Source organism: Lytechinus variegatus, chromosome 3 (assembly GCF_018143015.1).
Source record: "Lytechinus variegatus isolate NC3 chromosome 3, Lvar_3.0, whole genome shotgun sequence".
Classification (NCBI taxonomy): domain Eukaryota; kingdom Metazoa; phylum Echinodermata; class Echinoidea; order Temnopleuroida; family Toxopneustidae; genus Lytechinus; species Lytechinus variegatus.
The window spans coordinates 11,361,976-11,506,154 of record NC_054742.1 but is presented as its reverse complement, the minus strand read 5'-3'; the positions used below and the strand labels follow the sequence as shown (position 1 = coordinate 11,506,154).

Below are 144,179 nucleotides of genomic sequence, written 5' to 3'. Positions count from 1 at the left end.
ACATTGTAAAGAAAGCAAAGACAAGCATAATGAACACACAGCTCTTTTTTTCAAATATGAGCCGTAATTACTAAGATTACAGTGCACATGCATTTCAAGGAATAAATTCCTGCCAGGTACCCATTCACCTCACCAGGTGTTTCATAAAGCTGTTCGTAAAGTTACGGACAGCTTTACGCACGACTGGAACATGTTCTCAGGTCATAAACTCAATTACATACGGATATCACATAGCTCGAAAGGATCACCAGTCGTGCGTAAAGTCATTCATATTTTACAAATAGCTTTATGAAACACCCACCTGAGTTGAGTGCAGCACAATGATCCACCTCTCCCCATCATTACAAATACGAAATGAATCCTAAGGTTCATTCACATATGGCATGACAAATTAAAGAAACATTTTATTAGACATAAAAATAAAAAGGCAAGCAACATTTCTTTGTCAAAGAAGTCACATGGGACAAAAAAAACAAATTGCCAACCAATAAGAACCTTTTAAAAGTGTGCACAAAATTCAAACAAGTTTGCACAAAGTAATGTATGGAGCTGTGCATCATACAAACTTGTGATACTTGTCAATATGACTCGTGATGTACATGTACCGGTATACACATTTATAATGAAATCATTATGATATCAAATAAGAACATTGTGTGCGTTGTGGGTAAACATCTCTCCCATGTTTCATAGATGCAGGCTATGTTACAATGGAAAACACTCCGTCCCTCGGATAGGACGTTAAATGGAGGCCCCGTGTAGAGGAGAGTCACCACCTTTGCACGTTAAGAACCTATTGCACTATTCGTATAAGAGTAGGGGGAAACCCCGGTGTAGTGGTCCACCTGCATTCCCCCCAATCAGTTATATCGGGAGGAGAGACCTGCGGGTCACAGTGATTCAGTTCGCTTTTCGCCTCCCAGGCACAGGTGACGCCAAAACAAATAATAATAATATTTCTCAACAATTTTTGTTTCTTAGTGTAGACAGAATGTTAAGAGCAGGTCTGGTGCACAGAGATGGTTATGTATTTTTTTGTGGATGATATGTACACTCTTTCCTTCTTTGTGGGTAAATATGGGATTATTTATTTTTCTTCATGAAAAAATTTATAGCTTTGTTTAGTAGGTTGAAATAAAGTTCAACAACATTACTGGTAGTGTTCATATAATCATTCTGTACCAACATCACTTTGGTTGGAAACGAGATCTCTGGATTTTACAGCATTATGTAAAAGGGTAACCAACAAATCGACATTGGAAACAATTCAACCAATGGTAATTATTGAGGCAAACTTTCAAACACAAGAAAACAGAGTACATGTTTAGAATACATGTATGCATTCTAAGTAATGTAAATTATTTTATTTTTTGCTTAAGATTGATATGGATCCCCACAGTTACTTGTATTAACTGTATTATCTTTAATAAATATGTTGTATTTTATCATTTAAGTCAGTCAAATTAATAACATTGAATTGGCCTAGATTAAATAATTATATTATGAAATGTTTCTGTTAAACTAAGTTATATCAGTGTTAAATTTTCTCCAGCTTTTCTGTATCATTAAGTTTGAGAGTTTGTACTGAATTATAAGGTGTAAGACAATTTGTATTTTGCCCTTATTTTTATGACCGTAAATAGCGTCATGAGCATCATGCCTGACAGATGTGTGCGCTTCAACAGAAGACACCATTATTACTTCATACAAGTGCTGATAAATGGATCATTAAAAAAAATGACATTGAAGCTCAGCAAAAGGAATAACACATGATTATATATTCACCAATAACTTTTGACTGTTGGACCCTTCACATACAAATATATGCATTCCATACTAGGTAACTACAAAATATGGCATAAATTTCATTGAGCACATTATAATGCCAGGACAAAAACATATTATTAGTAAGACTTAATATGAACACAAGCAACTTGCATAGAGGCTTATCTACATATTTTTGTCTTGCACCATATTGAAATATACATACAAATTAACCCATGGCTGCATTTAAACAAATATGCAAATAGATAATTTCTGCACCTCTGTAGTAAAAAACATGAAATAGGGAATGTCAATCAACTCCCATTACATCTATTAACTCTTCAGGTAGGACATGTATTTAGATTGTGTCTTTCAATATGGAGCTGTCAAGCAAAATATTGCACGGTTTTGTCTTATTGTTAATACCAGACACATATTGGGAGGATTTAATTGATTAATTTTGCTCTTTTTACATTTTCAAATTACAGAAATGTTTCCTCTGTAGATCTACAAGGCAGATAGATTAGATCCATCCTAAAGTTATATGAAATTAAACAATTACCAATTCAAATTTTTAGATACAGTATGAAGACTGACATTCAATGGGATCACTAAAAGTTAATATCAGAACACTTTAATATTGGGATAATTGGTAGTAAATTGGGAGAAAAAATATCCTGAAATTGCATACAGATATAACGGGAGATTTGCTCTTTCCATGATCCAAACATAATTTGCTGGTGATGTCAACACTAGGATGGTGTAACTGATAGAGCACTTAAGCTATGAATTTACACCCCCCAAAAAACCCCTTTGCATTACAGTGTTTTAGTTACTATGTCTCAGACTTTATGAAGCAAGATTTATATACAAAAAACTCCACATCCCAATTTTGGTAGGAATCAGTTCATGGGCCACCGAGATGTAGTCACACAAATACCTACTTTGGAGCATTGTGGCCCAGTGGATTAGTCTTCGGACTTTGAAACAGAGGGTCGTGGGTTTGAATCCCAGCCATGGTGTAATTTCCTTCAGCAAGAAACTGATCCACAATGTGCTGCACTCAACCCGGGTGAGGTATATGGGTACCGGTAGGAAGTAATTCCTTAAAGGGGAAGTTCACCCTCAAGAAAACTTTGTTGTAAAAATACCAGAAAAAATAGTAAAAATTATTGGTGAAGATTTGAGGAAAATCCGTTAAAGAATAAGAAATTTATTTGAGTTCAAAGTTTTGGATTTGTGACGTCATAAACGAGCAGCTGCTTCATCTGTTATGTAATATAAAATGCATGAATTTCAATTTTTTTATGGTTCCTGATGACTTAATTATGTTTTCTATTCATGATCGGGTGTGAAATGATTTGTCTATTGATATACAATAGTTACAGTGAAAACCATTTTCAATTTTCTGAGAAAATGACATTTCATTGATATTTTATTAATCACTCTGTAGGAATGCTGCTCGCATATGACGTCACAAATCAAATAATTGAAATTCTAATAACTTTTTAATTATTTAATGAATTTTTCTCAAACCTTCGTCAATATTTTTTATTATTTTTTCTGCTATTTTTACAATAAACTTTTTGTCAGGGTGAACTTCCCCTTTAAGAAGCTGTGTGCGCTATGAACGCCTAGCTTAGCCGGGTAATATAGGAGCGCCTTGAGCACCTGACAAGGTGGATATGTGCGCAATATAAATATCCTACATTATTATTATTATTACTTTATTCAATCGCAATGAATTGCCATTTCCAATGGAGCAAGCTAATTTACACTTATCAAACATAATAGGGCTCATAAGGCATTCAAATAGCCAGACTCTTGGCTACTGTTTCATGTCAAATTGGGTTTGTAGAGTTTTCAATAATATGCTTTGAAATATGTTAATTAAAATGCTGAAATGCAGAAAAAAGTGATATCAAACTTTACTGCACTACTATGAAGCCGTACTACAAATGTTTTATTTAGTATACACTGCACATCTGAAGGTGATGCGAACATGTAACATTTGTAAATTTACACATAACTTAACCAACAACTGGAATATAGAGTGCTAAAATGCTAGCCAAAATAATTCCCTCTGTTTTAACAAAGGTTTTACAATGCTCAATAATTAAATAAATTGTGGTCAAGTTAGTTTGCAACAATGTGTGTTAATGTTTGAATATTTTAGAATTCCAATGGGCTTACATGTACCATATTCCAGTAGTTTGAATCTAGTAAAGTCTAGTAAACCTGTAACTCTACAATTTTACAAATGTCTTGACACAGCTCCATGATATAGCTCTTCAGAGTTCAGAGTTAATCCTTGTGGCACTAAACCATCTTTATCCAACCAAGTGATAACATGGAAGCTTAATATAACCAGATACGTGTAACAAGAAAATCTCATTTACATAGATTCTCCAATTCATCAAGTTGATTATTGATTGATTTACTGTTTATAAAGAAAGTCAAGGAATATAGTTATATCAACCATGTGTGTTACATCCAAGGTGACAAAATCTAAATTATGTTTAATGAGTTCGTTAGAAAAAAAAAATGTGAATGAAATATAGAATATCATACATTTACATGAATTTATTTGATGATCAAAAGGATACATTTGTTTGGCAAGATCATAAACCATGGGCATGGCAAAGTTCAGTTCCTCCACTTTGGCCATTAGAGCATACATTGCCTGCAATATGAAACAAAAGTAAAAAAAAAGTTAAAGTTCTCCAATCCTATGATATCACAATAACTTCATGCCTGAAACTTTTTTTTTTTTGCACAAGATACATTAAATATTATTATAATCCTGACCCAAAATGCTTACATGAATAATTTTGAATTATAAAATGAAAACTTACAAAGTTTGTAAATTAAGTAAAGAAATGTTTGGTAGAGGTTGCTGGGTGTTAAATGTAGCATATTCAAATTCATTCAGATGCCGTTACATGAATATAACAAAGTGAAAGTACAGTAATACATGCATCTCATGCCAGTTTCTAATGACCACTAAGAATCTGTACATTCATGCTTCATGTGTGTTGGGTGCAAAAGGATACTTTAATATCAAAACTAGCAATAAACTTGAAAGGGATTATTGGGGTATTTGAAGACTAACATGTAATAATTAAAGGTATCAAGTATCAAGGTATCAAACTACATGATGTGTCTACTGACCTTTACACTATGATCCACTGTTATTCCAGCTTTTTCTACTGCATCTCGATATGTTTGTATGTGACCTACTGTTATGGCTGACATCTGATTATGTAATTTAATAACCAAAAAAAGAGCAGTATAAAAAAACAATCAATACAACTTAATTCGATTATGTAATGTAATAACAAAAAAGAACAGAATCAAAACATATTCAATGTAACTTGATTTGATAAATTGCTGATTGGTCCAATGTGATCAGTGTAATAACCATATTATCAAACACTATTAACAATTTCCTCAATTCATCACTTTGTAAATCACACATTTCAACCAATAACCATTTAGGTTGAATACCGGTACATTTGTATGTTAGGGCTCCATCCAATTGGTCCAAACACCACTTGGATTGCAATCCAGCTTGATTGCTTAATATCATTTAGTCCATTACCTGTTTCAGCTATAACCAGTTAGTCTAATGTGCTGGTCAAGTGCTTACATAATAATAATAAAACTATTTTTTATATAATGTTTTCCCATAGTGGCCCAAAGCGCTTTACAGCATATTATTACATCACAAGTAACTGTGGACTGACCTTAAAAACTGACTTAATCAATGCTGCGGTAATATGTGCATGTGTTCCTCCCGTTGTATGTTGTGCACAGACCTAGCAGGGGGGCTCGGTAATCCCCCCACCCCCCCCCCACAAAATGGCAATTAGACCTTATGCTGACTATAACAAATGAATACACAAAGTGGATTTAGACAAAAAACATTGAAATAACAAGTCAGATAGGCCAAGATCAATTGAAAAAGTGGTCTTTAAATAAACAGGTTTTAGATAAATTGTTGATTAGACCACATGGGGACTGGAACAATTTATAGTTGACCAATATGTAATTAGAAACAGACAATAGAAAAAACAGTTTTGGAATAGTCATTTGCCTTACTATACCAGGGTATATTGACAGGGAAAGAACAAGTTACTTTTTTCTCTCAACTGAATAACACAGGAAACATATACATGAAGTTTAACATCAGGACTCTTTTACAATTTTCTGTCTTTATTCTGTTTCTTCCTCTTTACTTTCATCATCCCTTTTTCATGATTAGAAAATCATACGGGTCCAGTTAGTTGCCTTCGTGTCCCCCCCCCCTGCATTGTCCCTGGCTGTACTGGTTATTGGATGATATGTTGATTGGACATGATGCACTTAGTACGAGAACAAATACATGTAATGTACAAAATTACGGCTATCGGACCAGATGGCAATAAATCCTTGATTTCAAGGTTTCACAGATAATACCCCTTTCAAACTGGCCTCTTCATTTTTCCCTGAACTTTGCAGGCGAACTCTCCGGCACGCATTCCTCACTTCCCCTGCGAAGAAAAAAATGTACCCTTTCACACTGACATCTCTTCCCTGTCGAAAGTTGACGGGTGATTTGCTCAGGCAGAAGTAAGTGCAAATAAAATCGCGCCTTTTTTTTATTTGAATTTTAATTGTACTCTTTCCTTATTAATTGCAGATAACTTTAATTTTATCAGTGAAGTTTTGGAGATAACGGCTGGTAAACACTTCTCAGCAGCTGCTGCTGATCATCTGCACACGGCCCGTCCATGCAGAATTGGAACGAACAAAAAGAAAATTGTAAACATTGGTTCTTATATACCGATAATAAGAATCAAAGAATTTTGATATTTTAACCACATTTTCAGCATGTAAAATAATGCTTTTATAATAAATATCGTTAGTGAAAAAAAAACCTATGTTCTAGGGTATTTAACTCTATGGAATGATCGAATAGCTCATAATATAATAGCTAAATAGTGCGTGGAATCTCAGTTAAGGGGATTTCGGGGAGGGAAAAAATGACCTCTGACGTCATTAAAGAGGAGAAGTTCTCCGGTTTGCTTTTATACTGGCTGTTTCACCGGCGAAGTTCTCCACCCCTATATCGCTGGCGAACTTCGCAGGGGAAAGGTGCAATATGAAAGGGGTATAAGAGAATTACTGGTATTGGAAGCCGTTGGCATGGTCTTCAGTTACAATGACATACTGTTACTCTATGTCTTGACTATGTTCACATAAATCATGGCAGTCACATTTCAGGCCACTGCAAACCAAATAGGGTTGATGCGAGATTCTAGTAAGTCATTGACAAGGGATATGCAGTCATGATAGTCCCTGTTTTGATTACTATAAAAACAAGTGGAATGCCTCTGGCGGTCTCACCTGCATCACGCGATTCAATAAAGCAGCAGTGCTGACTATGAAAACTACTATAAAATGATTATTCACAAAAAACACCATTTATATAATGATACACTACTATGTTCATTGATATTTGACTTTGATCATGTGACATAAATTTGTCAGTGATACTTGATTACCCCTATATCCACATTTTATACACTCTATCTATAGACTTTGAAAGGTTATGACAGCAATCTAATAATTACCTCTAAAATGGCCAAAGTTCAATGACCTTAAATGACCTTTGACTTTCGTCATGTGACCTGAAACTCGCATGAGATGTTCAGTGATACTCGACTCTTCTTGTATGTCCAAGTTTCATGAATCACATCCATAAACTTTAGAAGTTATGATGTTAATATAACAAATACCCCCAACTTGGCCAACGTTCATCGACCCTAAATGACCTTCGACCTTTAATCATCTGACTTGCACAGGATGTTCAGTGATGCTTTATTATTATTATGTCCAAGTTTCATGAATCAGATCCATAAACAAGTTATGATAATTCAACAGATACCCCCAATTTAGCCAAAGTTCATTGACCTTAAATGACCTTTGACCTTGGTCATGTGATGCGAAACTCAAGCAGGATGTTCAGTAACACTTGATTAACCTTGTTATGATGACATTTCAAAAACTTAACCATAGGTTAAGATTTTGATGTTGATTCCCCCAACATGGTCTAAGTTCATTGACCCTTAATGAAATTTGACCTTGGTCATGTGACATGAAACTAAGGCAGGATTTTTAGTAATACTTGATTAACCTTATGGCCAAGTTTCATGAACTAGGTCCATATACTTTCTAAGTTATGCTGTCATTTCAAAAACTACACCTTCGGTTAAGATTTGGTTTGACTTCGCTGCCGCCGTCAGAAAAGCGGCGCCTATAGTCTCACTCTGCTTCACAATGATTATAAAGCATAACTTTAAAAAATCTAGGAAATTATCACCATATTAAGCATAATTTGGAGTCTGGATATCTAAACATCTAAATATCTCAATTTCATTGTCAGATAATTTTGTGGGTAATATTGTACTGAAAATGGATCTAAAATTCAGAATTATTCTAGACTAGACTTTGCCACAATAAATGATAAAGTCATGTTTTGTTGTGGAAGTGGTGAAATGAGCCAAAAATTTTGAGGGGGCACAACATGGTGTATAAAGAAATATTCTAAAGGTCACAAGTATGAGAAGCAGCAACCCAAAATTGTAACTTCTTGATATGTATATCTCTTTTTGTGATATATTTTGACAAATTATTCAAACTAAAATATCTTATTTTACCCATATTCCTCTCCTGTTCTGTTCCTTTTTTTTTGGGGGGGGGTCTTGTTTTGTTATGGGAAGCAGTACCCAAATCCCCACTCGACCTACATATAGGCCGAAACAAGTGAGCGTGTCAAACCATAATGCGCCTTTGACAATGCAAGACATAAAACACCATTCCTAATGATTTGGTACGGATATCCGCATACATTCGTAATTCAGAAGCTTCGTAATTCCGAAGGCTCGGTTATTCCGAAGGTTCGTATTTCCGAAGGTTCGTTAATCCGAAAACAAAATGAGGTTCGTAATTCCGAAGGTTCGTCAATCCGAAAACGAAATAAGGTTCGTAATTCCGAAGGTTCGTTAATCCGAAAAACGAAATAAGGTTCGTAAGTCCGGAGGTTCGTTAATCCGAAAACGAAATGAGGTTTGTAATTACGAAGGTTTGTCAATCCGAACACGAAATAAGGTTCGTTAATCCGAAAATTAAATAAGGTTCGTATTTCCGAAAATAAAAATTATTCATTTTGGTAAAAAAAACGGTGTTGTCATTACAAGATTACAGGATATTATGCAATGATAGTAATAACGATCGATGATACAAGCATGTATTTCATTAAGAATAGGCGCCCTGATCAGGCTAATTTCGATTTTATCTGAGCAATTGCTGCCTAAGCAAATGGTTTAAAGATGCAGGGGATCAAGTGTGTTGGTCGCGTGCGAGTAACCTCTAGATAATAGGATTTGTATTGGAGGGGATGTCATTTTTAATAACAGCTTCTGCTGGTAATAAAAATAAAAATAATACTAACTAGAATTTAATTCGTCATGCGGACGAATTAGGTGGTCTGTCTTTATTCTCGCCATCATGATCACTATTACCATGTTCATGCAGATCAATATGATATTCATGAAGACAACGAAATGCTCATTATGGATGGACTACTTGTGAAAGACGGGAGATGATAAAGCACTGTGAAAAGGGTCTCTTTGATGTACATGTATGACAATACATGTGATATGAAAAAAGTAATTATAATCTCTTTTATCTTGCTAAATTTTAACTTTTGTACCTTTAAATTATCATAAAGGATCATGTACGAGGTGGTAAAAAGAAAAAAAAAATGGAAAAAAAAATCATCTTGTTTACCCCAGGACTCGAACCTCCGCCCTCGAGAAAGCAAGTCAAATGCGTTATCCATTGAGCCACGATATTCCCCATAGAGATTACACGTAAGCAATTTTGAGAATTACAATTCCAATTTTGCAAGTGAAAAACAGGCATGATCCCGGCATCTGATAAAAAATAGAGGGAACACTTGCGAAAGCTTAGGATCTCAGCTACATCATACTAAAAGCTCAGGGAAAAGTGACACTAAAAAATGGAGATATGGCTCACGAAATAGAGGAATGTCGAATCCAGTTTTGAGAAAAAGTCATGTCCCATAGAGATTACACGCAAAATGAGGAAAAACGACATGCCTCTTTTCATCGTTGTTTTACGCCATGATGCGTTTTTCAAAATGAAAATTCATGTTTACTCAGGAGAAAAAGTACATTCTAAACTACAACATATCCAAACCTGGGCGAAAAACGATCTATATTCGAGAAGTTACAACCAAATTTGCATAAATTTGATGACGTCATTTTTGAAAAAATGAAATTTTTAGTTTAGGGCCATTTTGATGACGTCATGATCAAATTGAGGGACATTGGTGACATGAAATCAATTTACAACTAATACTCTATCGATATATGAAAAAAAATTGGGGGTCAATGGACTATTTAAAGAGCTACAGTGAATTTTCAATAGGCATGTTTTTGCCCATATATGGCCTATAGTGAGAGCTCGAGCGCACACGTGCTGCAAAGTTTAACAGGTGTTAATTTCATTATTAATGGTTGTAGAAGTTTGATCAAGGTATCAAATTGTTCAAAATTTTATTATCATTGCAATGATGTAAAAAAAAACAGTGTTTCTGTGTTGCGTTAGGGTGTTACGCGCGGAAACGCGCGCGCATATGTGTGCGCGCGCACAATTTTTTGAAATGCTTAAAATGACCTGAAACGTACCCAAAAAATTTTATAGACCATTTGGAGAATTTTTTTACATTTGACGCGCGCGTACGCGCGGGTCATGACCTTTACATGACCTTTGATGTCATTGACAATTGACACTTAACCTGAAGTTAATGTCATGTAAATATTCTTAATTTTTGATAATTGATAATGAAGATATGATCAAATGAAGAATTTTACAAAATGGCGCGTAGATGACGTCATCATGACCATATGACCTTGAAAAGATTCGTATGCCGTCTCTATGATAGACTCTATATATGACGAAAAAATTAGCAAAATTGATTCGGCCAATTCTGAGAAAAGTTGGCGACAAACATAGGTGCGAAAAATAAATAATAAAGAAATAAATAAAGAAAATTCTGACGAAATTAAGAGGTGATCTGTCAAAGACAGACCACCTAATAATGATCCTTGTGAGATGTTGAAAGCGCGAATCGCAAGCTCAAACTAGTAGACATTTCATGTAACAAGACGTAACAACATTCTGAGCATTTTTTGTAACCGTGAGAAAGATGTGTATCTTTCTAAGGAATTAACTCGAGGGCGAGCTGTAATTTGTTTATATACTGACCTGGGGCCCGTTGCATAAAACTTTTTACCTGAGAAAACTCAGGTTGTTTTTACTGGAGTTTTTGCCCTGTGCTAAAGTCAATGATGGAAATCAGACTAACCTTAGTTTTCAGTTGTTACCAGAGTTTTCTCAGGTAAAAAGTTTTATGCAACAGGCTTCAGAAAGTAACCTTTTAAGGACTGCATTTAGTGACTCATGAATAGAATATATATATATCTCACGAAATAAATGAGAGCGCGAACTGCAATCTTAAAATTTGTGATATTCCAACCTGAAAACTGGACATTTTATACTTTTTTTGTAACCAGGAATAGAATGAGTTCCTCAATAAACAATACTTGATGCGAGAGAGAAACATGAGCCAAATTTTTCTGATTTTCCAACCTGAAAACTGGACATTCTAAGCATTCTTGTAAAAAAAAAATAATAATAGCTGGGAGTACAGTTTTCAGAACTGAAGTGGCTTCCCTGGGTAAATAATATTTATATCATTATTATCATTCTAGGCCTGCATGAAATTTCCAAAAGTTTGAGCATGTGATTCGCTCGATCGCAACATCTCACAAGGATGCCTTTTTAACAGTAATTGACCAAAAAGGCGAATTTTACATCTTCAGATTTGATTTTTTTCCCCCAAACCGCTTGCTTGCTACGCTCGCAGAAATGAAACGTAAATATATAACTTATCAATCAGTGATCACTTAAAAAAATTTGCTCAATTTAATTACTACAAAACACATAACCTCTTTACACAGATGATAACCTCATGGTGAAAATATCCGTTTGCACCAAATTTGCCCCTATTGGCCCCTTTTTTTACTTTGCCACCCCCCCCAAAAAAAAGGAAAATACGTTCCGCCTGCACTGGTTGAAACACGCATCGTCTTCATGGCTAACTGCAAAAAGTTCTTAAAATGTCCCCTTTAGATCAGGTCAGAGCTTATATATTTAAAATTTCTGTTCACGCTTCTTGCTCGCAGATATCTAAATTTAGTTACATAGGCATCTCGTTTTGAAGATCACAAACATATTGCCCATCATAAAAAAATATAGCTTGCGCTTGCATTATTTAAAAAGGGTTTATCATGTCATTACATATTTACTTTATTTTATAAGTATAAAGCTAATTATTGACTGTTAGGACTATTTATTCAAAGAAACAAACAAAAATCAACTTTAAGCTGCCGATCGAGGAAAATATGGCTGAAAAAAAATTTGCCCCCCCTATTTGACGAAAGTTGGATCCGCCGGGAAGGAGGCAGGGGGCACTTGCACCCCAAAAATGAAATAAAAAACAGGGAAATGAATATTTTCCAAAATGGAAAGTTCCTTTTTCATCAATAAATATGCTGTTTTTCATGTTTTTTCGAAATATTATACTCTTTTTTAAAGTATACAAGTTAAGTTAAGTTTTCAGGCTGGAATATTGTAAATTTTCAGCTTGCGCTTCGCACTCTCATTCGATTGGTGAAATATGCATCCTAAAGAGGTCACTAAATGCTTTCTTTAACAGGTTCCTTTTCTGGTCAGTATGTTTAAGCTCGCGTTTTGCGCTCGTTAAAATTCTTTAGTTAGATGCACATCTTTTTATTGACAGCAGAAATCTGCTCGGATTTTCAAAAACTAATTTTCATTTTTTATTGAAATACCCTAAAGTTTTAGCTTGTGATTCATGCTCGCAACACCTCGCAATAATGCCATTTTAAGAATAATTGACCCCAAAAAACGTTTTACAACTTCACCTTTGAATTTGTTTTACCAAGCCGCTCGCTCATTATACTCTCCCGAAAAATAAAGCCTAAATCAGTCAGTCGGCAAGCCCCTGAGTTAATGAGCAAATGGGCAAGATTTATCTAAGTCCTCTCGTGGCTGAATTCATGTTCCTGCAAAATCTCGTGAATTGTGAGACTTTCTTTCTCAAAGAATTTAACCACTTTCTCCTTGAGTAAAATTGATTATTTTTGTTCCATGGGGAAGAGTAGATGTTACTTTTATATATTGGTCATTTCTTTTGAATGAAATATTTTGATAAGTTAATTTTTCACATGAAAAGATGCATCAAACAGAATTTTCTTCCTCTGTTTTCACTTGCAAATTGTGCAACATTTTGTGTTTTAGGTACCAACATTATTTATATCATCAGAAAGCTCAAACTCTAAACTTCCTTACAAAGTCACTCTTGATATGTGGCATCTTTTAGATGGGTCAGCAGCCAGCTTTTTCCATAAAGATGCAAGACGAGATTTCTAAAATTTCTGAGTCACATAAAATCCAGAGTTCTGATTGGCTGAATAATGTTTTTACAACAACAGGCGCGGGTAATTTGAAGAGATTACCGAGATTACCACATGGTGAGTGTGACCTTGCAGAGGCCCAGTGTGGGGAACATTGGAATTTGCGTGGGTGTGTGGTCTGTATGACCAATCAGAGCGCAGTATTCTCGTTTTTGAGCTGCTGAATGTACTTGGCCTATGAAAAGCTGGCTGCTGAACCATCTAAAATACATCTCCTTTCAAAAATTATATCATATTAAAGCTTAGATCTTCAGCTTTATCATGATCTAAAAATCATTTGTGCTCAAACAGAAATTAAGTTTGAAAACAACAACTTTTGTTGCATGAAAAAAGTTATTTTGTTTCATGTTTTATATCACAAGTTTTCCCTATATTACAACATTCTTTAAAAGTCCAAACACATGACCTAAAAGAATGATTCTTCTTCTTTACAAAGATACCAAAAACATTAAATTTGGTCAATATTTAGAGCAGCAATGGCCGAATAAAGAGGTGTTTTGGTTCGCACCAAGCTCATTAACAATGCAAAAACCCTCTATACATGAATATCAGTTGGATAAAAGAAGCCACTTTTTCAGGGCTTGCCGACTGACTGAAATATACATTTTGCCATAAGTAACTTCAAAAAAGTTTTTTCTACTTAATCACTATCAAACACACAATGACTTCAAGCAGATGATAATCTTAAGGTGAAAATATCACCAAAGTGCCCATTTTGACGTATGAGTTTAATATTTTGGCTTTACCCCCGAAACGAAAATTTGTTTGGCCGCCCTTGCCTTCCCATTCTCATAACAATTGAACGGCAACAGTGTCCCCCACCCCCCCCCCTTGCCTCTGCTTTCCCGGTTTTCATTTTTCGGATTAACGAACCTTCGGAAAAAGAACCTTATTTCGTTTTCGGATTAACGAACCTTCGGGACAACGAAGCTCATTTCGTTTTCGGATTAACGAACCTTCGAACAACGAACCTTATTTCGTTTTCAGAATTAACGAACCTTCGGAACAACGAACCTTATTTCGTTTTTGGATTATCGAACCTTCGGAATAACGCCACAAATGTTCCGATTAACGAACCCTTTTTCGTTTTCGGATTAACGAACATTGAGGTATAGGCAATTTACGTGTTTCGGAATTATGAACCTTCGGAATAAAGAACCTTCGGAATTACGAAGTGTAACCCGGATATCCATGGTAGACCATTAACAAGAACTGCCTAGACCTCTCAAGACTAAAAAACAAGAATGATAAAAATCCCATGCTGCACTCCATTTAGGGCAAACGTGACTGCCATGAAAAATGTGAACATAATGAAAATGCAGCATTAGAGTAGCCATGATATGTACTGCATAAGTAAATTTTCAAGTTTGATTTAAATAAATAGGATAAATTTGATAGGTTACATAAAAATCATGTTGTAATACATGAGTGACACAGAAATGCTTACATTATGCAAGCTATTTGAGAGGTGTCCCAGCATAAGATTAAGATTATCAGCAACCATGTGACACTGCTTCTCAAGATCTTGAATAGCCTCAGGGTCTATTGGTGGAATCATGGCAGATGCACCTACTGCTACTCCGAGCTCTGTTGCTGATGATGATGACGAGGTCATTGATGTTGGGGTGGTTGCTATGGTAACACACATGACAAGAAATACATGTTAGACAATTGTAAACAAGAGCATGGATTACTGTGTTGTGAAATTATCATGCTCTCTCAACTTTGCAAAGTACATAGAAAGTATCTGGATTTTTCAGATTTAATTTGTTACAAGGCATGTTCCGACATAGACTTGTACTTTTAAAGTTCATGCTTCGGCATAAGAACCATACTGTCTAATCATGTCTTAAGGCGATTGCTTGTAGCAAAAAGTCTGTTACAATAAAAAGAATGGGAGATTTTGCTTTTTGTGCATTTGTGTCCGCAATTCAGTTGTTTGAAGTCCATGATACCCATGATGACAAGGTTAAAAATAATTAACTTACCTAAAACAAACTATTGCTTTGTAACCTTACCTACAACTTAAATTCAGTACAACATCTTGCTAAATTGCAATAAAATCTAACCATTTAAAAAAGTCTAATATGATGATGAATCACAAGCAAGAGGAAATTATGGCATTATCTCATCATGTGACTACTCAATTAGCACATTTAGGTATTTCCTAAGGGATTTAAATATCAACATGACTTATATTGATACCCTATTTCCTTGCCCTCTTGATTTCTACAAATAATTCATGATTTTAAGAAATGCCAATTTCCATCCATTATGTAGGGGAAGGCGGGGTAAGTTGAGCATAGGGGCAAGTTGAGCCACCAGCCCCAGGCCAATAATGAATGAGTCAGACATTGTGGTGGTGTCATGTATTGATGACCCATAGCATAACCCCTAACCCCACCACATTGTTTCCAACTTTGAAACAAAAACTAGTTTTTTAGAGGGAAAAATATGAATTTCAGCCAAAAAAGTAAAAAAGAGTGTGAAATAGATAAGTGCTTTATAAACACACATGTCTTTAAATATAATAAAGACATGATAACAACATTATTAGTCCAGGTATGGATCTTCATTCTTGTCATAGTCTTTTATATGGTGGATACATAATAAATGTGTGGATACAAAATTATCGCACTGAGTTCGGACTGGGGTAAGTTGAGCCAAACAGCATGGGGCAAGTTGAGCCATGGTAATTCCTATGGTAATGTATCTTAAAAAACAAACAAACCATAAAAATCAATTGAAATGCAGGTTGAAAGGAGCAAATTTACATGACTGCTCTTTTCCTTTTACAGGATGTTAGTATTCATAGAGAATTAGCAAGTGAAAAGACTTTAAGCAAAAAATTGACATGCTGGTTCTCCCCCATACATTTTGTACATAGTTTTTGTGGCTCAACTTACCCCAGAAGGTGGCTCAAACTTACCCCATATATGGGGCAAGTTGAGCCATTTGACATCGTTTTTTTCAAAGGTCACGATGACTTTCAGTGTTGGGGCAGAAAGTTATATATAGGTGGAAAATATTTCAGAAGAATTAAATTTCAAGGCAAGGTACTTATTTAGACAAGATTATTAATCATATCAATTCTAACATGCAAAAAGCAAAAACTGTCACAACTTACCCCGCCTTCCCCTACAGTACGTAAAAGACAAATGAATTAGGGGGTCTAACTCACTGAAATTGATTCAAACATGTCTAGTGATAATATCCTATAACCAGTTGTTACTCTACTTCTCTTAAGTACTGTACATCCATTGTTTTTCTTTATCACGGTGTTTTCTTGTTCTTAAATATCTGCACTTGAATCATTTGAATTATTGTTTTATAAAAATCATCTATTAAAGTTGTTATTAGTATTAGATGGATTGTCATACAAGTCCAGGTCAGGATGGAAAGCTGGTGGGCTACAAAGATTTCTTTTTAATATTAAACTCAATCAACTTTTTGATTTCCAATGTAACCTGAACTTAGCCTTGTAAACATCCTCTATCCATTTTGTCTTTGTGCATTCTGAAAAAATGCTTTTATTAACATGCCAAATAAAATAATCATAATACATTTTCTTTTTTTAATTTTGTGCCACGTAATTCTGTTACAAAATATTTGCATTTAGCTATAGGAATACTATTTTCAAAAGATGGGTCTATTTCCAAGCAAAAAGAATATATGTTTGTGCCCATGTGTATTTATCTGTGTTGGTGATTTTCAATTAAAAAGTTTTGGTTTTGGTCTGGACTGTATTATCATGGGGAGCATTACCAGATTTATAATACACATTTGATAATATGGTATGTTTGAGTAATCATCATTTCTTTGTACTTTCTCTCGAATTAATGCTTTATAGCTTCAATCAGAATCATTTGATGACATCTTGGAGTAAGAGAAAATGCAAATCCAACAAAATAATGAATAAACTATAAATGTATATTTCTTGCAAACTTACATGCATGAGGCATGTCTACCAGGGTTTTTCAAACCCAATCAATGAATTATAAAAATAATTCTCAATAGTCAAATATCAGCAGGTTTAAGCAAAACAAAATATGCATAATGTACAATATGTTGTAAATGTCATCAACATAATGTACCAATACACTTAAATGAGTCCTCAGCACATGATACAATATTACTGTAGGCCTACTATTATACAGTGCAACCAAGAAACAAGGCAAAAGCGATTTTGTGTCTCCCACTTATGAAAATAACCAGAAATATCGTGATTTACAAGGGCACGCAACAGAATTTTATCGAAACTTCATTGTGAAATGACTGGAATGGAATGACACGTGTCATATTAAATATTGACCTGAAAATGACCTTTGACCTTACCATGTGACCTCCCACTGCAGCAAAACATGCAGGTCACCTAAGTATATCTACCATCCAAGATTTGTTGTAAAGTGACTTATGGTTGCGGAGTTAGGTGTCATAAGAGAGCCTTGCATGTAAACTTTAACGTTGACCTAAAAATGATCTTTGACCTTTCCATGTGACCTCGACTGCAGCATCACATGCAGGTCCCCCAAGTCCATCTACCATCCAAGTTTGGTTGAAAAGTGACTTACAATTGTGGAGTTAGGTGTCATAAGAGAGCCTTGCATGTAAACTTTAACGTTGACCTAAAAATGATCTTTGACCTTTCCATGTCACCTCCCGACTGCAGCATAACATGCAGGTCCCCCAATTCCATCGACCATCAAAGTTTGGTTGAAAAGTGGCTTACGGTAGCGGAGTTAGGTGTTATAAGAGAGTCTTGCATGTAAACCATAACGTTGACCTGAAAATGACCTTTGACCTTACCATGTGACCTCTGACTGCAGCAAAACATGCAAGTCCCCCAAGTCCATCTACCATCCAAGTTTGGTTGAAAAGGGACTTACGGATATGGAGTTACATGTATGTGTCATTAGATTTGTGACGGACGGATGATGGACGAGGGACGACAGACGACATTTGGATCCCTAAGTCTCGCCTTCACATCTGGTGGGCAAGACAAAAACGAAACTATAATTCAGGGGGGGGCGTTTCATGAAAGGACTTGTCAGACGTTTTATCCGACAAGTCCCATTTTATCCGACAGTTACCATAGGAACAGTGCCTCTCAGCCAATCAAAATCATGGAAAGATGTCAGATCTGACAACTTGTCTGATAAAAATATTGATGAAACGCTCCCCAGAGCAATTTTTTGACATCATAATCGTAAATTTTCTTCATGAGATGTACATCAATTAAAAGATAATATGCTTCCCTCTTTCATTTGAAGTCCATCTCAACATTTAAAATGCATGCATGACTGAGTTTAATGGAAAGTGGTGAGTTGCACAAATTACGATTTTAAATGAGTTTTTAAGGGTATTACTGCACTATCTATTCGTAAAACAAAGATCATAACTTAAACATCCATTTTTTTTCTTCTTTCACATGAGACCTTGTGCATACATGATTGACGCATGGTCAAGAAAAGTTGCATGAAAAAATGCTTTATTTCTACCTATTCAACTATTATAGTTTTTTTTTTCTGGGATGCACTGTACATTGAGATGTAAGAAGTGAAGATGTTGCTCAGTCTCTGTCATTACTTTTGAATATAAAATGCAATTATACTCATATGGGTTTGAATACGAGCTCATGCAAATTAGTATGTAAATTATTTAGTAAATTGCTATATATGCATGATCATGAAATATAGTGTGTTCATTAGGGATACTCAACCTAAAAATAAGGAACTTGACATGAGAGAAAAAATACAGGAACTGGTCAATAAAAAATTGAACAAAACACAATTCTGATAATAAAAGAAAACAAATGAACTCTTCATTAAGGAAAATGAAACCTTTTGAACAAGCTTGCAAGCGCGAAACAGAAAAATGAAGAAATCAATCAAAGAGAGTTTGAGAAATATCAAACCAAAGATAAGAAAGTTATGAGCATTTGAATGCTGAGATCACTAATGATGTAAAAGTATTCCTATTGGCAATGTGACCAACATGCACAATTTCATTGTACAAATCCCTATAAATGACAGGTACTTTCCAACGTATTCAAATTTCAAACTTTTATTGAGTCTGTCGAGAGATCTGGGGGGAGTACATAATGGAAGTTTCATAAAATATATCGTGGACAAAAATTTGTACTATCATTAGAATGAGCAAAAAAGTTTATTTGGGGATATATCTTTGAGGGGGGGGGGGGTTGTACTTGTGTGACATCACAAATCTTAGTCACAACATCAACAGGATCTCTCTGGCATTAGTGAGTGACAACTGACATTCAATATCTTTCTTCGTATCATTTGTACAATTCTTCCTTAAACTTTTATTTATCTTATTCTTTGATTTTCTTTATTTTCATACAAGATAATGTGTTCCGAGGGTTTCACTTTCATTCTCCTTTAATCAAAATTGTGATCAATCAAGCACAAAGTGGCATAATTATGTGAGTCCATCTTCCACTCAAATAGCAATTATCTAATAAGAATTTTATTAAATATTATGATATCCCATAGTGAATTAAAAAACAAGTGGAGCACCTCTGGCAGTCTTACCTGCATCACACAATTCATAGCAGCAGCGCGGATTTTGAAAACTACTATGAAATAATCATTCACAAAAAAATACCATGCATATGATGACCTAATACATTCATTGACAATAAATGACATTTGACCTTGATCATGTGACCGAAGACTTGTCAGTGATACTTGATTATCCCTATATCAACAATTCATAAACTATAAACTTTAAAAGTTATGACAGCAATCTAATAATTACCTCTAAAATGGACAAAGTTTGATGACCTTAAATGACCTTTGACTTTGGTCATGTGACCTGAAACTCACGAGATGTTCAGTGATACTTGAATGCTCTTATGTCCAAGTTTTATAAACTAGATCCATACACTTTCAGAGTTATGATGGTTATTCAAAAACTTAACCTTCGATTAAGATTTGGCGTTGACACCGCCGCTACCATCTCACTCTGCTGTACAGGTGAGGCAAAAACCTGATTTAATTTTTCTTACATCAAAGCTTTAAAATGGGAAAGAATATTCCCCAGAACTTTCAGACTTCATAAATTTCTTATTGTCAATAAAATTTAGAATTTGTTCAATATGTACATGTAATATTGATCTGTCATTAAACCATTCTCTCTTTTATTTATCAACTTTTTCAGGATGTTCATCCCTATAAATGCCATGAGATGTTTAATGTTCAACAGTGATCTAACTTGTACAGTGCATGTACACATGCTAGTAAGTAGGCCTACAGTATTTTGAATATGAATGGAAAACAAACATTTGGAAGCATGTCAGTGAATAAATTGCAACAATTTTTTTTACAAATGAACTATGAGGAAATGTTTGAATCTTATGATGGATATACCATCAAACAAAATAATGGAAACGGAATTGAACAATAATTGAAATGGTAAGAATAATTTCTCTGGGATGGCAGAGAAAATAATTATTGAAAACTCAACTCTTGTCAATGGTAGCATTTCCCATGCAATTCTTTCCCATGTCACCCTAGGGTTTCATGCTTAACCCCACATGCCAGTATCCAAGTCAGTGGTCAAATGTCCATTATACTCTTCATCATCCTCATCTTCAAGCTAGATTTATCAATTATGATTCTCCAAATTTAATAAAAAAAGGCTTGATATATGATGTGAACTCTGAATTTTAATGTAAAATGAATGAACTACAAACAAAATGAAACTAAAGAATGAAACAAGTGGCATGCCAACCAAAAATGCCTTCAATGAAACACAAGTTAGTGTCAAAGTGGGAACAAAACCTTAAATGGTAAGATATTTGTGTATTTTGTGGAAGCTATTTATTTTTTTCTTTGGACATTTCACCACAAGGTAAACCTCACACCAGAATGTGACAAATCCTTTTCATCAAAAAGGAGAAAACTTTGTGTGAATAGGATGCAATACTAAAATAAAGTAATAAATCAATCACTGTTGATTAACCATTAAAAAAATTACTGATAAAAAAAGAGAGGAAGGCTAAAATAAAAGTAACCCAGTAGAAATGAATGTTAATTTACTGAAACAAAATATATAACTATGTATAAAAATAGCTCCAATTGCTTCATATGCATGTCCTTTTTCAAGTACAGGTTTATAAAGGGGGGGGGGTCTTTAAAAATAATAGTTTTGTAGGAAATGGAAGAGTTTAAAACAACTTCTATCATCTACATGATGAAAATAAATATTGCCTTTTTTCAAAACAATTCATTTTTTTCTGAATGATTTTTTTTCTCTAGCGCTGTATCATGCAATAATTACGATTCTACTTTTCTTTTGTCAAAATGCTCTAGCTTGGTCTACAATCTTTCCGATAACCTTCTACCTATAAAAGGTTTTGTCACATCCTGCCAAGACTCCAAAGGGGGTGGTTTACCTACCCCATGGCATCATCCGACTGGTGGTGGGGTAAGCAGGAGATGTTGCCCCTGAGGTGGACTGGGAGGAACCCACACTCTGACGAATTTTCTCTAGGAGATCATCAGCAACATACGATACCATTTCCCCTTCCCTGGTAAGCGTACCATGAAGAGGTAAGGAGCCCATGGCTGACCCCACAGGGTCCTCTCGAGGTGAAAAACGCTCCACAGATCCAGTCGCTTCCACATCTGAAAGTTCTGCAATAGACGATGATCTTCGTTTGAGCTTCACCATTGGTTCTGGAATGTCTATGTGAAGATCATCTAATTGTTTTGAGATATCAGAAAGCTTTTGGTCACTACCAATGGCACAATCTATATGTTCCACATGTTTCCCACTACCTATGCTATCACTGTCTCCATAATCCAGGAAGGCATCATCTTCATCAGGCTCTTTAGGTTGCTTCTGAGTTCTGAGGATATTCATTGCTGCTTCTGCTAAAGGATCAGTATCCAGTCTCCTTTCTCCATCTGCTACAGTATGATCTTTATCCATCTTTTCCCCATCCCATATATCACTTTGCATATTAGTTTTTAGTATTGGGTCATCTGTACTCTGAGCACCTTCAGCTTCTCCTCTGGCTGGTAGAGGATCAGATGACTCTGATTCATCCATTGTCTAAATCTTTCTTCATTAAAGGGTCAAACACCATCAAAACACATCAGCACATCATTTGTATCTTCATTGTGTGATAAATGGACCTGCAACATAAAAAAAATGATATCATTCATTAAATTCATTCACAAATGCACATTGAAGAAGGAATTCGTGGACAAGAACAAATAATATTCTCTCAAAGTGAAACAATAATAAAAGAATGACATTAGTAAGGCTTAAATCCTATCTCTGCCAAAATAATATCACTTCATATCTGACAATATCAGCTTTTACAATTTGTGAGACAACTACAGTAAAGTTGAATCAGGTTTTTCCCCAGTGTGTGATAAAAAGGGTTATGAATAATTACAACATGTTAATCCAGCTTCATAGGATTAGTTTAGGTTCAACTTATTGGTTCATGGTAGGATCTATCTTATGAAATACTTAAAGGTCAAGTCCACTCAGAAAATAGTTGATTTGAATTGATAGAGAAAAAAACAAGCAAACATAACACTGCAAATTTCATCAAAATCGGATGTAAAATAAGAAAGTCATGATATTTTTAAATTTCACTTATTTTTCACAAAACAGTTAAATGCACAACTCAGCGATATGCAAATGAGAGAGTCCTTCACTCACTAATTCTTTTGTTTTTTATTGTTTAAATTATACAATATTTCAATTTTTACAGATTTGACAATAAGGACCAACTTGACTGAGCCATATAGTATTAAACAAGTGGAATCCCTCTGGCGGTCTCACCTGCATCACGCAATTCAATATAGCAGCAGTGCTGACTTTGAAAACTACTATAAAATACTTATCACAAAAAACACCCTTCATATAATGATACAATGCTACATTCATTGACCTTTGACCTTGGTCATGTGACCTGAAACTCGCACAAGATGTTCAGTGATTCTTGATTACTCTTATGTCCAAGTTTTATGAACTAGACCAATATACTTACAGAGTTATGATGATAATTCAACAGATACCCCCATTATGGCCAAACTTCATTGACCTTTAACATTGGTCATGTGACCTGAAATTCGCACAGGATGCTCAGTGATACTTGATTACTCTTATGTCCAGGTTTAATGAACTAGACCAATAAAGGTCAAAGTTATGACGGTAATTCAACAAATACCCCCAACTTGGCCAAAGTTCATTGACCCTAAATGACCTTTGACCTTGAATCATGTGAACTGAAACTTGCACAATATGTTCAGTGATTCTTTACCCTTTTTACACAGGATTTTCTTAACCCCGGACTATCGCTAACCCCGTACTATCCTTAACCCCGTACTATTTTTTTTCCTTTTCACACATGCCAAATTGTTATTGCTAACCCCGGACTAGTGGTTTTTGTCGATCATTCGTAGTACAAGTACTACACTCGTACATTTTTTACACACGCTACAATTTCCTTAACCCCGTACTATAGGTGGGGCCAAATTGCCATTTAGCCCCACCTATAGTACGGGGTTAAGCTTAGCCCACTTTCGTTTTACACTAGCGATCTTAACCCCGCACTCTCGCTCTTAGCACCGCAATTGCTGGGATAACCCTGCTTTTTTGCAGGGCCAAATAATCCCATACTAAAGGTGGGGTTAGCCCACTTTGCAAAAATGGCCATTTAGCCCCATGTTTTTCATAAATTTTATTGTTTTCTGTCTCTAAACCTCTAAATTTTTAGTTGTTCTGATGATACCAAAGAAAATTTAAAATTCAAATGAAAACGTGAATGAAAGTGGCAAAGAAAAATCACTTTTTTATTCAAAAGAGATTGGATTAATTTCAGTTTGCTTGCAAAAGGTGTTAGGTCCACAATGATAATTTTTTCAAAAAACAAAAATTGAAGACGGGTAGATTTCTTTTATACCCAAAATTGCTTTAAAATCCAAATAGATTTTATACAAGAAACAATCAATATATCAGCTTAATAAAGAATATATCTAAGGGCTTCAAATGTACACCATAAATTATTTTAACTCTATGATGGTTACAGAAAAAAATCCACCTTGAATAAGACCATCGCAAGCGTTCCAATTTACCCCATATACGGGGTAAGTTGGAACATGGTATGGGGTAGGTTGGTACACTGCTTGGTCAATTAAGAATTATACTAAAACTACTTACAACTGTAATATTAAATGGTTTTAGCCAATTGCTTTATTCTTTTCAAGTTCAAATATCAAAGGTGTGTTTTCTGATTTGTTGAACTTTATGTTTCTATTTTACAACCACTTACCCAAGCCAACTGTATAGTAGAATTCTGTGTATTTGTGTGCATTTCATTTTACATACATTAGCAATTTCATGTACTTCTGCATCACAATTACACGACAAAACTTAATTGTTTATATTTTCTAAATTGATTAATTATGCAAATAAGCATATGAAATTTGTCCTAAATTTGTTTTGGGGGTATTTAGCTAGTAGAATGCTAATTTTTGGTGAGAGTATCAATTTTTGCATTTATAACAAAGTAACTACAAAAATATTGCAAAAATAAAACTTCTTATATTTTTTTTTCAATTTGTATTTCTTGTGTTTTTTATTGTCTTTTCCGATGAAAGTTGTCGAGACCCTTTTGCTATCATAAATAAGATAAAATAAATCCATTTGAACCAACAAACGTAAAAATAATCATACATTTATGATTTTTGGTTGAAGCACAATTTGCATTGACCTTATACATGGGATCAAGATTTTGAGCAATTTCGGGTCCGAAATTCAGGTACAAAAGGTTGGGTAACTTCGATACCGCACACACGAGCATCGCAAATTTGACACCAAGACACTAAAAAATTTTGTATGACAGATTAGTGACACAATCTGTCAGGGGGCTTAAATTGAGCACCCCCCTGTTTGATAAGGGTTAATATTGCATTAGGGGCCTACAATAGGCCTTAAATGCAAACTCAGACCTAACTGAGAAACAAAACAAGCATGGCTTACAATAAATGTTCAAAAATTGAGTGAAATACTGTAAACATTTTTTTTTCTCATATCCAATTTTTTATTCATAATTATATTTGAGGTAAGTTGGAACATGTTCCAAATAGCCCCTTCAATTTCATTCCAACTAACCCCAGAGGCCCCTTTGACATTAATAAGCTTACAGCACAAAAAAGGGACTTTACCATGGCGTATTAATAACCTTATTTTGTAACTTGGTATAGGTGTCTATTATACTCCCAAACTGGCCAACTTGATCTATAAACTTCTCTGAGATAATCAAACATTTATGAAAGAGAAAAAAATTACTCAGAAGGTGAAAAAACAAAAATTCCTTTCTAACTTCAGAAAATTACAATGTTTCAACTTACCCCGCGTTCCAACTAACCCCAATCACCCCTACATCCTTACACTATGATGAATGGAGCATTCAATTGCTGAGAAAGTTATATTATGAATAATTCATTTCATGACTAAAAAATCACTTGTGGATGTTGAGATGGTACCAACGGGATATCAAATTCAATAGTTTGTGAAAGTAATCAATAAAGGTTTTCTTTGTAAAATGATGATAACTAAACATTTTTTTATGATTCTAAACATCATCAAAGTATAGTGTAACGTAAATTGTTTAAATCTTTAGATACCGAAACATACAATTTGACAAATTCTATGCATAAATTAGAAATAGAATTTATCAAAATGTTGATAATGGTCTGAAAAGAACGAATACAAGTCCAGTTATGGATGGCCTGACGCGGTACAATCTTTATTGATTTTAATTATTTTACTATTTCCAAATGAATGCTTTTGAGGCGTTTTACTAAGTTTTTATGGTTTCTATGCAATACCAGCGAAAAAATACACGGGGGTGGCAGGCAAATTCGCCCCGGAAATGCCTAAAGTAGCCCTCGAAATCATCCAAAATCATGCTTAATGTCGCCCCCGAAATTATTGCCGAGCGATAACAACTCAGAGGCCCACGAGCACCATACATGTATGCTCGAGCTCCGCTTACCATTTTAAAAATAATCAAAAATCCGCACTCAAAATCATGAAGCCTTGGAAATGTTGCGAGGAGCACAGTCTCAAATTCCGAAGTTGCGTCTTTTTTACCTGTACCACGTTTTTCCATACACATGGTATGAAAAAAAATCAACGCAACGGTCGGGATACGGTTGCATGAAAAGGGGGTCCATTTTGACTACCACCATGTGCAATTTCTAATGCACATTTTTCCTTACAGATATCACAATTCTGTGATAAACTAATTTGAATTACACAGGAAATAAATCCCAGTCTAGAAACTTCGTATTGGTGAGTTGTCATTCTGCTTTGCTTATCAAAATGGCCTAGTAACATCTAAAACAACTTATCTTATTTGCTTATTAAAACTTAAAAATCATTTGTTTTATTTTTCTGGGGGATGAGGCAACTGTTGATGAGGTAAATATCAGACAATAAATCATCACACAAAGCTCCATCTTTGTTTGATGCCTGCTATAGGCCTACAGGCCTGCTCCAGGTTACATAACGCCGAACGTCAAATGCCGAACACCGAACATTTTTCCTGCTTTTAAATCCAGATATATTCATGCAAAATCTGTAAAATAAGCACCAAAAACATGCGGATGTCGCACCTTATATCTGTAAACTGAATATATGTGCATTTCGAGAACGGATTGTGAATATAACTGCTGATTCTGTTGGATTCTCATCTAAACCCGGAACAGCCTTATTTGGTACCTGAGCGAGACCTTAGTCCCATCTGTACTTTATTTTGGAGGAGACTCGTCATAGCAATACCAACTATATCAACATTGTACAGGTACTGATTCTTGTATAGGCCTATCTACTTCCCCTTCTCTTACGACGGTCAACATATGAGATTTATTTGCTGCATATACTTTATTAACAACTTTATTAAGCTTCAAAAAAGTAGTAGAAAGCGTTGAAGTTGAACGAAAGCGACGCGCTATGATCAATACTGACTTACTAAGCCTATAAGTCCTGTATCATCTTACTAAGAACTAGCATACTAGCAAGATTATAGTTGGTTGCATGATAGATATCTTCACTTCAAAATCAGAAGTATCTAACATATTTCTTATACTGGGAATTTCAATGTTGTGATATTGAACTGAATTATTCAAACCCTGCCCAGAATTGATTTCTTCAATTAAGTAAGAGTCAGATAACATGGCGGACGATGATGTTACGAAGGAGTTTAAAACAACAAGGAGTTGATTGGAACCATTAATCTAACGATTAAAGATGCTTTACATAAAGAATTTTGGAAGGTGCTTGATCGGCTTGACGAACAGCAGGGAAAAATCATTGATTTGGAGCTTGAGAATCAGTCCCAAGCCAAGGAGATTTCCCATCTGAAGAATCTTATTGAAACTCAACAGAGCGTGATCGGCAATCTTCAGCTCTCGTCGGATTCCCTCGAACAATATTCAAGAAGGAATTGTTTACAGTTTTTCAGAACCGCCGAGTGTGAAAACGAGTCCACCGACAAGCTCATTTGTGACATCGTGAATGACCAACTTGTAGTTGCAATGCCAACAGAAGCAATTGATCGCTCCTATCGGATAGGCAACAACAAGAAGGCGTCGTCAAACAAGGAGAGCAGTCAAGCGAAAAAGTGGCCGAGACCTATAATCTGTTAAATTTGTATCATATAGAATTCGCAGTCAAGTCATGGTAAATCGACACCGGCTGAAAGGCACTGGAATCATCTTCAAGAGGACTTCACAAAAAACAATTGCTATCTCCTGAGTCGGACTTCCAAGCATCCTCGTGTAGAAGCAGCATGGAGAAGTGACGGTCAAGTGATCGCCAAAGTCAAAACCAACAATGGCAAGACCATAAACAGAGTGATTCATAGCGATTCCAACTTGTCATCCCTCTGAACAAAACATGCGACATATCCTTCGCGTTTGTGTCTGTATTTTATTGTACTACTTCAGACTTTTTAGACTTTTTGTTCCCATATTGGATACCCCCGTCCTTTTTAGTCATCCCTTCTTAAATATCACCCTATAACATACCAGTAAGATACCCTTGTTGTACCTGTAGTAAGACAGTGAGAAACAATCAAAACGCAATGAAATGTACGGAATGTAACATGTGGGCGCATTTGAAATGCACTGATGCTTGTTTAGACTTTTTTAGATCCTCAAGGGAATGGTTGTGCAATAAATGTATATTGGAGAAATTATCTTTTGTTGACTCTTTTAATCTACACATAGATGAAAATGCGCCTGATTCTATAACAAACGATGATGTTATGCATGTACATGATAGCGTGATTACAAATTCAACTGAAATTATGAAGTCCAATCTGAAAAACACAAAGGGTTTGAAAGTAGCTCATCTGAACTGTATATCACTTTTAAAATATTTTGATGAGATAAAACAGTTTGTTATTGATGCAGATCTAGATGTAATGACACTCAGTGAGATTCACTTATGTTCTTATGTGGATGATAGTGAAATCGCTATCGCAGATTACTCGTTCGTAAGACGTGATAGAGATCACTTTGGAGGAGGAATAGCAACCTACATGTACTTGAAAAGCAATATTCAATTTATGATAAGGGACGATCTAATCATGAGTGATAAACTGGAAATGTCAATACTAGAGATTAGACAAAAGAAACAAAAATCTTTCCTCATTGTAAACTGGTATCGTCCACCAAAATCTTGTAATGACTATGAACTCGTCATGAATATAATAGATAGGCCTAATCTTTGTATTGATTACTACATACTAGGTGATATTAAATGTGACGTTTTGAGTCAGAGTAAATCATGGCAAACTCTGAAGTTATTGGATATCATGGATTCATTCAATTCTAAACAGTTAATAACTGAATATAAACGTGTAACTCCAACTTCGTTTACAGCAGTCGATCTTATTTTTACCAACAATATAGATAAATGCACTCAAAGTGGACTGGAGTTATTCATATTTCACTTTCGGATCACTATATGATTTTCTGTGTAATTGGTGACCCTCAAGAAACTCACAGATACAAAGTAAATCGTAATTTTAAGGATTTTTCTGAAGAACTGTTCACTCATGATACAAGCCGGATATGCTGGGATCCTGTCTATCAGAGTGAATGCCCGCAAGAATCCTACGATAAATTTAGCTCTTTGTTACGAAGAGTCATTGATCAGCATTCCCCCATACGCAAAAAGAGAATAAAACAAAAAGATCCCCCTGGATCAACCAGAGACGTAGTAGAGATCGTTTAAAAATAAAGCCAGAAAAACAGGCACTCAAGCAGATTGGATCTCGTACAAACGAGAGCGTAATGAGGTCACATCCCTCATCCGATTAGAAAAGCGTAATTTTCTAACTAAAAACATTGATCAAAATAATCCTAAGGGAATTTGGAACTCTCTAAAATACTTGACTCCCAACAAGAAAAATAGATCTCCTATTTCAGGCATCTTGATAAATGAAGAAAGACTTGAAAAAGAATCTCTGGCAAATGCCTTCAATGACTTTTTTAGTGATATAGGTATCAAAATTCAGAGTGAAATCACTAATCCTAATCCATGTACTCTCTCGGATTTTAGGATAGCCAAGTCACGGTTTTGTTTTGAAACCGTTACTGTGTCAGGTGTTATGAAGATCATCAAGTCGATGTCAGGTGATAAACTGACTGGCCCTGACACAATACCAGTAAAATGTATTTCATGTAATGCTCAAGATATTGCAGCTCCTTTAACATATATTTTGAACATTTCACTGAATACAGGTAAAATTCAAAGCCAATGAAAGTTTGCCAGGGTAACATCCATCTTTAAAGGAGGGGATAAAAATAATTTATAGACCGATTTCTGTTCTTTCTGTATTGGCTAAGATAATGGAAAAGATGGAATACATGTATGACCAGGTATACAAATACTTTGTCATCAACAGAGTAAACATTTATAAATATCTCGGGATTTACATTGATGAAAACCTTAGTTGGAACAAACAAACAGACCATGTTATATCAAAAGTTGTGAAAAGTCTCTATTTACTAAAAAGAATAAGACCCATTATTAGTCAAGCAACTGCTATGATTTTCTACAAATCTGCTATAAAGTCACAATTTGATTACTGTTCCACTGTATGGGGAAAAACTTCCCAAACTAATTATAAGAAATTGCAAACATTACAAAATAGAGCATTGAAAACTGTATTACAGGTTGACCATCTAATCCATCGAAACTCCTTTATTCTTCGCTTAAAGAGAAATTCCAGTAGTTGCAGTAAACACTGATTTCATGAGAACGTATGTAAAACAAGGCTTAATTGTCAGTATATCATCGAGGATCTAGATCTGGTACAGTTAAATTAACTGAACGTTGTGAAATCTTGAAATCTACGCTGAAAAATGTTCACACTGAAGATCACCAACACAGATAGGCACACGTGGGACAGTGTATTATTATTGCTGGAATAAAGACCTGACGGAAGTGACCGAATCCGCGCTTATTTTGCTTATTTCTCATCAATTACACAATTTCTTCCAGAATCCTTTGGCACATATTTTTTATTCATACAAACAGACACTTGGGTGGCCATTATATTAGATTAGAAACTGTAAAAAGTCATTTTACTATCGTTACCAAAACTGGAATTTATCTTTAATATGGATAATCTAAAAATCTGTTGGGCCAAACACTTGGCCATTGCCATGTTTAAATCTGTACATTGTCTGGCCCACCATATCCTAGTGATATATTTATTTCCTGTAAATCTACATACAAAACACGGTCTGGAAATGATCAACTGGCCTTGAACTGCCCCAAAACTGAGTATGGCATAAGACATTTCTTGTTTCAAGCCGGAAAGCTATGGAACAAGTTAGTATCGTACATCCCTCCTGAAACTTCTCTTACTACATTCAAGATAAAGCTTCGGACAACATCAGCTCAACACTTACATGTAATATATCCCCCCTTTATACTGCATGCTACCCCACCATCCCCGACCCAATTTTTTTTCCTTCTTTTTCCTTTTTAATTGTATAAGTTGTAATTTGTACCCTTTTGTAGTCATATAAAGTTATTTTGTATAAGATTGATTTATGTTTTCTTTTATATATGTTTTTAAACGTGTACACTGGACCCCTCAGAAGAACAGCCTGTGGCTGAAGAGGGTCATCCAGCCCACGAATGGAGAATAAATAAATAAATAAAATCTATTTTACAAGGCCGGTGGGAGGCTCATGAACGCACGTACGCATTGCATTGGCGCTTGTATTAGCTAGCCAGTCTGAGTCTGTCTCTCTGCCAGAGCTCTGGGGGACAATTCACTTAGTAAAGGCCTTAATGATGGTGATTTTCTGTTTCAGTCAGAGTTTATATTTCGGGTATATAATTCAAAACTGCCAAAAAAGTTTGAAGATTTCTTCATTGTCATGTACATTTAAGTTATTAATGAGTTCATTCTCACCAAATTTAGACTCCCCATAGAGAAATGCAATTTTCATAGAGATCTGCATTTTCAAAGAACTTCAGGAAAAGTTAGGGTATGTGGGCATTTATTACATGGCTGAGTACAGGTTATTGTACTAGAATAGATGAGTAGAAATTAGATATTAAATTAATCTATATCCAAGTTCAACCCACAGTCACACCCACACAAACACACCCACATCCAAGATTCTAAGCATGAAAAATAACTTTAAAAATCATACAATATCAAACAATAAGTAATAATTCATTAATAAGTGAACATGTATTCCTCAAAATACAAAAACGTAGCATCTGAAAAGAGCCCCCAAAATCCAAAAAGTAGCCCCCGAAAGGTAGATATGGAGCCCCCAAAATTTTACTAAAAATTGAAAATTGAGCCCCCGAAAAAAATTTATTAATTTTTTTCCCTGTGCAATACAATTATTATTGAATGATCTACATGTATCCCACTTTTTTGCGATATTTCAACTTCTATGATTGATTATAATTATGATTATTATTATAATTTTCAAATTTCGAGGAACTTTTGCAGGTCATAGTCTACCAACATGATGCCAATACGTCATTAAGAAAGAAGAATGTATGACAGGTTTGGAGGTGTCATACATATTAAGCCAAGTTGTTGTCCCCGATCTTGGCAAAGCGGGCTTTGGACAAGTAGCTCCAATTGAGTCAAGAAGTGATGGTGTCTATAAATGGGCCCCGGGGTGAACTTCTTTAAATTAAAACCTTTTTGTAGATGAAGATTTGGGTCCAGTCTTTAAAAAAAAATTCAGTTCTCTCCGGTGAGCAATAAGATCCATTAGGCTATCAGAAATTATCTTGTAGTATATTTAAATTTTAATCTAACTTTAGATCTAGATCTACTCCATTCATCAATCAATCAATAAAAAATTTACAAATTTTTATGCAAAAAATGTGGAGATAGTGACTAATGACAGTGACTGTCAGTAGGTAGGACCATAGACTTTAGAAAGCTTTTAATTTGTCATGTAAAATACAAAAAAATTATCCTCAAATCCTAAGATGTAATAAAAAATTACTCAAAAGTTAAAGAAATTCCATATAACTTCTGAAAAAGTAGCAAAATAGATCGTTTTTATAGAATGTATGCACAAAAAAATACATAAAAGAAATTGTACCTCACTTAGCTATAGAATTGGCATACAAGTTTCTTTAGGATAGTTCAGTAGTCATGAAAATATTGACAAAAGATCAGGAAATTTATCACCGTTAGCACCCGTTCTTAACTTAACAAGCATCACGATATCATCAATTTGCAAGCAGATCTCATAAAAAATGTGAGTTAAATGTGGTACTGACTGATTCTATAGCATTTTTCCATCAATCTGATATAAATATCTCACCTTTTGAGCTTGAGTTTTTGTCAAGTCCACCCCAGAAAATGTTGATTTGAATCAATAGAGAAAAATTCAAGCATAACACAGAAAAATTCAAGCATAACACAGAAAATTTCATCAAAATCAGATATATAAGAAAGTTATGGCATTTTAAAGTTTTGCTTATTTTTCACAAAATAGTTATATGTAAGTCAGCAACATGCAAATGAGAGTCAATGATGTCCCTCACTCACTTTTGGTTTTTTATTGTTTGAATTACTAGTACACAATATTTCAATTTTCACAAATTTGAAAATAGGAATCAACTTGATTGAACCATAACATATTAAAAACAATGGTAATTCCACATATTCAGAGAGGAACAAAACTTTCTTTCACATGACAAAGAGGGGTAAATTGAAATAATCCATATTTGATAAAATACAAAAGAAATAGTGAGTGGATGATGTCATCAATTCCCTCTTTTGCATACAGACCAGGATGTGCATATAAGAGTTTTGTGAAATTAAGCAAAATTTAAAAATGTAATAACTTTCTTATTTTTACATCCAATTTTGATGAAATTTTCAGAGTTGTGTTTGTTGGATTTCTCTCTAATAATATACAACTTTTTGTTTGGGACGACTTGTCCTTTAAATCTCCACAAAACTTTGGTCCGCAAAATTAGGTCACACTTTTTCAGAACTGATTTTTCAGCACAGCGCGCACTCATTGAGTGGAATAGGATTTTGAGATCACGGTACCAGCGAAACCCCTTAACCCATCAATAAGTTTATAGTTTAGGATCTTGCCATCAATGCGATTGCTATTATTTGAATCGGTGTTTTAATAAAATATGCACAACAAACAATTGTCCATAGACTGTGTACAACAGATAGATCGTCTCCACACAGCGATTCGGAGACCGCTGTTCGATCAATCGCGCAGATCACGTCATGACCACATGGTCCAAAAAATAATTCCTTTGGACTGTGTGCGGAAGTATCGATAGCGATATCCGGTCATGTTGTGTACGCAGGAAATGGTCTTGGTTGGTGATCGGATCGCTCCGGCATCGATCAAAAATTATCAGAACGCTGCAATTTCATGCATGTACACGCGACGCTCCGAAACCCAGAAGCTAATTGACTTGCACGTTGCGATAGACTACAAATTCCAACGAACACGATGCCTTATAGACGCTAATTTGTAAGATTTTGACGGAAAAGCAAGAAGTAATCGAAATTCCCTTACATGTGCGATATCGGTGAGAAAATAGATCCTCCGAGAATACCTTTCATAATTCATATAAAATATAGGAAAGTGAAATTCAAGGTCGATTTTGATACGAGGTGATATGATAGAGAATTGCACTTGTTTTTGGAATACTGTGTGGGGAAATGGAAGGTTTGCACTGCGTATGCTTACTATATTTTCATTCATAAATCGGCTCGCCACAGTGGCAATATGAGGTCATGTAATTAGCAAAAATGTACACGACCGCTACGTTCACGCTCAGCTCCGGCGGCCGCTATCCGTGGCGTTGTACACAATTGAATTGTTCACTGTGCTAGGTGTGATTCTAATAATCCCCACTATTGGATTTGGGGACTATATCACGATTATGCCGTAGTGATTTACTCATGTGCAATTTTTACTTTGCCATAATAGTCAACACTTTGATTGTCGGCATCAACGGCTGATCACGGAAACGTGATATCGCCTATTCGTTTGCATGCATAAGAAATCGCACGCACCACTAGCACTGACTGTATCTCATTTGAGTATCCTACTACCGTAGTAGTAACGTCGCCGTACTGAGTCTAGCTCAGTGGATTCCACATTCCACAAATGGAACCAGTAAAAAAACAAATACGATGTGAAGTACTCTACCCTTATTCAACTTATTATAAATTTTCATGAATTTACCCGAATAGTACATCACCGCCTCACTCTCGAGCTCTCACAGTTGCGTTTTCACAGTTCAAAACAAGACTCTAGTCAGAATCCTTCTTTCGCCATCGTCTTTTTCCTATGGAACGCCAGATATTGCAAAAAAAAACCAAGTTGATCAATTAGTTTATTATCGTTAATGCTTATCATCAAATAAATGGAAATGCTAAATGCATTATTGGTAACCTGGTGTGCACTTTTTTTTTTAATCAACGGTTATCTGCTGGCCGTGACACCCCCCCCCCCCCCACTGTTAACAACTAAAACAAGCTAGGGGAAAAGCCGGGGAAAAGGAAAGAAAAAAAAAGGGAAGGAGCGGGGAAAATCGGGGTGGGGCGAGATAGAAGAGGAAGAAAAGTGAAGGGGAGCTCAGGAATAAATTGAAACTATAAAACATTTCAGGTCAAGATATAAAAATTAAAATTTCGCTCGCATTGAGTGAGATAATAATCTTCTCAAGAGGATAGCAGGCAGTAAATCTCTCTCTTTGAAGTGATATGTGAAATACCCTGTGATTGGGAGATTGCCCACAGTACCCCTGGATATAGGTATATAGGCCTATAAATATATATATATTGGCGGTATAGAAGTCAATTGCTTTTCAAGCATTTTGACTACCTACCGCTTTTGACTCTCTATTCAATAGCATCTACCCCTTTTTTAAATATCTGATAGCCAAAAGATATTTTCATTCATTTTTACTAAAAAAATACACGATACAAGTAATGCTCTTTTAAGATCTACTTTGGATATAATTACGATACGCATGCATACATGTGTCACTGCATGCGCTTGTTTGATTTTTCTCTTTTTACTTAAATCAACCTTTTGCTGGGGTACGTGGATTTGACCTTTGATTAAGATTGTTATTCACTCCGTGTAAGTTAAATCATGGTAAAATTTTGTAGACGTATTGTCTATTTTGCGTTCACTGAGATAAAACGCCAACATGAAGTGGCACTTTCATTTATGACTTTACCAAACTTGACATACGACTAATATTGATTTAGTTTAATTCCTGTGGCAAGAAACAAAAATTGTTAAATGCCCTAATATTGAAGAAAATATAAAGATGTTATTTCTTCTAGACAATAAAATAATTGTTTACGTTTTGATAAACGACTGCTAGTCTGATCACTCTGAACAGAACAAACATCATATCATTTGTTACAAATACTACAGTGTTACAAATTTACACCATTCATAAGTTGGGGGTATATGATTATGGTTTAAAATATCACATTAGACTCAGATCTGAAAGTGCTTTAAAATGTGTCAAATTGATTTCAAAATTTGAAATGTCTCTGGCCCGGGGGGGGGACAACTCCCCCCCCCCCCGCTCCCTCACTGAGTCTACCGCTTCTGAATTCTCCCAGGTTGGCAAGTAGGCCTATGGCAAGGGGAACAAAGATTATATATTCGCCCTGTTTATGTTATGTCACGTAATGATATATAGAAAAGGAAGTTCAGTTGCAATTAAAGAATCCTAAAGAGAACAATGTGATAAATGTAGATTAATGTGCATTTACCCGGCCCTCACCATTCTATAATCCCTTACCTTCACCGAGTAATTGACGATTTTTACGAGGCTCCAGTGGAGTACCGTGGGTCACGGCATGGGGGGGGGGTACCAGCAAAAATTTTGAGTCAATATGTTCAGAGCACACAAAGCGCGCTCAGTTGCTAGGAGTATACTGACCTATAAGACAGCGCCATTAAACTGATATGTACATGTATGTCACTGATCAATTAATTTTTGATATTCAGACCTAAAAGGGGACATTATAAGCAAATATTTGTAATCACTATACGTACCTGTCTGGCTAAACAAACAATGCGAGCGCGAAGCGCTAGCTGAATTTTTTTTATATATTAACCCTAAACGGGGATACTTTAAATACTATTTTTTCAAGGAATCCATTAAGAATTTACATATATCTCATTTAAGGTCAAGTCCACCTCAGAAAAATGTTGATTTGAATCAATAGAGAAAAATCAGACAAGCACAATGCTGAAAATTTCATCAAAATCGGGTGTAAAATAAGAAAGTTATGACATTTCAAAGTTTTGCTTATTTTCAACAAAATAGTTACATGAACGAGCCAGTTTCATCTAAATGAGAGAGTCGATGATGTCACTCACTCACTATTTCTTTTGTTTTTTATTGTTTGAATTATAAATTATTTCAATTTTTACGAATTTGACGATTAGGACCTCCTTGCCTGAAACACAAAATGTTAAACTAATTTAATTCCATGTGTTCAGGGAGGAATGAAACTTCATTTCACATGACATGACGAGAAAATAAAAATAATTCATATTTCATATAATAAAATACAAAAGAAATAGTGAGTGAATGATGTCATCAGTTCCCTCATTTGGATGTAACTGGCTCGTTCATATAACTATTTTGTTGAAAATAAGCGAAACTTTAAAATGCCATAACTTTCTTATTTTACATCCGATTTTGATGAAATTTTCAGTGTTATGCTTGTTGAATTTTTCTCAGTTTATTCAAATCAAGTTTTTGTTGGGGTGGACTTGTCCTTTAATCAAATATTGCGAGCGCGAGCTGAATATTTAGCAAATTTAGACCCGAAGAGGGTCATTCTAAGGCTTGTTTGTAGGAATTCACTATGACCATACGTATCTCACTAACTGAATAATGCGAGCACTGAAGCGCGGGCTAAAAATTTTTGATATTCAGATTAGAAAAAGGGACATTTTTAAGGACTGATTTTATGAATTCATGATAGTGAAATTAAAATGGTTTTCCTAACTAAATTCTATTACTGAAAAAATAACTTGTTCGTCCAAAAGGTTAAAAACTATTCGATAAAGGAATTTTATTACTTGGAGTACCACAGAGCAGCCTGTTCTATTTTTATTATTTAGAAACGATATGTCAGAAGGTCTTAATAATGCTGCATGTTCTGTTTATTCTGATGATGTACATGTACTTATCTATGCTACTGGTGATAATATACAAATTGTTCCACTAAATTCCACAAAATACGGCAAATATACACTAGATAAATTATAAAATACATGGCCCTGGGAAGCGGGGGTGCTAGGGGTGCTGAAGCACCCCCAAAATTTTCCTTGGGGCGCTGCGTGTGTGATTTTCTATTGGCAGTACCCCCTGAAAACCTGGTAGGTATGATAAATGACAGAAATGTAATGAAAATGAATTTTGATACACAGTGCTTGAAAATAATGTTTGAATTCACCCCTTTCCGATCTGAATATTAAATATTATCAGCTCGCGCTTTTATAGGTCTAAATCTAATTTTTGTGATTTGAAACAAAAATTTCGGGCCAAAAACCTTTCATTCTGCGATACTTCTGTTATAAAACAATTTGAAAATACGCTATTATATACTGCATTATACATCTCTATAATGCAAAGTTACACAGTTGAAAGTGGCTCATGATTATCCCTGAATATTACATAAGTGACATTGCTCATACGTTATACCTTGTAATGAAAACATGATAAAATGAATTTAGAGATTCGATTTATTGTCCATGAGTAATATGGAAAATTGATTATGGAATTAGATAGATATAAAGCTGATTTTTCGTTATCAAAATCAATATGCTTGATCCTTCTTTCATGAATCATCATAGTTTTTTCACAAAAGTAACGAACCTTGTATAAAAGAGATCAATCCATATCATTACTACATATTAAAAAATTACTGTTACCCCCTTTAAGATATTTTTGTAAAATGATATAGGCCTATAAGCTGAATCCTTCTACGCATTACGGTCTTAATTCAGAGTGTCAGGTTGGTGATACGTGCAATGATTGAAAATCAATGCCGTAATGCAAGAGTGATTATCCACTCGCCTGCTTCAATCTATTTCAAATGCTATGTATACTTATCTTTCTCTTGTCAAAGTCATTACAACCATTCTAAACTTACTTTATGAAGTGTTGGTAGACGTGTATATAATCCAGTTGATTAATAGTCATCAGATCTATCAAACTATATACTGAACCACTTAGTGCTCTTCCAACAAAACTTCATTATTCTGCAAGCGATTTTCGACATTATTGTACTCTTCAAGCAATATCTAAAATTCTACACATTGTGAATCACTATTATGAGCTATATCTTATGGAATCGTTAATCGTATTCATTTGAACTTATTCTTGTGAGATATTTCAGAGGAAAAATATATTGTTTTGTTTCTTATCTTTAACTCGAGGCATATATGATCATCACATCAGACTGGTTACCATGGCAATCATCAAACAATGTTGCTGTTGCAGCGTTAGGAGAGGATCTATAATCACTGGCATTTACGGAATAGTAAGTTTTATCAATTTTGTTGACAAAATTAAATATAGATATGTTTTCACCCCAAGGTGATATCAATACAAAATAATCGAAATCCTTATGTTCATCCTTTGATATCAGAGTCTGAAATGAAATTTTATTAACACTGTCTTCATGATCTTAATTTCATAGTTTGATACAAATACATAAACAGAAGCGGCACCCATTGTATTTGGAGAAATAATGTTCAAGACCATAGGCGGCGGAAGCGGGGGGGACGGGGGGGACGTGTCCCCCCCTAAATTTGTACTTGATGACCTTTTTTTTTTTTTTTTTTTTTTTTTTTTTTTTTTGCTTGTCAATTTATTTTCCTACGCGTCCCCCCTAAAATTTTTAGGTTGAGAACCTTTTTTTTTTTTTTTTTTAGCTTGTCAAATTTTTTTCTTGGGTTGTCCCCTCCTAAAATTTTTGGCTTCCGCCGCCAATGTTCAAGACTCGTACATAATTTTATACAAATTTTGCCACCATTCTAAAAGACACATCGAGAATTAATTGGTTACAAAATATTCAGAATTTAAAAAAAAAAGTATGATGATAAGAAACATTCCCTTAGTTTTTACTAAAAATCAAGAAATATTTGTGTAAATATTGTGTTCGATTAGTATGGGATAGTGTTGTGTTTTATTTTTAAATCATGTTTTCTAGTATTAATTCACCTAGCTCTCCGATCACTGAATTTTAATAGTACAGTTCGAATAAATTTTGATATTACCGCTGATGATGTATATGTTTAATCGATGTGTTAGTACAAATATATTTACAACAATTGCTTCTACAGAGGATTTTAGGAAAAGTTATTCAATAAATAAGGAGATATCAGATAAAAAAAAATAATAAAAACATGAAAAATCCACCGAGTCAAATCGTTAAATGGTTCGGTGAAATCAATCATAATGACGCAATTTTTCAAAGGCAAAAAAGTAGGAAAGAAAACGTACAATGATTAGAAGAAAAAAAGTTATATACGAAGATGTCTGATAGAGCAATTATGAAGGGACGTAATAGGGGGCGGGGTCACTGTACTAGAGCAAAAAAATCCGTTATATCATGCTTTGACACTGAAACAATAACATGATGTTAAAAATCGAAGCTCGTGAAAAGAAGATGCGATTCTTGTGGCAAATTAGTTACCTCATTCGCGGGCCATTCGGAAGGAGGTCAAAACATTTCAAAAGTCCATGCACACCAACAAATATTGGGTAAAAGTGCTCCATGAGGGTAATTATGTGTCCAACCAACATTAGGCATTTCTTTGGGGCATTTTTATTTCTTCATTGTAAAGTCCATTCTACAGTAATTGCTGCTTATTTTTTAACCGTACTGGACAATATGCTTCCCGCATTGGGAAAGATACTGCCCTAAATTGGTTGGACACATAATTACCCTCTTGGTGGTAAAATGTTACACAATATTTTTTTGCAGTGTGATGGGCATACTTATAAACTTACTTCCTATATTGTTGTCGATATTATAATGGCTTGTATATTATCATTCCACTTTCCATTAAATGAATATTTTCGACATCTTGGGTAATCTGGATTTCTTAATGAGGCACGCCCACTATAAGGTCGAGTTAATTTCAAATAATTATAAAGCGGTATACAAAAAATGTTACTTAGATTGAAAATATAACATTTCCAGTGTTCCACGAAGCAGCAGATGCATTAAATATTATGAAATATTAAATCAAAACATGAATATGAATAGTCTGTTATGATCGGTCTGCGTTGAGCACTCAGTGATAATCCATCCAGCTTTCAAAATGTGATCATTAACCTGGCTATCTGAAACAAAGTATGCTTTATAGATTGGCATTTAGGTAGTAATTAGATGATAGTTAAACCAAGTCTCACCGTGTCATCCATCCTGTCACTGCAGCCTCAAGCGATGACATGTGCAATGATTACTGCCATGATCAGATGGTTTACAGATTGTCGCATTGCTATTATATGGATTGTACATTTATACTATTAAAAATGGTGTACATTTAAGCTTACTAATTTTGTTGGGAGTTGTTGACATCATCGTCAATTTTTTTAAACAGAAAACATCGCACCATCAAGATATTACTGTCTACCCCCAATGTAAATTGCTTTGTACAGTGTTCAGTTTGATGATGTCTTTACATGTGAGGGGCTATTAAAGGGGTACTTCAGGCTAAAAACAATATAATAAAATTCTCCAAGCAAAATGCTGAAAATTAATGAAAATGTTATAACAAAATGTTTTCCAGATTTAGCTATATTTTGAGAAAGCATTCATACACGTCGTCATGAATATTTATTAGGTGAAGTGATGATGTCACTTTCCCAGTTTCCCTTTTTTTATGCTATTATATGAAAAAATAACTATTGATAATACATATACATGTGTGTATGATATGCCCCTCATAATTTATAATACAATAAGTTACAGCAATGAGTATCTTAAAGGTATTGCTTAACTTTGTGAGCAGCCGATTTAAAAAATTATCAAACCAAGATGAATCATGTGTACAAGTGCATGTATTAGAACTAATAAACCCTGAAAACAACCATTATTGAGAATGAAAAGCTTAAACTACAAGGCAAACGCCGATTATGTAAATAGGTGTCTTATAGACACCTAAATATTACACATAAGTGTATGGGATGAAATTAAGATGGTGTTTCTGGTCACTTTATATCTCAATTTTTGAAACATTAAATAAATATTTTCGAACGCAATTTTCTCTGGGCTTCATTTTTGTAACATATCGCAGACACAGGTGACAAGTGTGACCTTCTAGCTCAGATTTTTTTAAAGTCAAACCAATGTTAACCAATCACTTTAAATGTTAAATCAGTTTTCAATCTATTTTTACGTTCTTGGAGGATAAAATTGGAATAAACATAATTTCATGTAATAAGATCCAAAAGACCAAGTGAGGATGTGCCATCATCAGTTTGTTAAATGAATATTAATGAAGACATCCATAGAACTGTTTCACCGATATAATGCAAATCTTCAAAGCGCCTTTATTTTATTCTTTCTGCGATTTAGGTCAAATTTTCAGTGTTGCCTCTGTCTGATTTTCCTTATCTGTTCAAATCATATTATTTTCAGTCTAAAATGCTCCCTTAAACCCGATTTACAGGATTAAACTTGTCAATTTGCATTTCAGATTGAGCAATCTGAAACAAACTATGGGTTTTCCGAATGGGAGATTTGTAATCTAGGGGCTGTAATTCCACTTGTTTACATTCTCTCTTAAATTCAAAAGTGGATGGGGCTAAAAGCAGGCAGGGATCCATGGGACAGGTATGCTTATCCCCCCCCCCTATTGAGACCTCCCTTTTTGCTCGTAATTTTCCTCATAAGTGACCCCTCCGTCATAAACACTGGATCCAGCGCTGAATAAACTTTCATTTTTTGATGCAGAATAGATTAGTGAAAATTATTACTTCTACCTCAGATAATGATGCAGTCATTTCCTTAGGTAGTGTTACAGGAAGCGGACGAGGGCGATTGCCCTGAAGGCACTACATGCCCCCACCCTGTAAAATTGAATAAGTGAAGGAGAATCACATGAATGTCACATTGATGTTGTATGATTATCTCTCACCCCCCCCCCTTCGCTCCTCCAAAAAGATGAATTATTTGGTAAAAGAAGGGGAAAGGAAATTTGTGGGATACGTTACATTGAGTGAAAAATTGCATATTAGCTGTATGAAAATCGCGAAAAAACAATTCCGCTCATTTATATAATTTATTTTTATAAGAATACCTGGGCATATCATTGCAAGGGTATTCCTCTTTGACATCAAGGTACAATGGTTCTCAATACTCATAGCCATTGATGGGGTTCATCACTACAATTCATTTTATTAAATTTGACATGTTAGCTGAGAGAACTGCTGGGAAAACTATTGCTCATTGACTAGTCCCCGACCATGACCAGGCTCACTGGTCAATGGAATATGATCAAGGTTATTCAGGAATAATTATGAAGAGTAGAGAGGGAAAAACAAGGAGAATATGCATTTTATCTTCACTTTGTTTCCATTCATTTACACTTTTTTTGGTTGCTGTTTTTGCATTCATACTTTATAAACATGTAAAGGTAAGTGTGTGTGTGGGGGGGGGGGTAGACTCTTTCCACTACTACTACTACTACTACTACTACTACTACTACTACTACTACTGTTACTACTACTACTACTACTACTACTACTACTACTACTACTACTACTACTACTACTACTACTGCTACTACTACTGTTACTACTACTACTACTACTACTACTGCTGCTGCTGCTGCTACTACTGTAGTAGTAGTAGCAGCAGCAGTAGTAGAAGTAGTAGTAGTAGTAACAGTAGTAGTAGTAGTAGTAGTAGAAGTAGAAGAAGAAGATGATGATGATGACGATGATGATGAAAGTAGTAGTACACTGTAAAAACTGTGGTGTTAAAACTGACACCAATTGGTGTTAATAGAGTACCACACCCTGAGGTGTAAAAATTGCACCCTAAATATTGAACATAACACCAACGAGTGTAAATGTAACAACTAAATGTGTTGTAAGAACACCTATAGGTGTAAAACTAACACCACCAATATAACACCGGTGTAAAATAACTGGTGTGGTCCTCTATGTACACCGGTTAACACCACAGTTTTTGCTGTGTAGTGGTAGTAGTAGTGGTGGAAGTAGTAGTATTATAGTAGTAATAGTAATAGTAGTAATAATAGTAGTAGTGGTGGTGGTGGTGTCGGTGGTGGTGTTGTAATGTTTATGAGTATATTTTCTTTTTATTTACCATAGCTCTATTCTATCATCATAATAGCACATACAGCCCTGCTGTTTAAAGCTTATTCTGTATGGGGTAAGTTTTGTATAATTATTATCTACACTCAGCAAAAAAGTTCTTGGACACTTAAAAAAGTTTAAATATTCCATATAGATATTTGATTAAAGGCAAATTATTGTATGTCAACATGACCAGACAATATTCCTCTTCCAATATGACATGACATTTTCATGTGAACAGTCATGCATGAGTGGTTAAATGCTTCAAACAATAGCAATGTCAGCAAAAATAATTGCAAGAAATGGACCATTCAAATGCTAATGATCATGGCCATCCTGTAGGCATACATTCAGCAATTTCAACATGTGTTTATCATTTGAATTGAATGCTATAGGGATGCATCATGAGATGCATAATGAGATGGATCATTTGGACACTCACTTTCAAGATGAAGCTTTCCAACCAAGAGCATGCAAGAGCAATAGTAATGTTGCAGTCTGAGCAGTCATTTAGACAAGTGGCTCGATATTTCCAAGTTTCCCCAACAACAATTTTAAATTTGAACCAGCGGTTTTTGGCTACTAATGAAGTTAGAGATCGTCCTAGGAGTGGTCGACTTAGGGCCACTACCCCTGCAGTAGATAGGAGGATAATGATAATTTTCTTATGCTTATGCCAAGATACTAAAATTTGACATTTTGTTCATCGACTAACTTTGACTTAAAATTCCAGTGGAATAGCGATGCATCCAATGTGGATAATTTTCTCTTCACTATTAGAGTGGTATTTGACTTTAAGTTTGCTTTTATCGTTTAATGGATATTTATGCCAAACAAACTTTCACAACTGAAACAATGACTGATCGTTTGCTAGCATTTTTTTTTTTACTGACATTGCTATTGTTAAATGCCTGTAACCAGCCATGCACTGACTGATCCATTTCTTGCAATTTTCTTTTACTGTCATTGCAATTGTTTAAAGCTTTTAACCACCCATGTGTGATATCCCCGACTAGAAAGTAATGAAATGTCTGAATGCAAAGACTAACACAAAGAACTGCATACATAATAGCCACGATTGTGTAACAGTGACGTTGTAATTGCAAACACACAAGTAAAGTTATGAAACTTTTATTTCAAGCCTAGAACTGAGTTATTCAGTCGCGTGAACTATGAAGTGGCATGTCTGAGGAATGACTGATTATGATTTGGACTGATTCGAAGCTTAGATGTTAAACCATGCATGACTGTTCACATGAAAATATCATGTCATACTGGAAGAGGAATATTTTCTGGTCATGTTGACATACAATAATTTGCCTTTAATCAAATATTTATATGTAATATTTTAACTTCTATAAGTGTCCAAGAACTTTTTTTGCTGAGTGTATTACACTGGAATAACATTTTGTTAACTTAACTAGTATTAATTTAGATTAGTTTATAAGTATTGGGAATTCATTCAAACTTTAATTGCTTAAAGCATTCATTTGAGATGACAATAATGATCCACATTCTTTGCATTGCACCGTACTTCTGCTTAAACATTCATGTAGGCAGGCTCATCCAATGATCCTACACATCTGCTAAAATAAGTCATATGTCAGTCAATAACCCTATAGATATTTATTATGACTTTACGAACATAGGGTTAAAGAGTAGAATATTTGATACTAAAAGACAATCAAATCGATTTACTGCCATTTTTGTATATTCTGGATCCTACAGATCTCAGAGGCAAAATCGAACCTCATTTTGTCGTCAAGCAATTTTACAAGATCGGTGAGTGTATAGTAATATTAACAGTATGACTGCAAGCGTAATAACCCCTTCATTAATTTCAATGGACATTAGAACTTTTGTTTCTTTTATAGTCATTATCTACCAATTCTTTAGTCGTAAGGAAAATAAAAAAAAATACAATCTATCATCTTTTATTCCATATTCTTTTAATTCAATAAAAGGAAAAGTACAGAGACAATTTTAACAAGTACAGAAAACCCAGTAAAATTGCAATTTCTTTCAGAAATACCCCCTTATTCCCCTGAGCCAGGATAATGAGTTTACTCATGTTCATTACAGTATATCATGGTTATATCAGAAATATTATTTTAAGAATTTTCACTTGGAAAATGGGATTAACAGAATTTAACATTGAAAATTTTCCGGAACAGAACAGTTGATACATACATTACAAACTTATGAAATACATGGACTTAAACCTACAGGTCACAACATATTATTTTGTTGACAATATTATTTCTCAAAAGATTAAAAATTGAATATTCACTCTTTTGAAACGATTCCCTAAATTACAATTTCATTCGAATTAGATCCAACATTCTTTAACAAAATTACACAAATATTTTTTTTCCAGATTAACATTATAAGCATGATAAAAGGTTAAACACCAAGTCGCCTACATAATCATTACAAATAAAAGTAATTACAACGCAAGTAACACATTATTCAACAATTCAATTATTTTATTGTCATTAGAAACCAGTCCATAGCAATTAAACAGATCCATTCTAGATCACTTGAAATATTGACTCTAACTTTATGCATCATGCGAATACATAATTAACAAACAATATTTTATTTTGTCATTATCATGTAGTACACACTAAGAAATGTGGGTTCAACTTTGCATGTTGATAATATTCTTATTATCATGAAATGTGCAGACCAATCTTAAACTGTGATTACCTTAAAAAGGTTCAATTTACACATACTATTCACTTTTCAAAAAGAAGAGTCTTTAAAGGTTCTCCAGGTGTGACACTGGTTAAGGTGCAAAGTTCAACTTATTTTTGAAGTATACAAAAATATTGTGAATAAAAACGTAAATTTTGTATTAGACAAATAAGAAACGTAACCAAAATAACGAATGTAAAAATATTTGAGTATATTTCTTTGAAAAAATACTATAACCCACCTAAATCATACATACGTCCCTTATACAGGGCACTGGGTACCATTTTTAAGTGGGAATGCTGATGTAAATTTGAAAAGAAAAAAAAAAGGTTTTCGCTACAAAAAAAAGAAGTCATATGGTTGCGAAAATTAAATAAACAAAAAAACTTCACTATAACGGTCATTTTGGTAACATTTTCCAATTTTTACACATCTTCCAGAACAATTGGAGGTGCTGACTATGGAAAATACACTCAGCACCCAAAATAAATTTTTGGGGGTGCTTCAGCACCCAAGCATCCCCGCTTCCCAGGGCCATGTCATCATGTTAAGCAAATGAATAAAAATCACCAATCAATTTTGAGATTGTAAGAAATATTTTCATTCCTAACACTTCTGATTTCTGTTCATAGGAGATATAATCAGTGAAATTGAAGACCAGGATCGAACTGAATTTTATGGCAGGATATTTGCTTTGCTGTTTTTCGTTATATACCTAATCGTTTCCATCATGTTGGTGTTTGCAGCATGTAGGGTAAGTATTTCATATCATTAAAATGAATATTTCATAGTGAAACAAAACTTATAAATAATAAAAAATATGTTGACACAACGTTGACTTTACAAGACCACTCGACTATATCACGTACCTTAAGCCCCTGACTGATACTTTTTTAACGAAAAAATATTATTTTAGTTATTTCCAAATACTATTTTAAGTATTTTCTTAAATTTAACATTGAAGCTTAAAAATATGCTACTTGCCCGATGAGCTAAAGGATGAACAAATTATTTAGATTAATGATTGATTAAATAATCAACCAGTCTTTCAGTGTAAATATTAGAAATATCCGTTTTATTTTCCAGCGCTACCGATTTCTAGTTCTTCCTTTCTTAATTGTGCTATGCTGCCTGGTCGTTTTACATTTCATCACAATTGTAGAGGTGTTTGGAGCCATGGTAAGAGTAACTTTTCATTTTTCCCATAAAGGAACGAAATAATAAGCAATATTTATTAATAATCAAATCATTTTAGGAAAAGCATGAAATTAATCTAAAGGAAACTCCCTTAAAAATGAAGTCATGCTAGATAATACAAGAAAAATACACACCATTTGGAAAAGGTATATATGCAATATCATTTCACTGTGAACACAAATATTATGTAAATAAAAGTTACGCTCTATTCCTTCCCACACAATCAGATAATCTCCCTCCGCATTCGATCAAACTTCAATCTAATTTTCCCAACGTTATTTTCAATTCAATAATGATGAAAGTATGTAATTTTACTTATTTATAATCATTATGGAATGTGGATATTATATTTGCTTACAGCTCCAGATGTCCATAATGGGAATCTCTCTTGTTTTGCCTCTGGCATTTCACATCACATCTACACTCGTTGATGTAAGTTTTGTAGTAATATTATGTGTTATGGGATGTATTGTGAATAATGCACTGTGATCTAGAAGAAACAGCCAGAGCAACCAATCATACTAAGATGCTCCCATAAAAATAAAAATAAACAACATATTATGCCTTAAAAAACTTTATTTTTGGTTAGTTATTTCATTTTTTTTTTGGGGGGGTCTATTCTTTAACCAAATCCTTCAACACTCTATCCCTTTTTACATAGTCACCAAGTAACGTAAACCGAACAAAGGACCACAAATTTAGAGTTAAATATTTTAGTTTCATTCCCAGCATTCCTTCACTCATTATCATTCAACAATATGTACAAATTATGGTTTAGGATATCAAAAAATGAAATTACTGTGGCCGGTATCCCAAAGAAAGAGCTATATGCTTATAAATGCAATTTTGTTGTATGATAACAGATGTTCAAAGTAGAATACACTAATATGAAAAGATTAAAAAACTAAGGAACAAAAACTGAAATAAAAAAAAAATCAGCTAGTTACAAAAACTTAAAATAAGCCGATTTATTTAATAAAAAATATCTAAGTAGGTTTAAATTAACTTCATATTGTATTTGAATTTTGATATTCTACAATTGTCTTCACTTTTGCTTTCTTCTCGTTTTTATATGCACGAGTATTTATTTTTGGAGAAATTATGCAGGTAAATATTACTTGTAATTCTCGCTTTCTTGTTCCCTTCTCTATCGTAATGATTCAGTTATCATGCGTTTTATGCGTCGTTTCTTTGTTTCAACAAATTCAACAACAACGGAGAGAAGATGAGAGAGGACCTCGGCCACCTTCAAGATCTAGATCAAGAAGACCTACATAATAATACCATCTAACATTAAGATGTCACCCAATTAAGTCATTTTTAAGAGTCCTTTATAAAAAAAATTGAACTTCATTGCATGAATATGGCCTATTTTTATTTCACAATTTGTATACCATTTTATTGATTTGATATTCATATGCATACAATTTTTTTATCAATTGTTTAATAATTTCATTCATTTTATTCATTTATTTAATTATTTTATTCATTTTTTTTTTTTGGGGGGGGGGTCATCAACTGAGACTTAAGTTAGAAAGTCATAATCCGATATTTCGTTCAATACATAAAGAGTACGCTCATGAGTATGAATTGTAGTGAATACACAGATAAAATAACTTATGTTCAATGTCATAGCATGGATATGAAGTGTGAAAAAACACCCAGGAAAATCACATTCTTTTTAAGAATAGTATTTACCATTGTTTTCTAATGGAAAACAAACTTTGTCTTGAAGATCCGGAATAACGATGCTGTTCAGTTATGCACATGAATCGTAAATCTGATTTTTTTTTCTAAATCATTCAGTTTTGTATAGAGTTTTCTCAAGTTGCTACCCTTTAACCCCTTCTTTTTAACTTAAAGTCATAATTGTTGTATATAAAATTTGTATTGTTGCAAATAAAGAACTTGTTCATACCAAGTATTTCAAGATTTACTGAAACGAAATTTTCTGTTACACCGCATTCATACCATCAATTTACTCATAAACATGCTAAAATAAGGCCTATGTAAACTCTGGATACCTTACTTACCCTTTAGCTTTAACGCTTACTCTAACAATGCATAACAACATACATAATAATCAATTATTCCAACAAATACTTCCAACAATATAGACACTTGTAAATGAGAGTGATTAAGACTTGGCTCTAACGAGAGACGCGAATATGCTATCTTCTTTAGCTAACAGAGATTCCGGTGTTCCAAGTTCAGCAACATGTCCTTCGGAAAGTACCACTATCTGATCTGAGTCCAGTATAGTCGATACTCGATGCTGTTAAAACAATTATAATTTGCATTAAATATTTAAACTGCATTTTAAAAGAAATGATTATGTCTGATGTCCACTTTTACGTCAAATCAGCATTTATTTAAATTTCGTTTCCACTCTTTCGTCTTCTTCACCTGTTCTGTTTATTTTTTGGGGGGTACTATTTACCCTTCTTCATTTTGTCTTTAACTTCATTTGTCTGACCAATTTATCAATCTTCTGTACTTTTGTCTCTGTTAGTTAGATAATCAAACATTACAATCATGGCTGATGACCAATTTAGGGTTTTCTTGGACATGCCTTTGTAAAACAAGAACAAGGATGATACATGTTTGTTAAATTCTCTTTACATCGGTTTACGAAAAAAATCAATGATTATAACTGAATACTTACTGCGATTGTAATGACTGTTTCCTCCTTAAAAGCAGTTGCGACCACTTCTTGTAAAATGGCATCCTTTGAAAGAATAAATCAATACTTGACAAATAACAGTGTTACAAATTAATATTTTGTAGGATTAGCATTATAAATGTTATGTAAAGGATTAGCTGAACTTATACTTTAATAAATGACGCACTCTAAAAATTTCATCATATGAAGCAGAGTATAATAAAAGAGAAGGGCCATTTTGAATTTTGTTCAGTATAGAATTGTCACGAATATTTAATTACTTAAATTACATAAAGGTGATTATAGGGAGTGTGTATTATATATAGTTACCGTGTGGACATCAATTGAGGCCGTGGCTTCGTCCATGATCAAAATGCGAGATTTCTTTAGCATAGCACGAGCAAGACAGAAGAGTTGTTTTTCACCTACGCTGAAATTATCTCCTCCCTCGTACACCATTGAGTCTACAGATTCAAAATTCCGTAATCAAGAGAGAGAGAGATAAAAAAAACATGTCAAAATCAACAATGTTTCATGTGATACGAAACTATTTCGTTGGCAGTTGTAGCGATGTAAAGATTTGTTTTTATAAATGGTGGTGGAGATATCTTTACCTGATTGCTAAGAAAGCACGAATGCTTGTAAGCAAGCAATCAGAGGACCGATGGATTAAGGTCCTCTCTGATGGACCTGGTAATGAGGATTGATGCCTTGCCGCACCAAATGGGAATCAAACCCAGATCACCAGCATCCGAAACCGGGTCCGGAACCCCCGCTCTACCGACTGAGTTATCGCTCCTCAGAAATTTATTATTATTTATTTTTGTTTTTATCACAACCAAAACATTTTGCCGTCATTATGAATTATGTTTTAATCTCGTTTATATGGTTTTACATTTTCATATAGATTTATTACACGTTTCTATTACCTAACCTCTTGAAAATCTTAAAGGTAGGTATAAATTGAAGATCTTACCGAGACTGTTCGGAAGATCGCTCACAAGCTTCTTAAGTTGAGCAATTTCCAAAGCATCCCATATCTCCGTATCAGTTCGTCTTTTCTCAGGATCCAAATTAAATCTGTATCATTGTATTATAAAAAAACAACATCAAAATTAATGATAAAAAATGTTCGTGTTGTGTTCATTCATACAAATGGGTCGGATAATGCCGTAGCTGATTAACTGATATTAATTACGAAGTCTGTATTTGGAACCTTTTTTAGCTAAATTATTGGTTATGATGGCTGCATCAGTCTTATATATTTTCCATGAATTCTTTCTATTATACGAATGTCAGCTGGAGACTTCATGTATATTTCTATCATAATGGAGAATCGATTCAATCAGAACATTTCCGAAAATAATTTTGTTATATCTGATAACACATGAGAACAAATTTACCTGACTATTTTTGTTACAGCGGGAAGTTAAATTTGAAATATAATCATAAAATAAAGGGACTTACCGTACTGTGCCTGTGAACATGACTGGGTCTTGAGGTATGATAGCAAGGCGACCTCTTAAATCGGTTAGTGATAGCTTGGAAATATCTACTCCATCGATTTTAATCACTCCTGAAGATAAAATGCATAGATATGTTTCTGAGGTTTATAGCTTTGTCAGTATTATATGTATACAGTAAATTGGATGATGCCAGATTCATGACCATTTTCTCTGCCGTCCTTTGTGCTATACAGTTGGAACATTTATTAAAAATGGACAATAACAATTTGATATCAACATATTCCACTTTCGGGAACTAATTTCAGGCGTGATTGATGTTAATCATAAATAATCGTGCATAATAATGGATATAAAGGCTTACATATCAATAAATATCTGAGAGAAGTTAATGTATTTTTATATGGATCTCTAATCTTTAGTTTTACAAGAATAACAAAGAACTTACCTTTAAACGTATCGATGATTCGGAAAAGTGTTAATGTCAGAGATGATTTCCCACTTCCCGTTCGCCCACATATACCAACCTAAGAAAAATGTAGATTTAAAATATAATAAGATATGCAAGCTTATACATATTCGATGGAATTACCTCTCACAATTAAAGTGATATGCTTTGTTTAAATTGATTCATTTCTTTATAGCAATAGCAGTCCTCCAGTCGGTAATATTTTGTTCCTGTCAAATAGCTGAATTAAATAAACAATTAATAAAGTAAATATTGATGTCGAGTCTGCATTGAATCACAATTAGTCTATCAATTGTGATGGGGTAATACATATTGAAGACATTACATTAGTAACACCTTACTTGTATATCTTATCTAGTATCTCGACTTCAGTTTAAATCGGGGACATAATTGACATTTATCAATTCTTTTTTTGAATTTTTGATATCACACATAATTACATGATACAGCAAATCTGTATGGATGTTTATGTTGGTTATACCTTCATTCCTGGTTTGAAATCAATATTGACTCCTTGAAGAACAGCAGGTAAATTAGCTGCATACCTAGCATACACTCGATTGTATGTAACATGACCTTTGTCAGGCCAGGAAGGCTTTGGCGTAATAGAACCTGTATACAAATAAAGATGTTCGATTATCAAAATTACTGATATCAATGACCATGATGATGTGTATTTGTATTGTAACGATGTGTATTTGTATTGTATTGTATTTGTATGGCATTTTAAAATTTCGATGAATAAAAAAAAGTTATATGCCCATTCAGGTTGGTATGCAAAATGAAGGAACCGATGAGGACACAAAACTTTTTTTTAACAATTAACGAACTTTCTAAATGCCATAATTTTCTTTCTTTAAATCAAATTTTAATGAAATTTCAGTGTTTGATTAATCACTTTTTATTAAAATCATTTTCAAGTGGGTTGGAATTAGCCATTCAGAGAATTCTAGAAAGTTGTTATGTGGTGCTCATCCGGCCTCTTGCAACGAAATTTAACACAATATTTAATTTCAGCCCATTTGACACTGTAATGAATTATATTGGTGACATAAATTGAGGAAACAGAATTGAAACTGATTTATGAATAAATTTCGTATAAATTAGCATGAAAAATATTCTAGTCCAAATTTCTAAATTCTGTGTAGAACCTTAGTAAACCTCGTGTAGTTCTCAGATGGAAGAATACAAAGTCAACATCGGTTAACAGATCAAGAAAAAGAGCCATTTTCTGTGATTTATGAAATTTCGCATAAATTAGCACAATTAATTTTCTAATCAAAATTTCAAAATTCTGTCAACAAATTTGGTGAACTTCATGAAACTCTACCAGATGGAAGAAAAAAAAATCAAAGTCGGTCAACAATAAAGAAGAAGAAGCATTTTAAGTGAATTGTTGAAAATACATGTATGCATAAATTATTTTCCCATAAATAAGAATTTGTTCTAGTCAAAATTTCAAAATTCTGAGAAGAAGTTTGGTGAACCTCATGAAGCTCTACCAGAAGGAAGAAAAAAAAATCGGTTGACAAATAAGAAGAAGCAATTTTTTGATAAATGTGCATAAATTAGCATATTCATTTTCAATATTCTGTGTAATGGTTTTGAATCCCCCTATCATACAAAGCGAACAGAATTGAAATCGGACTTGAAATGACAAAGAAGAAGCATTTTGAAATTGTGGACGGACGAGAGACGACGGACGCCACGCCACGGCATAAGCTCATCTGGCCCATCGGACCGGATGAGCCCCCCCCCCAAAAAAAAAAGAGCAGATCGTGGACTAATTCTATTATATATAACGATTTAGTTGAACATAAGTTGATTATTAATTACCTCGGTATTTCTCGTTGTCTACCTTGGTGTAGTATTCAATCCTCTCAACAGAATTCATGCCCATCTCAACACTGGTGGCATTACGAACAACCCATGTCAGGGAATACGCAGCCTACGAAACATAATCAAACATGGTGTCAGATTTTTGAGATTTAGATAAGACTTAGAGGACATTTAATTCTAGAAATTCAACTACAAATTTTCGAGAGAAGTTTTATTTATTTTTTTTTCTAATCTAATCTGTTTCCCCACCTCTGCCTCCTCAATTCCCCTTTTCTCATTTCTACTTTTTCTTTCTTTGTTTCTTTCTTTCTTTCTTTTTTTTTCCTTTCTTTCTTTCTTTTTTCTTTATTCATTCATTCATTCATTCATTTACTAATATTTTTTACTTATCTTCTTCTAAATCAATCTCTCTTTCTCCATCTGCCAGTCTCTCTTTTTTCTATTCATATCGTTATATATTCCTTATTTCCCAAAGTCATGCTAGTCCACTCTTTCTTCCCATTAACGTCTCTCATCTATACAAAAAATATTATTTGTGACCATACCATCTTTTTGTGTTAGCTGGAACATGAGGAGTAAGTATATAATTATTGACGCTATATGTTATCATAATTTCATTTTTAAAATACACACTTTAGACTCATAATATAGAATTGCAACGTTGAGAAATCTCTTAAATAGTGATAGGCCAGGGCTGTAAATTTGTAAGATTACTTTCTCCTATCAATTTGAAAAAAAAATGTATCTACCTTGCATGCATACGTTATTGCAAGACCAACAAGACTAGCTCCAAATGTAGCTGGATGGAGAGACGATGCAGCAAGACTGGTTAGTCCAGCAGCTAGAACCATCATACATCCAGTTAAATCCTTCAAGTAATTAAACCAAAATCATGATATTCACATTTTATAGTACATTGTGCATGTGATGCATGGTGATTTGCTTTGGTATGTTGTTTGGTTTTATTTACCATATTAAAATCAAAACAATATACATGGAACAAAGTTTAATATGAAAAATAACTACAGATATTATCATAATTAAAAATTTTTTTTAAAGATACGGATGGATCAGTCTACTCAGAACCATTAATGGTTCTAGGCACAATAAAGGAAGAAATAAATGATGACCAAGCCATTTTAATCCAAAGTGATCGTGTTCTTTAATATCATATGAAATGAGTTACGCGAGTCGTTATAAGAGTAAAATACATTCACTCTGAAGGTGCAAAATTAGTTATAAACGATAAATCATATTATTTCATCAATTTCCGATATAATCATGTATCTGATTTCATAACACAATCTTGTCACTAAAATCTGGATTTAAAATATACTCCAGTAATGTGAGTTATCATTATTTGATTTTGAAAACACATTCTACAAAACCCAGGGTTATTATGAATGTCATATAGTATAATACTAATTACCATAGTATGATAATTATTTTTATGAATGCTGGATTCCATAATTTCTAAAAGAAATTCAATAATCTTCTTCTCAATTTTGGGTCAGAAGGACAAGTGATGGTTCAGCAAATATTAGGGAATAAACTTGTTTCAGGGGAAAATAATCGACACTGTGTATAATTTATTTATGAAATTTGGTGATATTTTAACCCAAAATGAAGTTAACATTTATAGAGAAAAACACAAGAAAACTTACCAATCGTATCCCTAACCATCGGTTACTGTCTTGCAAGAAACAGAAGGACACATGATTTCTCTCAATTTTACCAATGATATTCTTCTTGAATCTTTTCTGAAGTCTGTACAAATGGAATAAAAAAAAATGAAATGATCTTCATTTACACAGCACACTCTTTAATCCGAGATGGTCTTAATATTGCAATTGTTTGACGAAAGAGAGAATTTATCTCTTGTCCTTGTCGTTTATGTCGTGTATTAAAAAATAATAACCCGATATATTAAAGGTCAAGTCCACCTCATTAAAGTGTTGATTTGAATCCAAAGAGAAAAATCAGACAAGCATAATGCTGAAAATTTCATCAAAATCGGATGTACAATAAGAGAGTTATGACATTTTGTGAAGTGGACCATGATGAAGAAAATGAAATCGAATACACTTTACCTGTATGCTCGTATAGTAGTAAGACCTCCAAGCGTCTCAGAGAAATGAGAAAAAACAGGTGAGTTTGAAATACTCACTAACCGTTGCATTTCCCTGTATAGGTCAATTAAAATAAAGGTTTAAACTGCGAAATATCTTCAAACAAAGTTAAAAGTGACTTAATTTACATTATGTCAAAATCAATGCTTTTGTTATTCATAAACAACTGATCCAAACACGTTTTCGTGCATATTTACTATTCTGTTCCAAAAAAGTATAGTGATGTGATGATAAACTATACTACTACTACTATACTACTACTACTACTACTACTACTACTACTACTACTACTTCTACCACTACTACTACTACTACAACTACAACTACTTCTACCACTACTACTACTACTACTACTACAACTACTACTGCTGCTGCTGCTGCTGCTGTACTACTACTATACTACTACTACTACTCCTACTACTACTGGTTCTTCTTCTTCTTCTACTACTACTACTACTACTACTACTATTACTACTACTACTACTAATACTACCACTACTACTACTACTACTACTTCTATTACTACTACCACTACTACTACTACTACTACTACTACTTCATCATAATCTTTTTCTTCCTCCTTCTCTTCATCCTTGCTTATAACCAAGTATATTAGTATTATTTTATACGTGATCTATCTTCAGTTCGCACATACACAACAAAACATTCATTATCAATCTCTTCAACACACATGCTACATAACATTATAAAGAAGAATAAGAGAAGCAAATATGTATTTCATAATAATTATCAGGTGTCTAACTTACCGAGATGTATCGATGAATACTTTCATGAGAATCATGTAAGCCAATGTAATAGGTATCATAGCAACGATGAAATACCAAGAGATGATTGCGTTAACTACTACACCAGCCAAAGTACTCAAGAGAAACTTAAATAAACCCAGGATAAAAGGTCCTTGCGTCTACAAAAAGTACAACAGACAAATATGTGGAAATGAATTTGAGTCTCTGTCATTTCCTTGAGAATTTATATCATAGTCTTTTTCAGCGCTCACTGCATAACATTTATGGCCAATTTACACATGTTATAGTGAACGTATCTGAATATTTTGTTTCATATAAAATAGACTAAATCTAGTTCATGCAAAGTGGAACGTAACCATCCTGAGCATGTTTACAATTTATAGCATTAAAATTAAATATTAAATTCTTCCAGTATCTCGTTTCCTTCCGCTATTTGTGTTGAAGTAACTAGACAAGGGTAAAGGCTCATGCTTTGTAAATTAAAAAGAATTATATCATAAACTTCTGATATGAAAGTATTTGTTCCTTTGTCAGGTTTTTTAATGTGTTGTTAAAGGGACTATTTGGGAAAAAAATGTTGCAAGAAAAAGATTTCTAAAGACCCCTTTCAGTGGGTAATACCTGATCAAGTTTCTGCATATCTGAAGCAAAACGATTCATGATTCGTCCAAGCGGAGTCGTGTCGAAAAATCTACAAGATTACAAAAAAGACAAATTGATATGATTATTGTTTTGCTTGCTTTCCTATACACTAGACGAAATCAATATATGAAAATGTTTACATTATATACTTCATTTCCATAAGGGGTGTGACAATGTTCTCCTCAATCCTCTCCCATGCAGTCCTCATATGAGCTTGTAGAAATACAATCACAATTAAATGGAATGAAAATAAAGCTACGGAAAGTAAAGGATTAATCGATCTGCTCAGTTCTAAGGAAATCTAAGATGAATTTTACATGAATCATCAGTAGTTTTTCCATTAGGTTGTATTTTTATAGTTCCTGTTCTGAGTGGATGGCTACTCACCTCATTGGTGCTCTGAGTATTCTAGTAAGCATCAAATTATGTAGAGTCTTTGAAGCATGAACACACTGGATGAGTAGTATCGTAGTCCATACAGTGCCCAACAGAATATCAGATCCATTCAGAACACAATATATACCCACATACTTCTTTAGCACAGCATTGCTTTCTTCCTACGAATAAAGTTAGCGAAAGGGATTTTTTTTTAAACAAAAATATTTGACACTGCAGGTTGACTCTATATCCTGCCACTGAAGTATTACAGTTTTGACCAAAAACATATTTTCTATGGATGAGCAAATGTCAATAATTAAGTGAGCCAAGTGAGAGAGGCCTGCACCATCCATATTGGTCTTCAATTAAGAACATGTCACAGCTGTAATGATTTAAATAATATAATTCTTGATTTTCATCGCTTGAGAAATAAAGTTGTTATGGTAAGCGTCATCAGAGAATGATAGATTGTCAGTGCTTAAAGTGCCCAAATCAGAGGTACCCATCTCCAACAGTAACATTCAGTTTACACAGAATTATCGGTGCATTAAAATCATGTATATTGGACGTATAATATACCCGATATAATGTACTGTAACAAAAATTCGGCTTTCACGCACACAATACACGCACTCCATCATAAAAGAAAGAAAGTTCATAAAATTTCTTAATCATTTCTAAATCTCGACTTAAATGGCAATGATGATAATATTGATAATAATTGCAGTGCTTAAAACACAAGTTTCAATAAGCCATTTTTACACAAAATTGAATTAACAAGAATTGTTAACTAAATGCTTAACAATACATAATAATATATAATCTGAATTACTAACAAATAAATCAATATGAAACAAACAGAAAATAAGTAATACATAAATTTACAGCTCAAACTTCCAGATCTTAAGGAACTAGAAGAAAAATTGTCCACCATTTGCTTTTACTTACAACTGTTGCATTAACTGGTAATTCGGCTCCAGCTGATGACCAAGCAGAAAGCCAGAACTGTGTTCCGGCTGTAGCAGCGTTCTGAAGTATTGCAAATAAACAGACCAAGAAGCCTTGGCATAACCCAAACTTACATAGGTAATACCAGTAATACCAGATAGATACGGAACCTCGATTTCTCTCTTCCAAACCGATCAATGTACTGGAAGACTCATCAATCACCTCTATGTCATTCTGTTCACCTAAATATTGAAATAAAATATGAAATAATTGAAACCTATTTGGTCTGTGGTACACAGTCATGAAGTATATTTCTGGTTTATCTGCAATCAAATGGCATATATATTTTTATGATTTTTATTTATCATATACTAGTAACTCATTATAAACAATACAAAAGGAAATCATTGATAAAGGCCTATTTGGTTAAACCTGTTTCCATAAAAAATATTTAAAAATAGTAGTATTGAAAACTGTGATTAGAATCTGTCACTGACTTTAACTCATAAAAGAGTGAATCCGAGTTTCATGCAAGATGTTAATTCAACTTTACTTCAATATTTTTAATGTTTAAAAGTCATCAGCCATATCCTTGCCATGTAATCATATTGAATATTTTGATGAAAAAAGAAGCCTATTTACATTTTCAATATTATGGCCATTTTGATTGATACTGAATAGTGATCTAATTTTACCTTTCTTGGACTTTGAGACTCGTTTTTTTAGAACTTCTCGTTCTTCATCTGTTGAACTGCAATATCCTACTGCCGTTTCTATCTCATTATCAGTTTTTAGAGTTACATTCCAAGACTGTACAAGGCTGGGATCATCTTGTTCAATTTCTCTCATTGTTCCTCTCCTACATACATATCCATCTTGCAGGTAGATAACCTAATACATATATCATGGTCGTATGGTTTTAAAGGTGAGTAAACAATATCAACTTTCTGACTGGGATAATATGAACAAAGATATAGATGCATTCTAAAATGAGAGGGTGGAAACGGTAAATCACCACACGAGTGACTATATATATATATATATATATATATATATATATTAGAGAATATTAATGTGTGATGAAAACTAATGTATAGATCATTTACTTTTCTTTAAACGATACCCTACATGATACGGTTACGATTAATATGGAGGTGCAGTGCCTTGAAATATGGGGCAATGTCAAAATTCAAAAGTCACTTTTCTTTTTTTTCGTGGTGATGAGTGAGTTACTCAGCAATTTCTTTCGTTTTCATGCACCTTAACATCAACATTGACATATGGATTCAAACACACCTCTGCACAAGCGAACACGTAACAAACATTCATGGGTATTTCAAACCACGACTCAAACCATGTTATCTCACAGAACCGTTACTACATAAACCACAATAAAACATCAAAAATGAAGAAGCAGAGGCTTGATTTGAATGGATTGTCATCTCTATTGACACAGACAAAAGAATAATCATGTTCTTTATTGACTCTTCATGACTATTTCTGCTCGTTTTGCAGCTTTACAATGCAGACCTCATCCAACATTTTTGAATCCTGCTCTTTTCGTGATGGCATGATCACTATCATGAATGCCATAAGCCCGCAGCACACTGTTAATAAACATTGATTTTAAATAAAAATTACATTATTTGTTTTTTGGAATAATACTAAGTATACTTAAATTGGAAATTCTAGTTGATATTTCGATTGAAGTAAAGTCCAATTTGTCTTCATATCGCAGCCGATAGCAATATTGCTAGGACGTACGATTTAAACTTGAATCCACTTTATTCCTACAAGAAAGCTTGAAATATTCTGAAATCTCTTTTTTAATGGTCATGTCCCCATTTGGAACTTGTATCAAAAGTTATATTTTTTCCAAAACGGATGGTGTAGTATGCGGCGATATGATGAAATATTGTATCCGCTTCTATATACTAACTTGATCAGCGTGATCCAAGTATTGAACCTGATGGGTGACAAGAACAACAGTTCTTCCTTCCTCAATCAAGAAATCCAGAATACCTTTGAAGAACATATGACTACCAACATGCACATCAAGAGCAGATAGTGGATCGTCCTGAAAGACAGAGGGTAATCAAAATAAATTAGGGTGTATGCATAGGCGGCGGAAGCGGGGGGGACGGGGGGACGTGTCCCCCCCTAAATTTGAGGAGGGGGGGACGGTCTCCCCCTAAATTTTTTGTTGATGACCTTTTTTTTTTTTTTTTTTTTTTGTTGTTGATGACCTTTTTTTTTTTGCTTGCCAATTTATTTTCCTACGTCCCCCCTAAAATTTTTGGGTTGAGAACCTTTATTTTTGTTTTTGCTTGTCAAAAAATTTTTGGTTGTCCCCTCCTAAAATTTTTTGCTTCCGCCGCCAATGGGTGTATGAGGGTGTAATGGCGGATGTGGGTGTGTTTGTGTGTAGTGTACGTGTATATGTGTTAGAGAGAGGGAGGAGCGGACAGAGATTGATTTAAAAAAAGATGAGATAATAGAGAAAGAATGATATTTGATGAATAAAGTTATGTGTTCACGAGTTCTACTTGGACCAACTTTTCATTAATCAATCTTATATATTCAATGCTTGAATATAACAATACAAGTTGAGCGCTTCTGTCAGTCTCGCCTGCATTACGCGATTCAATATAGCAGCAGTGCTGACTTTGAAAACAGCTATTAAATAATTATTCACAAAAGAAAACACTCGATAATAAAATACTATGTCCATTGACCCAACATGACCTTTGAACATGATCATGTGACCTAAGACATTTGCAAAACAATCATTCATACTTGATTTCCTTATGTCTATGTTTCATGAACTACATGTGTAGATGATGCCAATCAACAAATACCCGCAACACAGCCAAAGTCCATTTACCCTAAATGACCTTTGATTTTCGTTATGTGACCAGAAACAAGCACAAGATATTCAAGGATACATGGTTTCTCTTATGTCCCAAGTTTCACGAACTAGATCTATAAGCTTCAAAGTTATGATTACAATTCCACAAATACCCCAAACATTATCAAAGCTTGTTGATCAGTAATGACCTTTGACCTTAGGCATGTGACCTGAAACTCGCACAGGATGTTCAGGGATACTTAATTGCTCTTATGTTCAAGTTTCATGAACTAGGTTCATATACTCTAAAAGTTATGACGACTTTTAAAAAACTTAACCTTGGTTAAGATTCCAATATTGATTCCCCCAATATGTCTAAGTTCATTGACCCTAAATGACCTTTAATTGACCTCGGTCATGTGACCTGAAACTAAGGCAGGATGTTCAGTAATACTTTATTACCCTTATGTCCAAGTTTCATGAACTAGGTCCATATGCTTTTAAGACAAGATAACATTAAAAAATAACATTGGTTAAGATTTTCTATGTTGACGTCGTCGTCGGAAAAGCAGCGCCTATAATCCCGCTCTGCTATAATATAAAATAAACGGATATGGAAAATTCAGTGTCTTAGAAGTGACCACACCATGTGATTAATCACATTGTTTTGCTATCTAGCAAGGCTACTTACTAAAATAACGACGTCATATGAGCTATACATTGCCCTTGCGACGCTGATGCGTTGCTTCTGACCTCCGCTAAGGTTGATACCTTTCTCACCAATCTCCGTTAGGTCTCCCATTGGAAGAATGTCAATGTCTGGTTGCAGGCAACAGGCATGCAATATCCGTTTGTATCTACATAAAATTGGGTAAAATGAAGATTCGTATTATAAGATAAGGAGTGGTAGTGCATGAAAAAGAAACCCAGAAACACATTAAAAAATATATAGGAAGCAAATCAAAAGACAAAACTAGAGGAAGCCACTCACAGACTAAGGCAAATACCCTTGCCCACATACATGTTTATACATCCATGTACATCAGAACGTAATAAACCCACAAATGCTCACCCACAATCAAGTATCGATATCCACACCTTTACACACCTTCACAAAAAACTTCCTTACACACTCCCTCCCCCACTCTCACTTTTATACTCCCACACCGTCATTTAAACACACTCTAACATTCGCAAACATTCACGCACACCAACATCCTCACTTTATCTTCATCTACAACTTCCGCCATCCCCATTTCCACTGCCCAGCCCAAGCAGTTTACGCACACCCACACACACCAACACACACCCTCACTTTCACAAGCACCCTCGTCGACCCCTCCACACAGTTGGGTACACAGTAAAAGATTAGTCTGCAGGCACAGACCCTGACTTAAATTTTGATCAACAAGTGTGTCTTCACCATGTTCACGCTATTAAGTCTAGCACATGAAGGCCTTCAGTACACAAGACATGAGTAGGCTGCAATGCAGACCTTTTACTCGAGTGAAGGGTTTGCACAGCAGACTAGTAATAGATAGGATTGGATCCATTTGCCATAAGATAAAACACTCCGGAGAATATTTGGGTACCTTTTGTAGTTGAAAGGTTTTCCAAATAGGATATTGTCCTTCAGGCTAGCATTGATGAGCCATGCTGTCTGTGCTGCATATGCAACTCCGATCTTTTTGCTAGAAAGATAAGGAAACACACGGAAACATTCTTACTTGCATAAAATGTGGCATTTTTGAATTATTCTTAGGAATGTGACTATAAAAACAAAAAGACTAATTCAATCAATATCAATAGTTAAAAAAAATTGTAACAACGAAAAAAAACCTAGAGATATAGAGTTTCAAGGACAAGATGGCGTCGGTTAATAATCCGTGCTTTTTCCATTACACAGTTTGCACTGATCATATCAAAAAGGAGTAATAATTTGAGTGAGAGTAATAACTTAACAATTCAAAGAGCCTACAAATGAGTTTACCTTCGTTGCTTGACATCTCCATTCAATGTGATCATTTCATCCAACATGGCTGACAAGAGAGAAGATTTACCCGCTCCTATCTTACCAACAATCATTGTAAGTTTACCTGTAACGATGTTATTAGTACAGTTATCTAAACATCATTATAAATTCACATACAAACACAAAGAAAAAATATTTTTAAAAAAGCGTGCATTAGTTTGAAGCAAAATGTATTTAGCTTATATTGCTCATGGGTTCAAAATTTTGAGATGACTATGAAGACAAATGGGAGAATCATTTTTCCTTTGCAATATTAACAAAAGTACATTTTTTAATGACTTCTCTAACTTAGACAACAGCACTGTACACAATATTTACACAGCTATCTACAAAATACTCCTTTACAATGTGTAAACAATATTTGTCTACAAGTATTATTGTATTGTTATTATTGTATCATTATTATAATTTTGCATTATTTTTCTGTTTTATATGAATGAATAAAAGTATGCAGCTGAAACTTGCCTGCAGGAATATCAATATTTACGTCGGATATTATCGGTGTCCGAGTCTCACCGCTCCATGAGAATGACCCATTAGTCACCTGCATGTTAACATGAAAAACAAAAAACAAAAAAACAAGAAACATTAAATTATTTGCTAACTTATAATAATGAAACATAGCAAAATCCGGGGGGGGGGGTACTCGCGTGAAATCGCATACGGGGATGTGCCGCTCCATCCAGTGGGTCGTTTTTTTCACAAAAAAATCCTTAGACATGCATGGGTCTATAAAGGTATTGCAAGAAATTCTTAGCCATGGTTCCTATTTTTCAACCGATTAACATTTAGACATTGGTCCGTTTCTAAAAATAAACTTAGAAGAATCCCCAGGAAAAGCCCCGGAAATGTCTATGTAAGTCCCGGACGAGAGTACGAGTAGCCAGGACCCCGGGACGAGTAGATTCTACCTGTAGTATTTCCACATCTTAGTATGATAGCAATGGGCACCAGGGTACCTCACTCTTTGCATATCTGGTACACTCGGCCGCCCGTATACAGTACTGTACATAATATAGTGCATGGTTTTTTTTTGCATTGCACACTAAGCTGCATGGATATCATACCTATGCAGCCGCGGCACGGGGATTTACTCGGGAATTATGGCCTGATGAATGTGATGGTCTCGTTGCTAATAAAAAACAGAATTAATGTGGAAAATGGGTCTATGATATTTAAAAAAAAATTCTTAGGCATGGGCCTGTATTAAAATCCCAAGACATGGGTACCTGTTCACGATCAAATGACCCTGAGAAATGGGAAAGGGTTTCAAGCCAAAGCCTCACACCCTGTCCAATCACAATAAAAGCACCCCCACCCCAAGGAGTGAAATACTCTGCACGGTAGCCCAAAGCAATTGAATCTGATACCAAATGCGATATAAATTAAATACCAGTTAACATAGTGCTGCACTCGACCCTTGTGAGATGAATAGGTAGGGAAAGGCGGGGCGAGTCCGCCTCTTTTTTTCACGCTCTTCTAGAATCGTCATTTCTTTAGCAGGAAGGTCGTGTTTTAGGATGCATAAAAGTCTAGGTTATATCTACCTTATACCTTATTTTTGGCGAAGACATGCATTGGCTTTGGCAAAATGGGCCGTAAAGAAGATTTTCGCTGCAGGGCGAACCTACTCCCCTTCCAGTTTGAGGCGCTTCTTTAATGCACTCTTGAATTGAGAAAAAAATAACTTTATTATTAAAAATTACTTTATATCAGGAAGAGCATTCAAAGATTGGATGCCATTAAAATAAAAAGTGTTCCCAATATCACGTTTTGGTAATACGAAATTAAAATTACTATTTCCAGTATCGTACCTATGGATATTTGATACACGGGTGAAATTATTTGTTATATATAATGATCTAATTTATCCGAATAGAATATTTTATGCACGTGGTGTAATACTAATTGTGACCTGTGATCTACATGAAGCAATCCTGCCTTTTCAAGTTCATTATATCCGACATGCGCTCTTGCATAGTCCTAAAACATTTATGTATCTCACAATTTTATTTTGAATTCTTCTTAGCTTTTTCTTATCCCTAACACCCAACTACCGTACCAAGTCGCATTAGCATAGTCGAATAAATATTGTATTAAAGCAAAGCATAAAATACGTCTAGACTTCATATTCAAACAGGTTTGATATCTACACAAAAATTTCAAGCGTGAATTTGCCTTATGGCGATTGAGTCTACCAAGCCCCTCCATGATAGGTTACTTGTTAAATTAATTCCCAAATATTTTACTGAATCTTTTCTGTCAATTTCCTGATTATTATATGAAACCTTGAAATCGTGTGTATATCTTAATTTTCGTTTCGAACAAAATAATATGCTTTCCGTTTTCCAAACGTGTAAACTAAGCTTGTAGTCAGACATCCATTCGATACAATTTGCAAAATCTGCACTAAGGTTTTTATCAATTATCTTGGGATTTGTATCTGAATATAGCAAGACAATATCATCAGCATATAAAATTAATTTAGATTCGTTAATACAAGTACATATATCATTGATGTAAGACATAAAAAGAATGGGGCCTAAAATGCTTCCTTGAGGGACTCCGCATTTAATAGGCAGTGAATCAGAAAGAACCGTCTGCATGGTAACTACTTGATGACGGTTAGATAAATATGATCTAAACCATGTCACACATGCAGAGTCTAAACCCATCACTTCTAATTTCTTGAAAAGTATGTTATGATTTACAGTATCAAAGGCTTTTTGTAGGTAGAGAACCATTCCAACCCATGTGAAATTTCATTCTAAGGCAAAAGTGGTTCGATATGACCAACATTTGTTTGAATGGGGTGCAAGAATAAGGAATCACAAAAGGAAGGTAAAAAGCATGTTAAGCAAGTCCAACATTCATTAGGGTTGGAATATAATCTTGCGTACTCATGTTCACTTATGCCTTGACATATGGAATGGTGCCACTTATTACAAGTACAACACAGTAGAGAAACACCCAAAAGAAACACCATTCATATAATGATACAATACTATGTTCATTGACATTTGACCTTGATCATGTGACCTCAAACTTGTCAGTGATACCTGATTACTCCTATATTCATATTTTATACATTATATCTATAAACTTTGAAAGTTACGACAGCAATCTAATAATTACCTCTAAAATGGCCAAAGTTCAATGGCCTTGAATGACCTTTGACTTTGGTCATGTGACCTGAAACTCGCACAAGATGTTCAGTGATACTTGGTTACCCTTATGTCCACTTTTTATGAACTAGACCAATACACTTACAGAGATAGGATGGTAATTCAATAAATACCTCCAATATGGCCAAAGTTCATTGACCTTAAATGACCTTTGACCTTCGTCATGTGACGTGAAACTCAACCAGGATATTTAGTAATACTTGATTAACCGTGTGTCCAAGTTTCACGAACTAGGTCTACATATTCTTTAAGTTATGATGACATTTCAAAAACTTAACCTTATGTTAAGATTTTGACATTGATTCCCCCAACATGGTCTAAGTTCATTGACCCTAAATGACCTTTGACCTTGGTCATGTGACTTGAAACTCAGGCATGATGTTAAGTAATACTTGATTAACCTTATAGCCAAGTTTCATGAACTAAGTCTATATACTTTCTAAGTTATTTCCAAAACTTAAACCTTAGGTTAAGATTTGGTGTTGACGCCGCCGCCGCCGTCGGAAAGCAGCGCCTATAGTCTCACTCTGCTATGCAAGTGAGACAAAAACAATGATTCTTCATTGAAGAATTATTTTTTTTAGATCAACGATTCAACAATAGAGGTAAAATCAAATATATTGTACTATATAGTTTAATTATAGTTTATCCAACATTATGTAAGTGCAAGAGAAGGAATGTCATAAGTAATAATTCTATATACATACAGGTCTGAACCGTATGGAGCTGTAGAAAGTGTACTTTTTTTACATGAATTAATAAATCGCACTAAAGATATAAATTTGATGCTGAACTCTACCTACCTTCAATGCAATGTTGGCTGGAAGTGTGTCACCATTTATGCTCATCATTGGAATAGCTTCGGCGTCCGATTCACTATGACCGTTCGTTAATCTTGTATAATGGGTTGCTCCATATTCCTTGACATTTCCTTTCTTCAATTTCTTAATTAAAGCGCTGGAATCAGAAACCTTCTGACAATAGGAAGTAACAAAAAATGCACACCATTATTATGAAATTAGGGTGAGTTTTACTATGAATAAATTAATCCATCTACGTGGTTGCAGGATTCGTCCATCTTAAACAGGAGTTAAATTTCTTATGAAACACATCAAATGAAGGATGGGGTGAAATTAATCAAATTGCCAAATATTTAGGGTAAAACGAAAAATAAAATGAATTATCATACTAGTAATTGAAAGAAGCAGTATATACTTATACTGAAGGGTCATACTTCTTTATACTCTTCATCAACGGTGTCTCCGTTCATCCCTTTACCAGTCAACAAATTTCCTTCGATCTCAGGTGCTTTGAAAAACTTTCCTAATCGACGCATACTGACTACAGCGATGACAAAGAAAGCAGATACACGAGGTAGTAATTGTAAAGGGAGTTGAAGCTGGTTGATCACTGAAAGCGACGTGAAGGCTACATCAGGAGTCAAACTCTTACCAGAGAATACACTATACAAGCTCAGAGCCTACCGGGAAAAAATAATATACACACTAGGAATACAATAGTGCCGTATAAATATAATGGTGATATAGGGAAATAACATTATATATATATAAATATATATATATATATATATATATATATATATATATATATATATATATACATAATTCAAACAAATGATAGATAAACAAAACATGTCCATCAGATGCTGATTATATAATCGAGGTTGCGTAGAAAGCGTCTATATCAAGTTCATATTTCATCAATCTCTCAATTCAAAACAGGATCTGCGATTCTAGTATTCAAAATTAACTTGTGTTTTAAAACCTGATAATGGAAGGGTAAAAAGAATCATTCTGTGTCCTAGTTTTATTTCCCGAAAAAGTGTTTGATCAATTTAACTGCACTTATTTTCAGATGGTTGAGGATGATGGCCTCTCAAACTTTTTTTTCTGATTTCAAATATTGCTTTAATATACTCACGAAAAGCATGAGAAGAAGAGGTACTGCATTGGCCAAGGTATCTGAAAAAAAATGAAACATGACTATTTAATAAATGTATTGTGATATAAATCATGTTTAAAGTGATATTTGCTTGTAAACTGATCTCTTTTTAAATGCCGAATAAAATAATAGTAATCAGAATAATGTTTATAAATTAGAATGAGCTAAACAATGTTTATAAAATGAAAACCATGAAGGATGATGATAGTGAATACAAAAGTAGAACAAAAAATAAAATTTAAAAGTGCTTGATCTTTTAAAGTCTGTAATTAAAATCAACATCTCTTTCTGATAAAAAAAAATTGATTGTGGGATAATCATTATAAAGCATGTTTCAAAATGTAGGAATCATTGTCGTGAATGTAATCACATTTTCACAAATATTTTGTAGGTAATATTTCATGTCACTCTATGAATCCTTCCTTACTTAGCTGAACCCGCCACAGCATCTGAATCCTGAGCTTTTTAACTTCTTTCCTCCTGGTGATCTCGATAGCCTTTTGAAATATTTTCTCCCAGGCATTTAATTTTACAACTTTCATTCCTTGTAAGACCTCGTTAGTCTGCTTTAAGCGCTCGTCTGATTGTATCTGAAATTAAAATCAATTGTAAAAAGAAAAAGAAAGTCTCATTACAAGTTAAAAATATAGTCAGCTCCAAAAATCGAAGAAACAAAAATTCTTTGAATTATGAGAAAATGCTTAGTCAAGCCGTTTATAAACGATGTTATTCACAGAATCACAGCAAATTGCAATGGCTTCCAAGACGTTTCTCGCTGAAAAAAAATATATGGGTGCATGATTCTTCCAATGGGAAACAAGCATGCCTCAAACGGACTTCTTGCTAATTTATTTAAATATCGTATATTAACATAGGCCTATATATAGTATCATTAATCACATTGCTAAGTTTTAGTTCATTTACTTTTCAATGCATTCACTTAATTTACAATACAGAGCTTTAATCCTTATTTTTCAGTGTAATTTGAAAAAAAAAGAACTTCAATAAATTTTGGACACTCTATCCAGACTCTTCCTGGATTAAACAGACAGAAACCTTCATTCTCAGAAATTTCTTCAACCTAGATAAAAATAAACGTTATCATTTTAAAATGATTTCATGTGGCTCTTTTTACAATCACTCCCATAACAAACATTTTGTAATTGTGAGTTGAGCATAAGCTCAAAATCGAATATTTCATGAATAAAATAATGTATAATGATATATAATTATTGATATGTAATTATCAATATGCAATTAATTATGTAGTCATTAAAATAATTTGTGTATTGAACTTACCATTGCTCCTTTTTGGTAGAAAGTTTGTCTATTAGCAATGTAGATTTGAATAGGTATCGAGAGTGGAAGGACCAAACAACTAACAAGGGCTGAAAATCCCAGCTGGTAGTAGAGGATTATCACGAAAACAATGACCTGTTCAAGAAAAAATATGCAGAAAAGAATGAATGGCATACAACAATGAAAATATAATCATAGATTTTCATTCAAAGCATTTGATAATGTCATGCACTAATTTAGAATCTTAATTACTAGATTACCGGCGTACGTAGAAGAGTGATTTATTTCTTTCTTTAAAAAAAAATCTATTTAGCAACATTAAAAGTCAGCTTCAAATAATCTACAGGAGATTACAATGAAATTGAAGAAGAATACCTTGACAGGATAGCCCATGAAAGCGAAAGGCTTATTCTCAATGGGGTGCTATTGTTAGTATAAAACATTAATATATTGTAACAACAAAAAGTATAAACTCCGACAAGTAAAAAGGAGCTTGATAAATTATTTTTTTATTTCCTATGGAAAGGACGACCCGCAAAGGTGAAACGGACTAATGTAGTTAGCACGATAGAGGAAGGTGGACTAAATATGTTAGACGTTGAAACAAAAGTTGCGTCGTTGAATTTATTTTGGCTTTGTAAATATATGAGTGATGAGTTAAACCCTGGATGTAAATGTATGTTTGATTACTGGTTTCAGCAACTGGGCGGTATAAAAGTTATTATGAATTGTAAATACAACATTAAGAACAAATGTTTTTTTGAAAACAGGATGCCTTATTTCTATTATAACTTGATATCAACGTTTTTCCTATTAAAAAGGTATAACTATTCAAGAAACATTCAAGCAGATATACAGCATAATTATCACAAAGAAATTATTTGGCTAAATAAAGATACCTTATATCAAGGTAAAATGTTATTTTATATGAATTGGATAAACTCTGATATTTTGTTCGTGGGGGATTTAATGGATGATAAGGGTTTTCTACCTATAGATAAGATTAGCGCTAAAATAGTAGTTAATGATGGACATGATGGAAGGTGGTACAGTCAATATACTCGTATAAGATACGCTATTCATTTATGTTGCAACATGTCTTTTTTCTAGCACAAGTTTATTGCAAAAGAAGTATTCAGAATTTAGATCCAATGTTAATGTATATAATGATATTAGATTGGTTGATAGCATTATTTCATTAAGTAAATTGACAGTTAGGAAAATATATTATGAATTGATCAAATTAAAAACCGAAGAATCTAGAGCAGAGGAATTTTGGAGTAATACGTTAGTATTTGACTGTTTACCAGTTTGGATAGATGTCTGGTTATTTAAGTTTGTTAAGGACAATGTATTGGTCAATTTTAATTTTAAGTTCATGTATGATATTTTGCCAACACCGGCTAACCTTTTTAAATGGAAATTAAAAGAAAATTATCAATGTTTTTAGTGTGATCAAAAAGGTGATTGCAGTCATATGTTTTTCTCTTGTAACATAATGATAATATTTTGGAAAAAAGTTGAAGAAAATGTACAGAAATATATTTTGCCAAATTTTCATTTCCAGCCATGTCATATACCATCAGGAATTTCATTTAGATCAAAAGAAAAAAATGATGTAGACATAATTTTGAATTATGCTTTATATACTATTTATAAATGTTTCGCTGGAAAAGAATCTAAAAGGAAAATAACGATTCAAAGGCTGTTTAATATATTGTTTTACCTATTAAGATATCGTTTACAGATATAAGAAAATGTGAAATCCAGAAAACCATGTATTTCCCTCCAGAAATGGAGGCAAATGTTAGCACTGTGAATATATTTTGATGAATAAAGAAGACCAGCAATGGTTTTTTTACCAAAAAAAAAATAAACTCCGACAAGTACTGGAATATGATTTAAGAACACCCCCCAAAATACTATCACAAAGGTGTACAAAGAAATTATCCAAGACCTCTAAAACAAATTTAAGTTTGTGCATAATTAAGTAATCAACTAAATGGAATGGACTAACCTGATAAGGTATCGACCAGATGGAATGGATCCATTGTAGTGCTAAGAAGATACTTCGAGGATCAACAGACATATGGTTAGCAATCTGGCCCTGGGTTAGCGACCCGCTTCCAATCCCAGAAGTTGACAAACGCAAGGTTTTAGAATACACTGCTGACTAAATTGATAATTAACACAAATTGAAGAATATATATACATACATGAAAGGGTTCCCTCACATATATATATATATATATCGTCACTCCTCAAATCCAATAGCTATTTGCGTCAAAACCTTACAGGTAATTTCATTAAATAATGGGACTTAAAATAAGGCCATCCATGTTTGAGATATTTTAGATTGTTTTCTTAATGTAATAATATGCTGTAACGCGCTTTGGGCCATTCTGGGAAAAGCGCTTTATAAAAATTGGCTATTATTATTATTATTATTAATGCATATGGTACAGCAGCCATTCAGAGTACACCCAGAATGAAATTTAACTTTCCTCATTGTTTCGCATTTTATACAAAACTAAATTTAATTCAATCCATTATACAGAGTGAATTTGATTTAGACTGTCTTCTTAAAAACAATTTGTACTAGTTATGAAAATTTCCTGAGAAGTTAAGTAGGCCATGGTTGACCTTACCTGAATAGCAGCTCTGGCCTTGGCTCCCTCTAAGATGACGTAATGATAACTTAATTGAGTACAGATCTTCTGGAAAACCAACTGGAAAAAGAGGGCTATCACGAGAACAAATCCATTGGAAAAGAAATCTCCTACTGTGATGTAATATGATTCCGTCATCTGAAAGTATATAGAATGTGCAATGTAAGATAGTGATGTATAGCTTTTCCTATATATAACTTTTAAAACATGTTATTTGAATCTGTTGTGGACGGAGATTATTATCATTATCACTTCATTCGGCACATTAATTTATTATGCAACAATTCAGAAAGCAGAATACAAAATGAGCTCTACGTGATATGAGGGTCTGTATATAAGGTAGCCTAGTAATTGTTTTGTGACTATTTGATTTTGAATATGATTTCTTGCGTATAAATCCTTACTATTAATAGAAATTAGATTCAAACTGTATTATTCATATCTAATACCAAATTAAGGTAAACGGAGGCCATTTTTGATTTATTTTTTTTTTGCTTGGTATATCATTATAAACAAATTATATGAAGAACAAGAACATGTAGCATTTTAAAAAAGAATATCAGAATCAGTCTATTGAGTGTATTGTGATATTATGGCGAATAAAAAAAGGGAATAGCACTGGCAATAAGATACAGGAAGAATGCTTACTTGATATGTTTGCCCTGTCTCGCCGGAGTCCTTCCCATGTAAGGTTGCCCATGTGATAATACCAGATATTAAATACGGTGTTGCAAAACCTGAAGAATCTCCGACGAATTTGAGAATTCCAGATACATATAATCCTTTCTTAAGGAAATGGAAGAGCGCTCGGTTAAAACTGATCTCGCGGCCTTTCTTTCTCGCTCTTTCCTTGGGATACAAATAATGAAGAAAAAATAATTTCATGGTTTATTTATTTCCAGTGAAACAATCATACACATACTGCAGCTAAAAAGCTGAAATGTATGTATTTACAAAATATAGCGATTGCATATATTAAATACAGTGTTGCAAATCTGAAGAAAAAGAACGGTTGGAACGAGAACTGAAATGGCAATGCATTAGAAAATCGGTACTGAAAGCCCCCCCCCCTTTTTTATTTGTTTTTAACAGTGTGTAGGAATAAATCGTTTTCATTATTTTGGGATAACAGGTCAATGTTAAAATCACCCATTAAATATATTTGTTTATCTTCTTTTGTTATGGTATGAAGGCATATTTCAAGCTCTTCGCAAAATAAATTTGCATTGCCATGCTACTTTAGCAGTAGCAAGAGTATTATTCTTTAATCTGAGCAGATTGAATAACCGATTTTTTTTTACATTTCTGTTAATTTCAAATTACATTTTATACTGACACTGTTTACATTTTGTACTTATACTCTTGATATTTATCAGAACAAATGAGGATTTCTATTATTAGGTGAATGTTCTCTTGTTATTTCTTTATTGGAATTTAAGCCGTTTGAGTAAAAAATCGGTCTAGTAGTATAGTCACTATAGTTACTAGGAAACTTTTTGCATTTTCTAGGTGGGTAGACATTCATATCACAACGCATATCATATTCTGAATAGGATGTGCAGTATACCACCATGTGAACTTAATTGTGTGTAGATATAATTGATATGTATTTTTTACAGAAATGCTGAAGTTTACTTGCAATATGTAAAGGAATAAATGAAACTTTCATTGTAATGGTGAAAGTTTCGGATGCGTTTTTATTTTTTGACGAATCGTCATATACTCAAATAACTGAAATAACTCTATGGTTTATATCGTTCCTATAATAGTGATGCGTAAAAGACAACTAGATACAGTAAATGATACGACACCTTTTCGTTTCCAACCTACAGTGGGAAATCACGTTGTAATTTTTTTTAAACGAATTCCACTGAAACTATTACGCTGATTTACTCAGGCCTAAACTGCATTGCTATCATTTACATTTATTGTTACATCTTGAAATAGTTGATGTAGACAAGATACATAGGACCTTGAATTCATGTTTCATTTGTAGTGTGTGAAAGAGAGATATAAGAACTTATCATCCAAAATTATGCGAACTTATACCATGGTCACATTTGCTACGGCCGCCGTAGATTCTAAAATTTCTACGGCGAGTAGCAATTCTACGGTCGCCTCAGAATTTCCACGGCCACTTACTCTAGCGGTCACATATGTTACGGTCGCCGCACGGCATATTTTTTAATTTATGGAGAAAAGAAATCTGCGGCTTGAAATCATGACGTACGGTCGCCCTAGGGCGACCCTGCGCTGGCCGTAGGTTTTTGACAAATACTACGGCAGACGCAAGGTGGCCGCAAGGCGCCCTCACGGCGGCCGATGGGGACTATACAGTTAGAAATACCATCATGATATTTTACATTGGAGATTTTATTTCAGAAAGTTTTTAAAGTGTCGCACCATGCCCATGCGCGTATTCTGGGCGGGAGGGAGGGGGGGGGGGTTCGGGGCCCGGGCCCCCGGGTAGGCGAAGAGGGGGCGCCATAAAGAGGGAGGAAAGAAAGGGAAAGAAAAGGGAGATAAAAGGAGGGGGAAAGAAGAGAAAGAGAAAAGGGAGAAAAGAAAGAGAGAAGGAAACAAGAAGAAGGGAAAAGGAGAGAAGAGAAAAGGGGAAAGGGGGAGGAGTAATAAAAGTGCTGGGGCGCCAAATTGATGTTCGACTCAGGAAGGGGGGTCGCCAAATTAATGTTTGATACTGATCTGAATATTATAAGATCAGTAATGTTCGACCTAGGAAGGGGGGGGGGCAAATTCGACCTTTGTGGTGACTCGCGCTTCGCGCTCGCATCGAATGATTAGTTAGATGACATCCTGTTAATGATTACCTCAATTGCGTAGAATGTCTAGTTTTGGAACGGAATATAATCGAATAATTTTTAAGTGCCCATCCTGATCATAATTACCAATAATGCTTAGAATTCCCAAACTTTGGGTCATTTTGGAATATAGACAATCATCAGCTCGCCCTGACAGATAGAAAGATACCCATCCTGGTCATGCATACAAAACTTCTCAGAATACATGTATTCTATTTTCTGGTCTATACACAAGCTATCAAAAATCGCGTTCGCATTATTTATTTGGACTTATGAAATAAATCTCCCTTAACCATGTTAACTTGTTTGTATGAATAAAGTTAAGATGTTAATAAACACGTTAGTCTTAAGTAAGAACTACACCCTAGGAAACAAAAACAAAAATCAGCATTTAACTCCCCATGATAGTAATAATAATAATGATAATGATAATAACATCATATTTTACCCAAGTTAGCCGCTAGTGAAAGGGCAATATCTGTGCTTCCTGGTCACATTTTTTTTAAAGTGGTATTACAGTATATCATATTCATGGATAGTTTGCTTTTTATTAAGTCATAATTAAAAAAGTTGTCTGCAGTTGTCCCTTTTCATGTGATTATGAAATAAGATAATTCAACATGCATTTAAGGCACCTGTTTGCCTGACGAGGAGGGGTCACCATTTTTTTCCGAAAAGTACACATGCATATGGGCCAAAATTATAGGGCGGGCCCTCAAGATGCAAAATTCTGAATACGCGCCTGGTGGCTTCCGAGCAGATAACACAATAGGAGAAGGGGAAAGGAGGGAAGAAAAACACGAGGGCAGCCGCACGGCCACCGTACGCTCAACGTACGGCCGCCGTAGACCGTTCTACGCCATGCCTACGGCTAGTCTAATTTCTACGGCGAGCGTAGAAAAGAAAAAATGTTATAACTCCGAGTTAAAATTCTGCGGCCACCCCTACGGCCTGTAAAAGTAGGAATCCGCCGTACGTCGACCCTGCGGCCACCGCAGATTTTCTGCGGCCGCCGCAGAAATCTCTCGAATTCATGTATATACGGCCGCCGTAGAGCATATGTGACCAAGGTATTAAGAGGATTGTTTTCATAATTTATGTAGACATTGGCCCGTATTCTGAAGTCGGGTTTAAATTAAACCCTGGTTTTAAGTTGTGGTTTAACTATGGAGAGCCAATTGGAACACAAATCTCTAACAGTACACATTAAATTCATTAACTCATATGACACTCAAATTGTTCATAATTGTCTGTTAATGATACTGAAGTATTTTTCTTTATAATGAAGCAAAAGGAAACAAAATAGTAAACATACAAAATAAACAATATAAAGATAATTTTGGAATATTTGGCTCCCCATAATTTTAGCACAGAGTTAGACTGTGGTCTAAGTTAAACCTGACTTCAGAATACGGGCCATTGCCAATAAAGTATATTTTTACAGCTTATTTATCTTAAGTATCTTATATTTGTTTATTTACACGCATTCTGTTTCTTTTGAAAATATGTTTAGAGTATATACAATTTGAGCAAGATTATAAGATACATAACCTTTTAATACTTGATATGATTGTTGCAAGAGCGGAAGAGCCAATGTTTGTTGAATAGGATTGACAGACAACTCACTGTTTTGAATGGATTTCAAGCGAATAACAAAAGATTATATAAAATATCCAGACACTTACAGATAGGCAGTGCACTCCCAATTAGTAAATGCTGTGTTCTGACTACTGAGTCTACCTCAACTCTATAATAACAAGCATGTATATCTTTTCAAGGATATATTACCCAAAATAAAACATAAATTTTCTTTCATGCAGAATATGCAATTTAGTTATTGCACAACCAGTGTTCATACGCGGCGATACAGGGGCGTCATCCCCGTAAGATTTTTCAAGCCAGGAAACAAAAAGTAGAAAAGAAAAAAAAATAAGTATGCCTATACAATGCAAGAGATGTTTCTGTGTGAAGTAACTAGACATTACCCATTCGGCAATGGGAGTCAATATTTTGGCACGATTATTACTTGACTTGAAATTAGGGCCCCTAAGAAATCCTGGATTCTATCAGGGACTACTAGTACTCTGATGAGAAGTTAAACAAGATTGAAAGCATCAAATTGTTAGAATAGAAATCGCTCGCGCTTCGCGCTCGCATTGATTATTTAAAAAGTGATATTACATTTATTCATGAACACATCATTATAAAACCATTATTCAATTGCCTCTTTTTCATGTGCCTATATGAAATAAGATAATTTAACATGTATTTAAGGCACTTATGATTGCCTGGGGGAGGGAGGGGCCGCCATTTTTCCTAAAAGTACACAGGGGCGCCAAAATCAGGTCGAATTTGCCCCCCCCTCCCTACGAGATCCTGGATTCGCGCCTGATAATTATGTCTGTTTGATAATCCCATATGCTATAATTTTATTATTTGGAATGCTTTCTACAAAGACCAGATAGCCACCTTTTAAAAGTTGAAATCAATCATGTTATTCCCACTCCATGTTTATCATTTTATATTTTATTCATCTCATTGTTAATTTTTCATTTATATATGGTCACTTGATAATCGACATCATTACATTTCTCGTTCTCATGATTATCATTTTTATATTAATTAATGTAAATAGTGTTAATATCTTACAGAAATATCAGAGATTCTCAGAAATCAACTGATTACAACAATGATTCGTTTCATCCAACCACCTTGAGGGGCTAACTTAGATAAGCATGTGCTTAACTCCATTTACAGAAATGGACGTTTCACTGAAAACTTCTGATTAATTCATATTTGATTAAAATGTATAAACATTTGTTATTTTTGGTAATAAGTAAAGTCATTCATTAATTAGCAATGAAAATTATTAATTTCGGTTGATCTACCATACAAAATACCTTTTCTTGAAGTAGAATCTTTGCAAAGCGTTCACTACTGTACTTTGCTGAATGCTCCTCGGGTAAACTTCCCATATCATCGATTTCAATAGCTTCATGCATGCCTTTCTTAAACATTCCGTTCATCCAGGAATAAAGAAGCGCAGAAGGTAAACTGCAGTCATCATGAAGGTACTTCCTTTCCTTGAGCTCAGAATGAATTTGGTTTGAAGATACGAGGCTGAATCCCTACAGAAAACAATGTTTGACTGTTAGAAACACTTCATGAAGGAACTCATACGAAGTTTTGAGCAAAATCTAATGAACAGCAACAAAAACAGTCTTATTTAAACTTTAAATATCAATAAAAAAATATATATATCTTACTATATGTTATTGACATTATGATGATAACGGGTATTGTGCAAAAAGACTTATACTAACATTTAGGGCAAAAATACCAGTATTTCATTCATATTTTTTTTCTTTTTTCTCATCTTTGTATCAACATTTCCGCAGTCAGGCGAGCCAGCTAGTCTGCATTTTACTTTCCATGTATATGTCTTATATCGAAATAAGATTCGTTAATCCGAAAACGAAATAAGGTTCCTTGTTCCGAAGGTTCGTAAATCCGAAAACGAAATAAGGTTCCTTGTTCCGAAGGTTCGTAAGTCCGAAAACGAAATAAGGTTCCTTGTTCCGAAGATTCGTAAGTCCGAAAACGAAATAAGGTTCCTTGTTCCGAAGGTTCGTAAGTCCGAAAATGAAATAAGGTTCGTTAATCATTTAGTTTTCGGACTAACGAACCTTCGGAATTACGAACCTTCGGAAATAAGAACCTTTGGAAATACGAACCTTCGGAATAACGAAGCTTCGGAATTACGAATGTATGCGAATAATTACATGTATAAAGTACATACTAAGAGTTTTTATACTTTGGAAGTTTGGATAGCAAAATTTGTCATTTCTTGCCATCCCAGCTTAAAGTCTTGCAAAAATACTGAAGAATTACGTACGGGCGGATGCTAAGTGCACTTTTGTGTGAAGTATCATTTTTCGCGTAAAATCTGAAAGAATGTCGAGAATCACGTATTTTGATATTTTGACGGAATATGTTAAAGCTTTTTATTACTTTTTTTTAATTTTGATATGCAATCATTCTTATTTGGGGTTAATTAAATATTGGAATATTACACATATATATATGACTGTATGGAACACAAAATCGTGATTTACTCAAAATGTAAGTTTGCGAAAACTATCCATAGTATAGAATGTTCGTGTTCCGCATCTCAAATTCGTCCATTTTTACGCGTTAATCGAATAAACACATATTAATTGTTGTCATGTCTCATAATTATAGCGAAAATTTTGAAATAAGATGTAAGATGTCATTTTATGTGATCCGAAAGAAAGCAATGTACATTTGCCGGAAGTGCATGTTTTATAAACAAACGGCGCATAATAATAATTACATACAGTATAATTATGGATCAATGCGATACCTGTCATGATTTGAGGATTATGTTTACGTTTTTAGAGTTTGAATTTCTTGCTATTTCCGTGAATTAAAGGGTGTTGAACGCAAATCTACCTGTGGCGATATTCATAAATAGGTCTGATATTTTGCCTTACCATGTTAGCATTAATTTTATAAGAATATCTATATCCCAAAACATAGAAAATGTATTAATAAGAAGATTGAATTAACATTTGTTTTAAACTATTCATTCAAAGTACATTAGTTATTGAATTATCAATATGCGCAAAAATGGCCATTGCTATAGGGACCACTTTTGACCGGCAGAAGAGATGGCACTGTCGATATAACAGCTAATACCTTGAAATCTTAATCAAGATTAAGTTTTTGAATTTTTTGCGTGTATTAGTGCAGCACCCCTGGGATTCCGAATATGTAACACAAAAGTGCCCCCCTTTCTCGGGACCAAAGTGACCTTCATTTTTAGTGAAAGTTGTTTTTATTTGTTTGTCAAATTTACATCAGCACATTAGTTAAGCTGGCGATCATCCGGGCAGATTTGTTCTATATAAACTGAACAAAAAAGACGTTTCAAGCAACGATAAATTATGAACTAGATTATTTTAATGTACTCGTCGACTAAAATTAGGACTGTTTAGGCAGCACTTGACTTTACGAATGGGAAAATATCTTAACAAAAAAAAATAGTTCAGGCATACATTTCAAACTGAAATTCAAGTTTATATTCCTACTGCATTTTAAGCACTTTATTTGATCGTGAATGAGATACGAATGTCATTAATACAATAACTTTCGCATCCTGCCGGGCACCCATTTAGCACCTGGGTCGAGAGTGGCAAAGTGTGGATTACGCCTTGCCAAATGACGCCATATGAATTCGAACACATGACCCTCTGTTTACAAGCCGAGAGTCAGAACCACTACACCACGGCTCTTTCACAAAAACGAATAGGCCATCGTGAAAAAAAAACGTTTGCAAAGGACAGGTTTCTGATAAACATAAAACATAAGCGCGAAGCGCGAGCTTATTTTTTCTATTTTGCCCTGAAAATTTAATATTTTGAGCAATGTTTGTGATCCTGAAGAAGATACGTATGCAACAATAACTTCGAACGCGAAGCGCGAGCAGATTTTTTTCATATACGCTCTGGTCTGATCGAAATAATGCAGTTTCCAATGAAGAAGATACATATTTAAACAATCAAATAATGCGAGCGCAAACTGAACATTTGTTGACATTCCGACCTATACTGGACATTCTAAGCACTTCTTTAATCATGAACAGGAAAGGTACAATGTATAAGACTATACACTTGGTATACGATCCGAAGCGTGAGCGTAAAACAAAATTGAGATTTACACATAAAAACGGGACATCTCATATTTTGTAAATCAGGAAAAGAATGGATAATTGGATATCTTCCTATATTAATAATGTGAGCGCAATAATCTCAATAAACATGCGTGCGCGTGTTTAGATTTATACCTAGAATCTGGACATTCTAATTCAGTCTCAATGTGCGAAATACCTTATTAATGTTTTTTTTTATTTTTCAAAAAAGAGCAATTAGAGTAATTACAGATAATCATATTCTTGCTTATTACATTTTTATTCGTGCGAGCTGAAAATATTTGATATTCCGATCTAAAAAAAAATTGTGAGTTTAAGCGATATTTCGAGCACTGTGTAGGAAAATTCTGGTGTGGATAGGGATTGCGCTTAATGATGCGAGTGCGAAGCGTAAGCTGATATTATTTTATTATTACATGTACTTTGACGTGCGACCGGGACATTTTAAGGATATTATGTCATCATATGGCTATGATATCTTCCTATATGTCTTTCATAGCGCGAGATGAAACTTGTCGATATTCCATTTAAAAGGGACAATGTGATTATTAGGAAATCATGAAAATATTACTATCTTACTTATTAATCTAATAAGCCTATTGAGAGTGAGAAAATAATATAAATGTCACAAAACTGGACATTTTGTAATTATGAACAGGATGCATGGGTTAATAAATTTTTAACAAAAATAACGCGAGCGCAAATTGTGAGCCGAAATTTCTGATAAACCGTCATGAAATTATGATAATCCTCTTTAAAACCGGTGGTGTATAGTTTTAACATTACTGTTTTTGAAAACAGCACACAAACAAATAATTCTTGTTGTTGCCGTATGCTCATAATTGACAACACTCAAAATCTGAAGAACAGTAAGTGGTTGTAAACAAAGTCCTAGATAATTCTGAAAACCAATTCATCATCATTGGTAATAGTTAAAGAGTATTTTAAAAGACATATATATAAATATATATATATATATATATATATATATATATATATATATATATATATAGTGCGTATCAAAAAAAAAGTTTACACTTTGAAAAAGCCCTGGGAAATAAAAAATATACAATACGTGGGCAATTTTTTTCACATACAAACTTGGGTTTGGGTCTCATCTATCCAATGAAAGTAAAAGTTTTGACAAAATGTTACACTTGAGTAAGCACTGTCCATTTTTGTAAAGCTCGCAGAAATCTGTTTGCGCAGAAATGCTCGTTTTCATGCTGTGTCGAGGAGAAAGGGTGAAATCGAACTTACACTGCGATACATATCTCATTCATTTCCCTTCCACTTTTAGTCTTATTGTAATAAAACGGATACATTCAATCATTTTGTAACAATTTTACCACCAAAATTGAAATTTCAACACTTAGTAGCACAACCTTTACCCTTTGTCATGTTTGTGTGCCAGCTGGATCTGTGGACATAACTGAATCTGAACAAAACTTTATATCAGACATCTCCAGAATTTTTTCACTAAGTTTTTTATCATTTAAAGTGGATTTACATTTCATTTTTCATTTAATACTTGTTTCTCCACATTTTTCACAAGCTTGACAATGATAAACAAAACGAAAATCAAGCCTAAGCCATTTTATGTAAATCACAGCTCAGTGTAAAGCAAATATCGTCACGATGGCCTCGGTGTGTGGGGGAGTGGGGTGGGGCTCAATACACTCTTCGAAGTGTTTTTGGCAAGGAAACAAGTTTAAACAGGTAAAAGATATCTTCAAGTCAATTTTACTAGCTAAATTCCATGTGTTCTTCATGATTAAGGTCTACTTTTATTCGCATAACTATTTCAAAGTTCTGCGCAAATCATTTTTCACTAACTTTTCAAAAGTAAGTGGTGCTCACTCAAGCGGAAATATTTTTCGACAGTTACATCGTCATTTGCTTAAATGGACCTGTACCAATGTTAAAATGTGGCAAAGTCTTCAGGAAACTACAAATGTATAATTTTACAGGACTTTTTCTAAGTGTAAACTTTTTTTTGATACGCACTGTATATATACATGATATATATATATATACAAAGGAAGAGGGCCCTACATAATCGATTACTAGCGATTACTGAATTTCGCTATACAACTATACATATGGATTAAAAATTATTCTACAGTCTTTGCCGTTCCAAACAATACTGATAATTAAATAAACCTTTAAATTCGTTACAATATATATATATATATATATATATATATACTGTAACCTCTGCTTGTCATATTTACATCAGCACCCCCCAGTCAAGAAATCGATCTCAGGGCCCGGGGGGGGGGCAGGGGCAGTTGCGGCCAGAAATTTTGTAACTCGTTTTAAAGGTCAAGTCCACCCCTGAAAAATGTTGATTTGAATAAATAGAGAAAAATCAAACTAGAATAACGCTGACAATTTTATCAAACTCGGATGTAAAATAAGAAAGTTATGGCATTTTGAAGTTTCGCTTATTTTTCACAAAACAGTGATATGCACAACTAACACAGCGACGTGCAAATGAGTCAGTCGATGATGTCTATCACTCACTATCTCTTTTGTTTTTTTTATTGTTTGAATTATACAATATTTTATATTTTACAAATTTGACAATACGGACCAACTTGACTGAACCATATGATATTAAACAATGCTAATTCCACGTGTTCAGGGAGGAATTAATCGCTGTTTCACTTGACAATGTAAAAAATAGATTATTTCATATTTCATTATGATAAAATAAAAAAGAAATAGTGAGTGGATGATGTCATCGGTTACACTTCGTAATTCCGAAGCTTCGTAATTCCGAAGGTTCTTTATTCCGAAGGTTCGTAATTCCGAAACACGTAAATTGCCTATACCTCGATGTTCGTTAATCCGAAAACGAAAAAGGGTTCGTTAATCCGAACATTTGTGGCGTAATTCCGACGATTCGTTATTCCGAAGGTTCGATAATCCGAAAACGAAATAAGGTTCGTTGTTCCGAAGGTTCGTTAATCCGAAAACGAAATAAGGTTCGTTGTTCCGAAGGTTCGTTAATCCGAAACGAAAAAAGGTTCGTTGATCCGAAAACGAAATAAGGTTCGTTTTTCCGAAGGTTCGTTAATCCGAAAACGAAATAAGGTTCGTTTTTCCGAAGGTTCGTTAATCCGAAAACTAAATAAGGTTCGTTAATCCGAAAACAAAATAAGGTTCGTTAATCCGAAAACAAAATAAGGTTCGTTAATCCGAAAAATGAAAACCGGGAAAGCAGATCGAGGCAAGGGGAGGGGGGCGGGGGACACTTTTGCCGTTCAATTATTATGAGGATGGGAAGGCAAGGGCGGCCGAACGAATTTTCGTTGGGGGTAAAGCCAAAAAATGACACTCATACGTCAAAATGGGCACTTTGGTGATATTTTCACCTTAAGATTATCATCTGCTTGAAGTCATTGTGTGTTTGATAGTGATTAAGTAGAGAAAAACTTTTTTGAAGTGACTTCTTATTATGGCAAAATGTATATTTAGGCTTTATTTTTCGGGAGAGAGTATAATGAGCGAGCGGCTTGGTAAAACAAATTCAAGGGTGAAGTTGTATAACGTTTTTTGTGGTCAATTATTCTTAAAATGGCATTATTGCGAGGTGTTGCGAGCGTGAATCACAAGCTAAAACTTAAGGTTATTTTAATAAAAAATGAAAATTAGTTTTTAAAAATCCGAGCAGATTTCTGCTGTCATTAAAAAGATGTGCATCTAACTAAAAAAATACCACGAGCGCAAAACGCGAGCTTAAACATACTGACCAGAAAAGGAACCTGTTAAAGAAAGCATTTAGTGACCTTTTTAGGATGCATATTTCACCGATCGAATGAGAGTGCGAAGCGCAAGCTGAAAATTTTCAATATTCCAGCCTGAAAACTTAATTTAACTTGTATACTTTAAAAAGAGTATTTTATTTCGAAAAAAATATGAAAAACGGCATATTTATTTTTGAAAAAGGAACTTTCCCATTTTGGAAAATATTAATTCCCCTGTTTTTTATTTCATTTTTGATGCCTCCTGCCTCCCTCCCGGCGGATCCAACTTTCGTCAAATAGAGGGGGGGGGCATTTTTTTAGCCATAGTTTCCTTGATCGGCAGTTTAAAGTTGATTTTTGTTTGTTTCTTTGAAAGGGTAGTCCTAACAGTCAATAATTAGCTTTATCCTTATGAAATAAAGTAAATATGTAATAACATGATAAACCCTTTTTAAATAATGCGAGCGCGAGCTACATATTTTTGTTAATATGATGGGCAATATGTTTGTGATCTTCAAAGCGAGATGCCTATGTAACTAAATTTAGACAATAACTGCTATAGCAAGAAGCGCGAACAGAATTTTTAAATATATAAGCTCTGACCTGATCTAAAGGGGACATTTTAAGAACTTTTTGCAGTTAGCCATGAAGACGATGCGTGTTTTAACCAATGGCGGCGGAACGTATTTTTTTTTTGGGGGGGGCAAAGCAAAAAAAAAGGGGCCAATAGGGGCGATTTGGTGCAAACTGATATTTTCATCATTAGATTATCATCTGTGTAAAGAGGTTGTGTGTTTTGTAGTAACTAAATTGAGCACAATTTTTTAAGTGATCACTAAAGTTATATATTTACATTTCATTTCTGCGAGCGTAGAGAGCAAGCGGTTTGGGGAAAGTCAAATCTGAAGATGTAAAATTCACCTTTTTGGTATATATTCTATTCATGAGTCACTAAATGCAGTCCTTAAAAGATTACTTTCTGAAGCCTGTTGCATAAAACTTTTTACCTGAGAAAACTCTGGTAAAAAATGAAAACTAAGGTTAGTCTGATTTTCGCCATTGACTTTAGCACAGGGCAAAAACTCCTGTAAAAACAACCTGAGTTTTCTCAGGTAAAAAGTTTCATGCAACGGGCCCCAGGTCAGTATATAAACAAATTACAGCTCGCCCTCGCATTAATTCTTTAGAAAGATACACATCTTTCTCGGGATTACAAAAAATGCTCCGAATGCTCACTTCACGTCTTGTTACATGAAATGTCTACTAGTTTGAGCTTGCGATTCGCTTTCAACATCTCACAAGGATCATTATTATTTTTATTTTTATTACCAGCAGAAGCTGTTATTAAAAATGACATCCCCTCCAATACAAATCCTATTATCTAGAGGTTGCTCGCACGCTTCCAACACACTTGATCCCCTGCATCTTTAATTAAACCATTTGCTTATTGGCAGCAATTGCTCAGATAAAATCGAAATTAGCCTATGCTTGATCAGGGGCCCGTTGCAGAAAGAGTTGCGTTTAAACGCAAGTCAAAAAATCAATTGCAAGTCAGAAATGCGCGCTGTTAATTGGTTGAAAATCAAGTTGCGCGTGATTTTTAGAGTTGCGTTTGATTGCAACTCTTTCTGCAACAGGCCCCAGGGCGTCTATATTCTTAATGAAATACATGCTTTGGCCCCAACACACGCATGTATCATCGATCGTTATTACTATCATTGCATAATATCGTGTAATCTTGTAATGACAACATCGTTTTTGTTATCAAAATAAATTATTTTCATTTTCGGAAATACGAACCTTATTTAATTTTCGGATTAACGAACCTTATTTCGTTTTCGGATTAACGAACCTTATTTCGTTTTCGGATTAACGAACCTTATTTCGTTTTCGGATTAACGAACCTTCGGAATTACGAACCTTATTTCGTTTTCGGATTAACGAACCTTCGGAATTACGAACCTTATTTTGTTTTCGGATTAACGAACCTTCGGAATTACGAACCTTATTTCGTTTTCGGATTAACGAACCTTCGGAATTACGAACCTTATTTCGTTTTCGGATTGACGAACCTTCGGAATTACGAACCTTCGGAATTACGTACCTTCGGAAATACGAACCTTCGGAATAACCGAACCTTCGGAATTACGAAGCTTCGGAATTACGAATGTATGCGGATGTTGGTTAGTCTCCTCATTTGCATACCGATCAGGATGTGCTATTATAACTGTTTTGTGAAATTAAAGCGAAACTTTAAAATGTCATAACTTTCTTATTTTTATTCGATTTTGATTAAATTTTCAATGTTATGCTTGTTGGATTTTTCTCTTTTTATTCAAATCAACTCTTTGTTGGGGTGGAATTGTCCTTTAAGTATGTACTTATACATGTAATTGTGTTTATAATGCACGGTATATTCAATTTTACCTTCAAAATGCTCACCCGATAAATTATACATGTCCCCTTTCGGATAACGTACCATGATATATCTTCCATCTTACTTGAAAATTCATTTGTGACATTAAGACGATTGATGCATATAAATGCATTTAAATCGAAGAATTTAAGTTGTTAAATAAATTCCAATTATTGATAGTTTTCACAAACTTTTATTTTGAGTATTAAAATGACGATTTTATGTTTCATAGGGCCATTATGTTTGTGTAATATTCCAATTTGAAATGTATATTTATTAGACTTATGATTTGAAACTCCGTATAAGAATGATCAAAGGCAGTCAACTTTAACATATTCCGTCAAAATATCCAAATGCATGATATACGACATTCTTTCAGATTTTACGCTAAAAATTATATTTTCACGCAAAAGTGCACTTAGCATCCGTCCGGACGTTATTCCTCAGTATTTCCGCAAAACTTTAAAGGGGAATGAAACCTTTGGAACAAATAGGCTTGTGTAGAAACAGAAAAATCAAAGAATAAGAATAAAGAAAGTTTGAGAAAAATCGGACAAATAGTGAGAAAGTTATGAGCATTTGAATATTGCAATCACTAATGCTATGGAGATCCTCACATTGGCAATGCGACAAGGATGTGTGATGTCACTGATGAACAACTTTCCCTTTGGTGGACTATAAAATACCTTCTTTTTGCTTTTTGTTATGATGATACAAACTCTTTATCCATGATGTATTCTTAAAAAATATGTATTACATGCCCTCATATAGACAGAACACATGATTTATGGATAGATGTGATAAAAGAGGCAATTCTATTGAAATATATACTAAAATAATGGGGAGAGTTGTTCACAAGTGACATCACACATTTTTGTCGCATTGCCAATTTGCTATCTCCATAGCATTAGTGATCGTTTGCATTTAGTGGATTTGTTAAATTATCTGCTCTTCATGAATTCCTAAAAACAGTCCTAAAATGTCCCCTTTTCTGTTCTGAATATTAAACATTTTCAGCTCGCACTTCGCGCTCACATTATTTGGTTAATGATATAGGTATGGTTTTAATGAATTTCAACAGGCAATTCTTAGAATGTCCCTCTTCGGGTCTGAATTTCAAACATGTTCAGCTTGCACTTCGCGGGCGCAATATTTGATTAGTGAGATACGTATCATGTTCATGATTACAATGACTACAAAAAGTGCTTTTTGTGTTTAGGTGGAATTCTAACAAAGAATCAGCGAGCACTTGGCGCTCGCATTAAAATGACTATGGTAAGATTTGTATGCTTTTCATGAATTCTTAAAAAAGGTCCATAAAATGTCGCTGTTTGGGGCAATACATATAATACAAACAATTTCTGCTCGCGCTTTGCTCTCGCATTGTTTGTTAAGTGAGAGAGGTATGTATCATTACAAAAATTTGCTTATAATGTTTCTTTTTTTAAAGATTTGAATATCAAAAATTTTCAGCTCGCGCTTCGCGCTTTGTTATTTGATCAGTGATATAGATATATACGATAAATGGCACAGTCTTTAAAAATGTCTCTATTAGTTCAGTATACATTGAGCACCCACTAAATGGCTCAATAATTTTTTGATGGTCCCCCCATGCCTTGACCCATGGTACGCCACTGAAAAGGAGTATCATTTAATGTAGCACTGGCCATTTCCCATTACAGATCTATGTTTCGAGATATGTCTATTTGACCAGTGGCGTAGACAGGTCCTTAGACCTGGGGGGATGATCCCTAGCTGGGTCATACTTTATATATATGTATATATATATATATATATATATATATATAATACGTTTTCAAACGCTTTGCTTGCGACATGCTTGGACAATTTCACGTCATTACATTGATTCACAAGGTTGAATAGAATCTTGTCTAGAAATTAGTCAAATTTTTATCGCGTAAATGCGCGAGATGAGTATGTTTTTTGTCAAAGGTCCGACAATGAACACGCTGAGGGTCGAGTAAGGCTTGTTCTGTGATCTTAGACCATAAATTAATCTTATCCATGGATTGATTCAATCTGCCTTCGTGAATTAAGGCATGTCTATATATTGCATGATTCTACCTTCTTTGAAAAGCGCAAAGTACTCTGAAAAAAATTAGTGAAATAGTTCACTCTTTAAGGAGTGAATATATGAAAGAGTGAATATTGAGTGAAAAAAACCTCGGATATCACTGAGGCCATCCAAAATTTGCACTTTCATTCCAAAATCATTCATTTACTAATTCGCTCCTTAGAGACTGAAAATTTTCACCTTTCCTTTGCAAAGTAGGGGTTGAGGACATGACCAGCAGGGAAAAGGGTCAGTGTATGTGTATAGGTAATTTCTTATTAATTCGTTTGAACAGTGTTAATGTGTTATGAAAGCAATTGCTCTGAAAGGGAGTGATTAAGCGACACTTTCTTAAATCTGTAATGAAATATTTTGAACTTATCTCCTTTGCAAATACATAATTATTATAAGGAAATGTACTTGGTGAAACTCTGAATAACGATCCTTAAATGTATATGACGACGCAAGACAGTTGTTATTACTTAAAACTTGCAAGTTGTAAATGCATATAAGATGATTGACTCTGAATAAAAGTCCAATTTTGATCATGTTTGTCATTGCTGTACGTTATGATTATTACTGCTATTATTATTGATTGATTTTAACTAGCATTCATTGCTTTATTACACTCTAAAAACAAATCAGTCAAAAATGACTGGATAATAGGGTCAGCTGGGAGCAACTGTTATTCTAGTCATATTTGACTATTTTCTAGTCATATTTTACTAGAACAGAGTTATCTCTGACTAGAATATATGTCAGAAATGTGAATATCAGTGATTGCCATATCAGTTGCTCCCAGCTGACTACTGGTCTAGTCAATTTGACTGATTTGTTTTAAGAGTGTACTGTATAGTTTTGCTTCTTCCCCCCACAGAAACGGGGGGGATGATTGTACACACCATCCCCCCCACCTAAAATTCTGGGGGGATGCATCCCCCCATCCCCCCCGCTATCTACGCCCCTGTATTTGACTTTTGCATTCTTTTAGTTTACAGCCATATTTAAACTTTAACTGACGGTGCTTTCTGTCTACTGTTCCTAGGAAGAATAACAAATTGTGGCTATAAAACTGACAAATTAAAAAAATAAACGGAGGCAGACAGAATCGTTAAAAGGCAGTATGTGACAAACCACTGTCAAGTACTGCCATTTTTATACAGTCAAGTTTACCCCACCCCTTTACTTGTAGGTCTTACATACATGTACAGCTATGTTTGGTCATTACCTTCTTGATCAGGAGATATATCTCGATTAAACACATCGTTCCATCAACAGCTATCATTGACTTATTGACCACCCAGATCATGTCACGTGATGTAATGTCGTCGCGATAAAAATCAAAAGCTCTGAAGCACTCCACGATGAGGAGGGAAACCCAATACAACAACTGTAAAGGCCACATTCCAGGTAGATCCCAATACTCCATGTAATGATAATATAACATTACAAAGATAGAGGCCAGGAGTGCAGCTAATGGTGAGATGTACATAATCGGTGGAGCTCCAAAGTGATGTTGATGAGAGGTTAATATACCTTCTCCGAGCATCGTCAGACAGATGAGGATATAGAGTATGTAAAGCAACCAACGGATCACATGCCCTGGGTAACGGATGATGTAGTCATGATCAGTCGTACGTGAGATGTTACATAGTCGTACGAAAAAGAAAACTAGTGAAGTTAATATACAGAATACCAAGTTAATGCTGAAGAGAACAATGTCCGTTGAACATGTATTAGGTGTCCTATGTTCCTCAGGATGAAGAATTATTGAAAAGTTCGTCGTCGACGAGTTTCCCCCTCGGCACAACCAGGAAAGAACTTTGTCTGTTACTGCTGCCATTGTCTTCTATTCCTGCATAAAAGAAAAACGATTGAAATAAAAACATAAATTAAGTTATGTACCGGAGGCAGAGCAGCCAAGTATCCCGGTTGCCATTTGGAGGGGATGGGAAAAATACCGCACAAAATATTTTTTTTTTAAATTAACAAACAAAACATGATTAATGTTTAAACCTAATTTTCAGTGAAAATGCATAGAAATATAGTGTTTTTAAGTTTTTAATGCAAAGTCTGTTTCCTGCTCAGTAGCTTCGATCCTTTGGATTATTTTCCTCTTATTTTCACAATCCCTTACTTTGCACCAATTACATTTTGTTAAATATCGAATTTTCAGAGATAATGATGTCATGAATATAACAAAAAAAATCCTGTCATCAAAGTAGGACAGAACTTTTCACGTCCAATCCAGGACACTTCTTTAGTTGGTCTGAGTTGAAGGCGGGAAAAGGCCAGTGCCGATTGGTGTAGACTTCGCCAATCAGAAGGGGCCGAAGAGATGCGCAAGACAAGTTCTCTCTTCCGGATCGTAAGTCAACATGACAAGATCTATTTTCGTTTCACTTACGGATGAATCAGAATTTACGTCAGTTTTTTGTGTCATTTCCATTGCATTACTCAGTGTGTAATGAAGGCCTAAAATTTCATTATCATCCTGCTGACCTAAAAAGACATCTGTAAAAGACTAAAAGCTAAAAGAAATCCAACGCACCAACATGAACAATGAGGGTCTAAAAAAATTGTAACTTTTGACAGTGACATAAGGCATAAAAATATACTATATAGCGGAGATTGGGGTAAACAAGGCCGCCTGCTCAAGAATGATAGGGTCAAATGGATTACTATTTGTGTAGTATTTGAGACAGTTCCTTAGCACAGATTTTGAGCAGAGAGAACGTCTCACATCCCAGTGCAGATGGCCAGGAGCACAAACCCAGCAGCAGCCCAAAAATCAATTGTCACTTTAGGTAGGCGAGTACTCTACCTACCCAGTAATGTGAATTAAATTTTATCTTGGTTTGTTTACTTGTGTAAGGTAGTGTTGTGCATGCCAAAACTGGAGTAATTTCCACTATACTTTCCCTTTTTTTTTACTGGATGCCTATGTTAGGCAACCCGAATATAATTAAACTCGATTGTTACATAATGTTAAAACTTAAAAGTGCTATGTATGCTTCACCATAGTTGATTATATATTATGTATATGTGTCCACTTCCAATAAAACACGTAGATACACAATTGTATAAGAGTGACAGTAAAAACACGATCCTTGAATTGTTTCCCATTATATTGGACAGGATTAATTAATCAGTCTTAAAATGGAGGTGTTTTGGTAAAAAAACTAAATGTTAATGATATGATTGTTACTAGTAAATTTTAGTGATTATATCGAAGCAACTGAACTGTTTTTAGTTTGAATACATGTAGTAACATGAAATAGGTCTTAATCAGGTGATCTCATCCTCCCCATGACGCTGGGGCAAATAAGGCCACCCGACAAATATATTTATGGCTCATTAATATGCAAATTAGGCTAATTAGTTCTAGCATTTCTAATGGAAAATGTCGGTCTACTCTAGATCTAGTAATAGACACGTAGTTATGTTTCTACTGCTTTACATTGAAAATATATAATTGGAAAAGGGGTGGCCTTTATTTACCGCATTCTCCCCTATATTTTTACACATATCAATGGGGTAAATGTGGAAAGAATGAAATTGATTGAAGAGAAATATACAAGTTGTTTTTATTGAATTTATATTACACCTAAAGATGGAGGTTACTCTCTGTAATGGCATACTGACATATTTTAATTATTATACTACCGGTATGTATTTTTTTCAAGATCATAAATTTTATTGAATTTCTCAAGTTTGTTTCCTATATTTTTACAAGCCAATCTGCGTGATTATCTTGTTTCGCTCGGTTGCATTTTTTTAATGAATAATCTACAAGCTCAGTCCTCAATTTATTTTATCAAACGACTGATCTGCAATGCCTCACACAGGGAAAATCCTCTTTAAACATATATCAATTCAATTGATTGAATAACACTTTAGGTAATACAAATTCGCCAATTTAGAATAGCCCAAATGAATGACTTTGCACTACATGGAAATTATGATCATCTGCGGATGTACGTTGAATATGATTAAGAAATGAAATCGACCGGCATAACAATTACTGTATGATTTGCAGGTTTGAATTTTGGTTCAGGAAAGCATCAAAGAAGTAATTTTTACGGAATTAAAAAAAATAAACAAAACCGAAATCGATATGCATTTGCATATATAACATTTGCCATTCAACTTTGATCTGGCAGCTGTTGCAGAATTTAATTCATAAACTTGAAAATATAAAGTGTAACAACCAATTTCGAAGGTTATCAATCATGCATTATTATTAGGTTACAGGTGTGAATATGTTACTGGTATATTCTATGACCACTGGCTTAAATCCCGGGGGGATGGGGGATATACCCCCCACACTTTTCGAGGAGGGGGGGTGGCCTGTACAAACATCCCCCCACTTTTTACGAAAGAAATGAAAAAAAAAATCACGAGAGATAACTGTTTTATTGGTGAAAATTCTTCCTAAAATACCGCTTAATAAATAAAACAATATTATTGAATCATGAAATCCAAATAAAGAGCCAGTTCACCATTTCCTAACGAAATACTTATGTCCTTATTATAAAGTTGAAGAGAAACCCCCGTTTCTTCCAATTCATCAATGTTAGGGTCTTTGGGAAGGGATTAAGATGGAATGTCAAAAAATTATGAATGTAATCTCTAATAAAACCATTAAACCATCAATGGGTAAAAAAAGATAATAATATTTGAGGGGTATTTGCCATATGGACATACAGTAGCGTAACTACGGGGGGCATGGGGGCACATAACCCCCCCCCCATCGGCTGGCAAGCCAGGGGAAAGGAGAAAAGTGGGAGAAAGGAAGAGAAACGTAGTGGGAAAGACGAAAATATTATTCATTATAATGTTATATTACATTATAATTATGTATGTTATATTACATAAGATTTTTTTATCATAACTTTATGAAACATAATTTGCCCAGGGCCTACGTCTTCAATGTTCCTGGTTCTCGCATTGTCTGTTTAACGAGATATATAATCCTGTTGTACGAAAACATCCCGTTTTCAAGTCAATTATTAACCAAATATATATATTTCCTAGCACTTGAGTTATCATTGTTTTATGTAGTGACATACGCTTCGTTTACATGACTAAAAAAGTGATTGCCCCATGTTAAGGTCTTCGTATATATGAAACATTTCCTGTCCGTGATTACGTTCGCATTAGTGGATTGGTGATATATGTCTGCTCTTCATGAATTCCTAAAATCAGTCCTTAAAATGTCCCTTCTTCTGATCTGAATATCAAAAATTTGCAGCTCGCGCTTCGCGGTTGCATCATTTAGTTAATGAAATACGTATGATCCTAGTTAATTCCTACAAAGAAACCTTAGAATGTCCCACTTCAGGTCTGAATTATCTAAATTTTCAGCTCGCGCTTCGCGCTCGCAATATTTGATTAGCGAGATGCGTATGATAATCATGATTGCAATGACCACAAAAAGTGTTTCATGTGTTCAGATGTAAATCTGATAAAATCAGCAAGCGCTTGGCACTCGCATTAGATGACTGTGGTGAGATATATGCATACTCTTCATGGATTCCTAAAATATATACCTTAAAATCTCGCTGTTTGGGATCAAATTATTCGAAATTTCAGCTCGCGCTTTGCGCTGGCATTGTTTAGCAAGACAGGTACCTATCATGATTACACAAAGTTCATTATAATGTCCCTTTTTAGGTGTGAATATAAAAAAATTCAGCTCGCGCTTCGCGCTCGCATTATTTGATCAGTGAGATACATATACGTTTAATGACATTGTCCTTAAAACGTCTCTATTAGGTCAGTATAAATAGCGATTGAGCACGCTTCGCGCGCTCACTCAGTGATTCAAACATTTTACTGGTGTCCCCACAATGCCGTGACCCACGGTACGCCACTGTGGACAAAATAATTCCTTGCATATCTAATAACATGATTGCAAAAAATATTCCAAAATATTTCAGTCATCCCCCCACCCATCAACACGGATTTACGCCAGTGTCTATGACACTATAGAGGCATGGGGCGACCGATCCCTGTGACTTTTTTTTAATTAGTGAAAAAGGCGGAGGAAGGGTAAAAACCCTTTCCTCATATTTAATTACATGTTATCCGGTTCCTTTTCTTCTGTTTTAGTAGATTCCTTCAACAGGAGCTCTTGATTTCATCTTCGCTTATATTTCCAAATGGCGATTCCGCATGTACAAGATATGGGACTAGTTTCATAAAACTTGTCATAATAACAATTAAAAGGTACCCTTCAATCTGATTAGCTGATATATAGTTACATTTGTGCATTTGTTGAATATGCCTTTATGAAACAGGGCCCTGGAGTCAAAACAGGGTTCAAATTAGAAAAAAAAAGTTCAATCGAAGGCGAAAAGAAAGGTTTAGATTCTTGGCCAAAATTGTCGGATTCATCAAAGTATAGTCATGTTTTTTTTTATTTAGCGCAATATGATGCGTGCTCATCATGCTTATTTAACCCCGGATAAGGGGTTTTCGCAATAGCTACGCAGACGCTTCCTGGAACGTAGAAAATATATTGTCAAATGCATTCGTGACGATGAAGTCTTTGTCGAGGCTCGGTGAATCGAAGTAGCAGTTTTTGTCGGTGACTCTGAACAGACGACATATTTGCGATAATTTGTCAGCTTTGAAACGTCGGACGAAACTGCTGTTACGATTCACCGACCCTCGACAAAGACTTCATTGTGATTTGACTCATTTTCAATCTGTTTCTGTTGGGGTAACTTCCGTAGCTTTCCGCTGTATCAACGCCAAGCTAGTATATAACAATCCATTTGCTGCATGGTATAGGATTCATGCACAGCGAAAGCTCGCTAAAACATGTGATGAAAAGCACAACTTGCTATTTTTTGGCTCATACTCCAAACCTTGTTTTTTTATGAGCAGCATCAGTGGCGTAACTACGGGGGGGGGGCATTGGGGGGTCACGTACCCCCCCCCCCCCCAGCTGGCAAAAAAAAACGGAGAAAAGAAGAAAAAGAAGGATAAAGAGAAACTTAGTGGTAAAGAATAATTTATTGTTCATTATAATGTTATATCATATTATAATTATATTACTTAAGAAACATTTTTAATAACTTTACGAAACATAACTTGTCCAGGACCTATCGCCATTGTTCCTGGTGCTCGCATTGTCTGTTCAACGAGATATATAATCCTGTTGTACTAAAACCTCCCGTTTTCAAGTCAATACACACCAAACATATTTCTTCTTTTTCATGACTACTTAAAGTGATTGCCCCATTTTAAGGTCTTTACATAAAATATTTCCTGTCCGTGTTACGTTCACATTAGTGGGTTGGTGAGATATGTCTGCTCTTCATGAATTCCTAAAATCAGTCCTTAAAAATGTCCCATGTTCTGATCTGAATATCACAAATTTTCAGCTCGCGCTTCGCGCTAGCATCATTTGGTTAGTGAAATACGTGTGATCTTGTACTGAATTCCTACAAACAAGCCTCAAAAGATCTTCAGGTCTGAATTTCCTAAATTTTCAGCTCGCACTTCACGCTTGCAATATTTGATTAGTGAGATTAGTGAGATAATCATGATTACAATGACCACAAGTGCTTCATGTATTTAAAATTAATTCTAACAAAATTAGCAAGTGCTTGGCACTCGCGTTAGATGATTATGGTGAGAGATGTATACCCTAAAGGTCAAGCCCACCCCAGAAAAGAGTTGATTTGAATAATGCTGAAAAACTACATCAAAATCGGACGTAAAGTAAGAAAGTTACGACATTTTTCACAAAACAGTTCTATGCTCAACTCAGTGATATGCAAAAGAGAGTCGATGATGTCACTCACTATTTCTTTTGTTTTTTATTGTTTGAATTATACAATATTTCATTTTTTACGGATTTGACAATTATGAACATCATATTTGAACCACAAAATGTTAAAACAATGGAATCCCACATGCCAAGGAGGAATGAAACTGAATCATATAGTAGTAAACAATGCTCATTCCATATGTTAAGGGGGTAATTAATCGTTGTTTCACAAGACAATGAGGAGAAAATTCAAATATTTCATATTTCATATAATAACATACAAAAGAAATAGTTAGTGAATGACATCATCAGTCTCCTCATTTGCATACCGACCAGGATGTGCGTATATTTGTTTTGTGATATTAAGCAAAACTTTAAAATATCATAATTTTCTTATTTTACGTCCGATTTCGACGAAATTTTCAGTGTTGTGCTTGTTGGATTGATTTTTTTTATACAAATATACTTTATGTTGGGTGGACTTGTCCTTTAATGGATTTCTAAAATATAGTCCTTAAAATGTCCATGTTTTGGGCGTATTATTTGTTTTGCAAGACAGGTACGTATCATGATTACAAAAATGTGCTTATAATGTCCCTTTTTAGGTCTGAATATCAAAATTTTTCAGCTCGCGCTTCGTGCTCGTATTATTTGATCAGTCAGATACATATCCGTTTAATGGCACTGCCCTTTAACTATCTCTATTAGGTCAGTATACCTGACAACTGAGCGCGCTTCGCGCGCTCACTATGTGACTCATAATTTTTGCTGGTGCCCCCATGCCGCGACCCACAGTACGCCACTGAGCAGCATGGATCAAATAATTATATTGAGAAATCATGAAATAGAAATTAATTGGTAAGATTGCTTAACTTAAATCACAGAACTTAACAACGAAAGCTAGGCAGCAAAATTTGTAGAATGTGAACTAATGCCAGGGGCGGATCCAGCCTTCGCCAATAGGGGGAGAGGGTTTTTTCAACCACATTTTCCCGGATCGGCCGCTCGAAGTTGATTTTTGTTTGTTTCTTTGACGGGGTAGTCCTAATAGTCACTTCTAAGCTTTATTCTTATGAATCAACATAAATCTCACAAGCCTTATTTTAATAGTGCGAGCGCGAAGCGCTAACTTTTTTAGATGTATTTTTATTAAAATTTAAACCTTCTGGGGCAAAGTTTGTGATCCTAAACGAAATGTGTATCCAATTTGCGAGCGCAAAGCGCAAGCAGAAATTTTTTATATGGGTTTTGATCTGATAAAAAATGGATTTGTTAACGGCTACGTGCAGTTAGCCATAAATACGTTATATATTTCAACAATCAAATAATGCGAGCGCGAAGCGCGACTTGAAAATGTTAACATTTTTACCTGAAGAATGGAAATTCAAGCACTTTTTTAATAGCGAAAAGGATAAATAATTGATGCGAGCGCAAAGCGCGAGCGGGAAAAAATAGATTTACACCTAAAACCTAATGCACATTTGATTCATGTTTGTAAATCATGAAAAGAATAAGTGATTGAAAAATCTTCCTACATTGACAATGCGAGCAGAAATTCTTTTATTACTAAATATACGTTTTGATCTGATCAAAAAAGGGTCTGTTAACGGTTGCTTGTTAGCAATGAAGATGTTACGTATTTCAACTATCAAATAATGCTAGCGCGAATCGCGAGCTGAAAATTTTAACATTTCTACCTGAAGAATGGAAATTTTCAGCACTTTTTGAAATCGTAAAAAGGATGAGTATATAACCAGTGGCGTACCGTGGGTCACGGCATGGGGGCACCAGCAAAAAAAATTGAGTCACTTAGTGAGCGCGCGAAGTTGCCAGATATACTGACCTAACAGAGACATTTTAAATACAGTGCACTAAACAGATATGTATCTCACTGGTCAAAAAATGCGAGCGCGAGCTTAAAATTTTGATATTCAGACCTAAAAAGGGACATTACAATCAAACTTTTGTAATCATGATACGTAACTGTCTCGCTAAATAATGCGAGCGCGAAGCGCGAGCTAATTTTTTTCAATTTTGACCTCCAAACAGGAAGATTTTAAGGACTCCATTAAGAGTATGCACATCCCACCATAGTCATCTAATGCGAGTGCAGATAAGAGCTCGCTGATTTTGTAAGAAGTGCATCTAAACATACACAAACAGCACTTGCAATCATGATCTCACTAATCAAATCTTGCGAGCGCCAAGCCCGAGCAGAAAATTTGGAAATTCAGACCTGAAGAGGGGCATTTTAAGGCTTGTTTGAGGAATTCACGAAGACCATACGTAGGTCACTAACAAAATGATGCGAGCGCGAAGCGCAATCTGAACATTTTTGATATTCAGATCAGAAAAAGGGCATTTTAAGGATCGATTCTAGGAATTCACGGAGAGCAGACATACTTTACCAATCCACTACTGCGAACGTAAGCACGGACAGGAAATAATCTATATCAAGACCTTAAAATTGGGGAATCACTTTAAGTAGTCATGAAAAAAAAGCACTATACTATTGTACATAAAACAATAATCACTCGAAGTGCGAGCAAATATATTTGGCAGTTTGGCATTTATTGACTTGAAAACGGGAGGTTTTAGTATAACAGGATTATACAGTATATCTCGGTAAACAGACAATGCGAGCATCAGAAACAATGAAGACATAGGCCCTGAGCAAATCATGTTTCATAAAGTTGACAAAAAAATTTCTTATGTGATATAACATAACATAATTATGATATACATGTAGTATAACATTATAATAAACAATAATGTCTTCTTTCCCACTATGTTTCTCTTCCTTTCTCCCTCTTTTTCTCCTTCCCTCCCCCCTTTTTTTTGGTCAGCCGATGGGGAGGGGGGGGGGCACGGGCCCCCCATGCCCACCCCTCGTAGTTACGGCACTGAATATAACTATACAATTGGTGTGAGTGTAAAGCGCGAGCAGAAAAAATTGAGATTTTCATACACCTAAAATTGGGACACTCTATTCATGTTTTATAAATAATGAAAATGATGAGGAAATGGAAATCTTCCTACATTAATAATGTGAAAGCAAAGCGCGAGCAGAATTTCTTTTATTTTGTGGTCTGAAAGTTACGTATCTGAATTCTACCTAGAAGTTGACGGTTCTAAATACCTTTTTATCATGAAAATCAATAAAGCATGCTCGAAGCGCGAGCTTAAAATATGTGATATTCCGATCTGAAAAGGGGTCCAATTTAAGCTCTGTATTTCAAGCAATTTGTAGGAAAACTGGACATTTAAAGTACTTTTGTAATTATGAATAAGATGCATGAGTTAGTATATTTTTAACAGTCAATGCGAGCGCAAATCGCTAGCCGAAATTTTTAATAAAGTGTCATAAAATAGGGATTTTAAATAGTTTGTTAAAGAATTAATATCAAGATATACATAACTCTCCAATCAAAATGCGAGCTTGCAGCCCTAGCTGATACGTTTTGACAATGAGACCTAAATAGGGATATCTGAGGTCTTTATGGAGTAAGGGAAATAATAGGTCCTTGACAAATCAACTTTTGCGTGAGCAAAATTGTTAATATTCAGTTTACAGAGCACTTTTTAAAAATCAATTTGTATATCAAACAAAATAATGAAAGCTCGATTTCCGAGCTGACATATATTTTGTATATTGACATCAAAATTTGATATTTTAAGCTCCATATTGAGGAAAATATGGAAATCACCTAAAAGATAATGCAAGCGTGAAGCGCGAGCGAAAATTTTAAATATAGTGACATGAAAAAATTTCAAAATCATTTTCCAAGTCTTCCCCTTATCTTCACTCGTTTTCCTCCTCTTATGTTTCCATTCTTTTTTCTCCTCTCTTTTCCCTTCTTTTGAAAAATTTCTTTCCCCCCTTTTTGTTTTCTTTTTTTTTTGCTCTGCCAATAGGGGGGGGGGGGCGGGCCACTCGGCCCCCCGAATCCACCTATGAATGCGAAATAAGGCTTTTCTAGACAAGTTAAACGCAAGGAAAGGCCAGCGAACTAAACCTCGGAGTGTTACCCTGGGCCCCGCCCTGGGCATCAGATTTTCCCATGTCACTTGTAGAACGGTTCTCATTGATTTCTACTGGTACGTACAGATTTTGTTTAATTTCAACATGGTCAATGGGATTAATTTCGTTTATTATGTAAGTTGGTCTAAATTAATTGCTGAAATCAAAGCCAGATTAAAAATCCCAATCCTGCTTGCAAATATCCTCTTGTTCACATCGGTCGTATAACTCTGATTGTACCCTTAACATCTTACCTATTTACAAAACAACCAATATATTTCCAGCTATAATTATTATTCTTATTATCAGATTATTGTACTATCTGTCATGTACTAGTATTCTTTTTTGTATTGAGAAATCTGATTTGAATAAACGTTAATTTATTTGAAATGGATTTATCTAATTCTCTGAGATTCAAATAAATGTGTTTCGTTTTCGTTGCAGAAATACTTAATTCGCTTTAGAGAACATTTCTTAAATTTAACAAAAAATGAAAGATCATAATGAAAGATCATTATAAGATATCGATGTAAATGTGAAAAACTTCTCAACAGATGAACATGATGAACACGTGATCTATAGTGGTAGACATCAGGTTATAATACGTTATTGCCATGGTGATAATCTCGTTGTATTGCTATACATGCCCTATTTATGAAATGAGGAGTAACCATGGTCTAATTTCGGCATCCGATAAAAATACATTTTCATGTAAAATCACACAATTTCTGTATCCAATAAATTACACATACTTTTAATTCTTCAAAATTGGAATAGATAAATTATCATGATTACTATGATTATAATTATTGTTATTATATTATCATTATCATTATTATCATCACTATAATTGTTACTAGTTTTAATAATAATAATAATATTATTATTATCATTATTATTATATTGTTGGGGGATCACAGACACAGATCCTGTCTTTTCTTGTTACTATTTCATTTTATCACTTTTTGATAAGACAGCCTTTATCATGCTCATTCGTTGGACATAAACCACGCCCCATCCTTGACCCATTTATTAGTATTCAAGAAATAACCTTAAGAATCAAATACATGTAGGAATCATTACGAAATTTACCATACCAGCACCAATCAACACAACCGAGATTATTACAAGCCCTTGAATGAATAATAAGCCCAGGTGCAGGAGTAATATAAAACTCCAACCTTACCCTTAGTTTAAACAAGCTTAATGGGCCTCTCCTCCCTATACACATTTAAACATACTTGTATATTTATCGTATTATATTTTTATGAAGAAACATTTGCGTTTGAATAAATCACAACTAACCATACTATTGACGATGGTGATGGTGGTGGTGGTGGTGATGATGATGACGATGATGATGATTATACTTATAGTAATAGAAATAATGGTGATGATAACAATTATGATTATTATTAATGTTATCAACCACAAAAATAAAATATTGATATGTATATGAATAGATATTTTACAGTAGGGACACTAGATATAGAATTTAAAAAATTACTTGACATTTTACAAGAAACCTTTCATTCTTGATAGGAATTCTATAAAGTTCTCATATTTGAATTAGATATGGGCAGTTGTATTGAGTATGATAATAGTCAAATTATGATCAGAATTACGATGGTAATATAAATTATAATAATAACAATGATAATATGATAACAGTAGAGTGATATGATAATGAACAAAGACCAGAATACGATATGCTCTCATAATTAAAATGATGATAATTATGATAATACAGAGAAAAGGGAAAATGATGTTATAAACACCTTTTAACTTCTAAATTTTAAGAATACAATGTCCATGTGAATTTTGATCACATGAAATATATTTTTTACAAGTTTTATCACTTCATTCTTGAAATGAAATGTAATTAAATTTTGATTAAACCAGAGTTCATTACATCACACCTGTCAGATGTGAAATTGCATCCGATTCCACTTAATAATTGGACCTTCAACTATATCAGATTAATTATACCTGCAATTTTCACGTCATATGAGAAGCATCTCAAACGATTTTTTGCTTATTCAATCTAACAGATGGTTTCTTTGATCACGCTAATATCGGATCCAGGTAGGGAACATCCGGTCCATGCCCCCCCCCCCTTGAAAGGCACAAGAAATATATATTTGAGTGGAATATGTCATGCATGCTCAAGTGATGACCTTTTCTTTTGCTTGGAAAATTTCGATTTGATAGTGAAAAACTTTTTTATCGCTTGTCAAATTCCTATACAAAAATGAAAAACCCGGATCCGCCCTTGATTTCGTATCAAACATAGAACTAGTTTCGAATAAACTTAGACGAACAGACACACTTGTGTAATCTAATTTACAATAAAAATGACGATAGCTGATGAAGATAAAATATGCCTTATGTTTTGTTACTGCAATAAAATATATACAGTTTGGGTAGAAAAGTAGATTATAATATGAGAAAATATAAACAATTCCCATGCTTGCATGGTGCCGATGATAATGTTGGTAGAGAACAAAGGATAACACCATTTTGATACCAAAAGGGAAGGATAAGGATGTGAAAATGTTACTAAAGATAGCAGTATAATCAACATCGATAAATCAATACGAAAAACTCTATTACAACGATATTAAGAATGATATTGATGATTACTGTTGGTATATTGCATAATTAAATATATCAATTTTTTTCCTCATTACCGTTTTCAAATTGTTATTTCACATACGGCTGGACTAAGTACATCTATTAACTTTTAGATATTTTCCAAAGTACTAAAATAGCACATTTTTCACAGCAGTCTTGTTATACATTGATGAAAATATAAAGTTCTTTCAAAAGGTATTGTGTAAATAAAGTTTAGCTGCAGGTACCCGTATATAACTACCCTCGTAATTATTACCACCCTTTTTTCTTTCACACAATTTTAGTTAAAATCTGTTTGGCTTCTTTTAATTGAAGGTTGGTTCCCAAGCCAGATTATTGAGATAAAATAACAGATTTACATGTTTAATCACGATGAGCGAAATCACGTAACGACACTTAGCGTATTCAAATATATCTTCTACCAATTTTTACCCGGAAAATTACATTATGGTCGAGTGAATATTAAAAATACCTCTGCCCCATGTCAACCAGAAAATTTGAAAATAAACAGCTAAAGCCTTTCGTAATTCTACTTCGATGTACCACACCATCGTAGGAAAGATAAAAAGACATTGGAAAATCCTACATCTCATTTACACAATATACTAAATCAAACAATCAACAAAACTGCAACATAAAATGCATGATGTATTTTATAAGGAATACTGCTTTATTTCTGAGTATAAATTTCAAATTTTCTACATAAGTTATATTTTTGAAATGCACTTTTTACTATACTTGACTTATGAGCAAAGTGACATGGTAAAAAGATTTTTAAATCACTGAATAACACAGTCTAATACTTTGCATTTATAACTTCGTTATCACTGTTCAAATCATTTTATAAATCATTTCGAAAGTAAAAGTACCTGTTTTAGTGGTGGGATATTGTGTATTAATTTGTAAAATATTAAGTTATATAAGATATAACTGAGAAACCAGATAATTAATGCGGGTTTTTGCCGTTCACACACCCTTCAACGATTTTGATTCATAATACCTTCTCATGCTACGACTGTGGTTATGTAACTATAAGAGTTTAAGAAGCAGGTGTCAGGTGGGGTCAGATGGTCATTGTAATCAATTACTTTCTATACATTCGAAATAAGAATGAAGTAAAAAAAAATAATTCCCATACATTTTATATACAGGCATGCAGCTGTACACCGGCTCCATGCAGTGATTTTTCACGTGTCCCCAATATAGAAGAAAGGGGGTAGAAATAAGAGAGAAAATTAGGATGATTAGAAAACATGAAAGAAAAAAAGAAATTAAGGTCTGGAGGTTAGGTAGAACGAGACGGAAGAGTTTGGAAGGTTTGGGTCAAAGACCTTTGAACATCCCCATGTTTTCATAATCTAACCGATGAAATGAAATACGTCATTCAAATCGAATTTGATAAACAGAATATACCATATAAAAATGTATATAGGCAAAATAATTCGTTTTCTTCCTCCTTGCCAAAATGTCGTACATTTACCATGCATCCTGTATGTTTGCTGGTGTTTATTGATGCTGTGTGTGCTTTTTCATTCAATGTTATATATCTAATTTTATTTAATGTACTGGGAACCACTACTCACAGGTTTTTATTAACTGATCGATAGTTTCCAATTTTTTCAGATATTATTTGTCATTCCTTTCATTTCTTGTCATTAATTTCATACGCTGAGAAAATAAATAAAATGAACTGAACTGAATTTTTAAGTTGCAAGTAAAAACTTCCTTTATAAACAGACATGCATATAGAGGCACCGCCCCTGTGGAGTTATAAATCATTGTTATAATTTTCTATTCAGAATGTTTTTTTTTAGCGAGTCATGATTGCAATATTGCCTAAATACGTACAACTGTCAGGTTACTTAATGCTATTCTTAAAATGGCACATACAGTGTTAAAAATATATACTTAACAATAACTATAAATATTAGCAAGAAACTGTGATCTTACTTTGGGAGTAAGATAAGATTTGTTTCTCAATTTGTTGCTTCAATAGTAAAGCATTAACCTTTGCAATCGATTTTAATAAAGCATGGATAGTAATGAAGGGGAGACCGAAGAATTCAAACAGGGCGTTGTGGCGTAATCCAAGCTATGTGGGGAAGTTACAATTTGATGCTGAGGTTCGAGCCCTGGTCACATCTTTCGGATAATGATGTTAAAGGTCGGTCCCGGACGTAAATAATCATATCTCATTGATCTGGAAACAATACCCCTCAATAACACAAAATTTTAGTTAAAAAGACCCTCCGCAACAAACAACAACCCCCCTCCTGCTATCTCTACACCCCACAGCCCACCTAAAGACATTATAGAGTTCAATACCTTTACCCATAGGCGGCGGAAGCGGGGGGGGGACGTGTCCCCCCCTAAATTTGAGGAGGGGGGACGGTCCCCCCAAATTTGTTGTTGATGACCTTTTTTTCTTTTTTTTTTGCTTGTCAATTTATTTTCCTACGTCCCCCCTAAAATGTTTGGGTTGAGAGCCCTTTTTTTTTTTTTTGCTTGTCAAATTTTTTTTGGTTGTCTCCTAAAATTTTGGGCTTCCGCCGCCAATGCCTTTACCATGTTTACCACTTCCCAAAACTAAACCCACACCGTATTCATTCACTGACCACACAAGACACCTCTACATCTACATACATGTACCCCTAATCCTGCCACAGCAATGTAACTTGCAAATGTTATGATGTTCACTTTCCGTTATACCTCATTTTCATTTTAGTTTATTTGAGTTTGTACTTATGTATCAATGCTTTGTTCATTTGTTTGTTGTTTTTATTTTTGGTTGCATATCCATTTTGATTGTGTTTTAATACATAATTTCGTTATTTTCGTTAATTGCAATTATTTTAATTCCGATCTTTGTGTCTTCTGAAGAAGAAGCATTAACAGGTAAAAAAAACTTGGTAATAAAAACATGTAGAGTGAACCTACTTGCTTCGTCTTTTTCCTCGTAACATTTCATGCTGCATCCAAACACATGGCCAAACATTCAAACACACACACGTGGCCGAAGCATTTTCACATTTTACATAAAACTCGTGAAAATTAAAATATTAACTATTTTGCAGGTTATGCACAAATGTGGGAATCAACATTTTTAATCTTTATAAATATGGATTAAATGAATATAATGGGGATCTTATTACTAAACTTGTTTTAATGAAGATGACTGATTACGAAAGTAGACATGAAATGGAAAATACGAACGTATAGGCCTACGATAGAAAGATTCCCAAATTCCCTGACATTATAGGAATACACCCCACCTCTCCCAACAGCTAATGATTTTATTTTAATCCACTTCCGTAAATTCTTTAAATGATGATTTTAAAGATGACACATTCTCTCGAATTATGAGCATATGGGGTCATTGAACTTTCGCCTTTTATTATGGAGCGCATTCCATTAAAAAACCCTTTAAATTATTATTATTGTTATTTTAATTATCATTAAAATCATTATTAATGTTAATAAATATTCTCCAAATTATTCATTTCAACAATTATTTCAGCCTAGAAATAACCTTGTTACAGACAGCACTCGCACATGAATAAATGTTACTGCCGGACTCTAAGTATTAGGAAGATATAGAGCAAGAGCATTTGCTTTACAAATCGAAGAGATTCACCTAGTTTCAATGCTGGAGCGGATGAAGAATATTCCAGGGGCATTCAGTGGTTCAGAAAAAATATTGACAAGCAAAAGTACATCTTCCCTTGTGTATGCCAAACATATTCCAATAAAATCATTGTTATATTCTCATAAGCACGATAGGGGGCAATCTGCTCTTGATCCCCACTGCCTCAAAGTGATTTATTATCATTGAAGAATATGTTTTACATGTCCCTAACTGTTAAAGAAACATGATGACCTACATGTAATATAACATGATCAAAATATCAAAATAATCACCATGTGCATTGTGAAAACAAGACGCAAGAGATCTGAATTGCCAGATTGCATATTGTTTAAAATGTAATGTGAGGATATGGAATAACCTTTTCATGATTCATAGATCATATTCATGATAATTATCATTCAATTCCAAACCTGAATATTACTGGTTATTTATAATATCAATTGTATGCAATTTGAATATTATTGGTTATTGAATACAATTTCATGCCCCAAACATACTTAATAGCAGTTATGTTCCCATGTTAATATAACATTGCGAATTTATGGGTCTCTTCCAGTATGTCTGAATTATATTTTTAAACACACAAAAATGGTTTTAAGAATGTATACTTAAGCAGCATCAAATAATACAAAGCCGGTTGATTAATGTTAGGCCTATCAATACAGCGGGCCGTTCCGGGGCCATTCTATTCAGTACTGATTCTATTATAAATTGCAAGACCTGATGGATCAGATGAGATGTGTGGTTCATTCTTTGGGGATAAAATAAAAATGAATAAAAAAGTACAAGCAATGAAAATGTTGAAAAAAAACACACACTCACCTATTACTCGGGTTCCACTCTCAAAGAATTTGAACAGCAGATGAAGTGATCTTCATCACAGGTATTGCACGATGAAATGGTGCATTAGACCACCTCGTGGACAAACTAATCAAGCCCATCACTAGACTTTGGGTGTGTAGATGGGCGTTATTTTAACATCTACGCATGCGCACTTCTACACGACTTGATTGACAAGAAAGTAAAAAGCACTGTCGCTTAACAGTATATAAATTCTGCTAATTTTGTTGTATCAAAATCAGTTTGTGTTCATGCAAGAACATAAATATACTATATCGCATTGAGAGGAGATTTGCTTCAGACTCCAACTTGCTTTCAAATAGACATGGATTCCATAGAGCCGGGACTAGAGCAATTGATTGACAATCTATCTGAGGAGGAAATTTATAAGGTGAGATGAAAGGCCTACATTTATTTTGAGGAGGACGTTTAGTTTTCGTTAATTAGTTATGGCATTTTATAGTTTTGCTTATTTTTCACAAAACAGTGATATGCGCAACTCAAATAAGACACTCAATGATATCCCTCACTCACTATTTCTTTTGTTTTTTATTGTTTGGATTATACAATATTTCATTTTTTATAGATTTGACCATTAAAGGACAACTTGACTGAATCATATAAGTAAACAATGCTCATTCCATATGTTCAGGGAGTAATAAATCGTTGTTTCACTTGACAATGAGGAGAAAAATAGAATATTCGATATTTCATACAATAAAATACAAAATAAATAGTGAATGGATGACGTCATCAGTCTCCTTATTTGCATATCCACCAGGATGTGCATATAACTGTTTTGTGAAATTAAGGAAAACTTTTAAATGTCATAATTTTCTTAATTTACGTCCGATTTTGATGAAATTGTAATTGCTATGCTTGCTGGATTTTTCTATTGTTATTCAGATCAACTTTTTGTTGGGGTGGACTTGTCCTTTAAGGAACACTTAATATTATGTATTAAAAAGTGATTCAGTTTTAGCATGGCCCTATTATCCTCATATCTGTTACCATATTGAAATCAATGTAAAGTCAAATGCATTACAATTCTTCAGTGAAAACAATCACAGAAGTAAAGAAAGAAAAGGAAACAGGAATTGCGCTAAACAAAATTAATTTGGTAGTGATTGTTTTACCTGATTGCTAAGAAAGCATGCATGAATTCTTGTCAGCAAGCAACCAGAGACCTGACAAGGGACCTAGTAATGAGGGCACTAGCGCACCAAGTGGGAATCGAATCCGGGTCCTCGGAATCCCAAACCCATACCGACTTATACCATGGTCACATTTGCTCTACGGCGGCCGCACGGCGAGTCGAAAACAGCCGTTTTATTCATTTTTATTCAAACCACCTATATTTAGCTGGCACAAAAATGTTAAAACGGCTGTTTTTTACTTGCCGTACGGCCGCCGTAGAACAAATGTGACCATGGTATAAGCTATCGCGCTGATAGCAAATATTGTCTATTAATAACGTGGATCATGTAGATTGCAGCAGTACAGTAACGATGATTAAAATTGTGACGTACTGCGAAAAGAAGATGAAGAATAAGATTCCGGTTTAATTTCTTGCGCACAATGTTTTAAGTATTATTTGTCCCATTATGAAGCAACCATCAAATTGGGGGAAGGGGCTGACCATACAAATAAAATCAAAATCAGATGGTCATTTTTACCAGCCCCCCCCCCCTAGTCTGCAGGCACAGACCCTCATTGGAACTTTGATCAAGAAGTGTGCCTCCACGCAAAGACTAGCACATACAAAACTTGCTGTTCCAGTACACAAGGCATGAGTAGGCTGCACATTCAGACCCTTATTTCGAGTGAAGGTTTGCCCAGCAGACTTCCCCCCCCCCCCGTTTCCGCGGCCCCTGCCCAGGATACCTGTCTACTCCCATTTCACGGCACCGTGTGCCACTTCCTAGCTTCCCATACCGGCCAGATTGAGCATTATTCAGCCTCCTGTCATGGTATTAGAAATACATGTATAAAGCTAAAGCCTACGTATATTAATACGTTTTGGTAAATCGAAAGATTAATCATTTTTAAAGCTTCAGATAACAATCATAAAAAGCATGTTATCGAGATGCATGTATACATGAACACTATCATAAGCATCTTGGTTTTCCACGTATTGGCAATAAAAAGACATCAGGAATGCGAAACAAATTCACGAGTAATGCAGTTTTTGTAATGCCAACAATTAAGTTCTTTTATTAACTCTCCAAATTTTCGGTAGACCTCTACCTTCTTCAGGGAAGATTCGTGAATTGTGACAAGTTTGAATGACAGTTGTTTTTATTAAAGCGTGCGCGATCTCAGCGGGACTAGGGTAACTGCTGCTAGGTGCGCAAAATGCTGTTATTAATGTATATTGCGCGCTTTTTGGTAAAATATCATTAATGACGTAAGTTACGTAATATACGTAACAATAAAAGAATATGATTTAAGTTTTGTAACAATGAAAAGATTTCGTAATAAAAAGAGTGTCTAGCTGAGATCGCGCACGCTGCACATTGCATAGAGAGATCATAATAAACATGAAAGCTGAATTAAGGAAATTAAGGCAAAGAGGAGAAAGATAATGGTTATCTATAGAATGTGAATGGGTTGAGCCAAGACATATCCTTGTTGAGGCCGTTTTCAAACGTGCGGCTTTTGACAATATGTCTCAGCTCAGCCCATTTCCGTTCCTCTGCCGATCTGTATCCTCCGCCGAAGATGCAGACTTTGATATCTTTGACAGAGTGATTAGGGAGGTTGAAGTGTTCGGCCACAGGAAAGTCCTTTTTGTTTTTGGTGATGGAGCTTTTGTGGTTATTGAATCTAGTGCGAAATTTGGTGCTAGTTTCACCAATGTAAGAGACCCCCGGGCATTTGGAACACATTATGCAATATAAGACATTCTGTGTGTCACATGTGTGGTTAGGGGGTGGACAGTAAGAGACTGAGAAATTTTTACTGTGCTGTCGGTAGTTAAGTGAACACTATCATAGTAGAGTTTATTCTTCCCTAATATTATGATTGGGATTTATAATTCCTTATTTTTTTGTTTTTGTTTAAAGTCTCATTTGCAGCCAATGCTCTCTAGTCTATCAGGAAATATGGGTTTTTGTGCACAGTCGGAGAACAATTTTTACTTAAACCAATTACTTTTCTGTATTAGCTGAAGTGTCTAGTTAATGAATCTTAATGATGTTCTATTTGCCAAATCGTGTCTCGTTGGATTTAAAATTGGCAATATTATTTTAGCGGCCATTTTAGGGTATAATGTCGTCATATTTTTACCAAAGGTTGGGAATATTCTAAACAAATGTGCTTGTCACTGTGTTTTTGAGAGCAGAAATTGATTGCAATCGTTTATTGGACAGGCCTAGTGATATATTTGGGGAAAAAATTGCCAAAAGTTTACATGTTTTGCGTTAAATACTAAGAAGTGCATTGCTATCTATTTGTTCTAATGCGTACATTAGTAAATAATACATAATGTCCACTTTCTACACGAAAGAGGATATATTTACGAAAATATTGATATGCTTCATGGCAGTATTTATGTCTTAATTTGTTAACGTAGGGGCAAATGCGTCAGATATTACTCGCTATTGCGCTAATATGAGACCAATAGCAACCTCATCCTTGCAGCCACAACAGTGAAACCAACTACATGCCCTGGCATCGTATTGTTGGTGTACAGCAAGTGATGTGCGTAGCAATAGAAATGTACATTATTGAGATAGTATATAAGGAGTAAAAGCGACTTTTCTACATAATAAAGCAACTTTTATTTTTATGAAACCTCTTCGAAAAGTTAGATGAAAGATTGCTCAGCAGGATACATAGAATCACATTCCACCACCTTAAAACATGTCGAAGAGTTCCCCATCAAGGTACATGTAGCAAAGTCAAATAAGGCTATTTGAATAATGAGATTATTTTATATTTATGTTCATTTATAATTATAAAGCTTAACGCTAGAAGTGATTTTTAGGGCTACCCCTTCAAAGAAACCAACGAAAATCTACTTCGAGCTGCCGATCGGGGAAAATGTGGCTGGACCCCCCCCCCTTATTGGCGAGACTGGATCCGCCCCTGCCCAATCCATTCCTTATTGCGACCCTGTATTCGAAAATATCATATGTTTGGAACGCCAATTTTGGAGAAAGTCGCATATGCAGTGCGTATCAAAAAAAAGTTTACACCTAGAAAAAATCATGTAAAATTATTCATTTGTAATATCCTGAAGGTTTTTCCACATTTTAACGTTGGTACAGATCCATTTAAGCAAATGACGATATAACTGTCGAAAAATATTTCCGCTTGAGTGAGCACCACTTACTTTTGAAAAGTTAGTGAAAAATGATTTGCGCAGAACTTTGAAATAGTTATGCAAATAAAAGTAGACTTTAATCATGAAAAACACGGTTAAATTTGGCTAATAAAATTGATTCGAAGATATCTTTTACTTTTTTAACTTGTTTCATTGCCCAAAACACCATGAAAGAGTGCATTGCGCCCCCACCCCACACACGAAGGCCATCGTGATGGTATTTGCTTTACAATGAGCTGTAATCCACATGAAACGGCTTAGACTTGATGTTAATTTTGTTAATCACTTTCAAGCTTGGGAAAAGTCTGGAGAAGCAAGTATTAAATGAAAAATGAAATGTAAACCCACATTAAATGATAAAAACTTAGTGAAAAAATGATGGAGATGTCTGATATAAACTTTTGATCAGATTCAGTTGTGTCCTCAGATCCAGCTGGCACAAAAAGGGTATAAGTTTGTGCTTAATAAGTGTTTAAATTTTTAATTTTGGTGGCAAAATTGTTCCAAAATGCATGAATGTATCCTTTTATTTCAATTGACTAAAAGTGCAAGGGAAATGTATGAGAAATGTTTCGCAGGATAAGTTCTATTTCGCCCTTTCCCCTCGACACAGCGTGAAAACGAGCATTTCCGCGCAAAAAGATTTCTGCGAGCTTTACAAAAATGGACAGTGCTCGCTCAAGTGCAACATTCTTTCAAAACTTTTACTTTCATTGGATAGATGAGACCCAAACCCAAGAATATTTGTGAAAACATTACCCACATGTTGTATATTTTTTAAATTTCCAGGGCTTTTTCAAAGTGTAAACTTTTTTTATACGCACTGTATAAAGGTAAACGATTCTTTTATTTTGTAAGCATCGAAGAAGGCATTACTGTCTTTACAGTTTACAAGTCACGTTTACAGATGATTTCCATCTCTGTGGAAGCCTTTTCAGGTTACCCATCCCTTTCCGTATTCGACATAAGGAACCCCACTCTAAAAATTCGAATGTTAAATCAACATTTCAAAGGTTGGAGGAGTGAAAACCTTTTCTAAATGTTACATCCAACCTTGTATAAAGCTGAATCCAACATTTTAAGTGTTGGATAGAACCATTTAAAGTGGTAAATGCAACATTTAGAACATTTTTAGAGTGCATGGGGGCGTTCCTGCTATAAATTCACTTTTACTATTTTTTTTTTCAAGAAACCTCTTCATATTTTTCAAAGGGATTTAAGAAGATTTCAAAGACGGGGTCTTATAGCGGGGTCATATAGCTTTCATACATAAGTTGTAGAACAGCTTTATTACTGCGTGAGAAAGGATGTCATTCTATCCGTAACTTGGACTGCATTTTATAATCTATTCAAGGAGTAGTTAAAAGACGCTGGTTGGTTTTTGAGTCGCGTGTTATTATGAAGGTTGTTCCACTTACTGGCAACATAATATTTTGATCGGCTAGATTTCTCGTCAAAACTTGTCAAGATATGAGCTCGGTTTGTACCAAAATTATATAGACAAAATTGTTATTTACTCATTATCTAACAAATATTGACATGTTATTTGTAATGAAAAAAATGTTACTATATAATATAAAATGTAATTTCATTATGATCTAGAATAACAATTCCATGTTCCATTATTTATAAATGATAGCTATTCGATTTTTCACAATTATAATAAACTTATATTATATAATATTTACAAATAATCATATTGTATTATGTATCCTTTATAAGTAAGTTTGCCCAGTTTTCTGTTATTGATAGATGATAATCATTCATTAATGATGACAGCTCATTCTTTATTAATGAATAATTTTCCGCAGTTGTACATTAATTGCAAATAATTTTTTAGTTTTCCATTATTTATCAATAATGATTATTTGTTAAATTATGACATATACTTCATTATAATTATAATAAATATCTTTTTTTAGCTTTATTTATAAATAATCATCACCCTCACACGCACTTGGTTTCATAATTGTATGTCTATTGTGCTATTCGTTGTATTAAGATGTTTGTCTTTGCCTTGTTACTGGTATTTTTTTATTTACAGATTTTTGTCAACTGATTGTTAAGATGTAATTGAATGTAGTATGTGCGGTTTAAAAGGAAATTATGGAAATATTGAAATAATCAAGGTGATATCTCGGGACTACTGATGATAATCCTGAGAATATAGCATTTTACAGAATTTGGAAAAAAATTGAGAGAGTTATTGAGTAACGAATCAATGGCAAAGAAATATTGGAAACATGTTAAAAATAGATTTGATATTTAATTAAGACCGAAGCAAGGATAGAAAGGTGGTAGAAAGATAAAGGTATGGAATAAAAGGCGGGAATAGAGAGTGTCAAGTGGGCAGAGAAAAAAATAGAGATGGGAAAGAGATTTATTCATTCCGAAAGAAATCGATTATATTCATTCAATTTGTTTTATAACTGACGTTTTGTAATCATTTATATTATTATGTACCACAATACCTAAATCTATTTACGTTAAGATATGATTGTTAGTTTTTATGACCAAAGGTTGATGTGGGGATGGGTATTAATAAAATGCTTAAACATTATGGAATATTGAAGAATTATACGCCTCGTGTTGATGCTTGTGATTAAGGTCAATGCTTTCATGTTCACGAACAGCTATTTAGAAATTCTATAACGCAGGTGATTTGTAAATAATACATGGATTGAATTAGAGATATGTCCATTCATTCCTTGGTTTTATTTGTCTTTTTCCATTTTATCCTTCAGTTATTTGTTGAAAAGCACGGGGAGATAAAATATGACAAGCAGACGTATTGCCCAAATAACAAGGATTTCAAAAGATACATCGTTAATGATCACAGAATCTTCTTGGAAAGAGTTGGAGTTACGGTAAGATTTGTCCAATGTTTTGTAATATTATGTATTAGTGTGCGTGGAATCATGAAATCATGCCTATTTGAAGTTTGGAACACTCAATATGACAACCAGACTGTTGTAAAGTTGTGAACAAATTACCAAGTCACATAAATTAGTAGGTTTCAGAAAACTTGTATATATAGTAAACTATTCTGACAAGGATTACAGATTACGAACAGAGTACATTTATTTATGTTTTTTTTTTCATTTCATTTATTTTTCAATAAATGTCAATCAGAATACAAAGCTTAATTGAATCTAAAATAGTATTAATGATTACAAAAGTAAATATAAAAGAAATACAATCTTGAGCGTTACATTTAAAGTGGATGGACCTAAATTAAAGAAAGAGCTTGTTGTGAATATGCCCTTAACAAATAAATACGCAATCAGTCATAGACAACCGGGAATAGAATATAGTAGAAGTAGAGCAAAGCTCGGAGAAAGAACTGCACAAACAAAGACAAAACAAAAGTTGAACAAAGAACTGGGAAACACCGGTTACTAGACAATACAAAAAAAGATAAAAAAGAAGACCCATCTACTATTGCCATTCAAGTTTAAAATGATCAGAGGGGGAAAAATTCTTGTTTTGACGTATGCCATGAACAACATAGACGAGTCTGTCGCAAGGGCATCTGCAGTTGTAAATATAAATACAATGTAATGTGTTTACATGACAGACGGACGGAAGAGCGACCAGTAGTCAAGAGAAAAGTATCAAAAGAAAACGAAAACAAAATTATGTAATTCATGGCAAAGTTTCCCTGATGCCAATCCTTCTGACCGTCCTATAAACTGACCTATACACAAGTGAATGTAAATGAATAAAACAAATAGTATTACAAACTGCTTTCTACACATGGGTTCTATGGGTTCCAATTACAGACTCAAAAGAGGGAAGGAGAGGTCTTCAAGGTCAGTATTGTTCAATTGAAACATAAGGGAACCCAAATGAAAATTGAAAATATCGGAGACTCTTTAAACACTTTTCTCGAAGAAACAAACAAATTAACCGTGGTGCTTAGCGATGTATTCATTTTCTTTGATTCTTGATCTCTTGCTTGAGTGTCCTGATGATGACTGCCCGTCTGAGTCAGCTCCTGTCTCTGAGACAGGAGCTGACTCAGACGGGCAGTCAGTGTCTCTTGATAGACTTAGATATAAATATAACCAGTTTCTAGTGATTTGTTCAAACCCCAAACATTTATAGATGTATCTAGTTAATTCTCATCAACCTTGCAAATGATAACACGATTTTCTTGACATCATATTACATATAACATAGTAATACAGAATACAATCACAACATATCCAGCAAATAAAAATTCACAATGATATCATATTCCTAACATCCAATTACAACATATAACGTGTATAATAAGTACATGTGATTGTTTCTTATTGATTTATAACGATTCCGATTTTGCCAATGTGGAATCACAAGACACAGACTATCAGGTTGTCCTCAACAAGACCTTTGTGGTATTAATCGAGAGTTGATTGGACAAAGTCGTTATACTTTTGTGCAGTATCTATTGTAAGTATTAGCTGTTGAATAGTGGAAGCTTCTTATTTAGTATCAAATTTGAGATAAATCTACATTATTCTCCTCCCATAGAGCTAATTGTCAAGATTTTTAGATTTCTAGTATTCTTGGAAAGTATTCTGAAGCATACGCCCCTGTAACTATAATTGGATAAATACCTCATATTGCATGTGTCTTGCTTCGTCTCATTTTTTCTTGGAAGAAGTCTTACCTTCTGGCGTGGCCAGTGTAACAGTTCTACCCCATTCAAGTCTCCTTTCATGGTCATACGGCTTCCCTAATCCTAAGAAATCTGACTCAGAAGTGCACTCTAAAAAAAGTTTACCCAATATAGTAAAATTAGAACATGCCTGTTTGTTGAGTAAAAAGATACCAAATATTATGCCATTTTTACGAAATGTTGCGTCGAAATTCACTCTTCAAACATGCATTTTGCCCATTATTAGAGAAAAAATTACCCAGCAAACACGCATGTTCCCTTTCTACCAAAAAGTGGGTAAATTTTTACTCCCTGTTTTTAGAGTGTATAACATGAGTAGTGTAGCGTTTGACCATGGACCTTTTGGTCCATGCTCGAAAAAGACTTTTTTTACTGGACGTTTTCTGCTTCCTTCCTAGGAATTTTGTTCAGAACTTTGGAATGTTTTACTTCTGCATTCATAACAAAATTCATAAATGACATACATTTTCAAAAACAGCATTGCATGCATTACCAATAATATGGACAGATTATTACATTATAATCAATACACATTTATAATCACACCGTTTTTTATTATCACATGACGCGTACAGTAATTATAGTCATTTCTTGACAATACGGTATAGGTTTCAGTTTTTTTTAAATCACATAGGCCTATACAAGAATCAGATAGATAAAAAAAACACGCGATACACACACACTTTTTCTCTATTTGTTGAAAACAATGTTATGTTTTGAAAGGAAACGACTGTTAAAAAAATGAAATCTCATTCAAATTAGTTTCGATTATATATCAAGTTTCAAATAAAGATCTGTGGAGGGCTATTCTTGATATTTGTTTAGCTTCTATGATGATCAATCCGGTATACATATTTTTCTTAGAGACAAGATTTGGACTCTTTGTCATGCATCCATGTAGCCGGCACCAAGGGAAAAGGTTCAACATGCGCTATGGCAGAAAGGATTCTGAGGAATTATGGTTACAAAACAGGTCTCATAAGGTAAGTTTCAAAATAAATGGAACCCTTTTGTATTTTTTTAGTATTGACTGCAATTCGACAATCTTTACAAACTCGATTTCATTTTTTATACCCCGTCCATGGAAAGAATATTTGAGGAGGCCTATATGGATGGCAAGGAAGTAAGACTTTTCTTGAGAGGGATTTTATAGGCTGATCATCATGCATATTTTTGACATATCATATCAATGTTTGATTTATAACTCTTTTAGGTATCTCACTATGAATTCATAGTACTCCGCTGCGATCTTCCAAAAAACATGAAAATAATAAAAGGTACAATAATAGTACAATAGAATCACCTCAAAAGAATTTGCCTAGCGCCTACACAGGTACGGAAGCTTACATGTTGGTGTCAACTAGATTACGATTTAAGGAGACGAAAAGACGAATTGTTGGAAATCAGCGAGTTAGCTTGTTAAGGACAAGAAGACGAGATGATGAGATGGTGAAATTTGGCAAGTCGACATGTTTAAGACGAGAATTTAAATACCGCCCATACTATTTATATCAGTGATTCATAAAACGATACTTAACTTCAAAATTTTGTAACTTTCTTGTTTTACGTCAGATTTCGTTGAAAATTGACACATTGTTATAAATTGTACTCTACCTATTCAGATCAATTTGATATTATGAGCAAACGTGCGTTGACGTATCCCCTCCCTATAGTCGATCTGACATTTTCCGAACCTAGAAATGTTCTTTCCGATGAAGTTTTTTTCTTGATTCATGTTCCTATGGGGTCATAGAACAAATTCAGCTTGGTTGCCCAAAGTTGCCGTTTGGGCAATTTTGCTAATTTGCATAAATCCAAAATGGCTGCAAGATGCCATCTTGAAAACCTAACTTTTGAACCCCTGTCCACAAAATGATGAGTAATGACTCGTTTTAGGGGTTTAGAGATGTGTAGAACTGATTTCTGTAATCATTTTTGCAATATAAGGTCGTCTTCAGGTCAAATCCAAGATGGCCGCCAGATATCTGCTAATCTGCTAATGAGTTCCAGGAAGTAAAATTTTATTTTTCTCCTGCTTGTAAGCTTAGAACTTTAAAGTAAATCCATAAAATAATTTCTCCTTTTATTTTATTTTATTTTAGTTCTCCCCCTCTGTTAGAAGTACGCGAGCGAGTACGAATCAATGGGGCACCAGTTTCCAGGGGCAAGTTTGGAAAATACGGATTAGAATGCTTAGAATTGCTAAAGAAGAACAAGGGAAAGTATGGTAAATCGTTCGTAGATATGCCAGGAACATTTTCGATATTCAGCATCGTTGCATATTACACACTCGTCAAGGAAAAGGTAAGTTCGCTGTCCAATTTATACATTATCTGCACATCATTACGAAGTTTTCTTTCAAACACTCTTACATCTATTCTAGCACGCATACCGTCTTTCTTTTTTCCCCAATATACATTTCAAAACTGTCAAAGTTTACACCTTCATGAGGTCACACAAACACACACCTGCAAAACCTCAATTTTTATTTTATTTTATATAATATGCGCGAATAAGTTGCCAAAAAGGACTTCATCAGCGTGATTTATAATGAAATAACACTAAAGATGAAATGATATACTCGATTTTAGTACAGAAATTGAACCCCGGTCTTTTCATTTGGGAATTCAGGTGCCTATAGCACATCACCTTAATCACTTTTTCCTCCTTTCTCCCCCCCCCCCTTTCTCTTTCTCTCTCTCTCTCACTCCTACTGCTTACGACATCACCTAATCATATATTTTAAAACATTTATTTGTTTATCATTCATCACCGCTATTATAATTGTAATAGAATAATCATTATAACAATTCACTGCAATATTGACAATGCTCCTTAAAAAAATAAAGCGAACCCGGTTTGAATGATAAATAAATTTCCTTTTCAAATTTATTTTAGATTTTTGTCATTTCTGTACAAATTTTCTATTCAAAATTATTATATGTGAGATACCAGAGATTTCAGAGATAGAAATAAAGCATGAGAGTTTTGATAATAATTGCTCATCCATATAGGTTGATGTAGCTGTTGTGGAAGTTGGACTTGGAGGTGAATACGACTCAACTAATTCTCTTTGGTAGATACCAATGTCATTCAATCTTAATAAGAATTCAATAAATCAAATTTTTAAAGGAATATGACCATTCCGACCACAATTCGTTTTATTTGGGTGTTTGTTTTCCTCTATATAGTGAAAATTGACCATTACGGTATAGAGAGCATACATATATATAGGGGAAGGCGGGGTAAGTTGAGCATAGGGGCAAGTTGAGCCACCAGCCCCAGGCCAATAATGAATGAGTCAGACATTGTGGTGGTGTCATGTATTGATGACCCATAGCATAACCCCTAACCCCACCACATTGCTTTCAACTTTGAAACAAAAAGTAGTTTTTTAGGGGGAAAAATATGAATTTCAGCCAAAAAAGTAAAAAAGAGTGTGAAATAGATAAGTGCTTTATAAACACACACGTTTTTAAATAATAAAGACATGATAACAACATTTTTAGTCCAGGTATGGATCTTCATTCTTGTCATAGTCTTTTATAATTATGATGGATGCATAATAAATGTGTGGATACAAAATTATCGCACGAAGTTCGGACTGGGGTAAGTTGAGCCAAACAGCATGGGGCAAGTTGAGCCATGGTAATTCCTATGGTAATGTATCTTAAAAACAAACAAACCATAAAAATCGATTGAAATGCTGGCTGAAAGGAGCAAATTTACATGACTGCTCTTTTCCTTTCAAAGAATGTTAGTATTTATAGAGAATTAGCAAGTGAAAAGACTTTAAACAAAAAATTGACATGCTGGTTCTCCCCTTATACATTTTGTACATAGTTTTTGTGGCTCAACTTACCCCAGAAGGTGGCTCAAACTTACCCCATATATGGGGCAAGTTGAGCCATTTGACATCGTTTTTTTCAAAGGTCACGATGACTTTCAGTGTGGGGATAGAAAGTTATATATAGGTGGAAAATATTTCAGAAGAATTAAATTTCAAGGCAAGGTACTTATTTCGACAAGATTATTAATCATATCAATTCTAACATGCAAAAAGCAAAATCTGTCACAACTAATTACCCCGCCTTCCCTATTATATTAACGAGTACACACCTAGCTACAAATAATGCGTCAAGCATTTCATTTTATTTGACTGCAGGATAAAAGAGCATAGGTGTCGTAACCGGGGATCAAACCTCGGACTTTTCCATGTATAGCCATGCGCCTTAAACCATCGGGCCACTGTATATTCATGTGATGTAACCGTTTACAATAGAATGTTTTCTTGAGCTGGTATTTATAAAAGGAAATGGGTGGAAGTTTAGTTTGAATTGCGAATGTTGAACTAATTTAGCAAATACTTCGAAATATGTATTGGGCCGATTTTTCCGGACCCGAATGTGCACAATAGGGGTAAACATTGTTTATAACATGCATTCCTAACACTGGGAAATTAGAGGTAAATTTCTGTTATCAGAAGAATGATAGTCATTCTAACTGTAGAGTAACATTACCTGTAACAAGCTGTACGTTTTCATTATTTAGTTAAACATTTCCGCCCTGAAATCTCGATTACAATTTAAAAAAATTTAAATGAAGAGGCAGATGGTGATTTCCCCCACAGATACCAAAGAAACATGCGAATATAATGCCTCGATTTTTCATGATTGGTTCCTTTACCGCAAAACCCTGACTCAATCAGTATAGGTGAAACATTTTTCCTTATCGATCGTGGGATACAAACCAAACAAACCAATGTCATTACACATGCTGTTCGTGGTTTGAACTAAATTTCTACATTTTTTTTGCTGACTTGTTTGTTTTTTATGCGAAATTATACATGTACAAGAGCTTTGGCAACCCTTTTATTTAACTATTTTGTGAAAGAAATGGATGAAGAGAACAATGGTAGGCTTAGCTAAAAATCAAGGTTCCCCAGACCTATCTGCCCTTTGGAAAATTTGGTGATGCCGAAAAGATGTGTCTGCCGCGGATCGAACCTGAGCCCCAAATGGCATTTTTTGAGCACCATAATACCCCTCAAAAAAGTTTAGAGATCTTTGTTTAGCCTTTAATTCCTCCCAACTCCCAATTTTACACAATGAATATTTTACATTATTCAAAAGATCATTTAATCCTCTTTAAAATGATACCATACATGTTATGATAATGCCATCACGAAAAGAGCGGGATTCAAAAGTGTTGGATGGGGTCTGAATTGAAAAGCTGCAAAACGAGCAGAAATAGTCATGAAGGGTCAATACTGAACATGATTCTTTGTCTGTGTCAAGAGAGGTGAAAATCCATTCAAATCAAGCCCCTGATGGTTCTGTGAGATAACATGGGGTGAGTCATGGATTGAAATACCCATGCATTTTATTTGTTTATGTGTTTGCTTGTGCAGAGTTGTGTTTGATTTCTAGTTAATGTTGCTGTTAAGGTGCATGAAAAGAAGTAAAAGAAACCGCTGAGAAACTCATTCCGGCCCGAAAATATGGAATGATCTTCCGAATCCTTGTCAGCAATTAGCTTAAAAATTAAGATAAAAAATGATTTTATCATCCTATGCTTGAATATCCTTATACCTTATATTCCTTTTGATCTTAAGTTAACATGAGTAATGTGCAACTGTTGCGGCATTATTTTCTTTTATCTCTCCCTCTCTCCATCATACATTGTTGTACGCTCTATTTGCTCGGTAAACTCGGTAACTCATGCCCGCCTGCGCGCCTTCCTGCTCACGTCTCCCTCTCTCGTTTTCTTCCCGTTTTCATCCCTTCTTCTCTTCTCCTCTCTTTTCCTAGCCCTTCTTATCTTTGTATAGTATTTTGTGTATTGTATATATTTATATGTCCACAAGCGTATCCCGCCACAAGCATGTGCTTCTTGGGACCTACGCCTTCCTCTGTACACATAAGTTGTATATATTTATATCCTTTATGAAAATTGATTTCATGTGAATTCTTTTTAACAAAATTGAAGAAATTTTGTAAAATCGAGGAAAATAAATGTTTATTTGAAATGAAATGAAACGTCACCACTGAAAAAAGAACAGTGACTTTCAATATTGTCCCATTTTGCAACTTTTGAATTTTGACCTTGCAACACATTTCAAGACACTGCACCTCCATGTGAAATTAAAAAGAATTAAATGCTCTATTCATTAATATTAATTACACACTGATATTTACTACACACTTCTGAGGAATTATCGATCAAAGTCAAAAGAAACCGCGGAGAAACTCACTAAAGGCCTGGGGAGCGTTTCATGAAAGGACTTGTCGGACGTTTTATCCGACAAGTCCTGTTTTATCCGACAGTTAATATAGTAACAGTGCTTCTCAACCAATCAGAATCCAGGAAAGTTGTCAGATCTGACAACTTGTCGGACGAAAATATTGATGAAACGCCCCCTGGTCACACCGCCCGAGCGTTGTTGGAGCGGTCGTGGAGCGGTAGGGAGAGAGGGTCGAATTTCGCTCACAAAATTGGGGGAAAAATCGGAAAAAAAAACAACAATCGAAATCGAAAATGGTGAACGGTAGCGAGCGGTGATGATTTTTTCTCTCCGCTCCACGACCGCTCCAACAACGCTCCGGCGGTGTGACCATACCTTTAATCACCACGGAAAAGGAACAGTGACTTTCAATATTGTGTCATTTTGCAACTTTTGAATTTTGACCTTGACCCACATTTTAAGATACTGCACCTCCATGTGAATCATATCATGTAGGGTATCATTTTAAAGAAAATTAAATGTTCTATTCATTAATATTAATTACACATTGATATTTACTAAAAACCGAGGAGGGATTAGCTATTAAAGTCAGATTTCCAAACTCTTTTTTGAGGAGTTTATATATATATATATACATATATGATGAGAGATCGCAATAAAATTACGTTAACTATAACTATAAGTAAATAATTATAAATGTTAATCATAATCTAACCTAAAACTCCTAAGCGTAATTCTATAGTACTATACATTATATATATATATATATGTGTGTGTGTGTGTGTTTGTACATACCATGTTCACTCCTTCTGATTTCCTTGCCTGACGAAGGCCGATGATGGCCAAAAGCTTGTAATAAAAAAAAGAAAACCTGAGAGCTACGTCTCACTCGTCGTTATTTCTGTCTTCCAAGTTTATCTACACTAAATGATGAGTACCTGCACTACTCGTTGTTATATATATATTTCTTCCTCTTAACTTTAACACATTTCCTCTGCAGGTCTCCGATTGTTACTGGAGTTTCTTCCCTTGCCATTGAACATGCCTCTCTTCTCGGCAACACACTGGCTGAAATTGCCTGGCATAAAGCGGGTATATTTAAGGTAAATTTACATTTTTATTTACTTAAATTATTAGTTTCTTCGAATAATGATATTTAAAGGGGTCGTGATGATAGTGCTTGATATTATAATTTTATGTAGGTTTATTTAGGTCAAGTCCACCCCTGAAAAATAAAGTCAAACCAGCATAACGCTGACAATTTCATATATCGGATGTAAAATAAGAAAGATGTTTTTATTTTTACAGTGATATGCACAACTCAGTGACATGCAAATGAGACAATCGATGATGTCCCTCACGATTTTTTTCTTTTTTTCTTTCTTTTTTTTACTGTTTGAACTATACAATATTTCATTCTTTTTACAGGTTTGACAATAAGAACCAACTTGACTGTACCCTAAAATATAAAAAATGCTAATTCCACATTTTGCAGGGAGGAATTAATCATTGTTTCAATTGACAATGAGAAGAAAATTACAATATTCATATTTCATATAATCAAATACAAAAGAAATAGGGAGTGGATGACGTCATCAGTCTCCTCAGTACCGACCAGGATATAAGCAGAACTGTTTTGTGGTATTAAGCGAAGTTTAAAATGTCATAACTTTCTTCTTTTACATCCAATTTTGATTAAATTTTCAGTGTTATGCTTGTTAGATATTTATCTTTTCATTATTATTTTTTTAATTAACTTTTTTGGGGGATGAAAATGTCCTTTAACGCAAATGACATATATAAGTGAACAAATTAGGAGAAATACATTGATAACCTACGGTGAGAGAGGGAGAGAGCGGGGGAGAGAAAGGGAAAGTGAGAAGGAATAGAGATAATTTTTTTAGACTTCATATTCTTACAAGAATTTTTTTTTCAGGATGGTCGACCTGCCTTTACAGTTCCTCAGAGGGAGGAAGCAATGGAAGTACTTATTAATAGAGCAAATGAACGAAATGTAAGTCACATATAGTAGAATTATCAAAGGCCTATAACAAACGTAAACATCGAATTGAGCTTTGAAAAACAATATACGTGAAAAACAAAGTTATTTGATACAATGGACACCATAAATAAAGTAAAAATACTTGAAGATTAAGACAATATTGGTTATCAAGACCAAACGTGGTATAACATTTTAAACATGATTTGAAATAAATCTTTATTGTCTTTGAGCGCCATCCAATTCATTAATCTTTTTTAAGTATCAAATACAATGAATTTATTTTATTTGAATATAGCGAATCCAAGTACGATCTCTTTGATAGACTGCTGAATTAGTTAAGAATAAAATATTCTCAATTCAGAGAAAATAATTTTGTAATTTGTGTGAAAATTGGTCTTGTAACATTGGTGATCTGATTGGGCTTTTAAAATGTATACACTTAAATGTGAATGAATCTTCGGTAAAATTTGTATGATCTATATGAGAAGGATTTGTTTATCATGGGGACACGGTACATTATGCCAATTTCTTTACTTTGCACTTTAAGTATTTCACTACTGTTCTAAGATAATACCGAACGTCATTTATTGTCAAACACTAGAATCTGATATGTCTTCCATGATATCTTTTACATGTTAATGACTTAAATCAATCAATTTAGGTGTGTTGCATATCAATACCCATGATCAAAAACAGTAAATTATCATTCCCTTCTATTCAGACGACGTTACAACTATGCCCTCCACTGAGTGCTTATGAATTTAATGGCGACAGTGTCCAGTTAGGCCTCGCTGGAAAACACCAACGATGTAATGCTGCTTTGGCTGTTCAGCTAACTAAAACATGGCTCGAGGAGAAACATCCAGGGAGAGTTCAGTTCCAAGGTATTAAAGAATGCGTTTATAAAAAGCAGACATCCCGTCCAATTAAAGATACTCTTGATATCTAACAGTTTTATTTAATAATCAATATGATTAATTTCTATTATTTGTCAAAGACGGCAACAATATTCCAAATCAAAAATTCCATTTTAGATGCTCTCTATCTATAAAGAACCTAATGGTAACGCATTGCTTACATCAGACCAGCGAACGTTATTTCCTCCAACAAATTCGAAGGAATATTACAATGATTCCGAAAATAAAGAGGAAAAGAGAATGGAGATAAGCCCAACATGCCTTCAGTTGGGAGTGATAACTTTTGTTTAGGGGTGTAATTTTTTTTCAGGAAACTTTTTTCTTTTGCTTGTAAATTTTTTGGAACGAAATGCACCCCATTTTAAAAGTAATGAATCCACGATTATTTATGTTCATTAATTCAAAAATTCCCCTTAAACATTAATAAAAAAAAACTGTAGGCCTACTGTTGTCATGGTAGAAATTGACCTTAGCCTCGGGGTCGGAAATATTGAAGTCCTTGGCCTTATCCTCGGTGTTAGAAATATTGAAGTCCTTAGCCTTGGCCTTGTCCTCGGTGTCAGAAATATTGAAGTCCTCAGCCTTGTCCTCGGCGTCAGAAATATTGAGGTCTTTAGCCTTGGCCTTGGCCACGGGGTCGGAAATATTGAAGTCCTTCCACTTGGTTTTGGCCTCGGGGTCGGAAATATTGAAGTCCTTGGCCTTGGCCTCGGTGTCAGAAATATTGAAGTCCTTAGCCTTGACCTTGGCCACGGGGTCGGAAATATTGAAGTCCTTGGCTTTGGCCTCGGGGTCGGAAATATTGAAGTCTCAGACCTTGCCACAAGGTCAGAAATATCGAAATTCTTGGTGTTGGCTAAATTCTAACCTTGTGTATAGCCTTGTGTACAAAGTATGTTTATCGTTAGGATGAAGATTATTATATAAAATATATACAATCAGGCCTACTGATATATTTTGAAGAAAATTTTTCACTAATATATCTTTATTTGCAGTAATAAAATCAACTATTGATGACTGTGCGATCAACGGTGATAATATCAATGAATGCAATGTTCCCAGTGCGACGCCGTTTGTAATCCCAGACGAATTCCTACAAGGTGATTATTACTTCATTCATGATTCATTGATTCAAATTTGTATAACATAGTAACGAGTATTCGTTATCCGATTTAATGAACTTAATGTTTGTTCATTACTTGAAATTGTTGGCACTGAGCATGTTGAATAGTTTTGAAATGATACTAAATTAATGGCTCCATTTTTCTGCCGTGAATTGAGATTGAAATAAAGATATATTATAGTGTAGAGTATACAAGATGATAATTGGCGGGGATTTGGGTGCGGAGGGTTTTGCTGAAAAACACTTTTAATGCGTAAAAAATGAATTGTACCGTTTTATTTCTCATTATTAATAAATCAGTTACTGATACTCTTGAGAATAAATTATTTACTGATTATGGTGATTTATGATTTGTATGTTTTGTTCAGGATTCGCGTTAGCTAAGTGGCCTGGACGTAACCAAACAATCCGAAAACCTGGAGTGACTTACTATATTGACAATGCCCATACCAAGGATAGTGTCGCATTCTGTAAGAATTGGTTTGACGAAGAAGCATCAAATGAGGCAAAGACGATCCAAGGAGTTGTCAAGAAAATACTTATCTTTAATCTAGGAGGAGATAGAAATGCCTTCAACATCATGCCACCACTTGTGGTACGTTACTTTCATTCATTTTAATCATGTTAATTACGTTTGCCGAAATCTGCACATATTTATTCAAATAGTGACAATAATAACGTCATTTACCCAGGGTAAGTTGTGAAACCGCCCTATCTGATCGCTCTGCATAACATGTTATCATTGACCCTCTCTATTCTAAATCTAGAGTTCCTAGCATGCATGATGGCCCGAGGATACCATCTCTTGTTTGTTATGACTCGGTCAGGAATCGAATTCATCACCTCTCATTCATGAGGCGGATGCGCGTCTATGGGCCCTTAAATATGAATTATTCTACTTGATGTTTGTCCTTACTTTACTTACTGTATAATGAAAATATCTTCAAAATTTACTGATGCATTTATTCGGCGCAAGTGTTGTGACTGAAAATATGTATTTTGAAAAATATATCGAAGTATTTACTGAATTAAAATAGGGTGAAAAATTTTAGGATTGAACGAAATATATCGGGCCTTGCGTATAAAGAAATCAAAGAAGAACACATAACATTTTGCATTTACCCTGATGAATTTTAGTAAATTTCTATTTCTTTAGCTATAATCTTAAAATTCCACAGAAAATAAATGATTTCCTTTTAGGAAAATGCCAATTTAATTTTACCACATTTTCCATCTATTTCATTATTCAGGAATACGGATTTGATGCTGTAGTTTTCTCTGTAATGAGGACTGTAGAATATCAAGAAAATGAAGTAAGAGGTAGGTCATCACCTGTTGATCTATTTTAGTTGTTTTATTTCAATGCGTCTTGACTTGGATTAGAAGTAAACACGACAAGAATGGACAGATCTATATGTTTCGTTTTGTAAGTGCGGGGGCTGACCCGAAATTGAGGGTGCTGAGCAAGCAAAAAAATCACAATCAGATGGTCATTTTTACGTTTTTGGACATTGTTTAGAAAAAAGGGTGCGGTCTGAAGCCCCCGCAGCCAATATGACATACGCTTTTCATGATGGAGAGTTAACAAAAATATCACAATACTATAAAGATATTTCTTTAGAATCCTTCCTCGTATCTGCTTTCAATAAAGCGTTTTTCTTTAAAAAAAAACACTAAGAGTTTCATTTATTGTAAAACTTACACAGATTACAAATCCAATGACTCGTTGGATGATCAGTTGATGAAATGCCAGCAGCATCTAGCAACCTTCAAGAAGCTTCAAGCTGAAATGTGCAATTCAGTCTCCGGTCAATCACCAATCTTCAAAATAACATCTTCTGCTACAGCAGCTCTTCAATGGATTTTAGGTTCTCGTCTTGAAAAAGATGGTAAGGAGACGGCTGAATTGCCATATGGGGAAGGATTCATGCAAGAAGCTGACCATCTTCAGGTTCTGGTCACCGGCAGTAACTTCATGGTAGGATCGGTTATTCATGTAATCCAACCAAATATGCTCGAAAATATCAAATATTGATATTCATAGTATATGAATATCGAGAAATAAAACGATGCAAGTGCTTCATGTTAAAACAAGTACCGAACAAAGGTACTTCTTATTTTATTTTTACATTGGGTCTCCATGGTTTTTCGTGATAATAAAATTTACACATTTTCATTCAGTTTCAACACTTGCATCAAGACTTGATGGTGGGAGGCTTTTCTGTTCATTATTGTAGTACCATGTGATTTATCTCATTTTGAAATTCATGATTTTCTGTTTTTCTTTAATTGTTTTTTTTCCTACGAAGTTCTCTCGGTAAAATGAATAACGAACAATAATATTTTCATGTTCTTTATTTGTCCTTCATGCATAATGTCTTCTCTGGGCCCTAATGAAATAAAAAGAATATTGTTGACAATACTGCTGACATTACTGCTTACAAGTCGAATAGTGGAAAATATGTGCCGGAAAATGATATTTAACCGATGTGCACATATACCTTCCCATGCCCTTAACCTATTTTGTTTTCAAATTTATAATTTGTAATCTAAATTTTTATATTGCATTTATTGCTTTACTTTAATTGCTAAATTGATTGACATATGTCTATTGTATGGAATATAAGTTTGTTAGAAATGAGCAATGATAAAAACTGAAACTAAACCTTCTTAAATTCCTATCACTATAAAGGGCCAATTTTTATATCATATGCTATTCCACCGAGTTTCAATTTTATGATCTAATGATACATGATATTATTTGTTCGGTATTCAATATCGTAACAATGACATTTAATATATAGTTTATAGAGTCGTGTATTTACAGTAGTATACAGTGTGTCCCAGAAAAAAGGAAATAGGGTTTCCCACATATTCTTCCTTCAAAGGCAAATTAATTATGATATGCCATTTACATCTTCGTATAATTCAATTATTCCTCTACATTTGATACCTAATATGCGACGAACAGTTCTCGCATTAACGAGCGAGACGAGTTTTAAAATTTCAATGTCAAAATCAGTTTGCGCAGAAGAATTTGACAAGATTGATTCTTGACACGACAGCCGTGTTTATTTGACAATTGACTAATTAGCATTTATTTAGCATTCTTTGTTAAGTTTCTCTCGCTGATTCCTGGAATGAGGGGTCACGCGTGTATCATGTGTTAAAATATAAGTGAAAAATATCAAATTAAGATATTTTCGAATGTTGGGTTGGGTCGAATGAACATCATGTGTCTTCCTGTTGTAATTAGGCTCATGGCATCCTGAATGTGGATTAAGATTAACACTTGAGTTTCTGCGCAAATTGTTTCTGATAGGCCTTAATATTTATTATCTGTAACCTGCCATGCGTGAATGATTTGATAAGCTGTTGGTCTCAAATTAAAGATGAGATTCCACGTTTACCATAAGTATCAAATTCATACTAAAAACATATTAAATAATTGTGAAATCTATCTCATCTCTGAAAACAGTTTTTGTGGGTCACACTATAGAGTAAGTTAGTTCACAGTGTGCTAAGGCTTTCTCTTTTTTACTTGAAAGTGTGTTACATAAATTCAACTGCAGCAAGTTGATTCTGCAACACACATTTCATCACCCCCTCTCTTTCTCTCTTATTCTGTAATATTTTTGCCCTAAAAGTACTTTGTGACATACTTGATAAAGATTTTTGTGCTGTGTAATTATTATCATTTCAAATCATAGTCATCATGGCTTTTCTGAAATTTAATAACTAATTGAAAACATACATTCATTATAATATACCAGTGAATAATTTCTTAATACTTATTAAATAAATGAATATATATATATTTCGATGTATTCCCTTTGAATGATTATTTTGTGTTATAATATATATTTAAACAAATGATGGTTATAATTATAAAACATTTAATTTTCATCATAAGTGTATGAGAGCTGAAATGTAATAAATCATTGTGTGTTATGTGTCATGAAACACGAATCAGATAATCTATTGACTAAAAAATCAACTCTTCATTATCTTTTTACATCTTTATATTTCATGAGTTCACGAATGAATGGGAATGGAATATTACAGTACAATAAATTTGAGATTATTCTCTTTTTCTAAATCTATTCTGAATTGATTATGTGAGCCCTTTGGAACATGCTAGGCCAGGGGTGGTGATCCTGAGGGGGCGGGCACAGTAGCCCCACTTTTTGAAACACTGTAAAGTGCCCTTTTTACGCAAGAAAAATTCCCCCTCAAGAATGTGTACTGTGCCCCTTTCACCTGAGGACGACCCGTTTTAGATGCTACCAAGTGCCTAGCTGTCTCGCGTAAGTGCAAATTTTTACAAAAATGCCCACCTCACGAACATGTTCTATACCCCTTTCAACTGAAAAGGACCCGTTTTTGTGTTTTACGAGTGCCCCTTTGCCCTCTGATAGGTGCCTGTTCTTCATATCAGTTAAGTTGTCCTTAAAAACCGCTCTTTTTCGTGCCCGATGAGTACCCGGTTTCTTTATCGTTCTGCTTCCTTATGCAAGTGCATCCTTTAATCGCATAATCCCTTTCAAATTATGATTTGTCTATTTGGCTACCTTTTTTACAATGAAATTTACTTTAATATGCCCTTATTTACTTATTACCTTATTAAATGCCACTTTTCTAAAAATGTTCCGTCTGTTAATGTTCTGATGGCTTTCCTTTTCCTCTGGAACAAGTGTTTCTATTATGTATATGATTCTGGAAAACACATTTTAAATCGATCAATTTCACATAAGAGACCTTACTATTGCCCAAAAAATTGCCGAGAGTATACTTTGGCAATTCCCATAAAGAAATAGCATCATTGGTAAAAAAAATATATATTCTCATTTTTATAGGTTACTACTTTTATGTTGAACCTCGCTCCACCGCCCCTAAATTTTTATGTTAGATTTAGGGTTAGGTTAGGTTAGGATAGGATGTAGTGTTAAATACAGGGTTAGGGTTGGTAATTGCATTAATGTGTGGAATTTGCAGCGGAGAAATTGTCGCCGGAGCAAATGTCGTGGAACCGGTGTAAACAGACACTTGCGTTTCTTGACCAATCAACATAAAATAAGTTTTCAGATCTGTCAACCTAGCAGACAACAACATTTTAAAAAGGCGCTCATGATGTTGAAATGTTTGTATGGTTGTAGTGGTACGGTGTATTACCGTAGACCACTTCCGCGAAGAATAGTTATACACGATTGAATGAAAAGATGAAGTATACTATTGACCATAAAATAACAAAGGCGAACTCACATTTTGGAATGGAGTGGCAAGAATGTTTTACCACAGAAATTTGTCTGCATTCGGATTTTAATTTTCTTTGAACCACCCATTTTGCAAAAACAAAGTATGAAATATTATCAAGACAAAATTCCTTGCAATAATTATAGCTTTTTATCCAAAAATAAAACCATTGTTAATTCAGACATGATAATTATGTTGAAGATGATGATGATGATAGTAGTAACGGTAGTAAAGATAACTACTTTTTACGAAGGTTAGTACAATCAGTTATATAGACAGGGGTGGCGGAGCGAAGATCAAAGTGGGGGCGTGCAAATGCAGAAAATCCGAAAAAGAAGCACCTATTCTTTCGAAAAAAAAAGAAAAAAAGTATCTACCCCACTCACATGATTAATGAGACTAAAGGCACGTGGGATTATTCTTACAAGCTGTTGGAAATAAATCTGAATTTAAATCTTAATTTAAACAAGCGTTTTCCTTCATAAGTAGTAACATCCAAAAACGAGAATGTTGTTTTCTTTTTTCATAACCAATGATGCTGTCCCTTCTTATATAGGAATTTGCCAAAGTATTGCAAACGCTGGCCTTCCTGTCGACATTTTTTTTTTTGCAAAGGCTGTGAGGTCCAGGGATGCCCAGAATATGGGGGGCACTTATTCTGGGTTAAAAGGGGGCAGTGATAAGAGAAATGGCACTTGGTAACACTTAAAACGGGTCCTCCTAGGGTGAAAGGGGCACAGAATACGTTCGTGAGGAAGTGCTTCGTGAGAAAAGGGCACTTGGTAACACTTAAAACAGGTCCTCCTCAGGTAAAATGGGCACAGAACACGTTCTCAAGGGGGAATTTTTTTGCGTTAAAACGGCACAGTTTTCAGTTCTTCAAAAAGTGGGGTCACTGTGCCCCTTGCCCATAGGATCGTCGCCCCTGGTTAGAGGCTGATCTTTTAATGTTTTTGTTTGCCCTCTCTCAGACGAAAGTCTCTTCACGCCAAAATATGTAAACCGAATATTCCTGCATGTGTCTATGTTCTCTCACAGGGAAGGAGGAGCAAATTAATAAAAGCAGAGCAGACTTTTAGGTTAGGCATGCCCATTTATGAATAAGATCATCGAAGAATAATACACAATCCAACTACACTCGATTGAAATGATCTCCAAGATATGCCCGAGAAAAACTGTTCTCAAATTCGAATCGCCATCCTTTTTAAGAGAGCTTAATCGAGCAAAGCACCCTTGAGCTTCTTTATATCCTTTCTATCATGTAAATTAATTTACCCAAAACTTTGAATATTGGACTTTTTGCCTTACTCTTTTGAAGGTAAAGTCGATGCGCAATATTAATAAAGATATATATTTGTAGCCAAAGTTGGCTTAATAAAGGGTTACATTTTCATTGTGTGTAACAAAATGATGGATTTTTTTTTATTTTCAAAAGATGTGCAAAACTATACGCTCATCAGATGCCATCAAAAATATACATTTTTCATCAAGAATTATTCAAGGGTATTAAAAATTGACTAAACTATAAGAAAATTGGAATTAAATCAGCAGATTGAATTAAAAAAAATCATTTAATAGATTTTTTTTTTCATAATCTATTTCATATTAATTTCTCAATTTTGTGTAAAAATCATGTTATTTCATCATATTATTTAAGGTACGATTGACGATGATTATCTCAAGTTAGATCAAATTAACATGCCAGTCATTCAATCACAAGAAAACCCTTTTTAGAATGTTTACAATTGCTGAAAAATATCAAGGGTTTTCGCATCCACAACGCACGATCGATTCAAGAATATTGACAAATGACCTTCGTGATAATGAACAACCAACCAGTCTTCCTCGAAAATCGGTTACTAAAAACAGCAGTTTCGTTCTGGACTCTGGAAAAGCGATTATTTAGCAATTTTTCGTAGGAAGAAGCTGCTGTTCATTTTCACCATAATTATTCAAAAAGATCTACTGGCTGTTCATTGTCATTTGATGGGCATTTTCGATACATCTTCTGTTGTCTTGAATCCACCGTACGTCATAGCCCCCCCCCCAAAAAAAAAAAAAAAATCCGTCATATCTATTCAGCAACGTAAACATTCCTGAACTATTCTCTGCCGGTTTTTTTTATCAATAATACTAAAATCTTATGTTCATCTATCCAAGAACATGTAAAAGGGCAATTAGTGAATTTCTTTTGTCTAATCAGGGAACTTTAGAGAATATTTGACTAGCGTGAGCGATGAGATCTCGTCACAAGATTTTTCATACAAGTTGATTGATTTTTCCTTTTAACGAAGCAGTCATTTCCTCTAATCCTAACTCACACACTCTTAAAAAGCATCAGTCATATTGACTAGATTAGTAGTCAGCTGGGTGCAACTGATTATTTTTAGTCACATTTCTGAAGTATATTCTATTCACAAATAACGGTTTTCTAGTAAAATACGACTAGAAAATAGCCAAATATGAATAGAATAACAGTTGCACCCAGTTTTGACTGATTTGTTTTGAGAGTGCATGTGGTTTCATTTTGAGCCCCCCCCCCCCTCCCGCCTCGAAATTTTTTAGTGATTTTTTTTTCGGACCGCACCGCTCGCTGTCTTTGTACCTTTAAGTCTCGCGCAACTTTTGAAACCCAAATTTGTCATTAGCAAGCATGCAGTTATGAAAGTAGGCAACATTATGGACTTTTACTGACAACAGTGATTTGATTTTATGGTATTTATGATTGAAATAATGTCCCCGATTATTTTTTTTCGAAAAGCACAAGAAATAAAAAAGAGAAATACATAAGATTTTTTATTAATAATAAATTACATGATAAATCAATTTTTCCTACGAGATTTTTTTTCGATTATAGTTGTTAACAAGTGGAATGCCTCTGGCCGTCTCACCTGCATCACGCGGTTCAATATAGCAGCAGTGCTGACTTTGAATACTACTCTAACTCGCACAAGATGTTCAGTGATACATGGTTACTATTATGTCCACTTTTTATGAACGAGACCAATAAACTTACAGAGATATGATGGTTATTCAACAAAAAACCCCAACATGGCCAAAGATCATTGACCATACATGACCTTTGACCTTGATCATGTGACCTGAAACTCGCACAGGATGTTCAGTGATACTTGATTACTCTTATGTACAAGTTTCATGAATCAGATCCATAAACTTTCAAAGTTTTGATGGTAATTCAACAGATACACCCAATTCGGCCAAAGTTCATTGACCTTTGACCTTGGTCATGTGACCTGAAACGCGCACAGGATGTTCAGTGATATTTGATTACTCTAATGTCCAAGTTTAATGAACTAGACTAATAAACTTTCAAAGTTATGATGGTAATTCAACAGATACCCCCGATTCGGCCAAAGTTCATTGACCCTAAATGACCTTTGACCTTAATCACGAGACCTGAAACTTGCACAAAATATTCAGTGATGCTTGATTACTATTATGTCCAAGTTTCATGAATCAGATCCATAAACTTTCAAAGTTATGATGGGAATTCAACAGATATCCCCAATTCGGCCAAAGTTCATTGACCCTAAATGACCTTTGACCTTGGTCATGTGATGTGAAACTCATGCAGGATGTTCAGTGATACTTGATTAACCTTATGTCCAAGTTTCATGAACTAGGTCCATATATTTTCTAAGTTATGATGACATTTCAAAAACTTAACCTCAGGTTAAGATTTCAATGTTGATTCCTCCAACATGGTCTAAGTTCATTGACCCTAAATGACCTTTGACCTTGGTCATGTGACATGAAACTCTAATAGGATGTTCAGTAATACTTGATTAACCTTATGGCCAAGTTTCATGAACTAGGTCCATATACTTTCTAAGTTATGATGTCATTTCAAAAACTTAACCTCAGGTTAAGATTTGATGTTGACGCCGCCGCCGTCGCCGCCGCCGTCGGAAAAGCGGCGCCTATAGTCTCACTCTGCTTCGCAGGTGAGACATAAAGTTGTTAAAAATGTCACAAAGAATATTTTCACCAAAAATTAGCTTTGTAGGAGCTTTATTTAGTGAACAGAAGCAAAAAATATGATTGTATGAATACATTAGCATAATAAATTCATATAAAACATAATTATATGAATTTCGTGTGATTTACCTAAGAAATAGTGTATATGTCATTCTCTACCTTGGTGCCAATTTTCGTCATGGTCGCGCGATCCGCGGCCGAAATCGAGGGGGGGGTCCAAAATCCCCACCCCCGGACTTTAAGCTCTCAAGATGGCCCAGGTAAGTTAGGATTCAGATATAAGATATGAGATATGTTTTCTTTTTACTAGTAGTAAGCATCACAGTATGCCGAATTTAATCCTTATTAATTTTAATAAGTAGGTTTGCTTATGGCTATAATGACACGAGTGCCTATCGGGAAACAATTACACATGTTACACCTAAATATATTCACAGTCAAATTTCTTTATTGTTTGTCCTATAGAAGCAAATATAGCACAATGTTACATTTTTACTATACAGATGACATGCAGAAAAAATATATGTCATAATAACTTGAATGATAGCAAATTTCAGTGCAAACCAATTTAGTACATTTTCACATTTTTAACAGATACAATTATATTGTTTCGCCATCATTTTCCGGTATAAAAATCATTATGATTAAAGACATCACCGGGTTTTTAAAGGTCAAGTCCACCTCAGAAAAATGTTGATTTGAATCAATAGAGAAAAATCAGACAAGCCCAATGCTGAAAATTTTATCAAAATCGGATGTAAAATAAGAAAGTTATGACATTTCAAAGTTTCGCTTATTTTTAACAAAATAGTTATATGAACGAGCCAGTTACATCCAAATGAGAGAGTCGATGATGTCACTCACTATTTCTTTTGTTTTTTATTGTTTGAATTACACAATATTCCAATTTTTACGAATTTTACGATTAGGGCCTCCTTGCCTGAAGCACAAAATGTTAAAATAATTGAATTCCACGTGTTCAGGGAGGAATGAAACTTCATTTCACATGAAAATGACGAGAAAATAAAAATATTTCATATTTCACAATAAAATACAAAAGAAATAGTGAGTGAATGATGTCATCAGTTTCTCATTTGCATACCGACTGAGGTGTGCATATAACTGTTTTGTGAAATGAAGCGAAACTTTAAAATGTCATAACTTTCTTATTTTACATCCGATTTTGATGAAATTTTCAGTGTTATGCTTGTTGAATTTTTCTCTTTTTATTCAAATCAAGTTTATGTTGGGGTGGACTTGTCCTTTAAGAATACTTAAAGCAAAATTTCAACTTTTGTATCATGTACTTTAAAAGGGAACATGGTATACCTCATCATCTACCCGAATTCAATTATAAGAAATCTATGGGGTACTACTTTCTTTAGAAATGAAGAATGGACAGAGATGATTATTTACTGAATCATTTCAATTCATTATAAGATTAAAGCCTAAGTATTACTAACATTAATATATTTACAAATATACAATATAAAGGATGTGACGACTCCGACAGCACATCTTGTAGCGAGAAATCCATATACAAAGAAGACAACGACGACAAAAACAGGGCAACTATGTCACATGAAACAGTTAATAAATCGTAAATAAAAAGTCCCACACTGAAACAAAGCAAACACCTCAGTATCGGGAACGGAAATTTTTCATTAGTCTAAATTTATAGATTATACATTTCTGATGTCATTAGATACTTTGTTCTACTTTCCGGACCTATAAAACGAATATTATGTTCATAAATACACAGCTCTTTTCTTGGCAAAAGTACGAATGAAGAAGAGCGTGTATTTTATCTGTAAAATGGTCTGTAAATCTTGATTTGTGTCAAACATCTTAGCAAAATCGGTGAATCGCTGGTAGGTGGTAATATATTTTAAAGTGAGCAGATTAAGGTCTGGTCCCACTGGCCGACGGACACAAAAGTATTTATAACGGATACAGCGGACAAGCACAATCGCTGTGGCTCCATCAGTTTTCATCTCGCGGTTTCATCCTCTCCAGACAATGGACAAAAATGGGCGAACAATTAAATCACATTGGACGGATAACGTTTCAAACGGATGGCAAGATTCTTTTCCGTTTACATCCTGTCTGCATCCGTAAGTGCAGTGGGGCCAAACCCTTAGGCCCGAATTCACAAAGGTGGTTTCATTTGAAACCACCTTTGTGAATACCAAAATCAGCAAAACCCACGGTTGAAACCATGGTTTCTGCAAAAACCATCTTTGTGAACAAAGAGGTCCAGGGGTCCGTTGCAGAAAGAGTTGCGTTTAAACGCAAGTCAAAAAAATCAATCGCAAGTCCCAAATGCGCGCTGTTGATTGGTTGAAAATCAAGATGCGCATCATATTTAGAGTTGCAATTGATTGCAACTATTTCTGCAACGGGCCCCTGATTATTGTTTTACTGACTTTTGATATAGCGTTTGCTCCAGCTATGATTCTTACAATTTTATTTTGCTTTGTGACCAGCTTAGACAGAACGTACTTCCCCAAACTAACAATTAGAAAAATACAACATTCGTAACATTATGAGTTGGTAAAAATACAATTATCTGGATTTTCTTCTCTATAAATATATTGCTTAGTATGTGTGATTTCCATGTTTATTTTGAATCAATAGTTACACCAAGAAATTATGTTCTTTCAACCTGGGGAATCTCCTCACTACTCAGTTAGAATTTTACAGAATCTGTAATATAACTTATTACGATTACTGAAAGTGATGAAGTTTGACATCAGTTTAACACTCATTCAACAGATCGCCTTTTTGCCTCGAACCACATGCTCAGCTAGCCCACCTGTTAGCTAGATCTTTACCATTTGACATTATATTTGTATCATCAGCATATAGTATGAATGATGGTATATTTGACACATTTACAATATCATTTATGCACAATATAAGTAATAGAGGCCCTAACTAGGACCTTTTGTCACTCCAGACACTATTTTCTTAGGTTCTGGAAAGCAGATATTATATTTATTATATATCAACTATGTGCTAGTCCTCAAATCCTGTCATGCCTGTAGTGCATTTGGCTGACATGATATCATTATCAAAAGCGTTTGAAATAATAATAACGTAGTTCCGTTGCATAACGCATATCACATTTACGAGGCCTCCATCATCATCAAGCCTAATCGCTCACGATGGCGGTCTCCTGCATTCATTTGAATAATATTGTTTTGAAAAAATGTATAACACATCTTCTTGATATTTATTTACAATATTCATACTATGCGACTATTATCATTTTGTTATATGTATTACCTTTGTTGTAATTCTGATACTGATGTGAATGCAGAAATAAATAAAATAAGATCATGTCATAACGTCCCTATGAGCTTCCAAAGGACTTGGATATTATTACCCTGACTTAAGCCCCGCAGCCTTTTTACAGCGCGGTGGCATTTCAAGGAATAAATTCCTGCCAGATATCAATTCATCTAACCAAGGGCCGTATTCTGAAAATTGTCTTAAGAGAAATATTCTTGTATCTTTATAGTTACAATAAAATCCGCATTAAAAAAACTCTTGTATCTTTTCTTGTAAATTTTCACTTTTCAAAAATTTTAAATTTTCAAAAAACTCTTGTATCTTTTCTTGTAAACTCTCACTAATATTGAGCGCTTTTGACGTTAGCGTTACAATGATGCGTTAAGTTAAAAACGGAGCATGTGCGCAAGATAAGAGTCGAGATAAAAGGTATTCTGAAAATTCTTACTTTCTTATTTTTGCGTTCTGTTAACTTCCTAATTGCAAAATACAATAAAATTTACAAGAGGTAGGGGGTTATTGTAATTTCATGTTGAATGCGATACAAAATGTTTGGTCAACAATAATAATTCCTTGCTGCATCCCGCAAGAACATCATGTTTTACAAAAGGAGACATTCCAAAGACGTTATAGCAACGGATTGGTCGACTTTTCAGCAATTGAAAATTGGCATTCGAGATGATGAATCTTTTCAGAGAAAATGACTGAGAAAAAGCCAAGTGTATTTTAGCACAGTAGCGTACAAGCATAAGTGTCGGTGGCGCAAAGGAAATTACGCCGCATGTCATTAATGTGCCTAATAATTTTTTTGCTCCTCTTTTTGGTTGACCGAAACATACAAAAAGTTTAATGATTGGTTGATGGTAAAATATTAGGCGTGTCAGAGATTAAATAGGGGACGTCCTTACAGAGATAAGACAATTTTAGAATACCGATTTAAGATAATTTTAGCGAGTTGGTATCTTGCTGAGTTACAAAAAAAAAGTTAAGACAATTTTCAGAATATCACCCCTAGGTTGAGTGTAGCACAACGTGGATGAATTCCTTGTTGAAAAAATCGCCATGGCTGGGATTCGAACCAATGACCCTCTGTTTCAAAGTCAGAAGACTCATCCACTGGGCCAGAACGCTGCACGCTCCAAATATATACAAAACACCCACAATAAAATAATTGGGATAAAAAACGCGTCTACAACTTGTTTACAATATCAATAAGGGCCATAAAAAAATTGTTTCGAAAGCCACAATGATAGCTACCCATAATACTACACTTATTTAGAAAGCATTATCGTGATATAGGTAACCACCATTCACTTCATACAGCAGCGCTTTATTCAGTTGCACGCACGGTTCCCTATTTCCACCTCCATTCACTTTGTACACAAATGCGCGTACACAAATCTATGAGTGGTTTCCAAAACCACGATTTGGCCATTTAGAAACTTAACAGTGCGTTTATATACAAATATTTTCTAACATCTGTAAAGAAATAACAGCAGAGATATAGGCTTGTAAATTTGATTGTTAACATTTATCAACAATCTTAAACACAAGTGATACCCAAGCAATTTCTAGTTTACCCGAAAAGATTCCCTCTAAGTGTGATCCCATTTTCCACATTTGTTTACTTTCCACAAAAAAAAATTGAAAAAAAACCTTATGCCTCATATTTTCCTATTTTCGATCGACCAACACCGTGGGTATCACTATCATCAAACCAAAAATCAAGACACCGATAACAAGGAAAACTTGGTATTTTGGTGACCTCTGAATAATCTGACAGACACTATTCACTCGGTCATACAGTACGTCCAGGTTAATGCCTGGGATATGCTCTGGTGATTGGCTAGCATCCATGAGGAATGCACATAGCTCCTCCCACTGACTATTACCAAGCTCCACCTTCTCATCTAGTTTCCCTCCCACCATGACGAGTTTAGCGCATTTGAAGGTCGTTGGCTGCTTGGAAAGGAAAGCATCCATCTGCTTGCGGTACTTCTCCACCGTGTCCAGCTCGTCTGCTCTGAAATCGTGGACTAAAACGCAGATCTTTGTTTTGCCTGTTGATAAATGTAAAAAAAAAATTGTTAGATTCACAATTTCTTTTCAAGGTTGCTACGGGTAGATTTGGAAGATGTGAAAAAGTTGAAAAATGTAACCAAAATGATGATTTTTTTCTAGTCAGAGCTTTTTTTTAGCTTTACAAATTTACATCAGCACCCCTAGTAAAAACAAAAATGTTTTTGTGCCCCGGATAAAGGGAATGGGTTTATACATGGATTATTCAATATATATATCTGTTGTATTTTGTTGTATACACTTACCGAGTGCTCTGACGGCATTTGGCAGGAATTCATCATAGATGGCATCAGTAACATTTGTGATGGCGAACCTTCTGTTGTTGATAGAGTGACACAAAATCATGACGTCGATCCCCTTGTTTCGAAAACTAAAATGATCAATATCGTTGTAGGGTAGCTCGAAGTAGCGAACATCGCTTACGATATCGGTATATTTCAGAAGCAATGCATCGATGAAGGCTTGGATGTTGAATACTTGGGCAGACGTACACACCGAAACACGGGGCCTTCTGGTCGTCTAAATATAAAGACAGGTCAGGGGATCTAACATTAGATATCTTCTTCCTGATTTCCATTCAAAACATAATACAAAGTAATATAATGTTATACAAATCAAGTACAATTTTACAGAAGGGCATTCTTACTTACTGCAGCTTAAGCATATAGGCCTAACTAATTCTCATAGTAGGTAATATACATCAATTACAATAATGATAGAGAAATCATTTGACTAGTCCATTAATTCACATCACTTCCTTTCTCCAACATTTGAACCAGAAGCAAATTATGAAACAAATCAAATCGTTAATTAAATCAATCGCATTGCGCATCCCCTCCCATATAGTGTTCCATTGAGCCCTATGCCCAAGACAACCTTGATTTGGGTCTGTTTTATTATTATTACTATTATCATTTCTATTATTACAATTACTAGATATTATTATCATTATCAAATATTATTGTTGTTATTATTTCTTGTTTATCCCCTCCTGTAGTTGAAGGAATGGTAGATAGAAATAATGATAAAACATGACTACAGAGATGCATGGCAATGGATAATAT

The 144,179-nt window shown here is 34.4% G+C and overlaps 5 protein-coding genes across 7 annotated transcripts in view; 2 read left to right on the top strand and 3 right to left on the bottom strand.

Annotated features, from left to right (window-relative positions):
- Positions 1-3,400: 3,400 nt before the first annotated feature.
- On the bottom strand, positions 3,401-35,304 carry LOC121410214. 2 transcript variants are annotated; one of them, XM_041602144.1, is made up of 6 exons: positions 35,174-35,304; positions 21,815-22,555; positions 14,842-15,026; positions 4,936-5,019; positions 4,371-4,447; positions 3,401-4,204 (listed from the first exon to the last, which is right to left on the bottom strand). In XM_041602144.1, exons 2-6 carry the CDS (start codon positions 22,467-22,469, stop codon positions 4,156-4,158), a joined length of 1,050 nt encoding a protein of 349 aa, XP_041458078.1. In that variant the 5' UTR covers positions 22,470-22,555; positions 35,174-35,304; the 3' UTR covers positions 3,401-4,155. The 2 variants fall into 2 exon arrangements, with proteins under 2 accessions (XP_041458078.1, XP_041458079.1); XM_041602145.1 differs by having other exon boundaries at positions 21,959-22,555; positions 35,174-35,303.
- A 3,702-nt stretch (positions 35,305-39,006) lies between these two features.
- LOC121410213 lies at positions 39,007-49,515 on the top strand. The gene is made up of 7 exons (XM_041602143.1): positions 39,007-39,516; positions 44,328-44,388; positions 46,041-46,094; positions 47,642-47,763; positions 48,096-48,188; positions 48,567-48,638; positions 49,371-49,515. Exons 1-7 carry the CDS (start codon positions 39,445-39,447, stop codon positions 49,482-49,484), a joined length of 588 nt encoding a protein of 195 aa, XP_041458077.1. The 5' UTR covers positions 39,007-39,444; the 3' UTR covers positions 49,485-49,515.
- A 195-nt stretch (positions 49,516-49,710) lies between these two features.
- LOC121410212 (ATP-binding cassette sub-family C member 9-like) lies at positions 49,711-109,308 on the bottom strand. 2 transcript variants are annotated; one of them, XM_041602141.1, is made up of 32 exons: positions 109,197-109,308; positions 91,519-92,145; positions 79,218-79,445; positions 74,147-74,347; positions 73,478-73,636; positions 72,847-73,002; positions 70,830-70,964; positions 69,958-70,120; positions 69,510-69,550; positions 68,803-69,048; positions 68,372-68,542; positions 64,849-64,927; positions 64,342-64,447; positions 63,944-64,042; positions 63,043-63,208; positions 61,443-61,580; positions 60,199-60,394; positions 59,504-59,745; positions 58,565-58,734; positions 58,157-58,226; positions 57,536-57,693; positions 56,730-56,822; positions 56,304-56,406; positions 55,389-55,508; positions 54,637-54,748; positions 53,282-53,412; positions 52,780-52,858; positions 52,336-52,444; positions 51,845-51,948; positions 51,199-51,332; positions 50,872-50,934; positions 49,711-50,481 (listed from the first exon to the last, which is right to left on the bottom strand). In XM_041602141.1, exons 2-32 carry the CDS (start codon positions 92,131-92,133, stop codon positions 50,344-50,346), a joined length of 4,725 nt encoding a protein of 1,574 aa, XP_041458075.1. In that variant the 5' UTR covers positions 92,134-92,145; positions 109,197-109,308; the 3' UTR covers positions 49,711-50,343. The 2 variants fall into 2 exon arrangements, with proteins under 2 accessions (XP_041458075.1, XP_041458076.1); XM_041602142.1 differs by having other exon boundaries at positions 68,372-68,539.
- A 128-nt stretch (positions 109,309-109,436) lies between these two features.
- On the top strand, positions 109,437-132,089 carry LOC121410211 (folylpolyglutamate synthase, mitochondrial-like). Its single transcript, XM_041602140.1, has 12 exons — positions 109,437-109,605; positions 116,286-116,408; positions 119,069-119,187; positions 120,307-120,508; positions 121,219-121,280; positions 125,449-125,551; positions 126,385-126,462; positions 127,172-127,334; positions 128,363-128,467; positions 128,859-129,085; positions 129,741-129,810; positions 130,197-132,089. The coding sequence occupies exons 1-12, from the start codon at positions 109,540-109,542 to the stop codon at positions 130,523-130,525; spliced, it is 1,647 nt and encodes a 548-aa protein (XP_041458074.1). The 5' UTR covers positions 109,437-109,539; the 3' UTR covers positions 130,526-132,089.
- A 10,386-nt stretch (positions 132,090-142,475) lies between these two features.
- The window catches only part of LOC121410210, a 4,166-nt gene continuing 2,462 nt past the window's right edge, over positions 142,476-144,179 (bottom strand). Inside the window, exons 2-3 of the mRNA XM_041602139.1 lie at positions 143,361-143,634; positions 142,476-143,096 (exon numbers count right to left, since the gene is read on the bottom strand). Of these exons, the coding sequence (XP_041458073.1) occupies positions 142,711-143,096; positions 143,361-143,634 (660 nt within the window). The 3' untranslated portion in view covers positions 142,476-142,710. The remainder of the gene's footprint in view (positions 143,097-143,360; positions 143,635-144,179) is intronic.

What these genes read in the sequence shown, in the direction of transcription:
- LOC121410214 (XM_041602144.1), bottom strand. Translation starts at nt 22,469, where the DNA reads ATGGATGAATCAGAGTCATCTGATCCTCTACCAGCCAGAGGAGAAGCT. An exon ending in TCTCAAATAGCTTGCATAAT is followed by an intron (nt 5,020 to 14,841) that starts GTAAGCATTTCT and finishes TTACATAATCAG; the next exon opens with ATGTCAGCCATAACAGTAGG. An exon ending in TATGATCTTGCCAAACAAAT is followed by an intron (nt 4,205 to 4,370) that starts GTATCCTTTTGA and finishes CTTTATAAACAG; the next exon opens with TAAATCAATCAATAATCAAC.
- LOC121410213 (XM_041602143.1), top strand. Translation starts at nt 39,445, where the DNA reads ATGGCAATCATCAAACAATGTTGCTGTTGCAGCGTTAGGAGAGGATCT. An exon ending in TAAAGCTTATTCTGTATGGG is followed by an intron (nt 44,389 to 46,040) that starts GTAAGTTTTGTA and finishes TGGATCCTACAG; the next exon opens with ATCTCAGAGGCAAAATCGAA. An exon ending in TCACATCTACACTCGTTGAT is followed by an intron (nt 48,639 to 49,370) that starts GTAAGTTTTGTA and finishes GTAATGATTCAG; the next exon opens with TTATCATGCGTTTTATGCGT.
- LOC121410211 (XM_041602140.1), top strand. Translation starts at nt 109,540, where the DNA reads ATGGATTCCATAGAGCCGGGACTAGAGCAATTGATTGACAATCTATCT. An exon ending in ACACACTCGTCAAGGAAAAG is followed by an intron (nt 120,509 to 121,218) that starts GTAAGTTCGCTG and finishes TCATCCATATAG; the next exon opens with GTTGATGTAGCTGTTGTGGA. An exon ending in GACTCAACTAATTCTCTTTG is followed by an intron (nt 121,281 to 125,448) that starts GTAGATACCAAT and finishes TTTCCTCTGCAG; the next exon opens with GTCTCCGATTGTTACTGGAG.
- LOC121410212 (XM_041602141.1), bottom strand. Translation starts at nt 92,133, where the DNA reads ATGGCAGCAGTAACAGACAAAGTTCTTTCCTGGTTGTGCCGAGGGGGA. An exon ending in AAATATTGATATTCCTGCAG is followed by an intron (nt 64,448 to 64,848) that starts GCAAGTTTCAGC and finishes ACATCGTTACAG; the next exon opens with GTAAACTTACAATGATTGTT. An exon ending in ATATGCAGAAACTTGATCAG is followed by an intron (nt 57,694 to 58,156) that starts GTATTACCCACT and finishes TACTTTTTGTAG; the next exon opens with ACGCAAGGACCTTTTATCCT.